Source organism: Pseudochaenichthys georgianus, chromosome 4 (assembly GCF_902827115.2).
Source record: "Pseudochaenichthys georgianus chromosome 4, fPseGeo1.2, whole genome shotgun sequence".
In the NCBI taxonomy this organism is placed as follows: domain Eukaryota; kingdom Metazoa; phylum Chordata; class Actinopteri; order Perciformes; family Channichthyidae; genus Pseudochaenichthys; species Pseudochaenichthys georgianus.
Genome location: NC_047506.1, coordinates 10,939,871 through 11,056,336, shown reverse-complemented (window position 1 = coordinate 11,056,336; position 116,466 = coordinate 10,939,871). Strand labels below are relative to the sequence as shown.

The 116,466-nt window shown below is 42.4% G+C and overlaps 8 protein-coding genes and 1 long non-coding RNA gene across 11 annotated transcripts; 5 read left to right on the top strand and 4 right to left on the bottom strand.

Annotated features, from left to right (window-relative positions):
- The first annotated feature begins 26,384 nt into the window (after positions 1–26,384).
- On the top strand, positions 26,385–27,561 carry LOC117444982 (uncharacterized). Its single transcript, XR_004551914.2, has 3 exons — positions 26,385–26,535; positions 27,217–27,321; positions 27,490–27,561. It is a non-coding gene; the product is annotated as an uncharacterized lncRNA (long non-coding RNA).
- A 3,758-nt stretch (positions 27,562–31,319) lies between these two features.
- cracd (capping protein inhibiting regulator of actin dynamics) lies at positions 31,320–62,121 on the top strand. 2 transcript variants are annotated; one of them, XM_034081287.2, is made up of 9 exons: positions 31,320–31,419; positions 42,702–42,870; positions 43,102–43,234; positions 43,326–43,481; positions 49,648–49,863; positions 49,980–52,188; positions 55,245–55,426; positions 55,530–55,689; positions 60,527–62,120. In XM_034081287.2, the coding sequence occupies exons 3-9, from the start codon at positions 43,193–43,195 to the stop codon at positions 60,685–60,687; spliced, it is 3,126 nt and encodes a 1,041-aa protein (XP_033937178.1). In that variant the 5' UTR covers positions 31,320–31,419; positions 42,702–42,870; positions 43,102–43,192; the 3' UTR covers positions 60,688–62,120. The 2 variants fall into 2 exon arrangements, with proteins under 2 accessions (XP_033937178.1, XP_071058964.1); XM_071202863.1 differs by lacking the exons at positions 31,320–31,419; positions 42,702–42,870 and having other exon boundaries at positions 43,108–43,234; positions 49,651–49,863; positions 60,527–62,121.
- Positions 62,122–62,132: 11 nt separating this feature from the next.
- Positions 62,133–69,949, bottom strand: aasdh (aminoadipate-semialdehyde dehydrogenase). The gene is made up of 14 exons (XM_034081286.1): positions 69,567–69,949; positions 69,069–69,189; positions 68,199–68,497; positions 67,930–68,122; positions 67,618–67,859; positions 67,437–67,543; positions 67,180–67,352; positions 65,544–65,874; positions 65,347–65,459; positions 63,995–64,697; positions 63,751–63,914; positions 63,418–63,543; positions 63,195–63,326; positions 62,133–62,572 (listed from the first exon to the last, which is right to left on the bottom strand). Exons 1-14 carry the CDS (start codon positions 69,791–69,793, stop codon positions 62,153–62,155), a joined length of 3,351 nt encoding a protein of 1,116 aa, XP_033937177.1. The 5' UTR covers positions 69,794–69,949; the 3' UTR covers positions 62,133–62,152.
- Positions 69,950–70,398: 449 nt separating this feature from the next.
- On the top strand, positions 70,399–75,241 carry LOC117444930 (uncharacterized). The gene is made up of 8 exons (XM_034080315.1): positions 70,399–70,574; positions 70,739–70,802; positions 71,711–71,766; positions 71,905–71,938; positions 72,035–72,060; positions 72,147–72,219; positions 72,367–74,037; positions 74,826–75,241. Exons 1-8 carry the CDS (start codon positions 70,497–70,499, stop codon positions 74,885–74,887), a joined length of 2,064 nt encoding a protein of 687 aa, XP_033936206.1. The 5' UTR covers positions 70,399–70,496; the 3' UTR covers positions 74,888–75,241.
- A 4-nt stretch (positions 75,242–75,245) lies between these two features.
- ppat (phosphoribosyl pyrophosphate amidotransferase) lies at positions 75,246–88,648 on the bottom strand. The gene is made up of 11 exons (XM_034080318.2): positions 88,083–88,648; positions 82,623–82,689; positions 81,987–82,193; positions 81,605–81,717; positions 81,381–81,523; positions 81,126–81,192; positions 80,885–81,036; positions 80,212–80,339; positions 79,875–80,096; positions 79,534–79,654; positions 75,246–76,353 (listed from the first exon to the last, which is right to left on the bottom strand). The coding sequence occupies exons 1-11, from the start codon at positions 88,208–88,210 to the stop codon at positions 76,178–76,180; spliced, it is 1,524 nt and encodes a 507-aa protein (XP_033936209.1). The 5' UTR covers positions 88,211–88,648; the 3' UTR covers positions 75,246–76,177.
- LOC117444932 (uncharacterized) lies at positions 83,072–87,483 on the top strand. 2 transcript variants are annotated; one of them, XM_034080317.1, is made up of 6 exons: positions 83,072–83,540; positions 83,760–84,224; positions 84,616–84,675; positions 84,759–85,385; positions 86,619–86,696; positions 87,007–87,483. In XM_034080317.1, exons 1-6 carry the CDS (start codon positions 83,144–83,146, stop codon positions 87,240–87,242), a joined length of 1,863 nt encoding a protein of 620 aa, XP_033936208.1. In that variant the 5' UTR covers positions 83,072–83,143; the 3' UTR covers positions 87,243–87,483. The 2 variants fall into 2 exon arrangements, with proteins under 2 accessions (XP_033936208.1, XP_033936207.1); XM_034080316.1 differs by having other exon boundaries at positions 86,619–86,705.
- A 122-nt stretch (positions 88,649–88,770) lies between the features above and the next one.
- Positions 88,771–94,228, top strand: LOC117444934 (multifunctional protein ADE2-like). Its single transcript, XM_034080319.2, has 9 exons — positions 88,771–88,888; positions 88,990–89,187; positions 89,870–90,048; positions 90,149–90,328; positions 92,901–93,014; positions 93,099–93,182; positions 93,403–93,583; positions 93,665–93,823; positions 93,906–94,228. Exons 1-9 carry the CDS (start codon positions 88,873–88,875, stop codon positions 94,070–94,072), a joined length of 1,278 nt encoding a protein of 425 aa, XP_033936210.1. The 5' UTR covers positions 88,771–88,872; the 3' UTR covers positions 94,073–94,228.
- Positions 94,229–95,630: 1,402 nt separating this feature from the next.
- Positions 95,631–102,076, bottom strand: LOC117445788 (GTP-binding protein REM 2-like). The gene is made up of 5 exons (XM_034081659.2): positions 101,553–102,076; positions 100,301–100,610; positions 100,101–100,174; positions 98,299–98,476; positions 95,631–96,907 (listed from the first exon to the last, which is right to left on the bottom strand). Exons 1-5 carry the CDS (start codon positions 101,604–101,606, stop codon positions 96,621–96,623), a joined length of 903 nt encoding a protein of 300 aa, XP_033937550.1. The 5' UTR covers positions 101,607–102,076; the 3' UTR covers positions 95,631–96,620.
- A 2,111-nt stretch (positions 102,077–104,187) lies between these two features.
- nrl (neural retina leucine zipper) lies at positions 104,188–107,216 on the bottom strand. The gene is made up of 4 exons (XM_034080463.1): positions 106,602–107,216; positions 106,225–106,509; positions 104,962–105,177; positions 104,188–104,525 (listed from the first exon to the last, which is right to left on the bottom strand). Exons 1-4 carry the CDS (start codon positions 107,214–107,216, stop codon positions 104,361–104,363), a joined length of 1,281 nt encoding a protein of 426 aa, XP_033936354.1. The 3' UTR covers positions 104,188–104,360.
- Positions 107,217–116,466: the final 9,250 nt, after the last annotated feature.

Here is a 116,466-nt window from a genome sequence, read left to right as displayed (position 1 = left end):
AAGAAGATACTCAAATGATATCTAGAGTAAAAACAGTTTAGTGCCTGATAGGAGGATGTGCTAACTAATAAGGCTTTATTTAAAGAAATGTGCAGAATACGACAGTGTAATGGTGGAAGTATACACACACATTGATAGATGTCTTGTAATGCACTGTTGATGAACCTGTGACCCAAGTTTGTCATTCATTGCATAACTACGCTATTGTGTATATGATATGTCAATAAACCTTAGAAAATCTTGAAATCTTGAAAGGGATGTGCAAAATAGCAATTATATACAGTCTTTAATGAACTATTAGAGAATAACGAGTAATGAATATGCTTTAAACGGATCTGCAGATAAATATTTAGTCTTCTCAAGCACCAACTATCAAATATCTCGCCTGATTGTTGGCACTTGACAATCACCTTTACTAAATTTCATTCAGGTGTAACTAAAGTCTGATTTAAGGGTTTTTTATATTTCACATCATTAATCCAAATCTGTAAAGTAACTAAAATAAATGTAGTGGAGTAAAAATACCAGGTAAACCTTAAAGAAAGCCCTCAGGATTATAAAAGACCACCATCACCCCCCAGCCACAAACGGTTCTGTCTGCTGCAGTCTGGCAGGCGGTACCACGCATGCGGACTAAAACCACCAGACACAGAGACAGCTTCATCCCACAGGCCAGAAGACTATTAAACACCTGAACTTAGAAATAACATTCATCTGGCTGCTACTTAGAAATTATTTATCTAATATATCATATTCCAATCACTTGTATATAGACTCTTATTGCACTATTTCACTATTTTTTCTGTGTATCTGTTTTATTGCGTAGCACTGTTCGAGGAGCCTGTGACCTAAGGGGGGGAGGGGGGTAGGACACGTTCGATTCCTGTTTTGAATAGTGTGCCGTCGATGGGTTTCATTCCATTTCAAAGTCCTTTTGGACGCTCTGTGTAAACGTCGCGCATCCAATCACAGAGGTTGAGGACTGATCACGGGGTTTGTCAAGCTAAGCACATGGTGTAGTCCCAAACGATAGCTGAGGATTCTGGGTACTGTAGTGTCTTCGGCCATCCTAAAACTCCGTAAAAATATTTGTTTCCCGAATCGAAGGGGGAAAATACAAAAGCATTGCACACAATTCAAACCAATCAATGTTGTGTAATTAACAAGGACAATTTGGTGTTTTTTAGTCGATGAGTAGTGCAGATATCACTGTAAAATCAATCGACAGTAAGGAGAATAGGCTACTTACTTCCGGGTGTAAAATTCTCCGTTATCCAATGGGAATGGACGCTCGTAATACAATACAGAGGACATGATCATTATCTTTTAAATAACGTTAACTGAAGGGAACAATCTATTTGACACAGCAGAAGCTCTGGCCTTCCTTAAAAACTAACTAATTAATAAAAATCAAAGTTGCATTACACACAATGCACTGTTTTTTGAGAACAAAATTCGTAACTAATGTAATTTTTACATTCTGACGAAAAATAAAAATAATTATGAATACAAATAAAATAAAAGAAGCCTCCCGTGAGTTACTACACGCTATAAAGTAGATTTAAAAAACGTTGTATAGAATAAAAGCTCACTGCGGGACGTTGTAGAAATGCGTGTGTGCACCACGACAAAGGAGCCTCATTCACTTTACATTGGGGTTGTTTGCGTGGTGCCGACACGCAAATGTAACAAAGTTCGTGATTCCACCACGCATTGTGGTGTTAAGGAGTCGTGGTGGAGTCACGCATTCTGGTGAGATCAGGTTGGGCATACTATATGCCTTTATTGTAAGGGATATTTCTACTAAAAACTACTAAAACTATTTCTACTTTCTACTTTCTCTAATAGAGACATTTCTGATCTACTGTCGTCTGGATTTACCCTGGTGGTTTCAAGTTTTGATCCTTGAAGGGGAGGAACGTTATTTTACCGCCATTACATGATATGCAAATTAGACCATGACGTCATTTAGGGACTTCTGGCGACTTTTCGGACAGCCAATAGCTACTTTCCTTACTGTGGAGTTGGCAACACTGTTCATGTAGACGGGGATCGTTCCCCGGAAGTTCATGGCGGGCAATGTTAATGCATTGATAACAGGAGATAGATCTACGATTTCTGGTAATTATTAGTGAATAAAGGTTTTGATTTGCAATATTTATACAACAAATCGATATGTGTATGTATTTTACATCAATATGTTTTAAAAAATAAAATCCGGGTCGTGCGGGGCGCCCTGAACGTGAGGGGCACTCCCAAAAGAAGTGAAGTATGAAGTACTGAACGTGAAGACATCTTACCTTGTGGGATGCAGTGAAAATCTATGGATGAAAATGAGAGGTTAATACATGTGGGAATTTAGACGTACTGATGCCTCCCAGGCGTCCTTCCTGGCCGTACGGGGCATCCCGGCCATACGGGGCATCCCGGCCATACGGGGCATCCCGGCCATACAGGGCATCCTGGACGTGCGGGGCATCCCGGCCATACGGGGCATCCCGGCCATACAGGGCATCCTGGCCGCACATGGCGTCCCGGACGTGCAGGGCGCCCTGAACGTGCGGGGCAACCTGAACTTAGCAGGGACACATTTATACAGCCCCGAAGGTTTACTACCTGGCATACAGGGTTAGATATGGCAATAATATTAAACATGAACACAGACCCGGAGGTCATAACCTGACGTGCAGGGTTAAACATGAACACAGACCCGGAGGTCACGACCTGACGTGCAGGGTTAAACATGAACACAGACCCGGAGGTCACAACCTGACGTGCAGGGTTAAACATGAACACGGACCCGGAGGTCACGACCTGACGTGCAGGGTTAAACATGAACACGGACCCGGAGGTCACGACCTGACGTGCAGGGTTAAACATGAACACAGACCCGGAGGTCACAACCTGACGTGCAGGGTTAAACATGAACACAGACCCGGAGGTCACAACCTGACGTGCAGGGTTAAACATGAACACAGACCCGGAGGTCACGACCTGACGTGCAGGGTTAAACATGAACACGGACACGGAGGTCACAACCTGACGTGCAGGGTTAAACATGAACACAGTGACACGTATGCTGACGTGCTATGAAACCACCACCAGTATAGGCATAATTACCATTTTGTTTAGTGTTTGAGAGACCTTGGATAGCCAGCACGCGCTGATGTCCGGCGAATGTGGGATGTGAAGGCGGAGGAGGACCACCGCCCGAGTTGCAGGGATGAGGGAGAAATGCCTGATTGCAGCAGAGGTGGCTGCGCCTATCTGAACGAAAGCCCTGATATGCTATTAAGACGCCAACCAGTTATGCATTATTTACCATCGGTAAACTGAAGAGCTCTTGGATTGCAGCACGAGCCGATGTCCGGGCGAAGAGGGAGATGTAAATAAGTAAGCACGAGCTGTTAGCTGGAGTACAGTAATGCATGAATATCATAGCCTGGATTGATGCGAGCCAAGTGAGCAAACCCGAGAATATGAATGAAGTGCAGAATGCACGCAGAAAAGACGTACACTTAGTTAAATGCTGAGACATGACCCACGATATAGTATAGCTTAATAGCAGTTAAGTGCGCCAGGATGAGTCAGATGCTGATAAACTGATTGAGTGATTAAGATTGTCTTCCATCATCTGAGTGAGGATGATGGGAGGAAGGGGAGAGCAGATTTAAAGGGGTTAGCAGGTGCGATGATTGGCTAGCCGGGGCGTAATGCCCCTGATCACTTATTGAGATAACGTGTGACACCCGATGATGTTGTCTTCCTGATTGAACTTACGCTGAGCTACATTTCAATCAGGAGAGACGTGATGTATGAGTACATGTTTATTACCGGGACACATGATATGCGGGAATAGTGATTGACGTATTACGACAAGTACTGTAATGATGTTTTGGCGATTAGGCCCCGGGTTTGCAGGATGATCATTCAGGAGGGAAAGAACCGCTCTGATGAACCCCCAAAAGAAGTGAAGTATGAAGTACGGAGCTTGAGCAATCCTTACCTTGCGGCTGGCTGCGGAGATCTATGGATGAAAAGAGAGATTAACATGGGGACATGATGAGCGCCGGAATCGCTTCCGGCCTGCGGGGTTAGACATGCGCGGGCCCACTGGCCGCAACCTGCACTGCAGGGTTAACATGACGCAGACTGATAGAGATTTTGTGGGACAACTGGTCCGCATTCCAAATCTCCGCGCGTCCCTAACAAGCTGGTTATCATACAGGAAGGAATCCAGAACATACAAGTATCCGTTAAAAACAATAATCTTTTAATCATTAATATTTTAATGGTAATATAACAATGCAATACAATCAATACATTACCATACAAAGCCTATCATATCATATGCGTAATGTATGCCTACTCCTGGCCCTTGTTCACGGGCTGCCACGACCTTCCGGTCCGGGCGGCGCGAGAAGAGAGAGACAGAACAAAAAGCTGAATAGGCTTTCATACCCACAGAAACAGGAAGGGGTGGAGTTTACTCAGCCTCCACACACACACCCCCCCCCCCCCCCCCACATTCCAGAGACCTCACATGTGTCTTAAAGGATATTTCTTTGCTTCCAAAGATAACACAAATATTTCACCTCTCATATCTCCAACTTCTGGTTACACAGAATATAAAGTAATTAAACCCACACATATACTATTCAAGATATGTAGACTTCCCTGAAACATGACATGCTAGAGATCTTAAGCAGAATATACTCTTCCCCCACCTAGCACCATGTCCTGCATACATACACCTCCCCCATAGGGCAATAAAACCCTGTTTACTCTAAACAGCCCTTTGTTTATAGCCATTTTAGTCCTCACATTTATGAAAGGATAAAACAGAGAAATCAATATAAAACACAAACACAGGTATTGTTTGAACAGTATTCACTTAACTGCTACTATTGATAATTACCAGAGAAACTCAAAGGGACCTCTTTTAATATCTGGAAATTGCAACAAGACTTTCTGCCATTTCAAATGTAACACACTTCTTAAATATCAGATGCTGCAAGACCCACTGCCGCCAACCTGCGCTGGCACTTCCAAAGTAGTCCAGCCGGTGTCTCAACTTTACCAACAGCGAGAGGAGACATACAACCCACTGGCCAGAGACTCGCCACTGAGGATGTAGACTGGTTCAGGTCTGCACTGAGGGGCACACAGTGTGGCATGGCATGGCTTTTGTCACCTGAGCCAGAGCCGCAGCCTCAACATCAGGCCATTGTCACCGTGCCGGAGCTGGTGTAAGGGCATGGGGGTCGGGGGCTTGAGGCAATTCTTGCCTCAATGCGACTGAGCAGAGACCAGCAAGCTGCCATCCAGACAGCCACCGTAGGACACCGTGTGCTGCGGTCGGGACTTTCATCCACTCCATGCGCGTCCCTCATGAAGAGGGTGCTTGGGGGGTAAACTTGGACGGAGTCATGGCCGTCACTTGGGGGTTGTAAACGAGGCCGAAGGGGTGAAGGCTTTTGTGGAGGCCTATCAAATGACAGTGTTCGAGTCTGGTCTCTTTGTGAGTGAGTCGGTGTTTTGGGAGCATCACCCGATGGACTTGTGCAGCCATCTGCCCTGCTGGAGGTGAAGTGTCCACACAGCCAGAGGAACATGACCATCGCGGAGGCAGTCCAGTTACCATCCTTCTGTCTCCGTGAGGAGGGTGGGTCATATATTCTCAAGGAGAATCACCCATACTGGCACCAGGTCCAAGGGCAGCTGCACATCACAGACCGGAGTCTCTGCTACTTTGTTGTGTGACCACGAAGGAGGCGATCATCATCCCCATCCCCAAAGACCCTGCATGGCATGGAAATCTCCTCCTCCTGGAAAAATTCTACACCCAGCATATATGTCGTGGAGTAGAGAGGAGGACATTTAAATAAACATACTCTTAACACCCTCTGACTCTGTGTTGTGTTTCGTATGTGTGATGGGGTGTTATGCAGAGGGGAGGAAAACAGGACACAGCAGATTGGGATTGTGGTGGAGATGCTGAGCAGTTATTTAATTGTTGCATGTAATTATTATTATACTGCGTGCTTCTTAGTTATTCCATCTTTTGCTGTAACATGGATCTGTATGTAACTCTATATTTACTTGTTATCCACACATTCCTTCTACATCATACACCATCATTATACATGATGGTGTATATAGGATATATATATATTCTATACATATCTGTACATTTTATTTTATTTAAACGTCTTTTTGATCTCTCTGTCTATAAACACAAACTGAGTAAGATTGACAATAAAGTTGACTTTGAAAATATATATATTCTTTATGAAAATAGTTGACTGTTGGAGAAATTAATCCAAATGAAACGTTGGACTGAACTACAACTACGCCTTTAAATCTCTACAGACTGTTTTTCAGTGGGATGGCAAGTTCCTATCTTTAAACATTTATTAGTTTTTTCTCAAACAGATTTTATTTTCTGAAGTTAATTTAACTTTGCCGACCATGTAAGGTCATTATTAAAAAGGTAATCAATTTGTTTAGGGTTGACTAAAATAATGAAAAACATTCATTTGGATAATTTACTGACAGAATAAGAAACTCAATAATGCTCTACTCACGTGAAGTGAAACAGTTGAAACGATAGATTTTAGTAAACTTAAAAACAACCTTCTCCAAAAGCTATCAAGGAATATACCGAATACTTGTTTTAGAACTTTATTGCATATTTTTATATAAATAGTTTGAATGATCCATAATTGACAGAAGCTTGTGTTTACACTGACATGTTACTCATATATTAATGTCTTTGTAACTTCAGTAAACCACTACCTCACTAATTTCTTTCATTCATCATGGTTCAGTAAACTAAGTGATACATGAACCAGTTTAATCATTATAATAACATAGGATTGCAACTCTTTGAAACTGTAGGTGGCTCTTAAAAGAGCCGTTGTGTTTGGGTGTGCTGGTCTCAGGTCAGTACTCTAAGCCATCTCTCCGGGCCAGCTGGATGTCCTTGGGCATGATGGTGACCCTCTTTGCTTTGTTCATCTTACTGGGGGGCAGCTACATGGATGTCGGTGCAGTCCACAATCATTGTGCAGTTGAAGGCAGAATGAATGAAGGCAGAATGAATTTATTATTGACTCAGAATGAAGCACAACTTCATGTCATACAATACATTGACTTTATTTGTAATTGTGTACAAATATGAGCATTGGATTAGCAAGCAGGACCTGCAGGAACAGAGCACGGTGATGGATGGAGCTGGGAAGAGAGAAGAATAAAAGAAAACAGAATCAACTTTATTATCGAATATTAAAAATTCAATTTCAAAACAAGTTGCCGCTCCTACAGTTTTCTAGTATGTAAAGATGATTTCACATGACCTATGCAAAATATCACACTCAATACATGTGTGTCTCTGGGGGGTGCATTGTGCCTTTGATGTATATAAATAATATACCATAACCAAATTACGTACAGTGGAAATCAGGTTGCCAGAGCAGGTCAGTCCAGTGTGCATGTTTCTCAGGGTCTCAGCAGTTACAGGTGAGGTAAAGAAAATAAAAGAGAAAAAGGTCAGTAACAACACTTTAAAGTAACAACACTTTGAATAATTATCTCTTTTAATAATTTTCTCTCAGTAATCACTCAACTACTGTCTTTCCAACAAACAGATTGACTCACCCTCACTATCATCACAATGAAACACGTCCAGAAGAATGTCATGCAAAGCTTGCCTGCCTGCCTTCCTTCCTTCGACTCTCCCTGAACTGCCTGATCTTTTAATGTTCAATGTTAACCATGTGTGCAGATAGCATTAAGTAGAAAAGATCGCCGATGCTAATGTGGCGTTAGCCTATACCTCCCGCCCCCTTAGCACCTGGGGGGTATACTGTGAAGCAGGATTTTCGCTTAGCCAGCTAAATTCAGGGAAAACTCCGGCTTTCCGGTCATCCGAAGCTGGTTCTCTTTTTAGCAGGCTAGATCTCCATGGTAATATATGCTAAGCAGCTAACCTGGTCGGGACCAGGTTAGGTTGCAGGCTAAGAGCTCAACTCAGTGAAAGCACCGCCTGCTGACCAATCAGAGCTCAGTGTGCGGAGTTTAAAGCGATCAAGTCATATTACAGGAGAAAGGAAATACAGAAAAACTGCTGTCGCAGGAAAGACGGCCGGCAAAAATCACCGACTGTGTGAACGTGAACATGAATAGAATATCACCTCCATCTTCAGAGCAATCTGACTATTATAACATTAGCGTTAAGAAAGCTTACCTAAATATCGGTCACAACATAAGTAACCGGATCAGAGTACATTAAGTACAGTCCGCGGCATATCACTTCATAATGTATCATATATCTCCTTATCTGAGTCAGCTGAGCCGTATCTGGCCGTGCAACACTCACAGTGTCACATACTGTATGCAGAAGTATTATTTTAAGCAACACATTAAGTTGACGAAACACTCGAGACAAATGTAATTGAAGTCAGATCGTGTTTTAGACGGGGCAGTGATATCATAAACCTGTTAATGTACGCATTCAAACACTTGTTCTGTTACCAGCTGTATTCACCTTGCAGGTGCAGCTATGTGGCTTTTATCCTGGATAAAGTGTTTAAGTCATGGATGTTTAAAGTTTAACTTCTTCATTTTTGACTAGTATTAAAGTTCACTTTTCATTCAGGAAGTATGACGCTGCGCCAGTGCGCTTCTCCATGTTTGTGATTGGTCGAATGCTCCAGATACCACCCCTTTCATGTGAACGCGCACCTAACTAGATAGGACACGGCTGGCTTGAGCGATCCACTTGATAACCAGCGTCGTAGTACAGTTTAGCGAGAGCGCGTATGTTTTGGATTAGGCCAACCGGCTAACTCAAACATATCCAGGTTAGGTTGAACCAGGTTCGTAGTATAGGCCCCTGGTGGCCCTGAAGTGTTTGTTTGTAGCCTTTATTTAAAACACTACAGAAAGGAGTGGGAATCACCCTGAGTTTAAAGGATGGTTGAAGACATTTATTGGAGATGACACACGGGCATACTCAACCTGATCTCACCAGAATGCGTGACTCCACCACGACTCCTTAACACCACAATGCGTGGTGGAGTCACGAACTTTGTTACATTTGCGTGTCGGCACCACGCAAACAACCCCAATGTAAAGTGAATGAGGCTCCTTTGTCGTGGTGCACACACGCATTTCTACAACGTCCCGCAGTGAGCTTTTATTCTATACAACGTTTTTTAAATCTACTTTATAGCGTGTAGTAACTCAGTAGGCTTATTTTATTTTATTTGTATTCATAATTATTTTTATTTTTCGTCAGAATGTAAAAATTACATTAGTTACGAATTTGTGTTCTCAAAAAACAGTGCATTGTGTGTAATGCAACTGTTAATTTTATTAAATTAGTTTGTTTTTAAGGAGGCCAGAGCTTCAGCTGTGTCAATATGTTGTTCCCTTTAGTTAACGTTATTTAAAAGATAATGATCATGTCTTGTATTACGAGCGTCCATTCCCCATTGGATAACAGAGAATTTTACACCGGAATTAAGTAGCCTATTCTCCTTACTGGTCGATTGATTTTACAAGTGATATCTGCACTATCACTCGACTAAAAAACACCAAATTGTCCCTTAATTACACAACATTGATTGGTTTTGAATTGTGTGCAATGCTTTTGTATTTTCCCCCTTCGATTCGGAGAACAAATATTTTTCGGAGTTTTTGGACGGCAGAAGACACTACACTACCCAGAATCCTCAGCTATCGTTTGGGACTACACCATGAACCCCGTGATCAGCCCGCCAAGCTCTTGATTGGTTGACCTCCAACTGCATTCCATATGAAAAAAAACGTTTCGTAAAAGAGAAATCATACTTTATTCAGCAGTGCTTGCTTTACTCTTTGATAGTCATCACATGAATGCCATTGTATAAAATGGTTTGGCTGCCATTAAATATTACACATCTGTCTTAGTTCTTTATTTATCTACAGAGATCGGGCATCAGAATAGAGAGGCGAAGTCACGCCCATCTACTTCCGGCTCATGGGACCCCGGAAGCGAAAAATTAACATTGAATTCAATGGAGAGAGAACACGTATCTTTTGATCCCGTTTGAATTGTGCCACGAACTACACATATGATGTTTGTCAATCTTAAACAATAAGTTCCATGTCAAAAAAGTCACATTTTGTCGTAAAACTGTTGAAATATAAGACTATGAAAAATACGCGACTACAAAGACTACAAATCCCAAATCCCATTCTGGCTCGCGTAAGTGATGTCACAGGCGATAATTCTCCAAGTGGTTGCGACTCGTAATTAAAGCGAAGAAGAAGATCTCATAACCGATTTATTCCCTCCAATAAATAAGAGATTGCTTAAAAATAAATTCACTTTTACAAGATGCATGTGTGCTTTGTACCAGGTTGTAATCACATAAGTGATCAAACCACTTGCTCGTTCTATCGATTGCCGTCTGATGAAAGGGCCAGGAGTCGCTGGATCAGACATATCAGGTAATACACATGTTGTGCATGGAACATATAGTCAAGTTAGCTACCTAGCTAGTAGCGACGAGTAGCGAGCACGTTAGTTAGCATTACATTACTTAGCCTTGTCATTTTTAGTAGCCTTACCATGAAGTTATTATTTTATTACATGAAGAGTAGGAGTAGATGGTAAGTATTTCGTGAAACATTTGAAGAGTAGCCTACTGCGCCATCCACCGGATGCTAAGGAAGCAGTCAGGGAGAGTCGAAGGCAGGCAGGGAGCTTTGCATGACAGATTCTTCTGGACGTGTTTCATTGTGATGACAGTAAGGGTGAGTCAATCTGTTTGTTGGAAAGACTGTAGTTGAGTGATTACTGAGAGAAAATTATTAGAAGGGATAATTATTCAAAGTGTTACTGTTGTGTTACTTTAAGTGTTGTTTACTGACCTTTTTCTCTTTTATTTCCTTTCCCTCACCTGTAACTGCTGAGACCCTGAGGAACATGCACACTGACCTGCTCTGGCAACCTGATTTCCACTGTACGTAATAGTATTTGGTTATGGTATATTATTTATATACATCAAAGGCACAATGCACCCCCCAGAGACACACATGTATTGAGTGTGATATTGTGCATAGGTCAAGTGAAATCATCTTTACACACTAGAAAACTGTAGGAGCGGCAACTTGTTTTGAAATTGAATTTTTAATATCCGAAAATGAAGTTGATCTGTTTTCTTTATTCTTCTCTCTTCCGAGCTCCATCCATCACCATGCTCTGTTCCTGCAGGTCCTGCTTGCTAATCAATGCTCATATGTTTTCACACAATTACAAATAAAGTCAATGTATTGTATGACATGAAGTTGTGCTTCATTCGGAGTCAATAATACATTCATTCTGCCTTCAACTGCACAATGACTGTGGACTGCACCGACATCCATGTAGCTGCCCCCAGTAAGATGAACCAAGCAAAGAGGGTCGCCATCATGCCCAAGGACATCCAGCTGCATCCGCGGAGAGAGGGCTTAGACTGACCCGAGGACCATCCACACCCAAACACAACGGCTCTTTTAAGAGCCACCTACAGTTTCAAAGAGTTGCAATCCTACGTTATTATAATGATTCAACTGGTTCATGTGTCACTTAGTTTACTGAACCGTGATGAATGAAAGAAATTAGTGAGGTAGTGGTTTAAAGAAGTTACAAAGACATTAATATATGAGTAACAGGTCAGTGTAACACAAGCTTCTGTCAATTATGGATCATTCAAACTATATACAAATAATATGTAATAAAGTTCTAAAATAAGTATTCGGTATATTCCTTGATAGCTTTTGAAGAAGGTTGTTTTTAAGTTTACTAAAAATCTATCGTTTCAACTGTTTCACTTTATAAAAAGGAACAGGTGAGTAGAGCATTATTGAGTTTCTTATTCTGTCAGTAAATTATCCAAATGAAATGTTTATCATTATTTTAGTCAACCCTAAACAAATTGATTGTGCCTTTTTAATAATGACCTTACATGGTCGGCAAAGTTAAATTAACTTCAATCAAATCTGTTCTGAGAACAAACTAATAAATGTTTAAAGATAGGAACTTGCCATCCCACTGAAAAACAGTCCGTAGAGATTTAAAGGCGTAGTTGTAGTTCAGTCCAACGTTTCATTTGGATTCATTTCTCCAACAGTCAACTATTTTCATAAAGAATATATATATTTTTCAAAGTCAACTTTATTGTCAATCTTACTCAGTTTGTGTTTATAGACAGAGATCAAAAATACTTTTAAATCAAATAAAATTATACAATTTACAGATATGTATACAAATATATATATATATATCCTATATAATGATGGTGGACACTTCACCTCCAGCAGGGCAGATGGCTGCACAAGTCCATCGGGGGATGCTCCCAAAACACCGACTCACTCACAAAGAGACCAGACTCGAACACTGTCTCCTGATAGGCCTGCACAAAAGCCTTCACCCCTTCGGCCTCGTTTACAACCCCCCAGTTGACAGCCATGACTCCGTCCAAGTTGTACCCCCCGAGCACCCTCTTCATGAGGGACGCGCATGGAGTGGATGAAAGTCCCGACCGCAGCACAGCACCAAACTTGCTGGCTGTCAACCTGCCCCGCCTGTGTAACTGCCACTTTGTCCGCTGTCCTCCGGTGGCTGTCTGGATGGCAGCTTGCTGGTCTTGCTGGTCGCATTGAGGCAAGAATTGCCTCAAGCCACCGACCCCCATGCCCCTTCACGGTGACAATGGCCTGATGTTGAGGCCGCGGCTCTGGCTCAGGTGACAAAAGCCATGCCATGCCACACTGTGCGCCCCACAGTGCAAACCTGAACCAGTCTACATCCTGAGTGGCGATGTCTCTGGCCAGTGGGTTGTATGTCTCCTCTCACTGTTGGTAAAGTTGAGACACCGGCTGGACTACTTTGGAAGTGCCAGGCTTCCTCCACTGGCACTCGACATCTGTGGAGCTGATCTGCCACATGGCACATATTGCCAATGCTGCAGCGTGGCTGCATTTGTACATCCCCCGTGCACAATCACAGACAGCGCTCTGCATCGCGCCATCGTCTCCCATGCAGATCTGTACAAATAAAGTAAGTACCATGTTTGTTAGCATGCTATAATAGATTGAATCAGCAATAATACAAGGATGGTCCGGATCTGGGGGTGGGAGGGGTTATTTTTCCATAGTTTTGTCTGATTGTTGTTATTGTTTGTTTTTTCTGTATTTTTTGTAATGTGTGTTGTACTGGTTGTGATTGTACATTGTATTTTTCTAAATGTGTATGAATACATTTTTGAAAAACATTTGATCAACAATAAAAAAGGATTTGGTCAGGATCTAGACTCAGTGTGTAGTTTATTAATTAATCAATGCTCTCTACTTTAGGAAAACACATACCAGTGTACCCGAGGGAGTCACGCACAGCTGTGCCTGGATAACCAAACAAATTGACAAGATAACCAAAACCCTTGAATCTACACACAGCAAATAAACTCAAATGACACAACGAGATGTAAAAGGAGATCACACATACAGTATAGTCGATATAAAACTGGCCGCTTCAATCTGAAGAGCAACTAAAACAAAACACGGGAGTTTACCTTGTTCTTGTGAACACTAATGTTATCCACAGCATACACACAGACCACGAAGTTCTAAAGGAGAACACTAGTTACTGAAACAAAACACGTTAGTGTACCTTGTTAGCTAATGTTAGCTAGCTGACATTAACGTTACACATTGCACTCATATTACTCACCAACATCTTGTAAAGCCGGTCCCGCTGCTCTTACAGAACCGAATAACTCCCCTTTCGTGTATGTACAGCTCTCAACGTGTCCAGACTTGTAGTCACCTCGTTTTATACTTTTATTCTCATTCTGAAAGAAACAGGTTAAATTTGCTAACGTGACGGCCATCTTTGTGATGGTGACGCGTATTGTGCGAGACTAGAGACCTGTAGTTCACTCAGCGGTTTCACACAAAAAAATGTGTAACTTCACAGTTTTACGACACATTTTAATTTTTTTGACTTGCAAAATATTCTTTTAAATTGACAAACATCATATGTGTCATTCGTGGCACAATTCAAACGGGATCAAAAGATAACCTTTCTCTCTCCATTGACTTCAATGTATAATTTTACGCTTCCGGTGTCCCATGGAGGCTCCCGGAAAGGGAGGGACTTCGCCTCTCTATAGACCAGAAACTATTCTTTTACCGTTCTGTTTTAATTTCACAATAAAGTTAGTAGTAATATTTTGTTTTGATATTATTGTTTTTTATTAACTACTAGACGACTGGGTCATGTTAATACCATCTTTTTTTGGTTGCTATGGGTTTTTCCCATCGCTTTTGTGTTACAAATATCAAAACAATAACAAAATAATATTCGTCGTAAACTAAACCGGAAACAGCAGTATATTTTATTTTGTTAACACTGTAAACTTGACAGCCTTTTAACCTATGATTTTAACCCAAACCTCCTACTGGTTAAAGCACGTTATTACACGTTTAGAGTAATTGCAATGCAGGAAGATTGTGTTGCTTTTTAATGACTTTTTAAAATGCCTTTTTCTTAATGTCTTTCATTTTTGTAACGCACTTTTGAATGTGTTATATTTTATGAAAACATTCAAATATTAAGAGTACATATAAAATAGTGGGAAAGTAGAAGGTCAATTATATAAATATAGAATAGAAAATATCAAGAAGATACTCAAATGATATCTAGAGTAAAACAGTTTAGTGCCTGATAGGAGGATGTGCTAACTAATAAGGCTTTATTTAAAGAAATGTGCAGAATACGACAGTGTAATGGTGGAAGTATACACACACATTGATAGATGTCTTGTAATGCACTGTTGATGAACCTGTGACCCAAGTTTGTCATTCATTGCATAACTACGCTATTGTGTATATGATATGTCAATAAACCTTAGAAAATCTTGAAATCTTGAAAGGGATGTGCAAAATAGCAATTATATACAGTCTTTAATGAACTATTAGAGAATAACGAGTAATGAATATGCTTTAAACGGATCTGCAGATAAATATTTAGTCTTCTCAAGCACCAACTATCAAATATCTCGCCTGATTGTTGGCACTTGACAATCACCTTTACTAAATTTCATTCAGGTGTAACTAAAGTCTGATTTAAGGGTTTTTTATATTTCACATCATTAATCCAAATCTGTAAAGTAACTAAAATAAATGTAGTGGAGTAAAAATACCAGGTAAACCTTAAAGAAAGCCCTCAGGATTATAAAAGACCACCATCACCCCAGCCACAAACGGTTCTGTCTGCTGCAGTCTGGCAGGCGGTACCACAGCATGCGGACTAAAACCACCAGACACAGAGACAGCTTCATCCCACAGGCCAGAAGACTATTAAACACCTGAACTTAGAAATAACATTCATCTGGCTGCTACTTAGAAATTATTTATCTAATATATCATATTCCAATCACTTGTATATAGACTCTTATTGCACTATTTCACTATTTTTTCTGTGTATCTGTTTTATTGCGTAGCACTGTTCGAGGAGCCTGTGACCTAAGGGGGGGAGGGGGGTAGGACACGTTCGATTCCTGTTTTGAATAGTGTGCCGTCGATGGGTTTCATTCCATTTCAAAGTCCTTTTGGACGCTCTGTGTAAACGTCGCGCATCCAATCACAGAGGTTGAGGACTGATCACGGGGTTTGTCAAGCTAAGCACATGGTGTAGTCCCAAACGATAGCTGAGGATTCTGGGTACTGTAGTGTCTTCGGCCATCCTAAAACTCCGTAAAAATATTTGTTTCTCCGAATCGAAGGGGGAAAATACAAAAGCATTGCACACAATTCAAACCAATCAATGTTGTGTAATTAACAAGGACAATTTGGTGTTTTTTAGTCGATGAGTAGTGCAGATATCACTGTAAAATCAATCGACAGTAAGGAGAATAGGCTACTTACTTCCGGGTGTAAAATTCTCCGTTATCCAATGGGAATGGACGCTCGTAATACAATACAGAGGACATGATCATTATCTTTTAAATAACGTTAACTGAAGGGAACAATCTATTTGACACAGCAGAAGCTCTGGCCTTCCTTAAAAACTAACTAATTTAATAAAAATCAAAGTTGCATTACACACAATGCACTGTTTTTTGAGAACACAAATTCGTAACTAATGTAATTTTTACATTCTGACGAAAAATAAAAATAATTATGAATACAAATAAAATAAAAGAAGCCTCCCGTGAGTTACTACACGCTATAAAGTAGATTTAAAAAACGTTGTATAGAATAAAAGCTCACTGCGGGACGTTGTAGAAATGCGTGTGTGCACCACGACAAAGGAGCCTCATTCACTTTACATTGGGGTTGTTTGCGTGGTGCCGACACGCAAATGTAACAAAGTTCGTGATTCCACCACGCATTGTGGTGTTAAGGAGTCGTGGTGGAGTCACGCATTCTGGTGAGATCAGGTTGGGCATACTATATGCCTTTATTGTAAGGGATATTTCTACTAAAAACTACTAAAACTATTTCTACTTTCTACTTTCTCTAATAGAGACATTTCTGATCTACTGTCGTCTGGATTTACCCTGGTGGTTTCAAGTTTTGATCCTTGAAGGGGAGGAACGTTATTTTACCGCCATTACATGATATGCAAATTAGACCATGACGTCATTTAGGGACTTCTGGCGACTTTTCGGACAGCCAATAGCTACTTTCCTTACTGTGGAGTTGGCAACACTGTTCATGTAGACGGGGATCGTTCCCCGGAAGTTCATGGCGGGCAATGTTAATGCATTGATAACAGGAGATAGATCTACGATTTCTGGTAATTATTAGTGAATAAAGGTTTTGATTTGCAATATTTATACAACAAATCGATATGTGTATGTATTTTACATCAATATGTTTTAAAAAATAAAATCCGGGTCGTGCGGGGCGCCCTGAACGTGAGGGGCACTCCCAAAAGAAGTGAAGTATGAAGTACTGAACGTGAAGACATCTTACCTTGTGGGATGCAGTGAAAATCTATGGATGAAAATGAGAGGTTAATACATGTGGGAATTTAGACGTACTGATGCCTCCCAGGCGTCCTTCCTGGCCGTACGGGGCATCCCGGCCATACGGGGCATCCCGGCCATACGGGGCATCCCGGCCATACAGGGCATCCTGGACGTGCGGGGCATCCCGGCCATACGGGGCATCCCGGCCATACAGGGCATCCTGGCCGCACATGGCGTCCCGGACGTGCAGGGCGCCCTGAACGTGCGGGGCAACCTGAACTTAGCAGGGACACATTTATACAGCCCCGAAGGTTTACTACCTGGCATACAGGGTTAGATATGGCAATAATATTAAACATGAACACAGACCCGGAGGTCATAACCTGACGTGCAGGGTTAAACATGAACACAGACCCGGAGGTCACGACCTGACGTGCAGGGTTAAACATGAACACAGACCCGGAGGTCACAACCTGACGTGCAGGGTTAAACATGAACACGGACCCGGAGGTCACGACCTGACGTGCAGGGTTAAACATGAACACGGACCCGGAGGTCACGACCTGACGTGCAGGGTTAAACATGAACACAGACCCGGAGGTCACAACCTGACGTGCAGGGTTAAACATGAACACAGACCCGGAGGTCACAACCTGACGTGCAGGGTTAAACATGAACACAGACCCGGAGGTCACGACCTGACGTGCAGGGTTAAACATGAACACGGACACGGAGGTCACAACCTGACGTGCAGGGTTAAACATGAACACAGTGACACGTATGCTGACGTGCTATGAAACCACCACCACCAGTATAGGCATAATTACCATTTTGTTTAGTGTTTGAGAGACCTTGGATAGCCAGCACGCGCTGATGTCCGGCGAATGTGGGATGTGAAGGCGGAGGAGGACCACCGCCCGAGTTGCAGGGATGAGGGAGAAATGCCTGATTGCAGCAGAGGTGGCTGCGCCTATCTGAACGAAAGCCCTGATATGCTATTAAGACGCCATAACCAGTTATGCATTATTTACCATCGGTAAACTGAAGAGCTCTTGGATTGCAGCACGAGCCGATGTCCGGGTGAAGAGGGAGATGTAAATAAGTAAGCACGAGCTGTTAGCTGGAGTACAGTAATGCATGAATATCATAGCCTGGATTGATGCGAGCCAAGTGAGCAAACCCGAGAATATGAATGAAGTGCAGAATGCACGCAGAAAAGACGTACACTTAGTTAAATGCTGAGACATGACCCACGATATAGTATAGCTTAATAGCAGTTAAGTGCGCCAGGATGAGTCAGATGCTGATAAACTGATTGAGTGATTAAGATTGTCTTCCATCATCTGAGTGAGGATGATGGGAGGAAGGGGAGAGCAGATTTAAAGGGGTTAGCAGGTGCGATGATTGGCTAGCCGGGGCGTAATGCCCCTGATCACTTATTGAGATAACGTGTGACACCCGATGATGTTGTCTTCCTGATTGAACTTACGCTGAGCTGCATTTCAATCAGGAGAGACGTGATGTATGAGTACATGTTTATTACCGGGACACATGATATGCGGGAATAGTGATTGACGTATTACGACAAGTAACTGTAATGATGTTTTGGCGATTAGGCCCCGGGTTTGCAGGATGATCATTCAGGAGGGAAAGAACCGCTCTGATGAACCCCCAAAAGAAGTGAAGTATGAAGTACGGAGCTTTGAGCAATCCTTACCTTGCGGCTGGCTGCGGAGATCTATGGATGAAAAGAGAGATTAACATGGGGACATGATGAGCGCCGGAATCGCTTCCGGCCTGCGGGGTTAGACATGCGCGGGCCCACTGGCCGCAACCTGCACTGCAGGGTTAACATGACGCAGACTGATAGAGATTTTGTGGGACAACTGGTCCGCATTCCAAATCTCCGCGCGTCCCTAACAAGCTGGTTATCATACAGGAAGGAATCCAGAACATACAAGTATCCGTTAAAAACAATAATCTTTTAATCATTAATATTTTAATGGTAATATAACAATGCAATACAATCAATACATTACCATACAAAGCCATATCATATCATATGCGTAATGTATGCCTACTCCTGGCCCTTGTTCACGGGCTGCCACGACCTTCCGGTCCGGGCGGCGCGAGAAGAGAGAGACAGAACAAAAAGCTGAATAGGCTTTCATACCCACAGAAACAGGAAGGGGTGGAGTTTACTCAGCCTCCACACACACACCCCCCCCCCCCCCCCCACATTCCAGAGACCTCACATGTGTCTTAAAGGATATTTCTTTGCTTCCAAAGATAACACAAATATTTCACCTCTCATATCTCCAACTTCTGGTTACACAGAATATAAAGTAATTAAACCCACACATATACTATTCAAGATATGTAGACTTCCCTGAAACATGACATGCTAGAGATCTTAAGCAGAATATACTCTTCCCCCACCTAGCACCATGTCCTGCATACATACACCTCCCCCATAGGGCAATAAAACCCTGTTTACTCTAAACAGCCCTTTGTTTATAGCCATTTTAGTCCTCACATTTATGAAAGGATAAAACAGAGAAATCAATATAAAACACAAACACAGGTATTGTTTGAACAGTATTCACTTAACTGCTACTATTGATAATTACCAGAGAAACTCAAAGGGACCTCTTTTAATATCTGGAAATTGCAACAAGACTTTCTGCCATTTCAAATGTAACACACTTCTTAAATATCAGATGCTGCAAGACCCACTGCCGCAACCTGCCCCCGCAGTGTTAAACCTAAGCGCGGACCTGTGTCCGCAACCTGCACCCGCAGGGTTAAACCTAAGCGTGGACCTGTGTCCGCAACCTGCACCCGCAGGGTTAAACCTAAGTGCGGACCTGTGTCCGCAACCTGCACCCGCAGGGTTAAACCTAAGCGCGGACCTGTGTCCGCAACCTGCGCCCGCAGGGTTAAACCTAAGCGCGGACCTGTGTCCGCAACCTGCACCCGCAGGGTTAAACCTAAGCGCGGACCTGTGTCCGAAACCTGCACCCGCAGGGTTAAACGTGACACGGACCCACGTCCGCAACCTGCACTTGCAGGATTAGCATACGCAGATCCGGAGTCATAGCCTGACAGATACGGAACCGTAGACACGTATACATGCTGACGTGTTACGACACCAGTTATAGGTATATTTACCATCTTTTAGTGTTTGAGGGACCTTTGGATAGCCAGCACGGCACTGATGTCCGGGCGGATGTAGGGTGTGAAGGCAGAGGAGGACCATCATCCGAGTTGTTGCAGGGATGAGGATGAGACGCCTTGATTAGCAGCGGAGGTAGCTGCGCCTATCCTGAACGAATGCCCCGAGAATAATTGGGGCGAAAAGCCGGATCTAATGAGAACTTTGCTTTAAGTAATGATTGAACTGGCGTTGAGTTAAGGGAATATCCCCTGAAATAAGAAATAGTGGTGAGAGAGGATTAATGAAAGGTCTAAGATGCAGAATTTGATCATGGATTTATAAGGGCAGAACGGGGAATCGTTGCGATTTTCGTTTTTTAGCAATATACATGACATATAGCCTATTATAGATGTCTCCGGTACCAATAAAAGACCAATACGTTGGAGCTTAACGGCGCGTAAAACACACGTGATGACATCACCAATGAATCGACGACTGAATAAGTTGGCAACTCATTTGGTAATCAATTTTGATCGATTAAGTCGATTAGTTGTTGCACCCCTACTGCCGAGGAGATGTTGTTGTAGCAGATTCAGCCGTTGGTGCACCGAGAAACGGAACATTTTTTTATTTTTTTTATTTTTTTTTGGGGAAGAAAAAAGAGAAAAATACGATCATTTAGTCAATAATCATTAAATTAATATTGGGAGTGAATTCCTAATTTATTTAGTATCTGGTCGTGTCATAACCAGGATAATGTGCAGCGACTTGTCATTGAGGAGAAGAAGCCCTACGAAACACCATTCATTTCAGGTAATATTGTGTTGAAGCTTGAAACTGCGTTAGTTACTGAGCATTGTAATGGGTAGTAATTACCCGAACTGCATTAGTAATGCATTACGTTCTTCGTACGCAAGTAATACGTTACTGAAACTCCATACTGTAACACGTTACACCCAACACTGCCTGGAACTCACCTTAACCCTGAACTAAAGGTAGAAATGTATAGTGTTGAATTTCCTGTCGGCTCCCAGACCGTAGTCGTGGAAACGGGGGGGGGGTTTGACTCTCTGTCATCTCCCAGCAGAAGCAACACGCTTCGGGTTCAATAATCCATTTTATCGGAAAGACTGGAGAGAGGCGAGCTCTTCTTGGGAGGTCGTTGCATTTATTTAGCTCTTCTGTTTCGCGAGATAGATTCCTTTTTCTGCTGTCTTGTTTACTTCTAGAAAACATGTATCCCGCTCGCTCGCTCTACCATACCCACGCACACATGCACGCGCCACGCCCCTCTCTTAAAGGGGTAGCAATCTCGCTCTGCATGACCCTAATGTCATAACAATATAACGAAACATCTCGTGAATTTGTTGCAACTGCCTTTTGCCAGCGCTACCCTGACGCCTGTTTTAGAGGTGAGGCGCAGGAGGAAGTAACTTCAATGGGATGTAGCTTAACCCCTGCCTGCCTGCCTGCCTGCCTGCCTGCCTGCCTGCCTGCAGGAGGGGTTGTTGTTGAAGCCAGAATGGGTAAAGCTTCGCCTGCGATGAGGACTGTTCCGCGTGAAGCCGGAAGCGCCGCATTTGAGCCAGTGATGCCCTCTCGAGAGACTGAAGGCGTGCGTCAATTGTTTGCGTGAAGAAGCCAATTTCCATTAAGCCCGGAGGAACTTCCGTGGAGCCCGATTTCCTTGTCTTTTCCTCCCGCGTCCGGGTTTGCGGGGCGGCCGGCTGGACCCGCTAGCCGACTGGGGAACGCCGTCTGTAGCTTAATCCGCAAGACTGCGGAGCTGATGAATAATGCCTGGAGCTGGGACGAAGCCCTGCTGCTGCTTGCGCGTTGACGCCTGGAAGACAGCTGATAGAAAAGGGGAGAGCATATATAGAGGGTTTAACAGGTGCGATAATTAGGCTTGTGAATGGAGGGAAGTGATATGTTGGCTAAGGAGTGGCGCTCCCTGTCATCCAGTGGAGGGAGCGAGTATTGCCATGACGAGCAATACGGAGTGATAGGTCTTCCTGCCTGAACTTGCGCTGAGCTTCATGTGTTTACTTATATAAAACAGTAGTATTAAACTTACCTTGTGTTTTCACTCTCACTTAAGTCCCTCTCCCTTTGCCATCAATCCAAAATCAGCTGAGCTGCAACATTATACAGACAGGTAATAATCAACAGAATCACAAGGACACAATATGGCTCTTCTAAAAACACTCACTCTTACACGCACCAAAGTTATATTTATCTAATATTTAACTCCCTCCACCCCCGCATACAATCCCGTTTAGAAGCCCCTCTTCTCTAATTCAACATGTTGGACGAAATGACATTAAGAGAACGGAATCTACAATTAAAAGGCTGTTCAACGTGTGTTGCTAACTTGCTTCGGTATGCTAGCTTAATCTGTTATCTGTAAACGTTCCCTAAATCTACTAATTTAGGGATAATCCACTGACATCCTTTAATACACATGTTAATTTGAATCAGATGTACTGATAATATCCGCAATATAAATCTTTAAACTTCTTCTTACCTTTAAAAGTCCGTCACGAACGGTCTATTATGCTGCAACTCCACAGCTCTGCCAGCCTTGGCGCTAACTTCCGGGGAACGATTGAGAGGCTCCACGATCCGCCATTGCTGTAAAAAAGTGGTCCATTGGAGTGAACGGAGATGTCGTAACTCTTCTATTATATGGCTCTGGCACACACTCAGAGCTCACAGCTCCTCATATCTGTTCAGAAACTGGACAAAAGTTAAACATGAACAAACCACAGACTGTCTATGTCATGGCGAATACAGTCGCTGCTTTATTTGTGTCTGTATGACGTTGTTGTGAGTGTGGACGGAGCAGCTACAGGTTAGTTTAGCCTGATGGATCGGATTCCATTCAGAAAACACACATTTTAAAAGCTTTTCGCCTGCCGTCTTATCTGCAGACTTGTCAAAGCATTAATTCATGGTTTCTAATAACCGTTATCAGTATGTAGTTAATTCGGCACCACTTTTAAACGTGTATTACAATTAAATCACGGTCAAATATGTTCATTTTGTTGTAGTTGGTATCTCCCATAGAATTTACATGGAGATACGCCCCGCCCCCTCTCCAGCGCCTCTTGTTTGAATGATAGCATTGACAGGAGCAAACACAGATGACAGCCGCGGTGAAACTCGAGCGATTAGAGCGATGCGAATATTGGGTGGTCTACCATAGTATTTACATGGAGATAAGCCCCTTAAAAACCATGAATGAATAAAGCATTAATTCTGTGTTTACTCCTGTCATTCAAACAAGACGCTGGAGAGGGGGCGGGCCGTATCTCCATGTAAATCCTATTGGAATCGGATCGATCAGGCTAAACTAACCTGTAGCTGCTCCGTCCACACTCACAACAACATCATACAGACATAAATAAAGCAGCAACTGTATTCACCATGACATAGAGAGTCTGTGTTTTGTATATGTTTAACTTTTGTCCAGTTTCTGAACAGATATGAGGAGCTCTGAGTGTGTGCTAACAGCTAACGGCTGATATGTTGGGCCAATCACGAACCGTAATTTCTTGACTGGCAGCAAAAACAACCAATCACAGCAGTGCTTCTATGGCTATCTCTGTCCAATCACAAACAATAAGTGTTCTCCCTAAGGAATACCCTTTCCGTCCAATGTGAAATGCTGTGGTGTTTTCTGAAATGCTGTAGTGTTTTCTGAAATACTGTGGTGTTTTGTGAAATGCTGTTGTGTTTTATGAAATGCTGTTGTGTTTTCTGAAATGCTGTGGCGTTTTGTGAAATGCTGTGGCGTTTTGTGAAATGCTGTTGTGTTTTGTGAAATGCTGTGGCGTTTTGTGAAATGCTGTTGTGTTTTGTGAAATGCTGTTGTGTTTTCTGAAATGCTGTGGCGTTTTGTGAAATGCTGTGGTGTCTTGTACTTCAGGGCCACCGTAGATAGCAGTTAGTAAAAACCATGAATTAACGCTTTGACAAGTTTGCAGACAAGACGGCAGGCGAAAAGCTTTTAAAATGCGTGTTTTCTGAATCGGATTCATCAGGCTAAACTAACCTGTAGCTGCTCCGTACACACTCACAACAACATCATACAGACATAAATAAAGCAGCGACTGTATTCGCCATGACATAGACAGTCTGTGGTTTGTACATGTTTAACTTTTGTCCAGTTTCTGAACAGATATGAGGAGCTGTGAGATCTGAGTGTGTGCTAACGGCTGATGTGTTGGGACCATACGTTATGGGACCATGGTTGGGACATATTTCGCTGTCGGGTGTTGACCAATCACGAAGCGTCATTTCTTGACTGGCAGCAAAAAAAAACAATCACAGCAGTGCTTCTCTGGCTGGCTCTGTCCAATCACAAACAAGAAGTGTTCTCCCTAAAGGAATACCCTTTCCGTCCAATGTGAAATGCTGTGGTGTTTTCTGAAATGCTGTTGTGTTTTGTGAAATGCTGTGGTGTTTTGTGAAATGCTGTGGCGTTTTGTGAAATGCTGTGGTGTTTTCTGAAATGTTGTGGTGTTTTGTGAAATGCTGTAGTGTTTTGTGAAATGCTGTGGTGTTTTGTGAAATGCTGTAGTGTTTTGTGAAATGCTGTGGTGTTTTGTGAAATGCTGTGGTGTTTTGTGAAATGCTGTAGTGTTTTGTGAAATGCTGTAGTGTTTTGTGAAATGCTGTGGTGTTTTCTGAAATGCTGTAGTGTTTTGTGAAATGCTGTGGTGTTTTCTGAAATGCTGTGGTGTCTTGCACTTCAGGGCCACCGTAAAACACACTGGTGGGTTGTTTATGCTGGGTCAAAGGGGTTATTAGGGCTTCAATTGCAGTTGAACACCTGCCTGGGTTATTTTTAACCCAGAGGTTGCTTTATTCATTTTCCCACTTCTGAATCATTCTGGAACCATCTTTTTGTCATTTCTCACAACACAAGGTATGTAACCTATATTTTATCACTATATTTTACCTATATTTATATAATTATACAATTCTGTAACTTATTGAATCACTAGTAAGTGATTTTGAAAAACCACTACAACCACAACAGTGATTTTTCAAAACCACTAATCAGCCAGTGATTTCACAGAATCACCAGTGTTCTTGCACACTGTAAGACCGAACATTACAAGCTTGATTGTTTTAACTCAAACATTTCAAAAAGTTAATTCACCGCTAATTTTCTGATGACTATGAACTGATTTATTATTGTGTACAGTGTTCAACCACTTTGGGACATATTGGTAATAGTACTCAAACATTTTTAATGAATCTGTCTGACGCTGGTCTGACGTCATCACGTATGTGCTCCGCCCCCGACTTGCCGAGACGTAGATCCTTCACCAGAGTCCGCCCCATTATCTCCTGCCTCTGTTGAAATCGCTCAAACTTTTAAGAATACTTTTCCCACCGTGCTCTCACTGCCGGAATCGTCATCCTTTTTAGGCCGCACTACTCTGGTGAGTTACGTCTTGCCTTTGCACAGTATTTAAATGATGTGTTATTCATTTCTGCATCTAATGCACTTTGTGTCGCATGGTGTGTTAGTTTGATTTGAGCTCTTGTTAGCTAGCCTACATTTAATATCTGCCTCACTTGAAAAACGATTTAACTTACGTGTAAGACAGTATTTTAATATTGTTTTAAGTTATATCTCAAAGTGGAACGTTTGTGTTGCAATAGTTTTCTGGAAAAGTCGAACCTAAAATGGCGGCAGGCGGCGCGTTTTCTTTCTTATTTTTGTTACCGCATGTTTTATTAACTTAGAGGACTTACGTTCATTTGATCCACTACAATGTACCATAACCGTGCGTTCTGCATGTTTGTAAAAGCAAGCTAACTTGAAACACTAGACTATTCATTTTACAAGGTAATTTATACCCCCCAGCGTTTTCAAATACATGTAACTCAGCAAAGGTAACGATCGCACAGTGATGATTTTAATAATTCTATTATATGTGGAATTTCAGCTTTAATCTGATATCTTATCTTGGTTTTTAAATGTTAAGAAGCCCTGAGACAGTTTCGTGAACAAGAACCCTTCGGTACCGACGGCTGCCGGATTTAACAGATTAATAGTCTAGTGTTTCAAGTTAGCTTGCTTTTTACAAACATGCAGAACGCACGGTTATGGTATAACGTTAGTGGATAAAATGAACGTAAATCCGCTATGCCTCTAGTCTAAGTTAATAAAACATGCACAGACATGCATGCTGTAACAAAAAAGAAGAAAAGCGCTCCGCCTGCCGCCATTTTAGGTTCGAAAATAGTGTTTCTCAGATCATTTTGTGAAAACTTTGCAACCCAGCTAACCTTCAATGTTTTTTCTCTTAAGGAAACTGAAGCAACTGGCAGATATATGGCTTCTTCAATCGGGTAAGCCTCACAATGGAGAAACTGTGACGCGCTGGGGGGGTGCGAGTGAAGCCTCGCAGCTGCGCAACTGTGGCATGCCATGCTTACGGCCCCTACACACACGGCGGCGGGCTTGTCTGAAGCTCGACCAACAACCACTCACATGAATATCCCGCCCAGGACACACAAGCCCGCGGTTTGATTGGCTAGAGCTTGTACTGGCATATGATTTGATTGTCACAATGCAGTTTGGCATAGCGTAACGTCACTCCATTCAAAGTGAATGGAGTGATGTTACGGCCCCTACACACAGCGGCGTGCGTTGACGCTTCTGCCCATTCACTTTGAATGGGGTGAGGTCACGCTTAGCCGAACTGCATTGTGGGAGCAAAGCATAGCTTTCATGTGATTGGCTGTTGGTCTATCTTCAGACATGCCCGCCGGCAAGTGCCGCCGTTTGTAGGGGCTGTTACACTGTAGGTGCGCCGCGTTTGGGGGCGCTGCAGCCCCTTCCCGCGTCCATGTTTATTCCACATGGTTACTAAAATGTGAATGAATATTTAGTGCTCAACACTGAAATTATATTTGTGTTGGCCTGTGAATATTGTTACGTTTTCCAATGGCTTGGAAATGCAACCTTTGTGCTGCTGTCTTTGATACAAGGGCAGAGTTACTAACATTATTATTCCCTTGATTTAAAAGTTAATGCAGACTACCTTTGCCCTGCGGCGCAATGAGATCATCAATGATGAGCTACCTGTTGGAGAGATCCTGGAACGCTGACCTGCCTTGAAAATGGAGTCACAGGTGAAAATATTTTATTTATTACAACTATATAATTATTTTGTGTGCCTTTGTCACTGATAACTTTGACATGTTTACTCAGATTTAGCATGTTATGTTTATGTTTATCTCTGCTGCCTTTAGTCCACATATACATTGTACTGTGAATTAAATAGTCATTTTATATTTTAGCAGAGTTTCACAGGATAACAAACCTCAACCTGAAGAACCACTTCTATGCGGAGTTGGATAGACATGTCCTCCATCTTAGGAGCCTGTTCAGGAAGAAGACGGCAAGCAAGGAAAGGAAACTGAAGTTCTGGATCAGCTATTTGCCTCCTATGACCTCCAGGTGAGTCGGTTATGCCTCTTGGTGTTTTATTCTCATACTAGAGTGGATTATCTTTGTCAAAATGTTAATCTCTGCAGTCATGGAAGAACGCTTTCTTGTGATATCAATTGTTGTGTGGTTATACTGTTTAGCATCCAAAGTAAAACAAAGATATGTTCTCACACTCAAGGAGCAAGGTGACGTCCATGTCCGACGTGCTCTGCCTGCATATCTGCATGAAGATGACTCCACGTTTCTGAGGCTGTGGCATGTAAGTCAGCATAATAACTGTATTCAATGTATGTGACAGATCATCCAAAAATATAGTTTATCTTGTTACATTGTTTCAGGAGCTCTATCGCAGGGAGACAATTATTTGAATTTTTATAGTGAAAAAATGATAATAAATGATAGATTGAGTTTGAAAAAGTATGAACTGTCCTTGTGTCATCAAAGCTTGATTCTGTCACTGAGGTGTTGTTAATCAAACATTATCTCTTGTGTTGCTCACATCCCGTTCAGGTTCTAGTTCCAAGATTTGAATATTGCCATAAGAATTGTAATTATTGTAAGGTACACAATGGACATGTTGAATATAATCTCCCTTTACTTCAACACTTCAGAAGTGTTGAATATGATTTCTACTTTAGGATTTATTTGAAATTAAGCTCTTTAGGTTTCAGTGTAAAAAATGAGCTCACGTGATTTAATAAAATACACAATCATGAGAGGGCTTTCTTTCCTGCAGCATCAGTGTTCAATACAAAATAATTTCTAGTGTTCCCCATATTTTTTTGTATGTGTAGTAGGGAGAGATTATACTGTAAATACATATTCAGTTGCCAGTTTATTGGGTACAACTAGCTAATAGTAACAGTCTAATACAGTGATAAAATGAATCCTACCCTTATGAAGGTTATAAATGTTTTTTTGTTGAAAGCATTTATGTCAACTGATTGGTTATTTTGGAGGCTGGCGTTTCTGGTGCTGTAACATTATGTTGTGCAATGCTAATAGGCGTTTCCTTAAACCCACATTATGCACAAAACATACGGTTATTTGATGTGATATGTCACTGATGTATTTTTCAGAAAACACATTTCTGAGAGGCAATTTGGGTAACGTTTATCTGTTCTTGTCATCAGGTGGAGCAGTCTGATGATCCAGACACAGAGGACATCGCGGTCGGACTTCTCATGATCGGTGCTAGGTCAACAGACACCCCACACTTCTGCCCAGAGAGCATCGCTGTTGTCATTGAGGGTAACGGAGTTATCCAACTTCCCACACTGGCTGCCGCATTCATCCTGCTTTTTGCACTGACCTTTGCCCTGCATCTGAGCTACCCAAAAGACTTGGTCAACACTTTCGACTTCACCCAGAAAGTGTTGATGGGCCTGGATGAGGGGAACTTGAAGCCCTTGAAGCCCAGGGTGTTGAGCCTGAAAAAGCTTTTGGCAGTTTAATCCTACCAACAAAGTTGCACTTTAACAATCTCACACACACACACACACACACACACACACACACACACACACACACACACACACACACACACACACACACACACACACACACACACACACACACACACACACACACACACACACACACACACACAAACTGTTCTCCTCTGTTTACATCCTGCTGCTTTACATCTGTGTTCTGTTGTGTTCATTGACAGATTTGTTACGGTTCAGCTTCAAGTAGGACTGTTCGTAGATGTTGTTTTATATGTATTGGGTCTTTATGGTCCATGTGTTAAATTAATACGCAGAACTAGGGGTGGGCGATATGACGATATATATCGTCGTGACGATATTAGGTCTTCACGATATGCTTTTTCAGAGATATCGTGATAAAGAAAAAAATGTGCGGGAGGGAAAGAGGCTCTCCGTGCGCGGCGCAGGGGGCTATGACAGCGGACGGAGAGCCTCTTCCCCTCCCGCTCCCCCAGCCTCACCTACTGATTTTAGACCCTCACCCTGCACCCTGAGTCTCAACTCTGTGTTTTTCAAGCCTTTCCCTGTTTTTTTGTATTAAACAAAACATTAAGCTTTCCCAATGGTGTGGTTTTCGTTTTTGTGAAAAAGTGCAAATGCAGTGTTTGTATATAATTACATCACATATTGTTTTGCTGTTGGTCATGAAATTGCTCCTGCTGACTTGAGCCAGCCATTTTTTCCTCCGCTCTGTGTCAGTGGGGAAGCCGTACATTCGTACTCCTTTCTCGGAGCGATTTTAGCATCCCCAGGCAGCACAGCAAACCAGGACAACACGGAGGAAAAGGCACAGACAAACTGCATGATATGCTATTCAATGTTTATTGAATTCCATGTATTTGCAATGGATGTTCCTAAAACAACACATTTAACATCATCATCATGCTGCTGCTGCTGCGAGTCCTTTGATAGTCACCTGTCGGTCTCCTGTCCTTTCTGAAAGCCATAAAGATGACATTAGTCATTTAGATAACTTGTGTCCTCAATTACCATGGGATTACTGAAACTACCATGAATTTAAGAAAATGGTAGACATTAATCTAATCTGAATTTTAAAGCATTACTTTAGATCCCCTCCCTCTAAATATATCAATAAACATTAGAAAGTGATGCTCCTGACTACCATACAAGTTTAAGATAATATTGGTTTTAAAGAATTCAAAGCTATAAATAAACAGCAACAGGCTCTTTAACCAAGGCACTGTTAGTAACATGTAAACTAGTTCACACTAATCCTAATATTATCACTTAATATTAGCAAATTCTATTTTATTTTTTAAAACATATTGATGTAAATACATACACATATCGATTTGTTGTATAAATATTGCAAATCAAAACCTTTATTCACTAATAATTACCAAAAATCGTCTATCTCCTGTTATCAATGCATTCACATTGCCCGCCATGAACTTCCGGGGAACGATCCTCGTCTACATGAACCACGTGACGATAACCGTTTTTGGACTTCCGTTGTCGTAACTCTTCTATGATATGGCTCTGGGTCAGGTTATTCGCCTCCAAGAAAAGGCGCTCGTGCGGGACCGTAGCATGTGACGCATATTTTAGTTGACCTAATTAAAACCGTTTTGTTTTTTATTTATGTGTCACAGTATCACCTCAAAATACAAGATACGAAACATGTTCAACCATGTAACAAAATATAAATAGTCCTACAAATACTTTTATTTTATTTCCTTCTTATTTTTGTCTAAACTCAAGGGAGCCAGAGCAGAGGGCTTAAACGGCCGCATGCGGCCCGTGGGCCGCGGGTTGCCAACCCCTGGGTTAACCGAATGTGGCAGCTTTTAATATCTCTAATGGATGAAGACAACAAGACCTAAATGGAGATTCTTCTCCAGTAATTATTAATTTAAAATCTATCTCTTCCTTAAAACCATGAATTATTAAGAACACTATACTCAGGTCAACCCATTTGTCAGCCAGTTGGTGTGAATTCATGTCCTCTTTGTTTGTTTTACAGTATAGCCTATATCCTCATCTGCAACATAGTTGGATCTTTCTCATTCATCTCCTCCTTTCTTTAATTACTTCCGAAAAGCACGAGCGTACGTTAGAGTAGCGTGCTCGCATCGTGACGGGAGCTCACTGAGTCTGCCGCCGACCCTCGCTTTTCTCTCGCAGCCACACCCTCCCTTCTCCATCGGGACTGACTGTGCGTGCGTCTCTCTGTCGGGCACCCGCAGCATCAGCAACACAAAAGGGTCGGAGCTGCCGGAGTTTTACCTCAGCGCCGATCACAAGGAGGCATCGCGTTGGGAAAAAAAGGTGCTGGGATTTTTCCCTATTTTCTTCCATATTGTATGTATTTTATGCTGATTGTCTTCCATTTTCACGACGCTGATGACCTTGTCACATATCGCACCTCTCATCTCGCATTGACCCGATCGCATCTTCTGCTCCATCCTTCACAGATGTGTGTATGTGTGCGCGCAGTAAAGGGCTGGGACTTTCAATTTCATCCGATTTGAAATGCGCAAACGCCGATGTCAACAAGCCAACATTGTAATTGATCGTTAGTAAATAATGCACATCAATTGAAGGCTGTATGGATTTCATGTGTCAATATGATAAAGCAAAGGCCAGATTCTTTGTTCTCAGTGCGTCTTTTATTCTGCAATTAATACTGTAATCCCTGCGGCATGCATACACTAATCTGCCATTAACGGTTACGTATTGATCCGTGCCTTTAGGTCAGTGTTGATGTTCCACAACAGCGAACCGTGGCTTTCTCCAAATGACACACAATACAGCCTTAGAAATGACAGGATATCTGTGTCAGCTGGAGAACCATGCACAGGCCATATATGCTGCGGGCCTGCATGTGCGAAAAATGATATTATGGCTTTATATTTCCACGGGCAATGTGAAGGCTTTTAAATCATTGCTGCATTACTGTCATCATCAGTGGACTCTTGTGCTGAGACATACAGGCAGGGGGAATAGATGGCAGTTTGCCAGAAATGAATTCATAGGCTGCTGGTGTTGGATTTATGGTGCTGGTTTGAGTCAATTGATCTGTTTCATTTTTTGATTGTCTGCCCTACGGGCAACAATGTGGTATTTTAGCTGTAATCTGTGATCTTTCTATTGGTGTTTATATGCTGATGCATGACATATTAAAACACAGAGCTGTCATCCGGGTCTGTATTTTGCAGGAGAAATAGGAAAGAGATCTCATAGTAAAGACTACGTCACTGGTTCAAGAGAGTGTTTTATAAAGTACTGCAATGTCCAGCTTCATATTCATCCTGAAGGTTTAGATTCTCAGATGCACTGAGCTGCAAAGTAAATATGTCATCACCACCCAGACGGGGTGGTGATGACATATATATAGAGTCCACTTTTTCAGAAACATCTGTGAAGTGCTTTCGCAATGCAATACAGCATCTATTTTACTTGAGTCATTTAACACCCTTTGACCTCAGATAAAGCTGCAACTATGGATTTGATTTAATCACCACGAGGCAGGCAAACACTGCCTGATTCATTGTTTTCTGTGTGTTTAAATGTCAATTGATTTTCAATAGCCACATATTTGACAACAGGAATGGAAACTCCCGGCTTGTTAAAAATAAAACACTTACATTCAAAATTAAATGGGACTGAAATGAAGTTCTCATGCATCATAATGCATTGGCCTAATAAAATGCGTGATTATCATTTAAAACTGTGTTTTACATAGGAGCAACTATAAGCTAAAATAAATAAATGTAATGATTAAATGCTCACATCTAAAGTGTAATGATCTTATTGTTAAACACTATTTCTTAGGTATCCCACATTTATACTATATAGATTATTTGTATATACAATTTCAGTTATCTCTGCCCTTAATAATGCTCTATGCAGTATGTATTCCATTACAATTGATGCTGATATCAAGATGTAAATTATGTCTTTAAGGCACATACCGTAGGTCACCCACATTATTCCAGTGTTTATCGTAAATAACAAGGAATTGGATCAAACCAGCAATACTGTGATGATTGCCTTTGAACGTGGTGTATGTTTCTATTTAACGTCACTGCAAAATGAAAACCCTCTACATTTAACCATGAAATAATTAAAAACTATTTATGGTATGAAATATGTGAACATATTATGACCTTAATATTCTATTTCTAAATGGTTTACCATGGGGCTAGTGCTGTGGCTGCTACAGTGTCATTGAACATATCAGGAAGTGTTTGCTCTTGAAGTGAAGTCATTATGACTCTGCTTATCCTATGTGTGAATATATGGAGGTGAATATCTTAGTGAGAGTTTGTTTATGCTGCTTATACTGGGGGTTTCTATTTCTGCACACAGTCAGTCAGAGGAGCATGCAGTCTGTCTTTGAAGTGCGATGCTGCTGTAATATAGGCAGCTTCCATGTTAGTGAAGCCCCATCATTACCATATCCCTTTGAGGCTCCAGTGTGAATCTGACAAAACTAGGGAGTGGGGGAGCTGTCCTTATTACACAGTAACACTACGCTGATGCACACATCCAATAGAACAATTAAGATGATATTAAGGCTGCCACAGTCAAGGAACTAAGCTATTTTGACTCAATGTTGAATGCTGTAAAATACTAATCACTGTAAGACAATGACATACATTTATGACCCTTGTATTAATAAGCAGCTGTGGTGCACCGTTAAAGACTAGTGTAATCACACATGTGCATACGCGGTTACTGTTAACCCACAATGAAAGCCTCTGTGCATCAGCCAGAGGAAATGCTGAATGCCAGTCTGTTCTCCTGACTATCTGGCGGGGGAAACAAAGTGTCACTTTGTGCCTCCTCAGCACAGCAGCACTAACTAACAGACACAGGAGAACGCCCATCTCTCCTCGCTCAGCGCTCACTCTGCCTCGCTGACACACCTCCTCCCCTCTGACAGTACATGTGCTTCACTCCAACACGTGTCATGAACCCACACCGTCACCACTTCTCCAGAGTATGCGTCTTTTAGAACTGCAATCAAATTTTAATCAATATGAGAATATTAAGGGATGTTTTCCCTGTCACTTTCTTGCACACCCACACACACACACACACACACACACACACACACACACACACACACACACACACACACACACACACACACACACACACACACACACACACACACACACACACACACACACACACACACACACACACACACACACACACACACACACACACACACACACACACACTTGCTCACACACACAACTTTGCCTTCACTGCATCTGACACCTGACTCCAGGTAATGCCCTAGATCCACAGTGACAGCAGGCAGGTGGAACGACTCATAGATACCCTCGCACACAGAGCGCCTGCATAACGGTAAGAAGGCACTCTTATACAGAAAGTTACAAAAAATGTTAGGTAAAGCTCTCTGATGTAGATTGTAGGTTGACTTTAAATACAGCTGCCATTGATTCTTTGTGTATTTTTGACTGTGTGCATAACCCTTATATGCAGCTCATGTCTTACTGTGTGATTCAGTGAAGTGTAAATATATATCTGCACTTGTGATATTCATAGTTGACATCAACCAAAAATGTATAAGCTACAGTGTTAGAGATGCTCAGGTATGAGACGACAGCCGTTCCTGTTTGTTTGTTTGCACGCTTAGGTATTGTCTCTTAACAATTGGCTAATGTGGAAAATATAACCATGGTCATGTGATACATGGTGCGTGTCACTCTGAAATCCATTGTTTCTCCACATTGTGGACAAATGCCAAGAACACCTCACAGCAAAACGTTTGAACAAAAATAAAACGTTATATAATTTAAGGAGGTAGTGTTTATTGCAGCACTGTTGGGCTGGGTCATGTGCAGTCCTGTATTGCACTCAAAGCTAGTACTGCTGGTTGTTTAGTATCTATTAACAGGTTTTAACCCACATTTGGTGGGATGGCTTAAGGATTGGCAATGTTTGTTAGTGAAGTGGTCTACTGCTTTGGTGCAGACTGAAAAATGTCAACAACTAGAGGATGGATTACAATGCAATAGTTCCATGTTTTCTGGAAGATGCATCCTACTGACGTTGGTGATGCCCTGACTTTCTCTGTAGAACAATCAGCGGGTCCACATTTTATTTTGTCAATGCGATATGCAAAGTTGTTGGGGTATACATACTTTTTCAGACCTCCCCACCTAGAACACATTCATAGCTTTGCATTTAATTGTTCACATGGAAAGTTGTGTTAAGAAAGAAAAAGAGAAAGCATGAGAGAGAAACCCTGCTTACTTTCTGTCTTCCAAATAGCTGGTCAATATTGGCGAATGTCAGCTTCTGAAAGTAACAAAAATGGTTGAGCATAGCCCCATTATTTTAAGTCGGTTCTGCAGCCACTTGACCATCCGACAGGTGGTTCTGATGAAACATGCTGACAGCTCTCATCTTGGTAATACTCTTTTCCTCAGCTCTAACTGAAGCTGGGTCTGGGTCTGACATGCTGAGCTGAACGTGTTCACTGACACACATGGGGCTTTGTTTTCAGCCATGCATGAACATTAGCTGTTGGTGCTTTGCTTATGTGTTTACTATCTTTGTTCCCTTTACAATCTGAATCACGCAAAGGTGAAGGGATTTGAGTTATACAATATGTCGGTATTTTGGTATTAAAATAGGCCTCTGATGTGAATAAAATAGATACAGACCGAATTTGTTGTCATCTCAATACCACCCAGTTGATAATTTGGAGATTCCAACGGCACGTGCAAAATCATAACGGAAATGTGCAACAATTATATAATAGAGTTAAAAAAACACAACAGAAAGTAAATGCTAGCAAGAATGCCAGTAGAGCAGTCTGTGATAAACAATGATAACATGGATGACTTTTAGAGTTCAACACCAAGCTGCTGTAGAAAATAACTCATACATTGCAGCCGACAGACTGCTTTTATATGTTATTTTTGGTTTCACATGTAGCAGGTATGTGGAACATTTCAATTAAAAAGTAAAAAGAAAATTGAATGAAATGCAATGTGTATACAGTATGGGCTGTGTTACACATCTACACATTAAAATCATTTAACTGCAGAGCTGTGTAGCATTATCACAGTTCAGCCGAGGACATATTTCTCTGTTTGAATTGTTTTTTATTTAGGCATTTTAAATATTCCCTGGAGATAGACATTCCGTGGATGCTTTGGACTGTGTCCAGAGGATGCTACTTTTATGACTAACTCTCCTGATCCTTAAACAGGCTCCTGTGGCAAATACCAGCATGTCCTGACTTGCTTTACTGTCAGTACTGTCAGCAGTAGTGACTGGCTGAGATTATGATTAATCACCACACACACACCTGATATTAATTTTCCACATGTGTAAATGCCCAACCCTTTTGCATGGCGTGCTCCAACACTTGGTTTACTTGGAAACTCCTCCGTTGTTCTTTGTGCTGCTCAGTGCAGCTGCAGTTGAAACACCAGCAGAAACACATTCATGTGTACACCATGTGAACTATTTCAGTGTGTTTGGAGAGAGGAGGATTTGGTGGGAGGGGTGATTCTGTGTTGCCTCTCTCTCCTCTGGCACCTGCTATTGCTAACATGTTGCCATGGTAACCACGAGGCTGCTCAAACTTCAGAGAAAGGTGGAGATTGGGACAAAGAGTTGATGTTGATGAGTCTAGACCCTAAAAGAGTGACGCAATAGTGCAGTATAGATTTCTGATAGAACATTTTAAGTGCTTCCTCATCCAACCCCTCCCCACGTCACCCCCTCATGCCATGCTAATGTTTCCCGTCGTGAGTGCAACTGACAGATCTAACACACCCAAACTGTCTCTGTTCTGTATTTATTTCACCGTTTTCTCCCAAAGCTACAGCGGAGGCAGCATCAAGGCTCTTCTGGGTAAAACAAGCTTTGTGCAAAAGAACAGATCGATGTTCCCTAAGGTTTTACTGCAGTGGTGTGCAGCCGTCTCGAGCTGTGCAGCTGAAATAGGTAAAACACGGCTCCGCCAAGTCCGTCCGTCTGCTTTGTCAGCAAGCTACTTGTGCTGTGAGGTTATGGCACTTAACCGCTACAACACTAAGCCATGCCTTTGGACATTGGTATTTGTCTGGTGCAGAGATGTGTCACCATCCAAATGATGTTGAGCTGTTGGGTCGTTTCCAGAGCGCAGCATCGTGTTATGCCGCCGCCATACTCTGATGCAGCTGTATCCTTGTCAAAGGCATCTCTCTGCTTCTGTAGAGCACATGGCTGCTTTTCGTGCTTTTCTCATCCCATCTCTAGCTGACCCTCAAGTCGGTCCGCTGCAGCAAACAGACTGCAAACACACTCCAGTACACAACATAACAAGGCACACACTGACTTCTTATCACACTTGCTCAACATCAGGAATTGCAGCCAATTTCAGTAAATAAACAAAACAAGAATTCACAATATCTCTCTTTTCACAAATACTGTCTGTGTTCCAACACCCGACTACCAGACATGCTTGTTCGCTCCTTGTTCTACGCTGGCAGGACAAAGAGCCTTTATTGGGTCGAGACATTTCTGAGAGAGTCTGTCCGGCTCTGTCCCCGTGAGGAAGGAAGCCCACGGCATGCTGATCCAACTGGAGACAGTCTCTCTCAGTACTGTCTCACGCTCTCTTTTGATTCTAACGCTGCCGGCCTTGTGGTTTCACACACATTTCCTGCTGCACATCAGAAAACCTCTGGCTCGGCCAACATGCTGCAGACAAGTGTGTGAGGAGGCAGTATGTGCTGGTTGGTGGCAGTCCACAAAAAGTACACTGAACAAAAATATAAAAGCAACACTTTTGTTTTTGCTCCCATTTTTCATGAGATGAACTCAAAGATCTAAAACATTTTCTATATACACAAAATAACCATTTCTCTCAAATATTTTTCACAAATCTGAAATCGAGTGGCCTGTGTTCGTCGTCCATAACATAAGCCTGCCCATACCATAACCCCACCACCACCATGGGCCACTCGATTCACAACATTACCCTAACCCTAACCCTAACCCTAACCCTACCCCTCACACCAGATACTGACTGGTTTTTGGACCCCCCCAGACCCCCCCAATAAAGCAAAACTGCACGTTTCAGAGTGGCCTTTTATTGTGGCCAGCCTAAGGCACACCTGTGCAATAATCATGCTGTCTAATCAGCATCTTGATATGCCACACCTGTGAGGTGGGATGGATTATCTCAGCAAAGGAGTTCACGATCACAGATTTTTTCAGATTTGTGAACAATATTTGAGAGAAATGGTTATTTTGTGTATATAGAAAATGTTTTAGATCTTTGAGTTCATCTCATGAAGAATGGGAGCAAAAACAAAAGTGTTGCATTTATATTTTTGTTCAATGTAAATAAGAGCTGGTTTGTGTGGTTATTCCTTCCGTGGATCTCTTATCATTGGAACATGTTCAACGCCGGTGCTATTAGTTTCTTCTTTTATTGGTAATTACGGAACTCTCTGGAGCTGTATTATCTTATATGTGGAGTTGACTTATTCTGCATCAACTAGCCACAACAGAGTGGCTTCAGGGGGCTTATTTTGCTTTTAAAACAGCAGAGGCTTTATTTAGTGGTATATATGCTAAACAAATTAGCATGAGCTTGAATGATGCTAAGAGGGAATGGAGAGCAAATAAAAACAACAAAGTCCAACTGCAGCGACCCCCCCTCACAATGTAAACATTCAGGGTCACTTTCCTGATCTCTCATATGTCTCTCCTCAATTTTCCGCTCACACTTCAACCCTCCTGCAGTACAGACAATAACATCATCCACATGCTCACCTCCTTCTTCTCTCACCACAGCCAAGGTGTGCTGTGACCATGGTAACGGACGCCACGGAAACTAAGCACGAGATGCTTTTAGAGGTAACCGAATCGAAAGGCCCAGGTAAACAGGAAAAAACGAGTTATTTTCAGCGACATCTTAAAGAGACAGTGTGTCAAAGTGGATTCAGTGATCACATCATGAGGATTAAATTACCTCTGTCACTGTCTGTTCAATGTGTTCCATTGTCTCTTTAAGATCTGCATGGTGTGGTGATGGGTTTGATTCAGCCTTTACATGCGAGTGGTGTGCTGTGTCCACTTGACAACTTCTTTGATCTCCTTTACCTATACTTCTTTTTAGGTGATGTCTGTGCAAAAAGAAGAAAAAACACACAAAGACTTTTATGTCACTTACATTTAGTGAGTGTTATGATGCTTGTTTTATGCTAACAGGCTGCTGGCCATTGTTTTCCATATTGAACTGACAGATATTAAAGCGTTATTTATCTTCTCATGTAACTAGAAAGCCAGAAAAGGGCATTTCCCAAAATGTTAGACTAAAGGAAATTCATTCCTTGTGGGATGAATTTCCCTGTTGCATTAATATCAGAACATTGTGCTGTTGCATTGTCGTGTGCATTTAAAAAAAAAAAAAACATGTGTCTTTCCACTTTAAGTTGCCAGATGTTAAATATTCTCCTGAGGACCTGGGTCAAAACGCACTGCCTCGCAAGCACACAGGAAGTCAGAGTTAACCTCAGTTGGTTGGGTGCTGCTCTGTAGAGTGCTGCTGCTGCTGAGTTGTCTACGCGGCAGAAAAAAATTGTCCTTTCTCGTTTCACGCATGAGTGTGTGAGCATGCCCACGGCAGTGCATTATGGGCTTGTGATCAGAGTAGAAACACTGGATGGACACTGATGCTGGAAGAGCATTCTGCAGGGAAGCAGACCATCTGGGTCACATCAGAATATCTCCTCACATATTCTCAAAACTGCAAAGACTCCCGATTTGGGGGAAAAAAGGAAATTATTTCTACAAAAATATAAATTCATGAGAAATTTCCCAAAGATTTCTGATTAATTTCAAGTCCTTCTTTAAACATAAAGCTAAGGAAACCAATTTAAAGCTAACCCACCTTTATTAGATCTTCAATCTGATGTAAACATCAAGGTCCTAAATATGATTTACCCATGGTGAAAATTAATACAAAAAGGGACAAAAATATAAATACAATATTAAAACAGTGAGGTCTCCTCGTCATCACGCTGTAATATATCTCAGAACTGATTGATTGCTGAGTGATACAAAAACTGAACTGCAGTATTTCCCAAAATGTCATGTCATTGTTTTGGACAAACGACTTATTGATGAATCAAAAGAAGAATCAATTGGTAATGAAATCAATTGTTGACTTCCAAATTCCTTATGTCTACAAATATAAATTGAAGGAAACCTTAGTAAACCTTAATGTGTCTTTTTGTCCAGAGTTAAATGAGTGAATTAAGACCATTAATTATGCAGCCACCATTAGCAGCCTGTTGGTGTCACGATCTGTCTTTATGGTGTTTTGTCTTGTCTATATCTGTTTTTGGTTTTCTGTCTGCGTTGTGTTGTCTTGTTTAGATCAGTCTGTGGTTCCCTGTCAGTTTCCCTGGTGTGTCTGATTACCCGATTGTGTTCACCTGTGGCCCCTGTGTTTTCTCCTCCCTCCTCACCTGTGTCTTGTTTGTGTGATTATTCTTGTGTGTATTTAAGTTCTGTTTTTTCTGTCCGTCTTTGTCGGTTCGTCTTGTGTCATGACTAGTTAGTCGGTGAGTGTTCTGTTTTGTCTCGCCTTGAAATAAAGGAATTTTCACTTTATTCTGCATTTGGGTCCAGCCTGCTTCACACACCGTAACAGTTGGCTTAGACTCGAAACAGTAAAACATATACCATTGCTTTGTCCAAAAATGGCTAAATCTACCAGCATCTCTAAAAGTGAACACCAAGCCTCTAAACTTTACAAAACAACTGTAAAAACAATACGTTATGGTTTTACTGGGTTTAGATGCTGTATTATTCCTGTATTGGGAGCAGCACACCCCAGTAGAACCACAACTTGTTTACACATGTATGATTGAACAACAAATATATAATCATATTTATGAAGTAGTAAGAGACTCTTCTCCAAACATATGACTGTGGCTGCAAAATGAGTTTAGACATCTGACACAACTGTATTTGTCCCAGTCTGAAATGTTGCCTTTTATACAGATACAGGTTTTTTGTGTAAAATAATTGAATATCTGGTAGACAATTGATTTCTGGTGGCGTGTGGCGCAGTGGGTTCTGCGTAGGTGTTCGGATCAGGGGGTCACAGGTTCAGACCCCATTGCAGTCAGCACGTCGTTGTGTCCCATGGGCCAGACCCCAAATTGCTCCTGTGGTGATTGTCCACAGTATTGAGTATGTAAATCGCTTTGAATAAAAGCGTCTAACAAGTAACATGTAATGTCATTTCTGTTGATTATTTGAGTGACACTCCTAGAAGACAAAAACTGTTATTTTTAATTAAACTGCTTTTCATAAAGGCGTACAACAAAAGAATCCTAACAAACACTTCCCACTCTGTCCTTAAAGTCCTATGTTTGTCAGTACACAAATACATACCCAAGCACTTAAAACTCTCCCACGCAAAAATATAAAGAGTTGAGACATGGGGAAATTAGTTTACTATATCATTTCCCATGATGCCTCTGGTACAGTGAGCAGCATGCAAAGTGAAATCCCACACCAGTTGCTACTTATAGCTCTGAAAGGGATACCCACAGAGGCCTGAGAACGCCTGTCTGCACAGTGGTGTAGAGTAGCTCTGTAACCTCACCCTCTTATTTCATGCAAGGGACCTCCACGAGTACACGGAGACAAAAACAAAACACACAAACACCCTTTATTATATTTAATTTAACCAGAAGATATCTGTTTACATTTTTTCGAATGACATCATGTCAACAAATCTCTTCTTTGGAATCCCATGGAGTGATTAGAGCAATGTTTTCCCTTCAAGCAAGGGAAAGTTTAGCTTATGTGTAAGAGTTTACAACTTTCTGACTTGAAAGAGCATGAGGATATAGAAATATCATTCAAAAGTCCAAAAGTTCCATTACTTTTGATCACGACTTCCTCATCAACCAGCACTTACAGGACTTTATTGCCGGCTGCTTTGCTTTATTGCATAGGTCAGGACACGTTTTTTTTTGGTAGCACATTGCACCGGAGCGATTAGCAGTGATATGTGTTATTAAGTTATAATGGGGGTTAACACCCTTTAGTTTTGCATTAGATAATACACTTGTATCTCTTGGAGAGGCGTTATCTATTGAGGCGATGCAGTTAAAGTATGATAAAGCCACACATTTAACGTCAACTCCTTGGGGCCATGCAGACAGCTTGGATGTCGGGTTTTCACTGCTTTCCTTTCTCTCAGGACCAATCATGGATTTGGCTGTTTTCAGTCAGTGAATCAGGGATTTGTTCCCTATTTCTCTCAAGCTGCTACTGCTGTGTGGGTGCTCCCTTTTTCTGCGTGTTGTTTATCTTTCCCACTTCTGTTTGAACACTAGTAAGTACGAGCCAAGGTTTTCTTCTCATTCCATCTGCTATTTTGATTTATTTTCTTCAAATAAAATCAATTGCATTTCATTATCCACACACACGCATACAAAAACACGCCCATAGGCACCGGCCTGCTCCTTATCTGAGGATATAAAGATTGATGATCTGATTGCATGTAGCCGTGGTTGTCATATATTCTCTTTTACCCGCAGAGAGAAGACGACAGGGCAAATTCCAGCCCTTCAAACGACTCTTTGGGAGAAAGAAGAAGAGGGAGGCCAAAGGGGGCTTTGATGGAGCAGAGCTAAAGGCCAGTTTTTCTACCGGGGAAGTGCGCAATGGAGTTGTATCTGACGATGAGGAGTCCAGTCAAAATCTGAGGTAATTACAGAGATGAAGTTTCATTTTGTGATTCTATTCTTATGTGATACATAACGAAACAAAGCTTGTCCTTTTGTCATAAAAACTGCAATCACAGGTTTTATTAGAGCCCACACAGGAAGTTACATCATATCATTTTCTTTCACTTCCAGTAAAGGGAAAGTGTTATAAACCCATTCTGCAAGTTGTTGGCAGTAATGACACCCTGAAGACATTCTTATTCTTCCACAGGGATTTGAATCCCATCGGATCACGAGCCCTCTCACACGACAGCATCTTTATTCCAGAGGAGCCGGCGGCTGAGGCCGGTCTTGATCACAGCATGTCCCAGGAAAACGTCTCGGATAAAGTCAGGAATCTGCAGGTGGGCCTTGTGCTGGTGTGCACTCAATTGCTGAAGAGTTATTTTTCAGTCTACAACCATAACATGTTTCCTTTTTCTGTTGGTCAAACAGAAGCAGATAGCACAAGGTATAAAGTTTGGCCAGAGACCTCCTTCTTTAAGGAAAAGCGAGGGAGATGAGGGAAGTTCGGATGAGGAAGAGGTCCCTCGGAGTCCTCTGAAGGTTCTGGCCCAGGTAGAAGCCGAGCCAGCAATCACAGAGCCCAAGGTAATAACTTATTAACTTATGCATTCTGATAACGATTTGGTTCAGTTTTTAAAGGAGCTCCATAGATTTAATACACCACAGTCACAGGTCACGTGGAGTACTACTGCATGTGTGGGTAAAGTTGAATAAAACCTTTTGTGGCTGCAGGGGGAGCTGTGCTAAATTAGGTGTTATTAACTGTTGTCATTTATTTGATGGCGTATTGTAGATAAAAAAAGAAGCTGCGGGGAGGGAGATAACATTCAGGGAAAAGCCTTTCATATTTTCTGCGGTTAAAGGAATTAATGAAATAAAAACACGAGTACTTCCTTATTGCTAATCCAGTTGCAAAGTACAATTTGGTAAGGCCATCCAGTGCATACAAACACACAGTGATGTACCTGAACGCGTTCAATGAACGATCGTTCATGAACGCGTTCATATTTTGGGCGAACGTGAACTGAACGTACTGTATTTCCGCTAGATGAACGTAATTGAGAACGCGTTCATTCTCAGCGCTGTATAACGGCGTTCAAAAGTGCGTTCATTCTCAGCACTGTATTATAACGGCGTTCAAAAGTGTGCCAGATTTCATATGCCTTTCAGCCGAAAACCCAATTAGAACACACCGTAAACAGGCTTCAAAATAATGCAGAAAACCACCCAATCTGGCAACAGCAAGCTGCCTGTGACGCGTACGCGCCTGTCACCCCTGGCTGTCGCACTAATCTATAAATATACTAAATATATCAGACTCCTCACAACAAACAATGTGGAACCGCGGAACCGGCGAGCATTGAATGAATGAATGAATGAATTAGTATGGACCAAGCGGCAAACTCTGGGGAACAGCCGGGAAGCCAATACGGAAGTGCCACACACTGCAGTTCATATATTGGCCGATAGGCGATGGCTGCAGAAAGGAGCAATTTCCATAGACCCCATGTTAAAATGCCCAACTTTACAGCAGAAAAAAACATGTTTCTGTCCCTGGCTCCATACATTTTTATTATCGATATAGTTAGATTCCACCTTCATGATTATGGATCTGTGAGTGAATTGTTTTCTAACACGACCCTTTTATTTATATTAGGTCTTAAAGTTTGGGCATAAATTAGGGCGTGGTCACATTGAGTGACGGCTCTGTCAAGTGCCTGCCGCTGTTAGCTTCTTGCCTCTCTGCTAGCTGCTCCGTGAAGCTACTGGGACTCTGCCTGCTCAGCTCATCCAGGAAACACAACTTGTAGCCGGCCGTGGTTGTTTGTTCTTCATGCTTATATATCGGAGTATTGTGACTCGCTCTGCGGTTAAAACAAACGGTGCATGAATGCGGTAAGTAAAATTCGAGTGCTTTATTTATGTGTTAATGATTTTAATCAGCTACGTAATGAATGGTAAGGCTTGAGTTAGCATGTAAGCTAGTGGTAGCTACATCGGTGCTAACGATGCTAATCATAGCCTCCAAGTTAAAATCATAGACTGTATATATAAAGGTTAAAACGAAATAGACAAGTGTTAAGCGTTAAGTGGGATAATACTGTTGAACAAACGGCTTCTGTTTGAGGTTGATAAAATAAGGTTACATCCTTGTAACTTAGATATTTTATTATGTAGGTAGAACTGTATGCATCTAAGGTTAATTTAAATTGGCTATGCTCAAGTATGTAGACAAGCTAATGTCGAAGTAGTGTATGTGAAATCAACCTCACAATAAGATGTGTGTATATTACAATTATTAATGTCATATTTCAAGATGATTACTTAGATATTACAATATGGTTGATTGAGCTGGAGTTCATTATCGAGCTTACACGTTAACGTCACAGTCATCTGAAGAACGAACCCAAACCTTATTGTTTTTATTAATTGCATTACCAAATGGGTATCAAATAAACAGTAAGCATTGGTAACACAACTTCCAAAGTTACAGTAAAATAAAAAGGACCCTGACTCGGACAATACACAATCCAACATGTTCAACAGAAGAGAATAAGTTATATTGTTTGTACACATGGTACTTTACATATATATATATATCTGTTTGTTTAAAGTGTCCAGGTGATGCAGACAGGCTGGACCAGAGAGTGAGAGACAGAACTGGACTCCTCACAGCAGAGAACTTCAGCTCAGGTACAAAGACTCTTTTTTCATACTGTACAAAGAATCAAGAAAGATATTGGTTTAAATGAATGAAGTATTGACTTTAATATACTGATATACATTCCATTAAACAATACTAAATACTAGATCACCTACACATCAGTTAAGTTGAGGGTTTATTCCATGCAAAAAGTTACATTTAGATATTTAGCAATATGACTTTGTTAGATTTCTAATTTAATGTATTGAAGGCAAAGATATTTAACACAGTGAGAACTGCTACTATTTATCTCTCAATATTGTCTGTAAAAAACGTGGTAAAAGTTATTCTTTCAGTGAGACAACAGAGCAAGCTTCTACAGTTGCACTACGTTTTAATAACAGTTAAATATTATTTTGATAATAACATATATTTCAATGTTGATGAACTTCATACTGTTCATTCATAATCTGATTGTCTTTGTAGCTCACTGTAAAAAAAAAAAAAACCATTACAATTACAAAATAATTATATCTACAGCCCCTAAACACACAAACACACCGCTTTCATAAATAACACACTTGTTCTGCAATAATATGTTTTATGTTTCCTGTCATTTTTGTTAGGAAAGGACATGCCTGAAAGACACAACATGTTCTCCTTCTCTGAGGGTCAAGAAGAACATCCAAGAGCAACATTAAAAGCTGATGTTATGAGATTTTAAGACCAGTACAGGACATTCACTAAGAAACTACTTTTATTGTAAAAACAGTCAGCTGATCGAATGCAGCTATTTCCACATCTACACTCCATCAGCTGATTATTTCTATTTGCCTCACTTTATGAGCTTCACATCACTTGTGCCTTGTACCGCAGAGTTTGCAACGTCACAAATAAATGGGGCCAATCTTCAGTCAGATGTGAATGTGTAATCTAACATTTTCAGTAAGAATAATGGACAAAAGGAATGCAAATACAAATACAATTTATTGAAACGTGAACCAAAAGTTAATCAAATGTTTTAAATAAAAAGCACATATGGACAGAAGGTGTAAACCTATTAAATGTATAAGTAAACACATTTAGTCAAATAAAGTGACAGACTAGGCCTGTGCAGTTGGTATCAGCTATGCCCAGCATGGGCTCCTTCATCAGCCCTGGTCCTCCTCGCTGAGGAAAGACCCTCAGTCCTCTCCAAACCAACAGACAGGACATCCATCACAGAGGTTTCTCCCTGAAGTCTCTGCAGCCCTCTGGACACCACGCTGTCTCAATCCGTCCACACTGAATATGAGAGGGGGAAAATGAAAATAATAAATGCTTTAGACAATAAGAAACATAAAGTTGACTGTTGAGTTGCTCAGTTTTTTTAGATTGTCAATACTATTACTGTATAACTAATATATCAGGTTAAGAGGCACATTCAAATAAAGATTGGTCTTTAAATACATTTTGTCTTTTGAATTGTTTGTCTAAAGTCAAGGATCTAGAACTGGTACTTAGTTTGAATAATACAGTCTGGTTATTATGCTGTTTGGAGGAGGCCTCACAGGTAAGAGCACTAACTAGCTAACATCACATGTACCTTAGCTTGACTTAAATGTATAGTTAAGTGATATCAAAATATAAATAACTAATGTCATGCAAACATTAATATATGCTTGATTCCAGTGTTGAATTTAGCACAATTGCATACACACGTTAAGGGGTTTTAAGATTCTGAAGTATTATGCTAAAAACTCAATAACTTAGATTATTATTTATAGTTTTGCTGCATAGTTTCAAGGCCGCTTACCTTAGAAACGTAAAATGCGACGGCAGCGTGCAGATGGGGAGCATGTTAGCTTAGCTTGGTAGCTTCAGCTAGCTCTGGAACTTCCAGCTCGGTGGCAGCAGGTCCCGCCTCGGCTCCGCCTCTTTGCCCTTATTTGGAGCAGGCTGGAGAAGGCGGGAGTTGAACTCTGACGTCACTGTTGAGCCGTTAGTGGCCGACTCCGCCTACTAAGGGCTTCACGGCAACTCTGCAGAATCCTATGGGTGACGTCACGGACCCTACGTCCATTTATATATACAGTCTATGGTATGGACGAAGCCGAGAGCAGCTGCAGCAGCACTCGCTCAGAGTGAGACTCTACGGCAGGGGTGGGGAACCTCCGGCCTCCGTCCGTATACGGCCCGCGAGACAATTTGGTACGGCCCTCGAGGTAATTTATAAACACACGCAAAAAATAAAAAAATGAAAGAAATCTAGACCGCAAACAAATTAAACAAGCTAGTGCCTGTTTTTCCTGGCCACGGTCAGGGTCCTTGAACACAACACGAGCCTAACGTGTCATCACGTGGTATATGTCTCGACTGACAGGGGTGCAGTTCTGACGGAGAGCACCAGAACGCCACTCCAGCACTTCAGAAATTGCAGTACCGATAAGTCCATACACATGCCGCAGTTTCTGCGTGTCTGTGTCTTTAGTTGAAAGCCCAGTGGTGATCTGCTCATCTGTCATACTGATCAGACAGTCAATAACTGTGTTGTTATCATTAGCATCTGGTTAGCTAGCTATGCTAACGAATATAAGAAGCTTTTTCTTCAACCAGTGAGGTAAAGGCACATCTTTATATGATCATTATAGTTATAAAAAAAACAAGAGAATAAAGTAAACAGGTATAAAATACTATATGACAGTTATTAATAAAGAAGAATACAGTTTGAAAGGGGAGTGATTTGTCAAATATCCATAAATTAAAAGAAAATCTGCTTTCAGTTGTGTTTGGGTGTTGAGAGATGTGTCCATAGATCTCCTAATATTGCTCTCAAAGTGCAACAAATCTTGCCTGGGGAGCATGCCCCCCGGACCCGCCTAGAGGAGGTTAGGTCCCCCCCACTTAAATCATGTTCACATGGATAGGAAACTAAATACATTTGCACGCCACACCCTGCACGGCATGCATACGCGAGTCATGGTGAGATATCTGGATTAAGAGGTTGCTTTTTCTTTGCACAGAATGAAATTAATGGGCTGTGATTTTAGTTTTTTTAAGCAGAGGTCAATAACTTGTACGGCCCTCTGAGGATATTGTAAACATTGAAATGGCCCATTAACATCGTACAGGAGACAAATAATAGCTCGCAGCAACGTATTGAAAAAATAACTATGAACTATAAATTAGTTCATTTTTGAAACCATGAACTTTAGTTCAACATTTTGAATTATGAACTATGAACTGAACTAGTTCATTTTAAAATGTGTGAACTGTGAACTGAACTAGTTCATGTAGAAAGTGAACTTTCCCAACACTGCAAACACACAGCATCTGTAGTGTGAAGAGGTTGATCCTTTCTTTCATTTGTGACTTCAGAGAATTTATGAGTTTCTTCTTGCAAATGTACAATTTTGAAATTAGTATTCCTCGAGTACTTCCCCACCTAGCCAGTTCCTTATTTGCTTTAGGCTATGTTAGCCGCTAGCATAATACACGCAAATCTTTACATATCATTGGTCACAGTTGCTTTTTGGGTAATGTGTGCACAATGTGTTGATGAGGAAAAAGAAGACAATAATTAAAGGTGTGGTAGGTAAGTTTGAGAAACCGGCTCGAGATACACTTTTTGTTATGTTCCATGGAATGCTCTTAACATCCCGATAGCAATGAATATCTGAAGTGCTTTGACAAAAAATCCATAAAAAAATGTAAGCCGTAGTACTGTAAAAAGCACAACCAATCATCTGAGCCGGCCCGGCTAAAGTAACTGGATGGCCTACCTGCCTGTCAGCCTTCCATCTGTGCACAAAATTATCTCGTGCCCTCATTGGTCATGTGCGCGTTTGTGTGTGTTGGAGGAGGGGCTCTGTAAGGAAGTGGCAGATTTTTTCCGGTTGTGTATTTTCAAATTCTAGCGCACTCGAGCTGGTTTCTCCAAAATTACCTACCCCACCTTTAATGATCTTCAAATGTCTTGAATCTTAATTGATCCTTTGTTTTGCAGTCCAAGTCTGACTGTTTCATATTATGAGTGCAATGCATTATCGGCGGAGTACTCTTTTAAGGTATTTGCACAAAGATTTAATGCATTTGAGTTTTTAACAAAAGTTGTTTTTGTGACAAAAGCAGGTCCAGGGGGCTCATCAAGTCGGACCTCACAGCACCCCAGTGAAGTCACCCAGGTCCAAACGAGTTCTTCCGCCCACTGGTACCATTGAGTCCATCAATCTGGACTCTGTTCCACAGTCTGTTCCTCGCCTGGACAACACTGCTGCCAGGCATAAGCTGTCAGTCAAACCCAAAAACCAGAGGATTTCCCGCAAACACCGACGGTTTACACAGGTGAGTCTACCCACAAGTCGTCTCAGATAAGCATGTTTTGGGTTTATTCTCTGACATTTCACACCCTTTTTTGGGATTAACAAAATAGGAGCTAATGCTTTTTTCCACATTCCCAGGACCTCCAGGAAGTTGATATTCCTGGTGTGTTGCAAGAGGATTTCGAAGCAGCAGGTTTCTCCACAGACGCCCAACGCAGAGCATCAGTTGAGTCCCTAGGAAGCTTCAAGAAACAGAGACTACATGAGGAGGAGAGACAGGAGACGAGGAGGAGGAGGGACCTGGAGGAGCAGAGACTCAGACAGGAGGAGGAGGAGAGGAGGAAGAGAGCAGCAGAGGAGCTGAGGCTGCGTCAACTAGAGGAGGAGAGGTGTCGTAAACAGCAGGAGGAGAAAGAGAGAAAGCTTAGAGAAGAGACGGAGAGGAGGAGGATTGAAGAGGAGAGAAGAATTCGAGAGGAAGATGAAAAGAGGCGACGAGAGGAGGAAGAGCGGATTCGAAGGGAGGAGGAGGAAAGGAGGGTGCGGGAGGAGGAGAGGAGACGAATGGAGGAGCAGAGGAGGAAAGAGGAAGAGGAAGAAGCGAGGAGGCAGCAGCAGGAGCTCGAAGCTGAGAAGAAGAGGAAGCTAAGAGAGGAGGAAGAGCAGAGGAAGAAAAAGGAGGAAGTGAAGAAGCTGAGGTTGCATGAGATTGAAGAAAAGAAAAGGTTGGAAACAGAGAGGATGAGGAAGGAGGAGGAGGAGCAGAGGAAGGCTGAGGAGGTGCGCTGGAGGGAGATGGAGGAGAGACAGAGGCCTTTCTCTTTTAAAGTTTCCTCTGGAGATAAACAGATTTTGTTCCAGAAGGTCAACCTGACGCCTGTAACGCCGGCGTCCAGCTACCAGAGCGCTGCTGCAGCCGAGCGAAGAGAGAGCGCGTCCTCCTCTGAAGGACCAGAGTCCCCCAACCTGCCAACGTCTCCATTCGTCCCCCACACCGCCATCCTGGTGACGGGCGCCCAGCTCTGTGGGACGGCCGTCAATATGGACCAGATCAAAGACAGCGCCTGCAAGTCTCTGCTGGGTTTGGGAGAGGACAGGAAGGCCCAGGGAACACCGCCGACCAAGAGCAAGACCTCGCCGGACCGCAAGTCTGGCAAAACCAAGTCCCTCAACGAGTCCTCGCTCTCTACAGACCAGTCTGTCCTGGCAGAATGGGCGAGCATCAGATCAAAGATATTCAAGGGGGTGGAGGAGGGGAAATACGACGAACAGCAAGAACAGAGCAAGAACCAGCCTCAGCCCGGCAGCGAAGACACGCCTGCGTTCTCCCACACCAACCTCAGGAAGACCATGTCCGCCAGCGCCAAGTTCTCCATCACTCCTGCGAAGAAGAAGTTTGGAGATTCCAACAGGAACTCTGAGGTGTTTGGTGCCGAGGAAAAGGAAGCAGGAGAGGAGGGTTCTTCGCCTGAAAGCCCCATCGCAGCCTCCCCGGCCCCAAGCAGCAAACCTCAGAACAGGACGAGTAAAACCGTCCGAATCGTAGAAAGAGGGTCAGAGGAGTGTATGTTTGCCAAAGACCTCCCCTCTTTCCTGGTTCCTAGCCCTGGAGCTAAACCTGAGGCGGCAGAGTTGAAGAGCAGGGGTCGAAGTGAGACGGGGGCGTCTGAAAGTGGAGAGGAGGGAGAGGAGGGAGGCCAGGAAGGCGACGACAATCCTTCGCCTTTCGGCATAAAGCTGAGGAGGACCAACTTCTCCCTCCGCTTTCACAGCGAACAGTCCACTGAGAAAAGGAAGAAGCGCTACAGTGCTGGGGACAGCTTTGACGGCGTCCCCTCCCCGCTCACCCCCATGGAGACAGACTCTGATACCTCCTCTGTCTTTTCTGACAAATCCATTAGCCCATCATCTCCGCAGAAAGAAGGCGCGGCGGGCAGGTACTCACACGCATCTTCCTCCCCCGCTGTGCCTCGGGCGAAACCTGGAAAGTCTTCCAGCTCTAGCACACACAGCGAAGGTGAGAAGGTGCTTTCCAAGCCACCCATCTACAGAAGACCAACCACGTCACCCAAACCAAGTGGAGCCGTCCCCACCCCTCCCCCGTCGCCGCTGCCTAAGGAGGTCCATGTTGTTGACGCTGTGATTCAGAGGACAGGGGCCGCAGAGTCGTCCAGCCAGGAGCAGACCCTCAGGAGCGAGGAACATTCAGCGGTGGCTCAGCTTCACCGCAGCAGCCAGAGCCAGGTCCGAGAGGAGGAGGAGCCGAAGGAGAAGAGATCCTTCTTCCCCTCCATCAACATCCCCTGGAGAGAGAAGACAGACAGGAAGGCAGAGCTCATCAAGAAAGGTCAGCGCTACTTAGATATAGCACTATAGTTCTAATCTGGAGTCCTTGGTTTTTTATTTAGCCAGGGCTCGACATTAAGGACTGCCCGATGGCCCGGGGCCATCTAGTATTTAGCTCGGGCAATGAAGCCTCACCTGCTGGTTGCCCGATCGGGCAATCTATTATGCCAGTATCATGCAGCTTGCGGATCCAGTAATGAGTGACCCGACAGTAAAACTAAACATATCTATAACTAGTTACGGTAGTTTGAGAGGTAATTAAAATAGCTACGTGTGATATTCTAACCTGAAGTGTGTGTTTTGTCCGCTCACCGCTGCATGTGATTATGCAGAGCTGCGTTTCGACTCGTCAGCAGCAGCTGATCTCTCTCTCTCCCGTCAGATTAGACTTCACTCGCGTTTATGTCCATATCGATCAGATCCAGCTAGTTCTAGCTAATGATATGACTACCTGCTTATTAAAAGACACCTAAACAATAAGCGTAGCTATGCAACCGGGTGAGGCCACAAAGTATAGCGCAGCATTATGCATCTGTTTACATGCCCACCGGAACCCCGAGGCATTACCAACAGATCAACGCACAATCAACCCATACAGGACATCTCTTTCTCCACATTAAGGAGAATAGTCAATTATAATTGACTATTCTTGTTTGTCACATACTCTTCTTGTCTGTCACATAAGTGGCGTAACTGAAGCGGTATTGCGCTAAAGGGAAATTATTTTGACCGGACATTTTGACCGAAGAGATTTAGATTTGCCGGCTAACGGGAACTCTGAAGTCGCCATTTTGTGTGCTTCGCGGATGCGCTCGGCTCCTCTCGACTGCTGCTCGGGTCTGCTCGGTCAGCTTCCGGATGAGGAGGCATTTGTTCGACCAACTTACAGTAGATAACATTACAAACATTTTTAACAGGGGCCATAATAGTGTAAATAATGTTTGTTTTGGCAGTTATAACTGAATGTAATGTTTTCTACTTTTTTACATCTGGGAAGGCATTTGCCTTCATCAGATGGAAAGTGTCTTGACCAACAACTTAAGTATTTCTTATCGCTATGCAGGGCGTGCAAGCGAGCAAACACAAACAAGAACAAACAAACAAGTTAAAATTGAAATTGTACAATATAATATTGTGGTGGTTCATCTTATAATTCAGTCTAGAGAATGAACCAGACAGCATCTAAGACCTGCAAAAATCTAAATGTTCTAGGGGGGAGGCCCCCCAAACCCTGCGTGCGTCATTTCGTCCGCGCGCATTTTTCAGGGCAATCTCTATTGGGCTCAGGGCCATCTGTAAATTAGCTTAGATGGCCCACAGGGCCATCTCCCAAAATCCTTACTGTCATGCACTGTTTAGCATCTCTGCATGGCTTAAAGCAGCGTTTCTCAAAGTGTGGGGCCGCAGAGATGTGATAGGTGGGACGCGATGAACGGGAGATTATTATTATTAGGCCTATTTTTTTTTTTTAAATACATTTTTTGGACCTGAGGCCGGAATCGAACCTGGGTCCTCGTGGGCGGTAGTAGAATGTTACAGACTCGCAATGGCGGTGGACTTTCACTGCGGCGGGTGTTTGCGGCGGTGGATGCGGTACCGGGCGCTGTGAAAGTCCATGGCCCACCTATGCCAGAGCCAGTGGGCCACCGAAGGCAGCAGCCCACTAACCACAGCGGCCACCGGGAAAAGTCCCGAATCTCCCGATGGCCAATCCGAGCCTGCTCACACACACACAACTGAAACCAAAATCATTTACAGACATATGTAAAAATCTCTCATACACACATGTGAAACTCTCACTCTCAAACTGTTTAAAAGGAGAGTGATTAGTAAAATATGCATAAATAAAAATAAAGAATGCTAACTAACATAAGATAAGAATAAACAAGTTTAAATGGTTTGTTATTGGTTGTGATCATATTGTAAAGATGTTTGAATTATTGAAAAGTATACAGCTCCCTTTCATCTGAGTGTTGAGAGCCGTAAATTCATTTTGTGCTCAAAGTGCACCAGATTGATGCATTTAACAAACTATGAATGTGTCATACCCACTTAACGGGAAGAAACTCAGCTATCAGACAATATTGACAATGTTTAGTTAAACAAAACACAAGGGTAATAACAAAGGCTCTGAATTAGCCCTGAGCGAAAAAATGCTAACGCGACAGGGGAAGCAAACACAGACATCACACAACGTAGCTTTACGGAGCAAACACGGGAGACATGTCTTACCTTTTGCTGTTTCTGATCACAAGTTGTGTTCAATGGCATTACAATTATAAAAACGCTGCTGAAGGTTAATCCATAGGTTAATCCAATGTGTCTGAAATGATTACTGATAATCCATCTTCATATTTATGTCAATAACGGAGTTTTCATGAGTGTATGACAGCTTCCGGTTTTGGGCATTCTGGCTACGCATCACTCTATTCACCAATGGGTAATGTTTAGATGGATTTTAGGAACTTCCCCTCGATTCCATTGTCTCTAATGGTTAAAAAGAGTTGTCAATCATCAAAATCGACCGAGGGGGGCCAGAGATATGGAAAATGCACCCAAATGACCCCAGAAGCGTTTTTTGTTTGCTAAACCTCTCTAAAAAGGTAAAATGTCTCTTGTTTGGCATCAATCTTGATACAGGGTACTTATTATATGTTATAGTTTGGATTCCTAAAGCTTTTAGTCTACTATCCCATCATTCAAGGGTGGTTTTCACTATAAGTAATGTAGTTTTTTTGGACGGACACTATAATTTACATTTTATTACTATGCTCAATCTAAATTTACTTTAAAATAAAACAATTCTATATTGATTCTGACTCTTCTACATCCAACTCACAGGTTTATCATTGCTTTGAGAAAAAAATATTATTAATGTATCCCTTTTAGAAGGGAAGATATGGGCAATTGTTCTGGGAATGTCATTTTCGAGCCTGAGGCCAGAAAAACAGGCTCGGGGTTCAAATGGTTAACAATATTTAATATTTGAGAACCTTGGCTCTGATCAAATTATGTTTTGCCTCAGTAATGTATCAATCTTCCTTTGTCTTGCTGCAGAAAAACCATCCTTACAGAGCAGGCACTCACTGGACAGTTCGAAGGTCCAGGAGAAGGAGGGGCCCCTGTGGATCACACTGGCTCTGCAGAAGCAGAAGGGCTTCAGAGACCAGCAGCAGAACAGAGACGACCGCCGCAGCCACAGAGAGGCCAAACTGGCTGAGAAACAGGGCAGAGACAGTGTATGTGCCCCAGGCTAACTCTTTACACACTTTGTATTCTTCCTGACATTCAAATAGTCTTTCAATATCCGTCTGCTCATATGGTCACCCATCTCTTCTGCAGATTACGCTGAGCCCCACAGAGAGCAGAGGAAGCGGCAGCACCAGTCCGTCCTCTAAACCTCAGACCCCAGAGAAGCCCAAGAGACCGGATAGCCTGCTGGGACGCTTTGAGAGGCGAGAACACCTGAAGAAAGCCAACACCTTACCCAGCTCTGTCACAGGTAAGACCTGCACATCTAAGGATAGAAGATACATACTGCAGATATGATTATTTCAGTGAATTTTCTAAATGTATTTGGGTAATATTTGTATATTTATTCATATGAAAAAATTATCCTAAAAATATTCAGATTCATCCATATTGGATAACATGTCAGCTTCAGCCATAAATCAATATTTCTCCATGTTGAAACTCTTAGATATTTCAACAATGTATTGATTAAAAAATAGTATATCACACAAGGATAGAGCTGCAGCAATTAGTCCATTTTGTAGATCGACAAGAATTAAGAAATCACTAATTGTTAAATGGTAACTTTTCAACTTTCACATGATAGTAAAGTGAATATTTTGTGGCTTGACGGTTGGCTTGTCCAAGTAAGAATTTAGTCAATTCTGAAGAGCACTTTTTTTTTTTTAAAGGTTTCTGATGTTTTAAAGACTAAATAGGCCTACTGTATATGGAAAAGATCATCTAGGCCCTTATGATAATGCAGATAACACCTGCAGCTAATTCAGTTTCATTTAAAGGATGGATGGATGGATGTCATGCTTTTCTGGTTATTACCCGTCCCCTTGTGTGTTATGTGGCTTTTTCTGCATGTAAACGGTCTGCAGAGTCACAAACCCTCAAAGTACACCCTGTAGCGAGTACAACTCTAACACAGAAAATACCTTTTTTTTTATTGAGTCAGGCACAATGAGTTTACATTTATACAGTCAATATTTTTATTTATTTTTCCCCTTTCCCCCTCTCCCGGTCCTAGCTAGTAAATTAAATAACTAAATAAAATAGATACATGTATAGGTAAAAGTAAAGTAATGTAGAAGATAATATGAAAAGAAAATGTATAGATAAGGGAATAAAGAATAGTAACAGTAATACTTGTACCCATATACTCACATATGTATACCCACATATACACATACGTGTGTGTACATACCCACACACATGTACACATGCACATACATACACGTACCTACATACATGTATACAAAGACAGAACAGATAAATAAATACAAATTAATCTAACAAAAACAAACAGATAAAAAGAGACACAAGGAAGAAAAAAAAGAGAAAACCCCCCCAAAAAAAACATACACATATATTCGTAGTTCCCCCATTTTCTTCTTAATTTAGTGTCTTAAGTTCAGCTATGTAGGCTATCATAGAGCCCCAAACAGATTCAAATAGTTTTGAGGAGCCCCTCAGGTTATATTTAATCTTCTCCAAGTTCAGGTACAACATTAAATCTTTAAGCCATAGAGATGCTTTAGGTGGTATAGAAGATGTCCATTCTAGGAGTATTCTTCTACGTGCTAAGATAGATGCAAAGGCTATACTGTCTTTAGTTTTCCTCTTCAACATTCGGTGGCCAGGTAGTACTCCAAAAATGGCAGTTTCTGCACATGATGTCAATACCACGTCCAAGGCCTCAGTAAGGTGTTTGAAAATGCTTGTCCAGTACCCTTGTAGGCGAGGACAAGACCAAAACATACGAGTCATGTTTGCTGGTGACATGTGGCATCTGTTACAGGTGTACGTAACATTTGGGTATATTTTGGAGAGTTTAGAGTTGGTGTAATAGATACGGTGGACAACTTTTAGTTGTATAAGATTAAGCCTGGCACAGGACGTACTATTGTTCACTTTCGCTAATGCGCCATCCCAGACCTCATCATCTATAGCTTGGACTAGTTCCTCTTCCCAATCTTGTTTGATTTTACCAAGCGATGTTTCTGTGAGACGGGAGACGGAATTGTAAATTCTTGAAATCAGACCTTTTTCGATTGTCCAGAATTGAGTCAATTATTGAATCCGGAGGGATATTGGGGAAGGAAGGGTTGTTTAGTTTAACCCAGTTTCGGACCTGGAAGTAGCGAAATAGATGAGTGCCTGGAAGGCAAAATTTGTCAGAGAGTTGGCTAAAGCTACCAAAAATATTGTTAATGCAAAGGTCCCTTACTCTGATAAGACCTAATCTCTGCCACATAGAGAAGGCCCCATCAGTGTAAGGGGGGAGAAAGAGATGGTTGTTGCGAATGGGACTATGTATAGAGGATCCACAGTCCATGAGCCTTTCTGAATTGGGACCAAATTCTTATGTTGGAAACAACAATCGGGTTATTCGAATATTGAGTTGGCCGGCTGGGTAATGTAGATGTAAGCAAAGCCAAGAGTGAGGTATTAGGACAGGATTTGGCTTCAAGCTCACACCAACTCAATGTTGGTTCCTTAGTCCATATAATTACTTTGTGGATATTGGCTGCCCAATAGTAGTGTCTTATATTTGGAAGCGCTAATCCTCCTGTAGATCTATGCCTTTGTAAAAGCTCTTTCCTAATTCTAGGAGTCTTCCCTTGCCATAAAAAAGAGGAGATTAGTGTGTCTATTTTACGAAAAAGTGATTTTGGTAGGAAGACTGGCAGACATTGAAAGAGGTACAGAAAGCGAGGGAGAACGTTCATTTTGATACAGTTTACCCTCCCAGCGATAGTTAAATGTAAATTATTCCACCTTTCCAAATCATATTTGAGCTTGTCAATTAGTGGTGGGACGTTATCTTTGTAAAGGTCTGAGAGTTTTCTACTTATATTCACGCCTAAATACTTAAAATTACCCCTAGACATCTTGAAGGTGATGAGTATATCGGGGATCTGAAGGGCCAGGCCATTTACGGGGAAACACTCACTCTTGGAAAAGTTCAGCTTGTACCCTGAGAAGGTTCCGAATCGGGTTAACAGATCTATTATCTGAGGAATGGTAGATATAGGGTTAGAAATGAACAATAGTAAATCGTCAGCGTATAATGAGAGTATGTGTTCAGAGCCATATCTGGTAATTCCTTTTTGTAAAGCTGGCCGATTTAAGCGAAATTGCTAGGGGTTCGATTGCCATGGCGAATAGTAACGGGCTTAGAGGGCAACCCTGGCGAGTACCTCTACCTAGTATAAAATATTGAGAACTTATCCCGTTAGTACTCACTGAAGCCTTGGGTGAAGAGTATAACAATGCTATCCACGACACAAATTTGGATCCGAGGCTGAACCTCTTAAGGACCTCAAATAGAAAGCCCCACTCCACCCTGTCGAAGGCTTTCTCTGCATCCAATGAGACCACCACCTCTGGTGTCTCCTTGGATGCAGGAGAGAGGAGGATGTTGAGAAGGCGACGGATGTTGGAGAAGGAGTGTCGGCCTTTCATAAACCTAGTTTGGTCTAATGATATGATGTTTGGCGTGACTGATTCAAGGCGTATGGTAGTATTTTAGCCAGGATCTTATAGTCCGCATTCAGAAGGGAGATGGGGCGATAGGAGCTACATTCAGAATTATCCTTGCCTGGTTTTAATAATACAATTACTACCGCCTCAGTCAGAGTTTGTGTCAACGTTCCCCGGTCCAGAGAGTCCTCAAACATTCTCAAAAGAAGGGGGGTCAATTTATCAATAAATTGTTTATAAAACTCAATTGGATAACCGTCTGGGCCCGCGGCCTTGCCACTCTGGATCAACCTGATCGAGTCAGCTATTTCACTAGGCTTTAGAGGTTGATCCAACTCACCCTCCTTAGCAGGTATTATGGACGGAAATTCCAGATCATCCAAGAATTTAGTTCTGTCCACATTATCGACCGGGGCTTGTGAGGCATATAGTCCAGAGTAAAAGGTTTTAAAGGTGTTGTTGATAACAGATGGGATTGTTGTGAGTTCACGAGTAGGGGTCTGTATTTGTTTAATTTGTTGGGAAACCGACTGGCTCTTAATTTGGTGCGCTAGGAGACGACCCGCCTTCTCCCCATGTTCATACTGAAATCCACGCGATCTTAAAAGCAATTTCTCAGTCTCTTGTGTTGAAAGAAATTGTAGTCCATCTGAAGATTTTGCCTTTCCTTATCTAGTTCAGGGGATGGACATGTTGAGACTTGGCTATCTAGTTTTGCTATACTGCCCAAAAGTTCTAACTGTTTTTGCTTTTTCATTTTGTTTTGCCTTGCAGAATAAGAGATAGTCTCTCCTCGGATCACAGCTTTTAACGTCTCCCACAAAAGAGATGGTGATATCCCATCAGACATATTGGTTATAAGGAAATCATCAATAGCTTTAGAGATTGTTTCACAGAATCGATCATCGTTTAATAGTGTACAATTCAGTCGCCAGGGGGGACGTGTCTTTTGTAACAGTGTGAATGAGAGGTAATTGTAACAATGTGGGCGTTGTCGGATATCACTATGGGTGAGTATTCTATGTTTTTTACAGCAGGGAGAAAATAGTTATCGATAAAAAAATTGTCGATTCTCGAGAATGTGTTGTGAACCAAGGAGTAGAAAGAAAACTGTTTCGCTTTGGGGTGGAGAGAACGCCATGGGTCCACACATCCTGTTTGACTCATAAATAGTGAGATGGCTTTAGCCATTTTAGAGGGGGAATCCCGTTTTGGACTAGATTTGTCCAAAAGCGGGTCCATTGTACAGTTGAGATCACCGCCCAAAATCAAATTGTGGGAGCTTAGGTCTGGTAATAATGATATCACCTTTCCCATGAATGCTTCATCATCCCAGTTGGGCGCATATAGATTGGCGAGAACAACATTGACATTATTGAGCTCCAACAAGCCGTGTAGGACAGAGAGTGAATACACATACTATACAGAGATGCCTTATGAGAAACCAATGTGAGTTTGGAAAATTGCACTATATAAATCTATTCTAGTATACCTCAACAATGGAATTATGATCAGTAGAAATGGGAGCTTTAACTTCTTTGATAAAAGCATTGAAACAGCTTTGTGGTATAACAAAAAGATGTGTAACTATACCGTCCTTGATTTTGTTGTCCCAGTTGAGATTGCAGACTCAACACCGTCGCCCCCTGCTGTCAAGGAGGTGTCAAAGCGCTTCCCCTCCAGTGACTCTCCACAGGTCTCCACGGAGCCGGCCTGGCTGGCCCTGGCCAAGAGGAAGGCCAAAGCCTGGAGCGACTGTCCTCAGATCATAAAATAACTTCCCACTGGACTCTGGCCTGCACAAAGACTGCACACTGCCCCGGACTCTAAAGAACCTGAAGTGTCACCATCACCTGACCCCCCCATGAAACCCCTCCTGACTGTGAAACAAGTAAAGCCCTCCACCACCTCGTAACCCCACACACACTGGCTGGTACTATTATCATGTTAAAGTGCGCTTCACATTTAAATACTTCAATACAATCGCACAGATATATGTAAACAATTGTTGCGCGCATGCACATTCTGTATACAAACACTAAATATGTCTCAGTCCGGGGGGGGCAGGAGCCAATCAAATCATGGCTGGCCATCGCAATAGCCAACCCCAATTTAGTTTTTTTATTTTGTAGCCAACTGTGTCACAATGGTTGTAAATAAATAATTTGCTCACACGTGAAAAGGTAAACACTTCTTTAGTGGAGAGGTGAAGCTCTGACATATGACAGTGTTTAATCAACAGAGGGTAACTGTCTGATTAGTTTTTTAAGGGCTACCAGTAACAATAAAACGACACGACACTGTTGGATCTGCTTTTTGACGTCTGATGGAAGTGTTACAGTTGTTGGTATTATTTATGTGAAGCAGCGGATTTATCTATGTTGAAACGATACTGCATCTTCTCTCTGAGCCTTGTTGGTCATGTACAAAAGAAGCCTTTCTTTCTCTCTTTTTCTACTCATACTGGAAACCTTAGCATAACAATTCTCACTGTGTCCGTGATGACTGTGATAGCTGTCAAAGAGGCTATTGTACCATTTTGCCATTATAAAGTAACCTTACATCTGTCATTATCACACGGTGGGTGCACCTAAACACAGCACTGAAGACCAAAAGTGTTACTGGGCATTTACAGTGAACTGCACATGATCCTCCCCACAGCTGTGTGATGACGTGGTTTGGATTTATTTTGCTTTGCTAATGGCAACAGACACAACACCGGCTTGCTGTAACATACAATTATTGTAGCTGTCCTCCCGCAACACACTAGTGTTTGTAGGCTTACGCCATCACTTCCTCGTAAATGTGATATGATCTTACGCGATATTGTAAGCATTTCCTCCTATGAAAAAAAAAGAATCCTCCAGCTTTCTCATTTCCTGCCACTCACTAAATGATCTGTATGTATGTATGTATGAACTGTACGGAAGTCAAAGGCGTCTCCAGAGCTTCGGTCAGAAAGAGTCACTTTATCATTTTGTTTCTAACGGTCGTGGTCGTGCACAATAGTGTAGTGTACGCAGTGTTAAATGTAACGAGAAAAATGTTTGGTATTATTTGCACTTTTTTCCCACTTAGAGATATTCATGATGACATTCCTAAAGAAACACAAAATGTTATGAATAATGTAAATTAAATACTGATGTCTGAACTGAAAAACTCATTATTTCCCTGGACTTTAATTAAGGTTGATTTCCCAAAGCACCCACTCTGACACAGATATAGAAAATCATCAGTGTTTATTATAAAAAAGTGTGCAGAAATGAATCCGTGTCTTCTTTGACAGTCAGTTTTAAACAGTACACATAGTCATTGCGGCACCCGACTACAAGGGAGTGTTCATGCAGCACCGGGGATGAAAACAGCTCCCCGGGAAGAGTGAACGAGGCCAGCTTTCCTCCGTCTTCTCCATCCAGGATCCACACTGTGCCGTCTGTGGAGGCCAGAGCCACCAGAATCCCCCTGCGGCCCCCCACAGAGCCATCGAACACACACGGACTGGAGTACACCTTCCCTGTGGTCTGGAAAGTCCAAATCAAAGAGCCGTCTGCGGCATTCAGGCAGTAGAGGAAACCGTCATGTGATCCACACAGAACCCTCTGATGGTCCGGTGTAACGCACGGAGAGGAGAAGATGGGTCCTTTTGTTAGAAACTGCCAAACCTGCAGAGAAATACACATTGTTAAATAACTTGTTAATAATTGCAATCCTTAAAATGGATAGTAAAGATTTTTTAAGTTGGGTTTTAGGGGTTGGACTTCCATTAGATGGTGGTTTGATAGCCCCTGCCTTTTTATAAAATTGACAATTTCAGTAAAAAAATCAAATCAATATTAATTTAAGTGAACACTATACATATTTGTACCGCTTTACCTTGGGGAACTAAACCCATTATCTATGCTCTCTTTAAAGCCATCAGATTGCATTGAAAAATAACATTTTAATTTGCAGGACAAACAAGTTGTACAATTAGGTTTTTTTATCAAATAGGCTGGTGGATTTGAACATTTTAAATATATTGTTCAATTAAACTAATATAAATGTTTTTAAGGTGGGCATTTATTTAAGCAGGTTAATTTGATTTTCTACATTACATTGTTTTACTTTCAGCATGCAGACCACCATCTAGTGTACGTTATGCACTGACTATGGGTCAATGATGAAAATCCCATTAAACAAAAATCTAACTATCCCTTCAGGATCTCAGTCCTGACCACACCCCTGGTCACTGGTAGTGTATAACATGTTAAATCGGGGGAAATAAATAAGTGTTAGTTTCCTCACCAGAGTCCCTGTGTTGCTGACGCAGCAGATGTTTCCATCCACAGAGCCGATCAGCACGTGACCAGAGGAGGCGTTTGGTGATGAGAAGAAAGGGATGTCTCTACAGTACGACCACAGGACCTCTCCACTGTCCTGGAACAGCAAAAACGAAATGCGTCAAAATGTCCTTCACCTAACAAAATGACAAAACAGTTTCCTGAAGTTTGTTATTATCTTTACTCACAGGGTCAAGACAGAGGAGATGACCTCCCAGTGAAGCCACATACAGCTGTCTGAGTGACGAGTGGAGGCAGGGGGATGAAAACACAGCCCCTCCCCTACAGTGACGCCTCCAAACACACTGCTGAACCTAAAAGATAACATGAATTGAACTTAATTTATCTTCAATACAATTACAAATACATACTTTTACTTAGTTATTCCCAGAGAGTTTTAAACTAACAATTAAAAGAAAACAGTTGATCCTTTCTGTGTTTTTATCAGCTTTAAAACCATTTCCCCAACATGAAAGAACATGAAACAAGACGCATGCCACAAAACATTTAAAGCTTCCAACCTTTGGGTCCAGGGCGTAGACGTGGCCATCATGTGAGCCCACGATCACCAGCCCTGTGAGGGGGTCTACAGCAGGACAGCTCTTTACAGCGTCTCCAGTCTTAAACATCCACCGTGTCTGTCCAGATGCAGTGCACAGGAAATACACAAAGCCATCGTAACAACCTGGGAAAGTCCATGAAAAAACATTAATGAATTCTAAATTAAACAGAGATTTACACAATATTCTGAGAGCTGGTACCGACCTATCACCACGAGGCTCCCGCAGTGAGACACAGCAGCTGAGGCTTCGATTCTGTCTCCGAGGACCCGCTCCCACAGGAGGCTCCCGGTGGTCAGGTCTAAAGCCTGGATCCTGTGAGAGTGGGAGCCGATGAACACTGTTGTTTTAACCTCCTCTGATCCTGAATCTGTTTTCTGTTGTACTAGAAGCACCGGGGAGGCGTCCACACATCTGCCTGTGTCTGAGGACCAGCTCAGACTGAGGCTCAGAAAATCCTCGCTTCCTCTATCACTCAAATCCTTTTCTCCAAGTGCTTCAGTCTGGACGTTTTTAATTGCTACTGGTTTTCGGATTTCTATAACCTCTCCTGCTCGTCGTATAACTTTAAAAGCCCATGTCCCCCCCTGCGGTCTCTCTGCTGCTGTAGACTCTGTGCGCTCTCTCTTTGCTTCCACCATAGAGGGGGCTTCAGTACGTCGTTTCTTGGCCTCAGATGTCGGTGACTGGCTCTCCTCAAGTGGCGGCAGCAGTGTTATCCTCTCAACATGGCGCAGTACGTCAGAGAATGTCCCGTCAAGAATCACCTCCAAAAGCTCCGGTGAGGTCACTCTGAAAGCAGTGAGGATGTCTTCACAGAGGTGCAGCGCCTTCAGAGAATCTCCTCCACTCAACAGGAAGTTCGATTTCTCGTCGATAGTCGGTTCTTCAGGAAGACCTAGAGTTTCCTGTTGATAGGTAGTTGAGTTTACACATACTGAGGGAACAAAAGCAATCTGTGGTATATAAGACTTTTGCATCCTCTTTAAAAAGCTGCTCATATGTCATTAGAGGACAACCATTTATGACTCAAAAACCTAGCATGAACGATATGTTTATATTATTTTCCACGTTTACAGAGTTAAAGATTTTAACCAACTTTGGTACAGATAAAAACTACTAATTCCTTTTCAGAACGTTAGAACTTTAATACCACTGTCTGTGTTTACATTACTGTTGTTTCTTTTAAAATAAAATGATAATAAAGCAGCAATAACCCTTGTTGAAACCAGGAAAACTGCATGTTTTTTCTAAAAGGGTTAACATGAGATAATGGCTCATCTGGATGAAAACAGTAAACATTTGAAGCCAAGGAAATATATTGAAAGCCTAGTATAATAGAATTTGTAATTGTATGTTGTAATGGCATTGTGATAACATGTGGTATAATACAAATATTTAAGGTTGAGGCTTAGGTTGAACTTCTAAATGAGAATTACACACACCACAACCAAAATGTCATGTGCATTAATGTGGTCAAAATGAAGAGAACAAAAAATGGTTGCACAAGGGTTCAATTGGAGTTATGTTGGCAAAGTATTGAAAAACAGCTCATACCTGCCACAAGGACTGCAAGCTTTGCCTGAGTTTGGTGACATCTCCCCGTGAAGACTGTAAACACCGTCTCTGTCTTTGGTATATTTTCACAAGGGCCTCCATGTCCACTTTTCCTGTGATAAACCAAACAGAAGGATAACTTAATCAGTGATGGTCATCATGGTCCTCCTCTATGTAACTGTTACTTCAATGCTCACCATGAGGGGTCAGGCACAGGGCCGGCACCTGCACCAGCGTGTCTGGGACACTGTGAGAGGGCAGCAGCAGAGACAGCTGGTTCAGGATCAGTCTGCGAAGATCTCCATCTGCACCGCCTGTCTCCCCCTGGTGGTGACTCACAGCAGAGGGGGGGTGTTCCTGAAGCTCGGCAGAGGCAGAGGGTGTTTGTTCTGGATGCTTCTGTGCAGATGTGAGCGGAGAAGCTTCTTTCTGGTCTCCAGATGTGGATGGCACGACAAAGGCGAGCAGTCGGGTGGCTTCAAACAGAGCCACAGCGCAGGCCTCCACCTGAGGCAGACCCAATATGAGCTGGAGAAGCACAGGAAAAACATGAATTCCTTGCCAGTTCTTCTCCTGAACCATTATAAAACGTGCTCTGTTTACAGTCAGATCACACCCCCTTAATTCAAACCATAACACATTTTTTATCCAGTGTTTAAAGGTCCCATGTCATGCTTTTCTGGTTATTACCCATGTAGCTTTTTCTGCATGTAAACGGTCTGCAGAGTCACAAACCCTCAAAGTACACCCTGTAGCGAGTACAACTCTAACACAGAAAAGACCCGTCTATGCTGCCCCAGAACGCCTCGTTGGAGATTTCTCTGTTTCTTCCTGGGTATAGTGACGTAACGTCCGCGGAGCCCTTACGTTAAGTCCGTGGATTGATAAAAATGGACCAATCCACACACACACACACACACACACACACACACACACACACACACACACACACACACACACACACACACACACACACACACACACACACACACACACACACACACACACACACACACACACACACACACACACACACACACACACACACACACACACACACACACACACACACACACACACACACACACACACACACACACACACACACACACACACACACACACACACACACACACACACACACACACACACACACACACACACACACACACTTCCGCAGATTTCTCCGCCTGAGACGGCGGGACGCGGCGAGGCTGGCTGCGGGTGTGTGTTCGGGCTGGGTTTCGCTGTGTCTCTCTGTCTCGCAGACGGCCACTGGGCTCACAGGGAGGGGGGGGCAGGAGCTCCAACGAGCCGTTAAGGACAGAGAGTGAATACACATACTATACAGAGATGCTGTATGATAAACCAATGTGAGTTTGGAAAATTGCACAATATAAATCTATTTTAGTATACCTCAACAATGGAATTATGATCAGTAGAAATGGCCATGACATGGGACCTTTAAATCAACTTTTTTTCTATAAAAATAAAATAGTTGAATTTACAAAGTTGCCATAGGTTTGAGAAGACGTTGGGTTTGTTCATGTACTTGAAGAAAAATAACCCTTTCCAGGATTCTTCAACATAAAAAACACATCTGCTATAAAATATAATGCAAATACTTTATGAGCGAGGGATTGACAACCTTTATAATTTCTTATTTTCTTAGGATTTGCCTTTGATATGAGTATTTTGATGTTGCCCAATGGAGGATTTTCTACATCAACTTAAAACTTTGAGAACTATATGACACTAAGGCAAGTTTATTTATTAAACATGAATGAATTTGTTTATTTGGACGATACAATATATACATAAAACACCTCTTACTTGTTGCAAGCTGTCCAAGTTCACCCGCTTGCCGTGGCGTTTAATCATCCTGTCTTTGCGTCCCAGGTAGTACAGCTGTGTGTCCTCAACATTCACCCAGTCTCCTGTGGCTCTCATCGTCCCGGAGACAACTGTCTGCTCATCGTCAAGGAGACACACCCTGTCCTCTCCACCTGCAGCAGGGATCATAAGGAGATGTGTTTAATTTTATTCAGAGGAATAAGATTCATAAGATTTGTCAATGAGATATTTTATACCTATGAACACCTGTCCTTCACCCTCGGTAACAATGCGGCCATGTTCGTCTCTTACTTCCAACACTGTGTCCATCAGAGGAGTCCCAAGAGGCACAAATGGCAGCACGCTGAAAGGCATGTAATGTTAAATAAAATGACTACATGTAGATTAAATAAATGCTTTTAATCAGAGTACACTCACAGGTTTCCAGACTGTAGTAGAGACTCTGGTATTTTGTAACAGCTGGCCCAGCAGGACACCTCTGTAATGCCGTAGATATTGTAGATGTGTGTTTTGTTGTCCTTGTGTTTCCAGTTCCTCAGCAGAGCAGGAGAGGGGCAGGCCTCTCCACCCAGAGCTAACACCCGCAGAGAGGAACCGGATGAGAAGACTTCATGTTTGAGGACATGGTGCCCAAAGCGGCCGAGCAACGTTGGTGTGACCTGCAGAAACAAAAATACATTATAGAGGCCAGAAAGTAATCAAAGCAAAGAGCAGTTTCTTCACACTTGCCTGAAGGACAGTCGTCTTGTGATCCTTGAACAGCAGCCGAGCAAGTCGACTCGGCATTTTCTTAATCACAGACGGGATAATGAGGAGCTGAGCCCCGGAGGATAAGGCTAGGAAAATATCCACCACAGAGGGGTCAAAGGTTAGAGGCGAGGCGAGGAGAACCACATCATCTGCACTCATCTGGAACAAAGATCTGAGCCAAGAGAGCAACTTTTAATATGGATCTACAGAACAATACTTAATGGATCAATAAAGAGAGAAATACTCACTTCAGATGCAGTATATTAGGGATTATACACTTGTGTGGCACCCTCACAATCTTCGGCAGGCCAGTTGTTCCAGATGTGTGTAGGACATATGCCAGGTCTCGGTGGGCAGCCTCCTTTAACCCTGCAGCTGGAGCAGCACAGAGATCAGGCCCGTCCACTGTCTGAGCTCCGGTGTGTTTTGGTCCCGGGTGGTGCTCAGCGACGGGAAGCAGCTTGATTTGTGTCAGGGTTAGTTTGAACTTTTGCAACTCCGCACACACCTCCACAGATATGTGTTTGGCGAGAGCGGCCTGGAATTGCTTTACAGGAGGAGGAACAAAATAGATTGATTACTCTTCAACAGATCGTGAATTTAAATGTTAATATATAATAGAGACAACTAAAGTGTGTATGTCAAGAAAGGGATTTACATGAAACATTAAAAAAGGCAATGTTTAGGCTTTAAGATACCATTTGCACTTTATTAAAACAAACTCAGAAATGGTATTGCACTTAGGCTTCAGGAGTTTTGTCAAATACTCCCCACGTTCTTTGCATATCATTTTGTTTTGATATGTATTTAAATTACACCAGTAAAGAAAAATAACAGCTAAGGGGGGGGGCTGGATTAAAATTTATTTCTTGGCCCTTTCGTATTGTGTCAAAATCCACTTTAAAGAGGTTAATTTTTTAAGTTTAAATTGTGCCCAAAATATGAAGATATATTATTGTTAGCTTCTGGGTCCCTGGAATAAAGTTGTTTGGTCTGCCTACCCTGATCTTTAGAGGAACAATATTGCTGATGTATATAGATCATTATCAAGTGTTTGCACAACAAGTCATTATCACTATTGTTGTATTTGCGTTCATATTAATTACATATTAAGTAACCTGCAGCATGTCTGTCTTCACAGCACAGTACTTGAGGCCACATTGGGTCATGACTCTGGCAGAGAGAAACCCTGGAGCCTCCGGGTCCAGCGGGACATAGGCAGCAGGAGTCTGCAGGATCCTGGCAAACAACACAAAACAATTATTATTTGCATATTTAACTTCTGCTCACCGAAATAATTACTACGGAAGAGGATTAGGGCCACATGAGAAACATTGGGATGTGACAAAACGTAAAACAAAATTGAATCTAGTTCTGACATTCATCTCAGAATTCTGATTTTATTCCCAGTATTCTGACTTACTGAGTTTAAGGTCAGAACATACACATATATTTTCCTTTTGGTCATCCCAAAATAATGTTCTCATGTGGCCCACTGGCCCTTATCATATTCCGTACATTAAACATATGACATGGCACAGAAATTCATAAACTGTTTATGCTACAAACTCATTCTACTGTGTTTTGAGAGTAGTAAACTTAATCAATGAACTCACCCCAGAATCCAGACAGGAATAAACAAATCATCACAACAATACAGCCCAATCACTCCGGTATTGGGAGAGCAGTTCTTTTGTAGAACATGAGACAGTTCACAGGAGAGATCCAGCAGGTCTCTGTACAGCAGCACCGACACCGAGCCGCAGTCATACTTCACAGCTGGTCGGTCTGGGTGCAGAGAGGCGGCGATAGAGACCAGCTCTTGCAGCGTCCGGGCAGCCATCCTGAAAAGACTCTAAATAAATACAATACCATGTTCTGTTAGGGCCGATCCCGACAAGAACAATATCTGAAACACATATTGTAATTCATAAATTGTTCAGTTTTAGCGAATGAGGTTTTGTTTTAGAATGAAGAGGCGTTGGGAACGTGTTATTGTTTGTCGCGTGAAGATTACGTCATGTTAAGGGCTATTTCAAATGCTTTTGTTGTTGTCGTTCATCACAGTATTAGGATATTTTCACGTATAACCATAGCGTATAACGATTTATTTTAACAACATTTAAATCGTAAATTTAAATTGTTTGATGTTTTTCAAAAATGAGAAACAACAGTAAGGGTGCTAGACGGGCAATCATTTTGCCCTCCAAATAAATGATGCGCACTAAATTTTGTTGCGTATATCACTATGTTGACACATACAAACATCCCCTCCAACACATAATGTATACATACATTGCGTAACTCTGCAAAACAATATAAATACAACGTTTCTACATAACGTTTAATTATAATATTCAACAACGCTTTTCTGGGACGCAATTTTTCCTAGCAATAGTGAAGGCCACCCTGTCCAATCATTGGTCTCTATTTCGTGGAGAAATCATTTTGAATCTTGAATCATTTTGAGCGCTTTTTTCATCAGCTACCGTACCTTGCTGCTTTCACTACCCATCAATATCAAGAAAACGGGATTTTAAAACAACATGGACATCTTTTTTGATCAAAGACTATCTGATAATACATTTCACTACAAAACGTCTCTGGAACGAATCATAGAAAAGGTGTGTTGATGAGGCTTGCTATCGGGATAGCGGTGGCTACGTTACTGTTAGCATGATGTAGCAAAGCTGACGTTAGCTTGAACTAACTTTAACTAATCTTCAGAGATACATTATGAAAATACTAAGAGTTTACTTAACGTTACCTCGGCAATTGCTTTTAACAGTATTCGAAGCTTCAATACCACGATGCGTTGCAAGAGGTGGACCTCTACAACACCAAAGCCCATAGTAAGTTGACTACGCATTTATTAAGTTATACCATTGGTTCTCCCAGCGTTTTCATACCAACGAGTTTAACAGAAACCATTACAGTACAGCATTGATGACTTTTGTTACGCCAAAAGGTGTTGAGCTACATATTACTGATCATATTTACCACAAACCCATTTAATAATCAGTGCTGTAAATGTACTCAAGTACTGTACATAAGTAGAATTGTGAGATATGTGTACTTTACTTGAGTTTTAAAATGTGTTGCTACTTTGTACTTTTACTCCACTACAATTATTTAACACCTTTAGTCACTTTGAAGATTTGGATTAATGATGTGAGGTATAAACAACACTTAAATATAAGACTTTAGTTACATCTGGAGTAGAATTACAAGCTACCCTCCAGTATACAAAGGGATTAGCTGCACCTTTAACAGCTGCGATAAACTGCAATAAGTATAATCAAAACATAGAATATATATTATTTTGTAATGGGACAATTTGCATAGTGAGTACTTTTACTTTTGGTACTTTAAGTATATGTTGATACTAAAACTTTTCTACTTTTACTTTCCCACACTCTAGTACTTTTACTTAAGTACAGGATTTGAGTACTTCTCCCACCTCCGTTAATAATGAATGATTGAACAGGATAATTGTAAAAATCATATATCAAAATGTACAGTTTTCTGCAATGACCCTAAAAAAGAACGTCTTTCTGTTGTAGACTTGGTATGTGATTTTGGTTGTATGTAACCTTAAGCTCTGATAATTGTTACCACTTGTCAATGTTTTTTGACTAAATTATCAATCAAGAAATTTGACAGATGAATAAATAGTGAAAAGTCAGGGATTTATAATGAATTGCCATGTGGCCTGGTCTCATTGTGAATCTGTTTTGTCTTGAATCCTTGCATGATGAAGCCCTTGAACGCTACATGGAGCTGTCAAAGATAAAGCTCAACAAGCTGGATTCAAAGGTTTGGGTCGCTTTGAGCATACTCTGCACACATGACACAAAATGCAATCATCTGATTTAGGTGGCAGTTTATCCACTGTATTCAGATATTAATTATATATGTACAGCTTTTATAATGGAAAACGTATCTTCTCCTCAGAGCATAGAAGAGTTGAGAGAGGAGTCAATAAGCTGTAAGTATCCATAACTAAAATGTGAATAGCTATTTAGAGATTTTTGTAAACTGTATATTTTTTCATTAGATTACTTTCATATTACTTCCCACACAGCCCAGGACATCACAGGAACCTCTCAGGTAAATAGACCTCTGTGTTTATTGTAACAGTTCAGTCTTGACTATATTAGTATCTTTTAATGTTTTGTTTATTTTATTTTCAACAGTTAGACTTCACGCATCAAGATGGCAGGGCTGCTGCCTCCTGTTCCGTTATACACATGTCGGTGGAAGATGATGGTAAGAGCAAGAAAGCAATGGGCATTTTTTTAAACAAACCATGGCAGATAGAGATTGTGGAAACCTTGACTTTTACCTTTTAAAGGTTGTAGAAACCCTGCAATTAAAATAATTGCTGGTATTGTTTTTTGTTCCCTTCTCCTTAAGGGGTGGCTAGCAATGAAGCGACTCAGCTGTCGACGGTCTCATCGGATGAGAGTCAGAGAAACATTTCTTTTACAGACTTCCAGCCTGAGGACCAAGATGAAGAGCTGGACATGACCCTGAGGAATCTTGGCAGTTCTCTAGTGGAGCTGTACCCCAGCATGATCAGCCGATTAGGGCAGGCCTGCCGTCGGCAGCAGGTCTCTAAGGCCGCTGACTCTGTGCTGAGGAGGTACCACAGATGGCGAAAGCAGTCAAACAGAAGCAATCTGAACAACACCTTCAATGTCCCGCTGATGTACACCAACAGAAAACCTAAAAACATGACCGACCACATGCTGCTGGAGGAGAACACCAACAGCCCTGTGAAAAAGAAGTTCATGGTTGCTGAACCTACCCATCGGTCTCCCTTGAAGATAGTTAACAAAATTCAGGATTTGGAAGTCCAGCAGCAGTCTCCTAGGAGGGAGAGAAGAGAGCATCCCATGGTCACGATGGACTTTGGTCCTTATGAGACTTTAATGCAAACAGAGAGCTGTCTGAACGAGACCTTCGCTGTCTCTGAAGCATCCCAGCTAGAAGAACAGCCCTCCATTTACACAGTCAGTCCTTCACGACCTTGCTATCCTGCTGCAAGAGCATCCTTGGACGCGTCTCTCAGGTCTGGAAGGTATTCTCTTTCTGCACTCCCACTGCAGACTGATGGCTGCTCTGTGTATGCTTCGGACCCCCCCTCTGTTAAAGAGAGACTGGACATCTACGGCTCTCCTGTCAGGAAGAGTTCCTTCGAGGCCAGGATGGTGACCGACCTCAGATCACCTCAAGCCTTTTCCAGAAGCCCCAGAGCACATGCTGTGGAAAGCTTTTCCAGAGAGCCTACCAGGCCCAGATTACTGTCCACCTCTCCACAAAAGCCAACTGTGCTATTGAGGATGCTCCACCCTCAAGACTCCCATCTTTCCCCCCACCAACAGCTGTGTTCCCCTCAGTCAGCCTCAGCAGGAGAGAGTCGCCACAGGCTCCGGAGGAACCTTTCCTACGACTCCTCCCTGCCATTATTGCGGGTCCCTTGCTCCCCAAAGAAGCTCGACGAAGACTTTCTAAAGCTCTACCACAAGTTTGTCTGCCAGAACAAGTCCTCTTTCTTTAATGGGATTTCCTGCCGCCTCTGTGAGAGAAGCTCTGAGACCAGCAAAAGCTCCTCTTCCTCGGCTCTTGCAGCTCTCGCTCTGTCGCCGCACCGCTCGGTCCTGAGGAAACGCCACAGGGAGTTAAACTGGAACAGCGAGCCCCAGTCGAAACGCTACAGGGACGAGTTCTGCCAGTCCTCTCCCGGGTCCGCACGGCATGGGAAAGAGCTTCTGAGGCGCCGTCTCGCTCCGTATGAATATGAGCAGTCCCATGATGGCGTCTCCGATAGCGCCGCGAAACCCAGCATGTTTCAAAGATTCAACACCCAGCAGCGCTCAGCAGAAGCACATCAGGAGACCTGGATGAGTCGGCGCCGTCTCGCTCCGTATGAATATGAGCAGTCCCATGATGGCGTCTCCGATAGCGCCGCGAAACCCAGCATGTTTCAAAGATTCAACACCCAGCAGCGATCAGCAGAAGCACATCAGGAGACCTGGATGACTCGGCACCGCCATGTGTCTGCAGCTGATTTGTATGACATGGGTAAGCCTGCTTTGCAAAACACAATATTATACTGCATGACGAAAGAAAAAAGTTCAAGTAGGTCATACAAGAAACTTTCCTGGAATAATGACTCTGTTTTAGCTTCAATAAATTGAATTATTTTGAGACAGCTTGTCATTCTTTGAGATAAATACTATATAATGGAGTTCAGGAACAAGTCTCATGATTTAAAGACACTTAAAGGTCCCCAATTATACTCTTTTTCAACAATATATTATAGATCTTAGATATATACTAAACAGATCGTGCATTGTAGCATCCCATAAACCCCTCCTATTCAGCCCTGTTCCAAAAGTGCTGATTCTGTATCTGAAGCTTTAAAGACTAATGAGCTGCAAGTGGCCACGCCCCTCTGAGAAGTGTTTGGTCTAGAAAAACTCAATGATCTGAGAGGAGATTCAGGTGATAAGGTGGGCGGGTGTTACGTTGGTTGGTTATTGGCCAATGGTTATACAACCCAAAAAAACCAAAATCTGATCAGCTCATTTCAGACCTGTTTTTATATTAATGGATCAGGACTAAAGTGAGAGAATCTTTTAACACAGAGGGGACACGTATGTATACATTAGACATGAACAACTGGATTTTGATTGATAGGTGGCCTTCAATCATTATTTTGAGATACTAAGCCATTACTTAAATTTGTTTTCTTTTCATCACAAGGCTTAGTTTCAAACTTGTTTCTTTTACTGGCAAAGATGGGATTACCAAGTTTGTTTTTGTGCTTCCGAGTATTGATTTGTTCTCATTACCCTCTATTTTTTCAGAAAATGGTGTTGGAAATGGATTACTGCGGACTGCCAACAGAAGAAAGAAAAACATTTTTTGAGGAAAGTTGCTTATGAAATATTGGTGAAAAGGAAAACGAATGATCACTAAAGCATTTTTCTCTGTGAGCCAAGGATCTTGGATCAGTAAATGCATCCGTTGAATTTTACATTTCTAAGAGTCGGTCACATGTTCATTCGCTTCTCATCCAAGTTGGTGTCTGGATGTTTAATACAAAAAGTCTAAGCTATCTATTTTATTATGATTGTTACTCTTAGTGCTCTAAACCTTTTAATTGTTGTGCTAGGATACATCTATACCTGAGTTAATAACATTTGGTTTTTTTATCTGTTCATTCAAATAAAATCGTCAGTCTCAAAATGCTAATTTTGAACAAAACCATAAGATTCTTTGATTTGCAGTTATTGTGTTTATTAAACTTTCCATTATATTCATGCACGTTTTAAAGTTTAGACAAAAATATCGAACAGTCAGACGAAAAGAAAAGAAAAGAAAAGCATGGTTAATTTCAGGCAAAAGGAGAAAGTCATAAACGTGATAAAATAAAGAGTTTTCTCTTTTGGTCATGAGCCATGTGCACTTTTTTCACATGGAATGTAAAAACTAGTATAAAGACTTTTACGAAAAATTCATTTACATGGTAACTTTCAAAAACAAATAATGACATGAGGGAAGTAAACAGACTAAACTGCAGCAAGGAGAGACTCAGTAGTGGAGGTTATCCAAAGTAACATTTTCAACATAAGGAAGAGTTTAGATGTGAAGGTTGTATGAGCTACTTCAGCCGGTGTATACACAATATAACTGTCTGCATGTCCTCAGTTTGCAGAAAAGTCAAAGCATTGTACTGCTGGGGACAAAAGTATACTTTAGCCATATTATTGACAATATTTTCAACATATTACCTTGCAGTAAGACAGCCTTTTCTGAGGGGGAACTGCAGCTGTTATATGTAGTCATGTGTATGCCACAGGTTTTAGGTGGCTTAAATGCATTTTGGCTGCTGACCAGAACATGCAATTACTTGTCCAATTTTGGGGCATGCTGGATGCAATCAGGAAATGCACCTGTCCTGTTTAAGTAACTCATACAATCTCACCTCAAAACATCCAAATTATAAGGTTAGATGACGGCATCTGAGCAGGACAATGACACTCTGTAGAGAAAGAATACGCCGTTTGTCTACAATACATCTTTTAGTGTCCCAGATAGCAGTATTGAAATCCTTGAACACTTTTCCAGTCCACAGAGATTTCATTTACATGCATCAGCAGTACTAGGAGCCCACAGTACAGCCACAGAGCTGCTGCAGTCGCTCGACGTCATGGCGTTACCACTCCAGCTCCACCGGGTACTTCCCGGTCAGACAGGCGGTGCAGTGGCCCACTCTCTTGCCGGACGTGTTGCTGGTGCTGATCATCTCGTCCTTCTCCTTCAGGGAGGCGATTCCCTCCTGAACCGCGGACACCAGGCCCTCCACAGTGAGATACTTAACACTGGCAGCACCTACACAAACAGTTCAAGTGTTTAAGAGATGAACTAAAGACACAATGAGGCAGTAAAGATCAAGTGGGAAGATGGCACAAAAACTTAAAAATGTGATGTCCTGCATTCAAAACATCACTTATTCTTTTCATTTCATTTCAAACCTTTATTTAACCAGATTGGTCCCATTGAGATCATAGATCTCTTTTTCAAGGGAGACCTGCAGCATATAGGTTCCACATGAAACATAAGGTTTCCACTTAAAGGTGGGGTAGGTCATTTTGGAGAAACCAGCTCGAGTGCGCAAGAATTTGAAAATACACAAACGGAAAAAATCTGCCACTTCCTTACAGAGCCCCTCCTCCAACACACAGGATGCGCACATGACCAATGAGGGTTACATCCCGGGTTGGGACGAGGAATGCAGCCACCTTCTGTGTGACCACCAGAGGGCTAGCTCCAGAGAAGAGGTGGATGTGACTGCAGCAGCACTGCTCAAGAAGCTAGATATCACCCGCAGGGCCAGATGGACAGAGGTCGTTGAATCAATCGACTTCACCCATTCTAGTCGCAAGGCGTGGCAGACCATCAACCAGCTCACAGGCAGAAATACAACACCCCACAGCTGCCCAGTCACAGCAAACGCCATCGCATCCCAGCTCATGAAGAACGGCCGCTTCCCGGATGCTGACAAAGCCTTTGCCCGACTGACATCGCGTGAGGTGTCTTGCATCTCGGGAGCGGCCAGTGTCGATTCCAACCTCTCGGGAGAATTCACAGCAGAGGAACTCAGTGAGGCCATGAGCAAGCTCAAGCCAGGCAAATCCCCTGGCCGTGACAACATCCACCCGGAGTTCGTCATCCACCAGAGCTCAACAACATCTGGCTGGCTCTGTGCTTTCTACACATCATGCTACCAGAGATTAAAGCTCCCAAAGACTTGGCGCCGTGCCTCTGTCATAGCTCTGCCAAAGCCAAATAAATCTGCAGAAGACCCCAAGTCATACAGACCAATCTCATTGCTCTGTGTCCCATTTAAGATCTTGGAGAGGATGATCCATAGCCGCATCGAGCCAGTGGTGGACTCCCAGCTCCCACGGGAACAAGCTGGTTTCCGTCGTGGAAGATCAACAGCAGACCAGGTAACACTACTCTGCCAGGACATCGAGGACAGCTTCCAGGCCAATGAGAAAGCTGGGGTAGTGTATTTGGATCTGACTGCTGCATATGACACTGTGTGGCTCCGGGGACTCCACCTGAAGCTGCTGAGGACAATACCGGACCGCCACATGGTGAAGTTCATCATGGAGACTCTTTCCAACCGTAGCTTTATCCTCCAGACCAGCAATGGCCAGTGCAGTAGGCTCAGAAGACTGAAGAACGGGGTACCGCAGGGGTCTGTTCTCTCGCCGATGCTGTTCAATATTTACATCCACGACCTACCTGATACAACATCCAGAAAGTATGGCTACGCAGACGATCTTGCCATCATGCTGAGCCGACCAACGTGGAAGGCGATGGAAGAGGGTCTTAACGAAGACATGGGCACACTAGTAGCATACCTCCGAAGGTGGCGCCTACAGCTCAGCGTCGGGAAAACAGTCGCAGCGGCATACCACCTTAGCACCAGAGAAGCCAAGAGGGAACTTGAGGTGCGCGTTGACAACAAATGTCTGGAGGTCCAGCAAGCCCCGAAGTATCTTGGAGTGCGTCTGGATCGGACATTGTCCTTTAATAAACACCTGGAAGAAGTCAAGGCCAAGGTGACATCCAGGGTCGCGCTGATCCGCCGCCTCGCTGGAACAACCTGGGGAGCCTCCGCTAAGACGCTGCGAATATCCACTCAAGCCCTGGTCTTCTCTGCAGCCGAATACTGCGCCCCAGTCTGGAGCAGAAGCCCTCATGCGAAAAAGGTCGACGTGGCTATCAATACCTCCCTCAGAATAATAACTGGATGCTTAAAGCCTACCCCTGTGTCCCTCTTGCCAGTCCTTGCGGGAATAGCACCGGCCGGCCTCCGACGGGAGGCTGCCACCCTCGCCCTGGCCAGGAGGGCACAAAAGTATGTCTGGCACATCCTGCACCACACCACAATAACTCCAGCACCTCCAAACAGACTCAAGTCCCGCCACCCCTACAACATAGCAGCTCAAGAGATGCTCAACTCCACCTCTGAGGACATCTCCAGAGATGCATGGTTGGCAGCAGCTTGGAAGCAGGAGTGGGTGTCAGCCGGGCCCTCCCGAATCCACCGTTACATCTGGGACCCAGGAGATGGCACCATTGGAGGAGACGACCTACCGCGCCGGCAGTGGACCACTCTAAACCGTCTACGAACTGGGGTCGGTCGCTTTAAAACCACGATGAAGACGTGGGGCTTGGCGGACAGTGCGGCATGCGAGTGCGGTGACCCTGAGCAGACCGCTGTCCATATAATCACCATCTGCCCCTTATATAGACCACCCTCGGAAGCCAGCCTCTTCGACCTAGGACCAGAGATGCGGGCATGGCTACACGACACCGAGTTGGACATCTAACGTTATACGAAAGAAGAAGAAGAGGGCACGAGATAAGTTTGTGCACCGATGGAAGGCTGACAGGCAGGTAGGCCATCCAGTTACTTTAGCCGGGCCGACTAAAATGATTGGTCGTGCTTCTTACAGCACCACGGCTTCCACAGATTACATTTTGTTATGTATGCATTGTCAAAGCACTTCATATTCATTGCTATCGGAATGTGACGAGCATTCCATTGAATATGACAAAAAGTGTTTCTGAAATAAATTACATACCCCACCTTTAAGAATTATTAAGTATTATCAGCTAAATGAACTTGTTGTATGTTCCATGTCAGTGCTTGAATGTTATACATGATGCTTTTGGAATAGCATTTCTGCAGCATGCTCCTTTAGTTTTTTTTTATAGCTTATGTAGGATAGTTTTTCAACACAGAACACTTCAACTATGAGTAGAAGGAAAACTTGTATCTAATATTTCCTTCTGAAATGTAAAGAAGTGTGTGGAAGTATTAAGTTGCCGAAAATGGAAATACTCAAGTACCATGGATCCGTATTTGAGTACAGTACTTTTACAACTAGAATAATTTGGCCCCGATATAAAAACTGTCAAAAACCTTTTTTATTTATTTTAATAAATTGTACAACTTTGCCAGACAGATGTATGAGTTATATTAGTTCTTACCAATGTATCCGGCAATGTCCTGAAACTCGGGCCTGTTAGCGATGAGCTCCTCCTTGGTGGGAATATTGATGCCCATGTAGCAGGGGTATCTGATCGGTGGAGAGGCAACCCTGATGTGAACCTGTCAATGATAAAATGAAAGGTCAGACTTTGGTCCGGGTGAGTTAGTTGGAAGACCCTCTTAACTTCACCTAAAGTGTTAAGCGGCATGTGCATTTCTTGTGTTTTTAAGTTTTTGCTTTTGATCATTGTCCTGCCCACAGATCAACCCCCATTAAAACATTGAGTGTGTCGTATCAGCATATAGACAGGAGTGTGTGTGACATCTCAAGTCAACTCACCTCCGTCGCACCGGCCTCCTTCAGCAGTTTTATAATGGGGGAGATGGTGTTGCCTCTCACGATGGAGTCGTCAATGAGCACCACCCGCTTCCCAGCAAAATTGTCGGTCAAAGCCCCAAACTTCTTGGCAACTCCTAGCTGCCTCAAGCGGGTATTCGGTTGAATAAACGTCCTCCCGACGTAGCGGTTCTTACACAGAACCTCTACGTATGGCAGCCCAGACTGTGAGAGGGGGAAAAGAAGAGATACAAAGTGTTGTAAGGACAGATGTAAATCAGGAGGTGGGTGTCGTACAGCATTTCTTTACACAGTTTGAGCAGACAGCTTGTACACAGACCTGCTGAGCGTAGCCCAGGGCGGCAGGAGTTGCAGACTCTGGCACAGTGCTGACCACGTCTGCGTCGGTTGGAGCCTCGATGGCCAACTGACGACCACAGCGCTGTCTGACGGTGTACACCATCTGCCCTGCAGCAAAGAGGTAGGAAATACTCACTATGCAACACTTAATACACACAAAGTATTCCAATAATTGACACAAGTTAAATAGTTCAGACCAGAGAGGTCTGAAGCAGTTATTCATGGTCTGTGATTCAATTATTCAAAAGATTATATATATAATATCATTGTTCAACATACATTTTAATTCCAAAAACTATTTTTTATTTAACATACCATATTTAGAATCTGTGTTTTATTTAGCCTATGTATACCCCACAAGTGAAATCCTTTACACTTTATTTGATCTACATGATATTTACAGTAATTTAATCAGTTGTATTGTTTTATGGGTAATCTGTTTTGAGATGACGCAGATATTTCTAATACATGTCTTATATATGTTCTTCTCTTGTGTTGTTCTTTCACATAACTAACAATATCAATGTTTTCAATATATGTCAATCTTTTTCAAAGGGCATACATAAGGAGGTTAGCATATTCTCTATATTTTAAGAATAAAAAACAAAAGAGAAATTGAGCTATAAATAATGGTCCATAACAAATATTCAAACCTTCAAAAATAGAGTCCGGTCTGGCAAAGTAAACATATTCAAATATGCAGAAGGCGGGGGGGTCTCCCTCAGGGCGCGGGACGACACTCAGAGACTTGACTCCGTGTTTGGATATCTGCACTATCTCTCCTGGTAAGACCTCTCTGTAATACCTGAGAACCAGAAATGAGATAGAAATGGTCAAAACCCACAACACTTCTATTGTAATGCAGAAGATATGACATGTGAGGCAAGAACTGACTTGGCTCCGATGGACTGGAAGCTGCAGGACTCTGATGACACGACCCAGCCCTCGGTGTCCTCCTCTCCTGCACCGGACCAGAAAAAAAGAATGACGTTAATCATCCACAACTTTACACTTCTGACCTCTGTCGAAATAATGCTCTGAGGACTGATAAGCTCCTTTGATGTCCTGTGTTGATCAGTAGTAGTAGTTAGGGTCTTTTTCGGACAAACATGCAGTGTCTCTGTTGTGACGGTCACAGAATCTGAATACCTGAGTGCAGCTTAGAGACGGGAACAATCCGTCCAATGCAGAGGGGGCGATTTCCGTAAGGGTCACGCACCGCATAGATAACATCTTTGAACATCACCAGCAGTGAGTACGATGTAGGGGTCTCACTCATCAGATTTTTAATTCTAGAAAAAAAAAAAAAAAGTTAAATCAAATGGGATATTTGCTTTTGTTGCATTTATCCAGCATGGAGTCCAAACACTGACCTGGCGACCCAGTTTGGTGCGTCCCGCTCCTCCATAGGTGGAGTCAGTGCCAGCAGCTGGGTGATGAGCTCACTGTCTGAGCTGGTGGAGAGGCCCACTCCGTGACGCATTACCTACACAGCAAATTCACAATGATCGATTCAGAGAAAATATATGGATAGAGATTCAGACAATACTGTTAAACAAGTGTTATTTCACGCACATGTATTTGTTCATATTTTAAATAAAGTTATGACGCACAATAACACTGATGGATTAAATAGTTTTAAGAAACATTGTATATAAAGGCCTTGTTTTTTCCTTCAACAAAGATTTTATTTCGGTGACCTAGGAAGGGCCATTGATAAATAACAGTTTAAGTGAGTTAAGGGGCCATCCTCACCTTTGTCCGCAGGGCAAGAGCATTAACCAGCTCTCCATTGTGTGCTACTGCGATCTGGCCGTGCAGTGTATCCACCACAAAGGGCTGGCAGTTCTGCAGCTCTGAGAACCCAGTAGTTGAATAGCGAGTGTGACAAATACCCAGGTTACCAGAGCGCAGTTTCAGAAGAGCCTCTGGAGGGCAAGCAGTGCTCACTAATCCCATTCCCTAGAAAAAGAAAAACACGAGGAATTGGTGAGATGTTTTCAGTGACACAACTAACAATAAAGGTTCATAGTGTTGTGCAGCCATAATGTTGTAGAGTGGAAAGCCAGGTCACAATCTGATGGACAAACCAGCACAACCATAATCAACCAAGAAGGTCAAAATCTGGTTTTATTGCCAAGTAGGTTAACACAAAGAAGAAATTGGCTTTGGTGTATAATGGTGCTTACATAAATCACAGCAAGATCAATTAAATTGTATAATAAGATAAATCATTGTCATTTTGTGTATATGTTTGTGACAATCTTTATATACATATGAAAAGTAGATTTAATGAAAAGTAGATTAAATGTTTCCTGTTTTTTTAACAATGCGAGTTGAACTCACACTGTGCTGGTTTGTTCATAAGCTTCTGATTATAACCAATGTTACCTTGTGGGTCGTGTATGTAGGCGGACTGGCTCCATTACTCACGACAAACCCGGCACTTTCCTGACCCCTGAGTAGACACAAACAATCACATGTACAATTTAAAACAGTGTAAATATATCAGTAGAAAGTCAGTTTTACAATGAATGATCCCTCAGTGTATTTTTGCAAGTCAAAACATGCTCGATTATCAACCTAAATATGAGCCTTGAGGCAAACCAAACTGGTTTTTATAAGCAAAATAAAGCAGGAGTGGGTAACCGACAAAAACAGAAACGTCTGCTTCTCCACTGTGGAGATGCCATATACGGAGAGCCGCCTTGCTGCAGATTCAGCCTGTATACCAAGCTGCTTCTCGGATTACAGTTGGTCCCGCCCCCTCGGCACACAGCTTAAGCCAGTGGTGATGCAGCTTTTCAGCATGGAGGCGTTGCTTTCAGGCTTAACCGCCTGGTTGCCTGGGGAACCGGGCAGCAGAGAAAGACGGATTGGGGAAAAGAAAGCGTTTCCAGGTCAGCTCAAACATGGAGAGAGGAGCAGAGAGACAAAGAGGAGGTGATAGGGAGGTGGCAGAGGAAAAAGGCTCGGTGGAGAGGCAGTGGGGGGAGGCAGAGGTGCTGGCTCTCATGACAGTGTGGGACGAGGTGGGAGCTCAGCACGTAGCAGAGAGCAGAGCCACATTTGAGCTGATTTCAGAGCGTCTGAGGAGGCTCAGTGTTGCGCGCAGTTGGTGGGAGTGTCAGGCCAAGTGCAGGAGCCTGGGACTCCAGAGCAGGAAGCCAGACGCAGCAGCAGGCACCTCAGCAAACTACAACCCAGGAGTGGATGCAAGGCCAGAGGACAGCTGGGAGGAAGAGGAGGAAGATGTGGGTAATCAAAGAGGAATCTACCATCCCTCAGTCACTATCCCAATACAGGAAGGTAAATGTAGGATCAACCCCAACTGAAGCGCAGATGATCATGACCTCAACATTTTAGTATTTTAAATCAACTGAGCGATAAAACAAGCATGTCAGTCAAACTGTTGCCTGCTCTAAACATTTGAAACACAATCTAAAGTTAGATTAAAAGTAAAAAAATAAATGTGATGAATTAGTTTTTAATCAAAAAAAAGATAACAGTTTGTGAATTTGTGTACAGGTACCAAGAGTCTAATCCATCGGACTCCTTACACTGCGAGTGTGGCTGAAGAGAGCGGGCGCCACTGGACGGACGATGAGGTGGGAGCGCTGCTATGCGTCTGGGCTGACCGGCACATTCGGGAGCGCTTGAAGTGCACGCTACGCAACAAATCCATCTTCCAGGAGATGGCCCGTCAGATGCAGAGAAACTTTGGGGTGGTACGCAACTGGAAACAATGTCGAACTAAATACAAGAACTTGAAATATGATTACAAGACTGCCAAAAGCGCTCACGCTGTTGGAGGCAGCGGCGCAGGAGGCCCGGGGAAATACATGAAGTTCTTTGATGAGGTGGAGGCAATTCTACTGGACCGGGGACTGGAAAACGGGACCATGGAGATGCAGAAGAGGTTGTATGAGGGAGAAATTGGGAGGCAACAGACATCGGCCTCACAAAGTGAAGTTGTGATTGAAATTGACGATGGTGTGTATTCAGTCTGCAGTGTAATTAGGGCTGCTCGATTATGGCAAGAATCATAATCTCGATTATTTTGGTCAATAATTGATATCACGATTATTAAAAACGATTATCCATTTACTTTGAAAACATTCATTTATTGAAAAAAAAAAACGTGAACAGTATGTTTTTAACAGTTGATTACCCTGAACTTTAAGTATGATTCAACTGAAAAACCAATACAAATAAATAAAAGAAAATAATCGTTTTATTTTGATTATGTTGTTTTCATAATCGTTGCAAGCCAAAATCGGAATTGCGATTAAAATACGATTAATTGAGCAGCCCTAAGTGTAATTGGTCGTATTGTAATTAAAGCTAAAAGAACAATCAATTTCTCAAATTATCTTATTTTCAGATGAAAACAGTGATGATTATGATATTGATGGAGACATGGAAGCAAGATGGAGAGGAACAGGTACAGTACGCCATGTGAATAACAAGAGCAGTTGAAAGTATATGTAATCTTTTCTTTCTTTAATCGTTTTCTATTCTCCCCAGATGCCCATCTTGCACTCACAGATCCGTCCAGCTCTGAGCAGTTCCACGTAGTCACGGTGTCGGACACGGGCCGAAACTGGAGTGACCAGGAGGTGCGAGCGCTCATTCAAGTCTGGTCCGATGAGCGAGTGTGCAAACAGCTGGAGAGCTCGACTAGAAAGAGAGACATCTTTGTCCAGATCTCCAACAGGTTAATGCAGCAAGGCATTGAGCGGGACTGGAAGCAGTGCCACACCAAGTACAAAAACCTCAAGTACCTTTACCGCTCCCTTCAGAGAGGGAAGGGTGAAGAAGCTGACCCTAGGCGCCTTATGAGGTTCTACGATGAGGTGGATGCCATTATGAATCGCACAAGTGATGGCTCACCACAGGAGAACACAGGAACTGCGGACCACCAGGCAGAATCAGACAGACTCACGATGTTGGGGGTCCGTGAGGAGAACAATCATGTAGATGTGTATTTGAGAAAGATGAACGCAGTGACCACAATGGCAGGAGGAACTGAGGACCGAGCATGTGGTTCTGATACGATCGCATCTATGTGCTTCGATGTGACACCGAACCACGAAGAACTGAGGCTGCATGCACTCCAGGAGCTACGCTTTGATCAACAGCACAGATTAATGAGTGAGCCAAATATCATTAACTATTCACGTTTAGTGTCCAGATGTTTGATGTAAACATTTCACATATAGCTGTCTGCTATCAATTACCACGGACACATCATTAAACCTACAAGCTTTGTTTTGATTTAAAGGTGACATGTCATGCTTTTCCGGTTATTACCCGTCCTCTTGTGTGTTATGAAGGTTTTTATGCATGTAAACGGTGTGCAGAGTCAAAACCCTCAAAGTACACCCTGTAGCGAGTAAACTCTAACACAGAAAATACCTCCCCAAAACGCCTCGTTGGAGATACGTCATTGTCCATTTGATTCTTCCGGGGACATCATGATGTCATGTCGTCCCCGGAACTAAATGGACCAATCCGTGGATCCGTTACGTTAAGCCCCCGCTGATTGGTCCAAATTGACCAATCCACGGACTTCCTCACACACTAGTGCATGCAGCTCTGCTGATCTCTCCTCCCTGGCTGCAGGCTGATAACAGACAGTTGGGATCACGGCGAAATTCTCTGCAGACCCATTCTCACAGCGTTTATCAACCTTTTTCTTTCTCAATATCAAGCCACACTTATTGTTTTTACTTCGCTGTGACTTTGTGTGTGCTCAGGGTGAGTTTGGCTGTGTTTCCCTGTGTATCGCTAAACAAGGACATCACACCTCCACGGAGCTCAGCGCGATTCACAACGTCCCGACCAATCGGAGCACACTGGGCTCACAGGGAGGGGGGGCAAGAGCTGCAACGAGCCGTTTAGTGGAGAGAGTGAATACTGCTGAATACACATACTTTACGGAGATGCTGGATGCGAAACCAATGTGATTTTGGAACATTGAACAATGTAAATCTATTCTAGTATACCTCTACAATGGAATTATGATCAGTGGAAATGGCCATGACATGTGACCTTTAACATATCTTATGTATGATCTCCCAATCTTCAACCAATAAGTGGCATTTTTAAAAGGGTTGGATTACTCGAATTTCTGATAAACATTTCTGCTCAGACCAAGTGTTGACTAGATTTATTTTCCCCTACGGGCACAGCCTTGGCAATCGTTTATATTGCATGTACAAGATGAGGAAAATAAATCTTCGCAATGCCTAACCAACACAACTGTCTGCATGGCTATTTATCTTATATCTAAAATCATTTAAATACATTGAAAATAGACAACAAAAAAGAGTTTGTTTTGCTAGTAAAGAATGTATGGTAACTGAGAATGTATTTTGTTTGCAGGCTCTTGTGAAACGCGTGTAAAGACAGAAGTTATCTATTCAGCAAACAGAAGGGTGAAGAGGAAAGCTGTGGATCAAGGTTTGAAATGTGCCTCCCTCTTTAAGTCACTTTGTAAGTCGCATGATGTCCACACTTGAAAGAAGTCTTTGTATTTCTGATTGGGTAACATGATTTGCCGTGGAGCCACGTAATTACATTTTAGATAAGGGTACTTTTGTAACTACTGACAGGACGCACAACTCATGATGGCTGTCAGACCAAAAGAAACAGAAACATTGCTCGTCCATGAGAATGTTAAATATTGTATAAGCAAAACTTTAAAAAAAACAAATAACAGCATCCATATAATTCAAGGATAACAATCTGATTGTATTCGTTTCTTTTTCAGACTTCACACTCCAGACACCAGTCAAAAAACGGGTCACTGGATGTGATAACATGGAGGCTGGATGTAAAGAAGAGCAGGATCACATCCCGATAATGAAGATCAATTCAGTCTGTTCAATAGCCTCACCTAATCCATCCCCACAGAGAGAGGTAACACATACTCACACATGTGATACAGTACAAAAAACATGTTGCAACCAAGGTAAACTAAAGACATTATTCCTTAACATACTGTAGGAGTTTAAAGACACGATGCTGCTGAGCTGTGAGAAAATCAGATTATACAGTTCATTTCTGTCTTATAAAAGAGATTGTACGTCATCTTATAAAAGCTGCAACCTCTTGTCAATTAGTTTAACGACAGGAAATTATATTAAGAAGTAATTGCACTAGTAATTTTTCAAGAAATTATGCCAAACCAAACATATCACATTTGATAATGTGTTGCTCTTCTGCAATTTGAGTAACTACATAACTGTTTCGGACTTTTTTTTGTGGAATTTAAAAAACACTTTGAAGATATCTGTATGGGCTTGTTTTTCTTACACTGGAATTTGTATAGACAATACATTCAACAGCAGATCATTTAATAGGTTATTTGCACATCTCCACATCCTATAGTATTTTAGTGATTCTGTTACCAAATATTTAGTTTGTGATTAACTTTATGTAGCTACTTATAGTAGATATATTACTGATCACTTTGGCTAAGTTTACTGAAGAAATGTTGACTTTTCAGTGTGGTATTGAAAAAAGCCTACTTTAACTTCGATAGATCGATAGACATACATAGTGTGTGAATACACATACTATACGGAGATTCTGTATGAGAAACCAATGTGATTTTGGAACATTGAACAATGTAAATCTATTCTAGTATACCTCAACAATGGAATTATGATCAGTAGAAATGGCCATGACATGGGACCTTTAAGTTGTTTATTTAGTTTGCTGTAGCTTATAAGCTTCTTATTTTGTTTTTTAACTTAACTTTATACGGAGTGGTTTTGCATTATTTTCACATTACACAAGTTACACGCACACACACACACACACACACACCTTTCTGTAGCTTACCTGTGCTGTAGCGCCACCAGTCCCAGAGTTAGGACCTGAGCCACCTCCAGCTGCGTGGGCCACTCTCCGGCCGCCACACAGCCGAAAACCCCGCACTCCTCCCCGATACCGTTCTCCTCAAACTCCATCAGGCCTTCGTGAGTCTCGGTCCTCCGGTAACCGGGTGGTTAACAAGTCTCTTGCGTTTTCCTACACCAGTTCTGATAGCATTGAACGAACACGTGTACCGTTGTTTGTTAAAGCCACATTAACTCAGCTGACATTGTTGAAGCGGAATCACGAGTTGTGAATACAAACTTTTTGACAAGGAAATCACTTAGTGCAGTTTTAGCAGAAACATGCAACAGTAGCTGATATTATAAGATACATCGATCACGCGATCTATCAAACACACGCGGAAACACGTGGTGTTTACATTGAGTGCCACAAACTCATCTAAATGATCGATTATGTCGAGCGGTGGGTTATTCTCTCTTGATAACGTTCTCTGATAAAAATCAATCTGCTTGTCAAAGAGAAAATGCGGGCAGTTTAGTGGATAAACTGCAAAAAACTTCTACTTGCAAGTATTTGGGGTTTTAGCATTCCCCCCCCCCACGTGTTGAGCATCGCGCTGCTGTGATTGGTTGTCTTGCTAAGCAAAGGGATGTGATTGGTTATCAGATCACGTACTTCCCTTCTTCTTCTGCCCGCACTCCTCTTGCTGCCTCTTCATCTTGAAACTTTTACAAGTGTAGTGTCAGTTTTCATTTTGTGTTTTCAGGACTGTCGGTTGTTGAAGAACACCACCATGGCCTCCGCATCAGGTACACTGCTACATTACAATGGATATTTAGGAGATTGTGTTAAAATGCGCAGTGATCTAATTTGGGATTTTTTTTTTCTTTTGTGTGTGTGTGTTTTACAGAGTTGAAGATCGGTAAAAAGCTACATGAGGGAAAGACGAAGCAGATTTTTGAACTTGAGGGTGAGTCCGGAGTGGTTCTGGTTCAGTCCAAAGACCAGATCACAGCGGGGAATGCCGTAAGGAAAGACCAGATGGAGGGAAAGGCTGCCATCGCCAACAAAACAACGAGCTCCGTGTTCAAGCTGTTGCACGATTCTGGTGAGGACACGTTTATTGGATTTGACAGATACATTCCAAAAGTACTCTGCTGCTGCCTGGTGAAGATTGCAGCAGTTACAAGTGTCATAACGTTATTCAGCCTGAGGCCATTTTCCCACGTTGAGAAATATTCTTTAGATTTGTGAGTGTGAGGGCATACTTGCTTTATGATTCATTAATATATTGTATTTTGTTAGTCCTCCCTCACATATTTCCTTATCAAATTCAAATGTTTTGAGTTTTCTGAAATACAAATGATCCCCTCCCCCTAACAACAAACACTGATCTCGTGTCGCAACTAACAACGTTGATGTGTGTGGGGCTTGTTTGACATTTGGTCAATAACAAAAAAAAGAAACCCAGATCTCCAAAATGACCCACAACTTTGCTTTAATTTAGCACTAATTTGGTAAGTGTTCCCGACATGCCACTCATGAGTGTGGTAAAGGTTGTCTTGTGACTCGGATAATTCACCAGAACGTGACTAACCACATCTAATATTTAATTAGCGACGACATCACACAAACTCAAACTCTTTAAGGTACTGGCGTTTCATCTTTTTCTTTTATAAATCAACCCTAAGTGGTAACATTTTGACTTGGCTTTCTTCACAGCTCTTGACACTGGAGGTCTGGCTGTGTAAATGTATGTAGCTGATTTTAATATCTACTCTTTCTTCCAGGCATTAAAACTGCCTTTGTAAGGAAGCACTCAGACACAGCGTTCATTGCCACCCACTGTGAGATGATTCCTATTGAGTGGGTATGTCGCAGAGTGGCAACTGGATCCTTCCTCAAGAGAAACCCAGGAGTAAAGGAAGGCTACCGCTTCTCCCCCCTGAAGATGGAGATGTTCTTCAAAGTGAGTCTGCCTTCAATGTACTCCTTTATGTGCTGTGGCTTGACTAATTGTTTCCACATGTCAAAACTCATCCATTTTAATATGTTGCTCTCTGCCACAGGATGATGCCGCCAATGACCCTCAGTGGTCAGAGGAGCAGCTGCTGGAGTCAAAATTCTCTCTGGCTGGGCTCACTATCGGTCAGTGCGAGGTGGACATCATGAATCGCAGCACTGTGGCCATCTTTGAGATTCTGGAGAGGTCCTGGGCCACTCAGAACTGCACGCTGGTGGATATGAAGGTATGTACAGGGTTCGTACGGGTGCTAGAAATCCTTGAAAATGCTTGAAATTTGACGTGATGTTTTCAAGGTTGGGAAAGTGCTTGAAAATGTAAATGCTTTACTTTTACAAAAAATTGCTGTCTGACTGAATAGTTCGCTTTTTAGATTAAAAGAAAATAATTGCTTCGCTTCTACATAAAACAGCTCCACTTGCAGGTCCCGCGCTATGCGCGCAACCTGCAAGTGTTTGTGTTGCGTGTGACCTGGGCATTCTGATGAGAGATAGATGACAGTGTGCCAGGAAGTTGCAGTTTCAACGAGCATTGGCTAGCAGAAGACAAATACAAGCCATGGCTAAGACGAGGGTCAAGCCCACGAGTAGCCTCCTGCAAAGTTTGCAACAAATAACGATGCGAGAGTCTGCGCTGACGAGCCACATGAAAGGTACGCCGTAGTAGAGCATTTTAGATTAGGCTAACGTTGCATGTTACGTTTGTTTAAGCTAACGTTAGCGAGCTGAATAGCGAACTCCATGAGGGATAATAATAATAATTGCAGGGGACAATCATTTCAGAGGAGCGTACCTATGTTAATATGTGCGTTACAGTCGCCATCGTGTGGTGTTCAGAGGACGAAGCACTCACGGCATTTCGTGTTAGTTATAATATAATCTATTGATTTGACACAGAGCGAATTTGAAAGCAATGTATTTCTACTGGTAGTATGTTTCGTGCCTAAACCAAATGTGACTTGCTCTATCGAAAACAGTCACATTGACCCAAAGACACATTTTCGTTTGTATTACTGGTCTCGGGGAAGCTCGCGAGTGTGTTTGTGTATTTTTGCGTGTGTGTACCGGGGAAACACTCACAAGAAACACCGGCTGTTGTTATGCTTGCTGTGACGTTACATTAGTCCGTTCTCTGCTTGTAATCATGCCGAAGCTTCAAAGTTGTATTTATCATCTGAATTTGCCGAAACAAGTTTAATATTCTGAAAGCCAAGACTTTGTTTATTTGAAATCAGATGAAAACAAACTGTCTTTTATATCAAATTGAAGTATCATACAAGTAAAACTACATGTTGCTTTAATCCCATGTAATTGTAGAATGAACACAGTCTTCCTTTGGAGATGTATAAGTCGGGTGCCTTGAGTAGTCAGAATTACCTAAAATTATTATTCTACACATTTGTAATTATTATTTTCCACTCGTTACCATTGTGAGTCTATTTCTATGCAGCTCTGCGTGATTTTGTGGCTACAATTCAGGCTAATACACTACCAGAGGTGGATAAGTACTCAGATGTTGTACTTGAGTAAAAGTACAAGTACTCAGATATTGTTTGAGTAAAAATAGAAGTACTCAGATCTTGTAGTGAAATTATAAGTACTCAGATCTTGTACTTAGTAAAAGTAGAAGTACTCAGGTCTTGTACTTGAGTAAAAGTAGAAGTACTCAGATCTTGTACTTGAGTAAAAGTAGAAGTACTCAGATCTTGTACTTGTGTAAAAGTAGAAGTACTCAGATCTTGTTCTTGAGTAAAAGTAGAAGTACTCAGATTTTGTACTTAGTAAAAGTAGAAGTACCAGAGTCTAGGAATACTCTGTTACAGTAAAAGTCCTGCATTCAAAATGTTCCTCAAGTGAAAATAGAAAAGTATTCTCATCTAAATATAGTGAAAGTAGCGACACTAAAAGTAGTCATTGTGCAGATTGGTCCATTTCAGAATAATATATATGATGTGTTTTATAATGATTGATCATGAAAGTGTTCTCAAAGCTGGTGAAGGTGCAGCTAGTCTGAATGACTTTGTATACTGCAGGGTAGCTGGTGGATTTACTCCAGGTGGAACTAAAGGCTGATTCAACACTTGATTAGATTTCACATCATTCATCCACATCTGTGAAGTAACTAAAGGTGTTAAATACATGTAGTGCAGTAGAAGTACACCATGTACCTCTGAACTGTAGTGGAGTAGAAATACACCATGTACCTCTGAACTGTTGAGGAGTAGAAGTACACCATGTACCTCTGAACTGTTGTGCAGTAGAAGCACACCATGTACCTCTGAACTGTTGTGCAGTAGAAGCACACCATGTACCTCTGACTTGCGTTCACTACCAACCTAAAAGTACCTCAACAATTAATCAATAATGTATTGAAAAGTTATTTGGCTGATTGTTGTATATTGGCTCAGCCAGGTTATATGGGAGGCCCAGTCTACGTACAGATCACTAATTTTGAAATATTAAACTTAGTTTTCTTTTCTTTAATTTTTCATCCTCGTGTAGAATGCTATCACGAAACACACATTTGGTTGTTTATAGCATAAAGAACATCTGATTTAATGTGAGGTAGGGAAATAATCATTTGAGTATGTGTATATAAATATGTAATTTACAACAGCTGTAAGATGCTGGAAAATGCACCTTGAAAAGTGCTTGAATTTGACTTTGGAAAAGGTGTAAGAACCCTGTATGTAGTGCAGCGCTGCCCTCTGCTGGTTATTCGGATTTCCTGTTGTGAACTCCGACTACTGAACTCTTTTTAACTGCTTCACAATCAGGGTTTATCATTTTCGTTTATAGATCGAGTTTGGCGTGAATGTGAAGACTCAGGAGATTGTCCTCGCTGATGTGATCGACAATGATTCATGGAGGCTGTGGCCGGCTGGAGATCGGAGCCAGCAGAAGGATAAGCAGGTCAGGCCTTCTCTTTGGTATATCTATTTAATTTTGACACCTTCATGACTTTATATAAAGGCTAAACGTTTCCCATATTACTAGGTGTACCGAGACCTAAAAGAAGTTACCCCTGAGGCGATGCAGGTGGTGAAGAGAAACTTTGAGTGGGTCTCCGAAAGGGTCAAGGTACACTTAACATCCAATCTACGGAGATATCATGACAGTCTTTTTGTTTACTTTTAATCAACTTCGTATAACATATCTAAACAAAGTTGATTATATTCAGGGCTGGACTGGAACAATAAGTTCAGTTTTGTTTGGCCTTTTGCTGGTTGAAGTGTAGTATAAATCTTACTCAATAACATGGCCTTGCATGGAGCTAATGGTTGCTGTGCTGTGTCTCTAGCTGCTGCTGGAGCCCCTGGCCGGAGGCAGGGTGGTGGTTCTGATGGGCTCCACCTCCGACCTGGCTCACTGTGAAAAAATCAAGAAGGCCTGTAGCTCCTTCGGGATCCCCTGCATCCTGAGAGTCACCTCGGCACACAAAGGTCCGGATGAGACACTCCGCATCAAAGCTGAATATGAAGGTGTGTATTATTTTATGTATCTTTAAAAAAGTAGGTATTTAGTTGCCTATCATGTCATAATATCTGTATGCTTGTCCTCAGGTGATGGCGTACCCACCGTGTTTGTGGCTGTGGCCGGCAGGAGTAACGGCCTCGGCCCGGTGATGTCTGGAAACACTGCGTACCCAGTCATCAACTGCCCTCCTCTCACTCCAGACTGGGGTGCACAAGATGTCTGGTCATCCCTGCGTATGCCAAGTGGTGAGTATGGCACTTCCTGTCTTGAATTGTTTGTCCACATGTTAGTTTTTTCATTATAATAACCAGGCCCCTCCTCCTTCAGGTCTCGGCTGCTCGACCATCCTCTCCCCTGAGGCCGCTGCTCAGTTTGCCGCGCAGATTTTCGGGTTGACCGATCATCTGGTGTGGTGCAAGCTGAGGGCCTTCATGCTCAACACCTGGGTGTCTCTCAAGCTGGCTGACAAGAAGTTACAGGCCTGCAGCCTCTGAAAGGCTCCTTTCGCCCTTGTGTTGTCTTCTTAGGCTCCACGTTCTGTCACTGATGTGTCTTTGTTTACCATGAGAAGCCACTTACAGTAGATGAAGTCTCCCTATGATTTCTCAAACACATGAATCATTCCATTAAAGAAAGCTTCTTAATTAAAATCTTGTGTTGTTATTTTATCCCGTTCAGACCCTCGCAAATCTGCCAAGAAAAAGCTAAATATGTCCACAGTAACTTTTGAAAATTATTTGGAAAAAACAATAGTTAAACATTTTTCAATATTCATTTGAAGTGTTTTTAGCAAACATTTATGTTTTTAGTATTCCTCCACAGGAATCATATTCCTGTATATTTGGAGTTTTTTTTGGGCAAGTCCATTAGCCTGTGGGGGTGGATCAGAGTGGAGGAGTTTGGACTTCAGTATTTATAAAAATCTTGGCTTTGACCCTGATTGTGATTTGTGCCAAAGTATGTTTGTCTTGCCAGTTGTGAAATTATGATTTCATCTTTTTGAATAAGATGTTAAGTTGATGGCATGGTAACTTGAAGTTTGAGTTTTTTTGGCTGTCATGAGATGCCGGGATCAAGTTCAAAATCAGCAAATAGTTGTTAAAGGTTTAAAATTATACCTCTAAAAGCGGTGCAGGTGTATATCATAAGCACTGCACCCATTTGTATAGCTTAAATGTCATTCATATGGTCTTATTTCATCTGCATGTTTAACAGTTTTGTTGCATGCTCTACTATCAACAGCATTGTTTTAGAAATGCAGATGACAACCAGATCTCCTTTCAATTATGTCAAAGCCCTGACAACACCCACATAATACAATCTAATCTGAAAATATGGTTAGTCATATTGATACCTTGCAAGACAGGTTGTTACGACCCCCTCCACTCCACTAGAGGTCTCTGTCTTTGTGTTCTGCTGGCTGGCTCTTGTTTGTGTTTCAGGTGATCAACCTGATGAGCCACACATCTACATAAAAGGCCAACACCAACCCATACTGCCCTCTCACTCTTCTGTTGGACACGGCCGCGTCTTTGTTTCTGCACATTTTCATACCCATACATGAAATTATTTTTTTCATACCCATACATTTTCACACCCATACATGCAATCATTACTGATAACTGACTTCCACGTTTAGGTTTCTTTGAAGACCTTTGGTCTTGGTTATAGTAAATAAATATGATTTTTGTTACAATTAACTTGTCTGGTCTCCCATCTTTGTTGCAGCCTATGAGCCAGGCCGTAACACAGGTGCATAACCTATGTATGAGTGGCTCTGCTAATGTCGTATAAACTAGAATAGAGAGCTGCAACTCCAGTTTATACATTTTCCCCTTTATAATTCTCATTTCAACCACATCCATGTATCTGTCATCTGCTCAGTTGTGGGACTTCAACTTGGCCACAAGAGGGAGCCTGTGTCCCATGTGGACGATGCCAAATCTTAACCTTTCAATCTGTTCCAGCAGTTTGCAGCCAAGGGAATGAGTCAGAATATCATGCCACCATTTTATTTTTTACTTCTATTATAGCACAGCTCTCCCTTTTGATTACAAATGATGGGTTTAACGACCTATGGTGTGCTAAGTCTTTGTTCACATGTGGGTGTAAGTGGGAGGATGGAAGTGCTGAGGGTAGAGTGAGATACAGATGAGTGTAGTCAAGCTGATATCTGACAAAAATCCTCTGCATTTTAATTTGGAGTTGAATTTTGTGCTTAAAAATAAAATTGTACTGCATGGGAATCAGCCTTCCTATCCGTACATCTATATGCAGCACAAGGATTAGAGGTATGGAAAAAGAACTGAAATGGACGTATGTCTCAGTGATTCAATGTCTCCTTGACAACCGTAACATGGCAACAATCACTATACAATAATCTGTTTTCTCTCCTTTGTTGCTTCTCTTATTGCCACACTGAGCTCTGTAAGTCCGCATTAAATCTCTTTAATTCCCTTTCTCTCTCCTCGCTGGCATTTGATTATTTTACTGCTTACCATCCCCATGGAGACTACAATAGCTCGGTGTCAAGGAACACAACATGACTTATCAGAAAAGTCTCACCCACTAATGAGTTCTGAATGTGTGTGGTCATGATTCTAACCTGGGTTTAAGCGGTTGTTAAATTAGATTAATGCTTCATTGTCATAATAATAATGTGAACTTTGTAATAACGGAACCCATGCAGCGACTTTCTCAAGACTCAGAAAATCAATTTATTTAGCTCTCAAAGCTATCAGGGTGGCATTACAGTAAGTATCACTACTATAGTTTATTTACATGTGTTCTACCACAGTATGTTATCTTCTTCTGTATGCTGCTGCTTAGTCTTGAGTACAAAATGTGTTTATCTTTCTATGGCTAAACATCATCACTAACATTATTATTTTCTCCCTCTGTTCCTCTGGATGTACATGATCTTCACTCATAACATTGTCCTGCCATCCCTCGGGCACTTTCACACATCCTCTGTTTTACGTAACACTTTCAGCTACCTCTGTATGTAACTACTCTAACAATTTGGCTCCATACGGCGCCCAATCACAGCGCTCCCAGGTCGTGGCACGAGCGGGACTTCTGTCTCAGGAACTTTCCCACGTCTCTCTCTCGCGGGTACCGGGGCACCAGGCTGGACAGGAAACGTTTGGCACGGGAGGTTATGCTCTCACGCTGGCCGATCATGTCCTCCGCAGTGGTCCCGGGGGGCCACGGGGACTGGCCCCTGGCGAGCCTCACCGCACACTCCAGGAGCTCCGGGGTACGGTGGTCCAGAGAGGCAGAGATCTCCAGATACAGACAGTTGAAGAGGGCGGCGCTGGACATGGCCTCTGAGGTAAGAGAAGGGAAGGAGACGGGAGAAGAGGATGAAGCTTTCACAAACCTAAGGTGTATATTTAAGGTGACAGCTAACTGCAGCAATGTTCACTCAATATATTTTGTTTGCGTGATTTATACCAAAACACAAAATGATACCTCTTCTTCACCACCATAAAACAAACTCCAACACTAAAACAATTTAAACATACAGCGAATTTAATAAACAAGCCAACAAGGGGTAAAAAAAACATCGAGTATACTTACTACTAAACTAGTACCAGATGTTTTTCACCTAAATGATTTAATAGCGCTCTGTAGTCATAACAAACAAAATGTCATTTGAAAAAAACAAAAAATATAAACATATAGTGCCTTATACATCATTTAAAATGTTGCTACATCTTTTATAGACTTGTTGAAAGCGGAGACTTTGACAGCAAACAAGGGGGAAGACAGTTTTCTGTAAACAGTGTTAAAGGCCATGCAAATATATTTTCTTAATCAACTTTTTGCAATAGTTTGTCCCCACAAAAAAACACACTATTATCTGCCTAAATTGCAAAACATCAGCATCGTTAACATGAGATTTCTGTAATTCTGTTCTGAAATCTTCGCCCTGTCCACTTAGATCCTCACTTAATGTGGACAGGGGGCTCAGTTGGGAAAATGTGATATGAATATGAATTTAAACATTTGAATCAGAATGGCAGGACAGTTGTAGTTGCCGCCTGTTCCGAGATGTTTTCTCCATCACTAAAATCTTTCTTCGACAACATCCTGAACCTTACTCAATATAGAAATGTGTGACTCTCCTAAATGATAGGATAATCATCTTTAGTTTCAGCCTGCTGTCGGTGGCACACAAACAGAATATTAACTCTGTGATCGGATGATAGTGGCTGAAATGGACCTCGGGAATCTCTTTAAAAACGTTTAGGTGCCAAGGCTTTTACCTTTGAGGTACTATGGGTGCCTGATAAAGCTGCTTCCAGAACAGCAACGGATGTTTAACTTTGATTGTTGCTTAATTAGTAAGTCATTTTCAATATTGAAGGTAAATACTGAAGGGTTGAAGCCAAGTTTTCAGGGGCTTTAATTTGGGAGGTAATTTGACATAGCTGCACAGCAGTCCACTGTAAAACAGCATGAATGTGAAGATGCAGTGAATGCTCTCCAGCTTGAACTGAAATCGCAACCCTCTCCACACTCCCACACTGTGATAAAGCTGATACGCTGACATTTACATTCTCACATATTCCACCCTAGTGTTTACAGATAAATATAAAGAGCCGAAAATGTCAACACCAACTGTGAGAATGAAAGCCACTACAGAAGAAAAACCACGATGCAGGTGCGGAAAAGGGCAATACTTTAATAAGAAAATATGAATGGTTCCACATACCTTGAGAGGGGACCTCACGTGTGCGGACGAGGTCACTTTTATTACCCACGAGGATGATGGGAGTTTGGGGCTGAGTCTCTCTCAGGAGAAGTCGGAGTTGAGCAGTGCGGTGGAAACTACGCCTGTCAGTCACTGAAAACACCAGGACACACACCTCACACTGCAGAGCCGACAGGTCCTGAGGGACAGAGGCAGACACATTAACTCACAATACTGTAGTCGCTATTCAGTGTATCTCAATATTTGATCATTGTACTTGAGAAAACCACTCAAATTGAGGGAGCAAATACTGAAACACATTGTAAAGCAGTCAAATATGATCACACACGACTGCCAGCAGGAATCATGTTTTATTTCAAATAGTAAAACACTCTTGTATTACACGAATTGTATTATTGTAAAAACTGTATTTGCAGAATTACAGTGGTAGTGCTGCCGACAGCTGAGTGCTCTATCTAAAATCCCCTGTGGTTTAGTGAGAAATTACTTCAGGCAGCAGCAACTGCAGAACAACTCAAATTCGTACTGACACACACAGTCATCCTCTCCAAACAAGAGAGAGAGTAAAATCCCTAAAAATAAAAATCCATGCGTGAATCCTTCATTCTAGAGACATCTGATTGGACCTCAGCTTGACTTTTGTTGGAACTGCCATGGTCCATTGACTTTCCATTTATTTTTTTATTAAGTCCAGAATTGAGCACAGACCAAAAGCCCCTTTGGCACTAATGAAAGGACACAGACTTATTATGACAATTATCTAAGAAGTCTCTTTATAAGGCACCCGTTACAGTGTCTCCCGCAACACATGGAGTATAGCTCATTATACAGAGAGTAACACATAGAAATCCCCACATTAAAAAGACAGATTGTGTCATGAGTAAGCAATCAGTTTGTATCACACATCAACCTAAATCATAACATGAATGCAGTAATTTAGCACATCTGCTCTGTGGGAAGCTCACACTCTCGCCCTCTCTCTCTTAAATCCACACCCAGATGCCTGGGAACTGCGCTCGAGGGAAAAGAGGAAAAAGTGCAAATATACCTGATAATGACTTTTCCTCTGTCAAGCAGATGCAGCAGATTTATTGTCCTATTTTTGCCACAGCGTTTCTCTGAGCTTGGCATCAATTGCTGTTATAGTGACGTCAAGTACAATAAACAATGCAACGTGCTCCAGATATAGTGGGAAAACATCTGAAATATACAGCACACACAGAAATCTGTTCATGTGCAGTACCATTTCGTATTTTCACGATGTTTGCATGTAGGGCTTTAACTAATGATCCGTTTTTATTATTGATTAATATGCTGATTACTTTCAAAATGTATTGATAATAATCTTTGTCTATAAAATGTCATATATAATGCCGAATGTCCCTCATAGTTTCTCCAAATCAAAGGGGTTGTATTCTTTTTGTTAGTCGACTTGTGGTTGCATCTCTAGACTCATGGATGCTGTCAGTTTTCTTATTTGGTTAGCAATCCTGGTTCTATTTTCTTATCTTATCTCCTGATAATACAGAGATGGCTTTCAATAAAGAAAATGTAATTAGACTGGAGGAAAATAGAGTTAAGAAAACAAATCAATAAGATTCATTTTAAGCTCCTTAAAACTGTCCAAGGATTTGGTTCTTCTACCCTTCTACAAGAATGGATGTTCAGTGTGTGTATATATACAAACACTGACACACCACAGTGAAATGTCAAAAAGCAGCAAGCACATTGTATACAGATACATCTCAGTGTCCTAATGAGGGAGCAGGGAGTGCAGGGACAGGGAGTGTTGTTTGCCTCACCTGTCTCCAGTTGTCATAGATAATAATGGTGCTCTCCTCGTCATCCACAGTGACTGTGCGTACGTAACCCTCCCCTAGGGACAGGGACAGAGGCAGTTAGCTTTCACTTGGGAGATGGGTGCAGTGATTTATTTGCTTACTGTGAAAGCCCTCAAGCACCCACTGCATTATACTGCATTAGTCAAACACACAGCACACACCTTCACAGTCCACAGACGCAGTCCTGTCCATGTCTCCAGAGAGGGCCACGGACAGGGAGGACTTCCCCACGCCGTTCTGCCCCAGCAGGGCGATCCTTAAAGGCCCATCAGGTCTGCCCTCCACAGATACAGTCGGAGTGTCCTCCAAGGCTAGGCTGAAGCTGATTGGTGAAGCAGACGGTCCAGCTGCACCTGATGTCCAATCGGCGTCATCGTGTACGGCTTCTTCTCTTCTCAGCTGATGCTTTATAGGCAGAGGAGTGCTGCCTCTGCGAACATGCGGGGCGCTGGACAGAGTCATACTGTCACACTGGAGGAGAAAGGAACATGAAGGGGCACTCTTTATATCACATAACATTTATAGCTAGTATGTATTCAGATATGGTGTTTCTTGTATAAGAGACAGGCAGCTCCCAAAGCACCAGTTTGCATGATGATGTGATACTCCATCTATTTAGTATTCAGCAACTCTATAAAGTCAGGGGACTTGCAGCAGAGGTGCTTGTATGGGTAAATCTCAATAGTATTTTCCAAAAGACTTTCCCTGCCTTTTAAACGCCTTCATCTGTCAAACTCCAGATCCCTGGTGGAGCCTATAAAACAGCTTCCTGTGCCTAAACCAAAATAACTCTGATGACATCATCAGGGTTTAATGACAACGCTCCTGCACAGACACTGAAGACATATTACAACTTGTTCTACAGGCTGAATAGTATTTATCTTGACGAGTAAACTGACCGTGGTCTAATATGTCCCTTTCAACCTACACAGAATACTTGAGCCATGTCAGCGAGAGAGCGTGTACTATCATAGAGCCCTGGAACTGCTCACCTAAATTGAGCAGTTGAAAGTAACATCTTTCATACATTTGTCCCCAAAATAGTTTGACATACTTTCTGTGTATCTTTGTAGTTCTTTGGTTGCCATGCTGATGCGCGCGCACACACACACACACACACACACGCACGCACGCACGCACGCACGCACGCACGCACGCACGCACGCACACACACACACACACACACACACACACACACACACACACACACACACACACACACACACACACACACACACACACACACACACACACACACACACTATACTGTAGGCATAAGAAGACCTACTGCTCAGCCATGTGATATAAAAAACATTCAGCACAGAAAGCAGAATATCAGACTCCATCACATCCTAACACTTTACTGAATATATTGGATGTGTTGTTTGTAGGCAGCCCTGGGCATCTCCTTACCTTGGCCGTCGTCTCCTCGAGGTTGAGCCTGTCTTCGGGCACATCTGTCGGCATCTGCAAACTGAAATCAAGCGACCGGGAATAAGGACTCCAAAACTCGCAGGACAGCCAACTCCTCGCGCTCCCTCTCACTTTATGAACCCCAGCGCGGGCAGCACGGTATGATCTCTCACCTGTCACGCGGCTCTCTACAAAGTAAGCACGATCTCTTTCTCTTTCTTCTCTACTGCTCTCGCTCTACTTATCTCTCTCTCGCTCCCTCTCCTTCAGTTTGTATCTCTGTCTACCTCACTCTGCTGTCTCTTCAGGTTAGGGCCCAGGTCCAGCTCTGCAAACACCAACCCTTATTCATCACCGCTCTCTCCAAAACTGACTATGACTCACTGAGACACGTTTATGCTCCTCCAGATTTCGATTGTATCTACAGGAGAGATGAAACCCCGAGGAGTGAGTGTGAGTGTTTGCTTCAGGTACCTGCGGCTCAGTAGTAAAAGTGGGGCAGTGCTGCAGGAAGGCAGGCAGGAAGGGAGCACTCCTGTGGAGAGATGTTCAGTGTCACGAATCTCACATTGACCTCTTGAAGAAGGAGGCGATATGAAGGGAAATGGCCACTAGGGGGCAGCATTACCCAAGTCTTCTCCTAACTAATTGGCTCTGTGTGCGTGCGTGTGTGTGCGGATAGGCGCGTGTGTGACGTGTGTGTGTGTGTGTGTGTATGTGTGTGTGTGTGTGTGTGTGTGTAAATGTTTCATTTGGGTATTTCTTTGTTAAACAGAGGCATATCTGGTCTATCATGTCTCTACTGTTAAAGACACATGACCTCTTTCAGAGACTGGCTAATTTCCCATTTGACTAAATAAAGTAATTTCTAGTCCCTGACCCAAGAAGTGTATTTTGACATGTTTTCTGTCAAAATGTGAGTGTGGCCATGAGCTGTGGTGCGTCCCTCCCACACAAAGCCACAATAGACTCCGGCAGTGAGCAGCCAGGGCGCTATTATAGCCCTAATCCTGCTCCTATTATACAGGCCAGAGAGAGAGCGAGAGACACAGAGAGGGAGGTAGAGCTGAAGATGAGGTCATCCCAAACAGTGCACACCCAGGGTCACTGCCTCACTATAGAGGGATAGATAAAGAGAGGGATGGAGCCGGGTATGGGGGCTGCAGGGCGAGCTGCAGGGCGAGCTGCAGGGCGAGCTGGAGAGAAAAGGCCTGCAGAAGACTGACAGTGGGAGATGCTCAGATAGGTGAATAGAAAAGGAATGAGGTTAAAACATGTGTGGAAGCCGCACAAAAGCACGCCACAGCATGACAGGGATGGTAAAGTACTTTGTTTATTTCTTATGCATATGAAACCACACTACAACAGGAGCAGGAGACCATGATAACGGCCATCTTTTTTGTAGTAATCTTAATTCTAATCACAATTGGGTAAAATAGTAGTCTGTGGGAAAGTAAAAATACACACTAATTGAATAAAACCTGTAAAGTAAATTAAGTAGAATCAGTACATAAATAAACAATAAATACTGAATAAATAAGTGAATAAATAAAAAGAACAATTTATTTACTCTACACCCAAACAAAATAAATAGCTCTAATTCATGAACCCTGGATTTTATGGGACAGATAAGAAGGTGTCTCCATGAAAACATTTTTTGCATTTTCTTTTTAATTTCCCTGCACCGTTGATTTTCTCTTGCATCTGTAAACCACAGTACCCGAGTCCACAGTGACCAGCTCTGTGGTGCCGCATGTTGCTGTAATTGTGTGATTGTTCCTGTTACAGAGGTGTTCAATCTTTTCGAAAATAACTTCCCTAGTCTGGAAGACTGGACACAACCACACAAATCATGCCACACTCTTTTCGCCTGCTGCGGAGGGCTTCTTTCTCGCTTTCATCATATGCAGTTGCTTTAGTTAAGCACACTACTAGCTCTTTGTATGTAAAAACACATGTTTGAGAGCAAACAGCAAGTCTTTCTTGTCACTGTTAATGGCTCAATGTAGCCATTTCCAAGCAGCAAAAGTAGATTTATTTGCTAAAACACAAGAGCAATATCCCTACTATTCATTAAGCACAATCAGTGGAGGATTCCCATGACAGGTATCCTTGTACATTCTTTAATCTATGATTATTCATCTTTAAAATAAAAACAAGTCTTGGTGAGCTTATACACTTTGGTAGGCAACTGTGAAAAATTTGCTGGCAAACACAACTGCATGCCGTGGATACTTTATCCAAGCCCATACCACTCCACATCCAGCACCACTGCACTACTCAGACCTCTGCAGCTTTAGCAGCTTATTGTAAAAAAACACAACTACAGTTTGAACCACAACCACTCATTTTGAAAGTACATTGCAGCTATAATATTGCATAGATATTAAATATTCTCAGCAGTATCAGGGACTATTGATACGTTTTAATTCAAGACAAAAGCTTTTTCAATGCACTTCTCACAGTCGTGTTTGTCCACTGTTGTACTCTCAGCCAGTTTTTGTGCAACTATCATTCACAGTGAAGTAAAAGCGTTGTCCATGAAGCAGCCTAGCTGAGTCTAACACTATGAGTTAGCAGTCTTATTCCCCTTTAATCCCTCAATAGTGGATTTCACAGTTGTATCGCTCCAAAACTGCCTGCCAGTGTCTCTCTTTCACTTTCTCTCTCACACACAAACACACACTTACACACACACACTTACATACACATCATTGTTTTCTTCCCCAAGTCTGATTACTCATCATTGATTGCTCCATGTTGGCTGGTTTCTCATTCCTCTGTTTATTCCTTCCTCTCCCTGTGGGCTTAGCTCAGGAAGTAGTCAGGGGGTGGGGAAGGTGGGTTGCTGCTGCGGGTCGGTGGGGCTTCAGCTGCGATGCTGTGGTTCGTGCTGAGGAGCTTCTCGTAGCGAGCCTTGTAGGCATCTCTCTCCCTCAGCACTCGATTCAGCTCACACTGTAGCTGATCCAACTGAGGAGGAAAAAAAAAAGGCATTTGTGCTGTTGCTAAGCCAAAGTGCAAAGATGTTCCTTTAAAATGAATGCAAGAAAGAGTCAGGAGCAGTGGCGGTTCTAGAACATTTGAAATTGGGGTGCCAGGCGGACCAAATGCAATTTTAGAGAAATAACAATGTCACCCAATTAATGTGTTTTTCTGGAACACTACAAGAACATTTTCTATTTTGAACGTATTATTTTTCCCTCAGGAGCTAAAAGTGGAGTAAAAAATGTCCGATGGCCACTGTCGGGGGCTTCAGAGAGGGCCACGATCACTATTGTTCAGCCATGAAGGGAATTTAGAATTGTCTAAACTTCCAGATTAAAGATGAGATCAGATTAGGATTTAAGTTTGTGGTCAGATATAGCTTGGATAAAATAAAGCTGGTCAGCCATGAACAGGCATGTACCTGTTGTGTGAGCACATGTTTCTCCGACTCCAGAGCGTGGCGGTGCTGTAGGCGCTTGTATCGGCAGGACTGGGCATAGCCCCGGTTCTTCAGAGTGCGACGTTTCTGTTTCAAGCGCACCACTTCATCCTTACTCACTCCTCGCAGGTGTCGGTTCAGCTCCCGCACTGACAGGCTCACCAGCTGCTCATCAGAGAAGCGATCATTGGCCCCACACTGCCGAGCAGATGGTGAAAACACACATTCAGAATATGCTGTACTCTGATGTTAATTGGAAACAAGACAAATTATGAAAATGATTGATGAGTTAAATGAGTGTGGAATAGTTTAACCATAACTGATTGTGAGATGACTGGTGGACATGTGACGTGTTATACTGGGTGTGTGTTTGTCTGTCAGGGGGCACATTTCAGCACCACATGTCCATAATCTGTCATTTAATCTGACTAAGTGTGGTTGACAGTTATGAGGATTACACACAGCAATAATAGCAGATATTATCATAAGCTAACACCGTGCTCCACATAGAGATACACCCAGACATCTTCATCCACTGGAAAGCAGATTACAGAGTTGATTTACCAAGTAATTGAAGCATTGAAGAGGCTAGCAGCAATTGATTTGTCCTCCAATCACATTTAGCCCCTTAAAGAGTTAATTATTCATTTATAGGTTTATTAACAACTGGCTAGTGTTCATTTTAGAGATTACTTATTTAAATTTGCTTTGGAGGAACTCCCCCATGAAACATGCAATACACTTAAAACAACCTAGTTGCAAGCAGATATTGTGTTTATTAATATATTCGTGAACAACCACAACCCATACTTTGGAAAGCTAAAAGCTGGTGTATGACCAGATATTGAATTATTACAATACTAAATGTAATTATAGAAAAAAGTTATGATTGCTGACAAATACTATAAATGTTGAAGAATTGTGTTTAAATGTAAGTGTATGTTTCACTGTAAATCAAAACCGTGCACTGTCAAAAACGAAATTCTTGCTTCACTTATTGTTGCCATGCAGAGAGTGATCCTCAAAGTGAGGCTCCAGATAGACACAGACATTAATAACAATGTTCTAATTTCCTAATCCTAATCCTTCACTGAACGATCCCTCTCCCTCCGCCCAGCCCTCTAATGCCACAAGTGTCACTGTTCAATTCTTTCACCTCCAAAACATCTCCCTCGTTAATCCATGAAATCATCCTGTCGAGCACAATCGTCATTATCAAGCTATTGCGGATTGATCCGTGTGTACCTGACTCATTGAGTGGTGATGATGGTGATGGCTGCCATGCATAGAGTGGTGCGAGTGGTGCTGATGATGGTGATGCTGGTGGTGATGAAGATGGGCCTGGGGGCTGAGGGGTTGTGGGTATGGAGCTGAGTTAGGGGCGTCGTTGGGGAGTGAGTTAGGGGCTGATGAGAGGAAGACGAGCGGGCGATGGCACATGTCTGTCCCTTTGGGGCAGGAGATGTCTGCTCCACTGTCGCTGCTGGAGTCCCCGAGGTTGCTGCTGGAACTCTGAGAAAGACTTGGAAACTGAAGAGAGGGGGGACAATATGGAAGAAGATGTAAGTCAACTCCTTCATCCATTGGAGAACATTTAACATAAACAAATTATAAATTGTTACCTGCGAGCTGACAGCTGCAGCAGCTGAGTTCAGCAAAGCCTCTACAGCGTCCTCACAGCCCAGGAAGCCATTGACCGGCCCCCTCTCTCTCTCCCCTCGCTCTGGCACTCCCCCCAAGGCCCCCATCAAATTCGAGGGCCCCGTCACATCACCTCCAAACTGTTGCTGCAGCGCTGCCAGCCAGATCAGGTCCTCCAGCGAGGCCGATGTGGGACCCTGAGGCCCCCCGTGGGACGGGCTGCCCTCCACGTTCCCCTGAGAGCCGGAGCTGATGCCTGAGGTGAAGCTGTTAGAGAGGGAGAGGGGGAAGGAGATGGAGGAGGATGACGATGAGAGGGAGGAAGAGCCCGAAGGTGGTGGATGGGCGTCACTGAGCGATGGCGAGGGTGGCAGCGAGTTGTAAGGGCTGGAGCTCAAACTGGAATCCTGCATAGGGTTGCTGGTGTACGGCGAGCTGGAGGGGTCTTGGGGGAGGCCAGACTTGGGAAACACACATGGAGTAGGGTGCGGAGGAGTGTCAGATTTCACCTCAAACTTGAGGAGGTCAAAGTCATTTAGGTACTCCATGGCCAGAGGACTGGGGGGGAGAGAGGGCATGGGGAGAGGAGAGGACATGCTGCTGCTCGGGGGGCCTCTGGGGGATTCACAGGGGTTTTCCGTGTGTCAGGATTGTTGGGAAGTCCACTCCTCTGCCTCAGTGCAGCTCATAGACAGAAGGAGTGGTGATTTCAGGAAGTAGACTGGTGGGTGAGTTTCCTCTGTGAGAAACTGTACGTCCCCGGGTCCTTGTCTCTGTTTCTCTTGTCCTGATGGAAAGATGGAATAAAAAGAAAGGGTTTGGGATACAAGGACGAGAAGAGAAATAACCATTGTATACGTTTTTTAGGTATACATCTACCTAAAGACAATTTTTATGTAAAATGTTTGGAACCACTTTCTAATTTGGCACCCTTTTTTAATGATGTAAGCTGTAACTGATGGCTTAATTTCTTTGAATTAAAAGAGTACTATGCCGATTTAGCATAACTTAGACTGAGTTTCGATGGACGGTTAAAAAAAATCAGTGTGACAGAAATGCATTCTTATTACTTCAGCCTGTCCTCCTAAAAAATAATCACCATTATAGGTCGATTGTTCAGCAGCTTATTACGACCCAGAGTCACGTTTTAAAGTGTAGCACCTTTAGTGGTCGTGTAAGAAACAACATGCTCCCGTTGATTGCAAACGCTCCGGAGATTCTTTTATTCACAAATAACCCTCTCTGGAAAATCCTAAATTATGCAATAGTTTGGCCATTAAAATGCTTTTTGATTAGATTTCTAGCGAGAAGTGTATATTGTACTTTTATAATCTACGTCCATGGATGTGTAGGATCTATCGTTTGATAGATAAAGGCACGGACACACCAGGCCGATTATCGGTGTCGGTGGGCGTTAGGCCGACGATGAGCGTAGACACGCCCTACTCAGATTGGTGTGTCCCGCACCGTCGGGTCTTTTCAGCCGGGCCGACGCCTTTTCGGCCGCAGTCGGCCAAAGGCAGTCGGCCAAATAAATCACTCTGATTGGCTGTTCAGCTTAGCGAATCAGTGCATGAGAAGCAAAACGGAAGTGAGGGACCCAAAAAAACTATTAAGAAGGCAAATCTGAGATTTCATTTAACTCCAGCTCTCGACACAGGTTCGGGAAAGCCCCATGAGCTTCTCGTTGTAGAGTGAAAATGGAACGCACAAGCTATTTGTTGTTTGTTTATATCACGCAGTCTGTTCTTCTTGTCTCGGTTATCACGCAGTCTGTCTTCCGGTTGTTGCCTCTTTTGAATAATGAATACACACTACCGCCACCTGCTGGTAAGGAGAGTTATTGCCACTCACGCATGCGCAGTTCGGATGTGCTTCTTGGCCGTCGGCTGTAGTCTTTGCGGTGTGTTCCAGTGCGACACATGGCCAAGACGCAGAGACGCGAGGCAACACAACAGTCAGTGTCCGTCTGTGTCAGTTCTTTGTTGTCAGATTGGTGTGTCCGGGCCTTTACAAAGATGATTTGAGGTCTCGCAAGGAGAACGTGTATATGCGGCAGCTTCCATGTAAAGTTAGCGTCAACCCTCACGGGGTGAAAACTGTTTTTCCGGTCTCGAAGTTTTCATAATAAAACCGGAAGTATTCCCCATCAAATGATTACACAGTGATATCTGCATTACTCATCCTCTAAAAAACATCAGTTTATCCTAATTATACAATATTGATTGATTTAAATTGTGTACAATGCTTTTGTGTTTTTTAACCTTCGATTCGGAGAAACAAATAGTTTTTTCGGAGTTTAGACCCTACAGAATTTCCGAAGACACTACACTACCCACAATCCCGAGCTATCGTTTGGGACTACAACATCCGCCTTGCTTTACAAACCCTGTGATTAGTCATCAAGCTCTGTGATTGGATGTTGGAGTGACAGTGTGACAAGGTTACGCCGAGCGTCAAACAGCTCTTTGAAATGGAATGGAACCACGCCAGACTATCCAAAACTGGACTTGGACGAGTCCAGCCCAGCCCTCCCCCCCCCCCCAGAACTACACATGCTGGCTATTGTGTGTTTCGCAACATGTTCTATGGCACGTCTCTACTGGGAATTGTAGTTTTAAAAGACATTTTCGTATTTCCCACAATTAGAAGTTGCCAGTATTAAACTGTTTATACCCCTGGAGGTTTAGGGGATACGAAACACATTGGTGTTATCAAATTTAAAACATATAATTAATAAATGGGTGGAAATTGCTTGTGTCCATAATGGGCAGCATTAATATACCCACAAGACAGCTAAGGTCAGAAGAGCTTTATTTAACAGCTGGTCTTATGTCTGTGACCCCTCCTGTTGTTAATTGATAAGCCTGAAACATGCACTTGCAAATATGGTAGTAGCCATAGATCATCTTAAGATAAGATAAGATAAGATTTACTTTATTGATCCCAGGTTGGGAAATGTTTTTACAGCAGCAGCATACTACTTTGTTCTACTCCACTACAATTCAGAGGTTAACCTGGTATTTTTACTCCACTACATTTATTTTAGTTACTTTGCAGATTCTGATTAATGATGTGAAATATATACAACCCTTAAATCAGACTTTAGTTACACCTGAGTCAAATTCAGGGAAGGTGATTGTTACATTACATTACATTGCATTTAGCTGACGCTTTTATCCAAAGCGACTTACAATAAGTACATTCGACCAGGAGGACACAACCTTGAAGAAAACAGAATCATATAAGTACATCAGGTTTCATAGAGCCAAGTATTTCAAGTGCCAAAATAAACTATGCAATATATTAGACATTAAGTACTTTTTCAGACTTAATATTCATCTGTTGATACGCCCAACATTTTTTTCTTATTCAAAAGAAGACCTTAACTTAAAGTATTCTATAATGTTTAAATAAAGCCTTATTAGTTTGTCTGTTTTGCACATACTCCTGTGCGTCCTGCACTAAACTGTTTTATTGTAGAGATCACTACAGTATCTTCTTGATATTTTCTATTCTATATTTCTATCATTGACCTTCTACTTTCCCCCTATTTTGTATGTAGGCTACTCTTAATATTTAAATGTTTTCATCAAATATAACATTCAACAACAACATTCAATAACATGCTTTAACCACTAGGGGGTGCGGGTTAAAAAGCCAGTAGTCTAGTTAATAAAACATAATAATATCAGCTATTGAAATTCTGATTCCATAGATGTGTCTCCCATCACCCAAAACCCCTGCCTATCCTTTCAACTCAGTATTTACATTCTTTAATTCAAAGAAAATCAGTAATATCTTTAAAAACTACAAGTCCCTGTCTATCAACTGTGCACCGTTATAGTGTAAATACAGCCTATCTACCAATTGGATCAAATATAAAAGTCAGCCAAATGAATGTTGATACTGCAAGGAGACGTATTGTGTGAAAAGAAATGGAAGATGTTGTTTAATGGCTGATATATTTATGATCCACGTCACGTATTCAATTTCGGCAGTATTTCATCCAGTTTGTCCAAAGGTCCTCTAATCAAGTCTCTATAAATAAAGAACTACGGCAGATATGTAATATTTAATGCAGCCGAACCGTGTATTACAATGCCGTTATGTGATGACTTCCAAAGAAAAAAGCAAGAACACTCGGAATAAAGTATTATTTGATTTTTTAAAAATGTTTTCAGATTTCATATCGCTAAAACATCAAGGATTATGGGTAGGTCGATGGTTTATCAAAACCTCTGAAAAAAGAAATGTGTCTCTCAGAATCGAAAGGGAAAAACCTATGGGAAAAACACAAAAGCAGGGACGTGCACAGATACGGGCTAATGTTGCCCGGGCAACGGCCCGTTTGGCCTTTTTGGCTGACCTGCCCCTCTGGAGAGAGCGATAGTTTGTTTTTCTTTTTTCTGTTGTGGCCGAATCAACATGATAAACCCACAAGTATTGTAGCGTCTCAGATTTTGTAAACTTGATTTTGAGTTGTGTCATGGCAGTTAGGGTACAAGGGACAAACCAGGGGACTTTACTTCCTCTTGATACCGTCGGTTATTTACAAAAAAACACCTAAATATAGCCTATTTGTTATTGTGCTTCTGTCTTTCTGTGTCTTTTAATCTGTAAACTCCCTCAACGGGGCCGCTCGCTCTCTTTTCTTGATCGCCCTCTCACGGGTGAACAGTTCACTGTCCCGCTTCATTGTAGGATTTCTGCCATGTCTCTACCACCTTAGTTTGACCATCTTTGTTATTAAGTTATGGAATACTCAATAGATAAGTAATTAGATACCTTACCGTTACTGCACTCATAAAGAATGATAAGAATAAGAATAATGCATATTGAACTGGTTCATTAATTAGTAGGGATGTAACAATATACCGAATATCGTGGTGTCGCGATAAATAAACGTCGTGAGACTGACAAAATCTACTGCGATTTAAAAAGAAAAATGTTTTAATTGTTGTTTTTAAAACACTTTTAAAAAAAACAACTTTTATTTAACCAGATGGCCCCATTGAGATCATCGATCTCTTTTCCAAGAGAGACCTGTCCAACATGGCAGCAAGTAGGTTACAACATGAACATAAAACAACAGAACACAAAAGGACATTGTATTTACAGGGCTACATTTATATACCTAGAGACATTGACAAGTACCAACAGTATATTTATATCTCGCCCTGTCAATAAGCCTAAAACTCGTAAAGCAAAAACTCCCAGACATTTCAATGATCTGTACGGCAAAGTACCGTTTGGAAACTATATAATTTCCTTTTGAAGGGCATGCATAACACGGCATAACACCAGAGCCTCGCTGCGGGGAAACTTTGGCGCTGTTCCGAGTTTGTTCTAATCTGTCAAAATGACAGACTGCTTTCAGATTTTTCCGTCATTGTTAAAAAAAATATTCGGTTAACGTGACCACTGCTGTCCCAGCAACATCAGTACCAAGCGAGAGAGTTTTTTCCACAGCAGGGGATATTGTAAATGCCCAAACATCCCAGCTTCTACCTGGAAATGTGGACATGCTCATATTCCTAAAAACCTGTCTGATGATGCTGAATGAGGTATAATACCTCATTCACACCAACGGTGTTTCAGGGCCGGTTCAGAGCTTGAAAAGTACCGGGTTTTCTTGTTCACACCGCAGCGGAGCAGCCTCTTAGCTCCGGAATCTGGTTCGTTTCAAGCACCAAAAAATTGTCCGGCTAGAGCAAAAGCACCGCATACGTCACGCTTACGTCGAGGCGGGGGCAGGGGCGGGATCAACTCCTGAACAACCACAAAAAGCCGGCGTTTTATCCAGTTTGTACACAACGATGGAGAAACTTAACAAGCAGCGGTGGTCCACTGAAGAGACCAGCTACCTACTGGGAATCTGGTCTTCCGAAGAGGTACAGAGGAAGCTGGAGCACAATCGGCCATTGTTGTTGTCGTCGGTGTGAGCTGTGAGGGGTTTCCGCGCGGTTTTATGAAGCAGGCACGCAAACGGTTACATAATGACGCAAACGATGACGCAGCACCAGTCTGACTCTGGGCGGTGTGAAAAGAGCCGGAGCTAAACCGAAGAACCGGTTCTGAACCTGAAAAGCTCTAGCACGGAGCTTGAACCGGAGTTGCATTGGTGTGAATGAGGTATTTGTGAGTTTTACTGTCACTTTGTTTTCGACACTTTAAAATACTGCTATCCTACTAAAATGCTGTACAAATCAGATTTATTATTTAATAAAGAATTTTTTTCCAAGTAAAACATTTTTGAATTAAAAACATTTTTTTTCTTTTTTTTCTTTATTATTAAATTTCGCGATAAATACCGTACCATGGACTTGTTATCGCAATATTATCGTACCGTGAGTTTTTGGTATCGTTACATCCCTATTAATTAGTGAGTTTATTTAAGGCAATTAGTTAGAGGCCCTATTTTATTGGTCTGGTCAAACTACATTATAACAGAATTGTCCCCATTTTGTCTTTAATAGTTACTAACATTAGATATTTTAATGAGATATGCAAAACAAAAAAATTCCCTGGTTTTCATTTTTAAAATCAAGTCACCGAATGCAAGTAGTCGCCTTAGCTTATTTTGTTCTGAGATGTGATTTACTGTTCAATTTAGTTGATGTAATAATCATTTGGTTTCTTTTACATTAAAAACAAGTTACAATTTTGAAAAGGTCTTTTTTTTCGGGGGGAGGCCCTTTTTCCAGTTTAGAGCAATAGCCCCGCCAAATGTCTGTGCACGTCCCTGCACAAAAGCATTGTACACAATTTAAACCAATTAATGTCGTGTAATTAACAAGGATAAACTGATGTTTTTTAGTGGATGAGTACTGCAGATATCACTGTTAAATCATTTGATCATTGGTTTTATTATGAAAACTTCGATTCTGTTTTCTACGGTGGCCCAGAAGTGTTTTCTGAAATGCTGTAGTGTTTTCTGAAATGCTGTAGCGTTTTGTGAAATGCTGTGGCGTTTTGTGAAATGCTGTGGTGTCTTGCACTTCAGGGCCACCGTAGGTTTCACCCCGTGAGGGTTGACGCTAACTTTACATGGAAGCTGCCGCATATACACGTTCTCCTGGCGAAACCTCAAATCATCTTCGTAATATCTATCAAACTATAGATCCTACACATCCACTGGACGTGGATTCTAAAAGTACAATATACACTTCTCGTTAGAAATCTAACCAAAAAGCATTTTAATGGCCAAACTATCCAACAATTTAGGATTTTACAGAGAGGGTTATTTGTGAATAAACGACCCTCTGTAACGTTTGCAGTCAACGGGAGCACTAGAGGTCGAAAACTTTAAAACGTGATTATAGGTCGTACTAAGCGCTTGAACAAACAACCTATTTGGTCGTAATAAGGGCTTGAACAATCGACCTATTTGGTCGTATGAGTTGGAGGACTTGTTGGAAAATCAGCTGTCTATACTACCTACAATGCAACTTGATCACAGACAGTTTGGTTAGGTAGCAGTGTACTAATAAAGCTGCTTGCTTCGAACACAGAAGAGGTCTACGGAGGTATGGTAAGGTCGCTTTTTACTAAATCCACACATTTCAGAGTCTTAAGTGACCAACAAAGCTGATGAAAGTGGCTTGAATTTAAACAACCTTTTGGGAGGAAACCATTTTAAAGCTTGCCATTACGGCTGCACGATATTGAAAAATACTGACATTGCGATTTTTTCCCCCCTGCGATATATATTGCGTTTTTTTAACTATATTTAACCGGATGAAGGTATTGTCCTCCTGTGCCTCGCTAATTTTTTACCGTGTTTTGATGGTCTGCATCTAGCGGGCGGGGCCTGCTGTGAGCTGATCAAGAATGATTGTGATTGGTGGTTTGCTGTGCATGCAGAGCCTGCATGTCACTCACTCAAGTATCCCTGACATGAGAGCCGCGAAAATTTTCCTTTTGTAGCAAGCAGCAAAATAATTGTAACATGACGTATTTGAGTTAATTCACCTACTTAAGCACTGAGCCTGTTTTTCAGGTCTCAGGCTCGAAAATGACATTCCCAGAACAAATGACCATATCTTCCCTTCTAAAAGGATTAAATTAATAATCTTTTCTCTCAAAGTAATGATAAACCTGTGAGTTGGATGTAGAAAAGTCAGAATCAATATAGATGTTTTTTATTTGAAAGAAAATTCAGATTGAGCATAGTAAAAAACTGTAAATTATAGTGTCTGTCAAAAAATTATTTTTTACTTATAGTGAAAACTACCTTTGAATGATGGGTTAGTAGACTAAAAGCTGTAGACTAAAAGGAATCCAAAGTACAACATATAATAAGTACCCTGTATCAAGATTGATGCAAAACAAGTGACATGTGACCTTTTTAAGAGAGATTTAGCACCAAAGAAAAACTTCTGGGGTCATTTGGGTGGATTTTCCATATCTCTGGCCCCCCTTGGTCGATTTTGACGAATGACATCTCTTTATAACCGCTGGAGCCAATGGAATCGAGGGGAAGTTCTACACACACCAACACATGAACAAATAAGGAGTGAGAGTGACGCGTAGCCAAAACCGGAAGCTGCATACACTCTCTACCATTAGCAGCTAACTTTTGTGCTCCGATTTTTACATAAAAATGGAATTATGGATTATAAACAATTGCTTCAAAGCCACAGATACATTATTAACCTATGGATCAACCGATTCAGCCGCGTTTTTTCTCGTTTTAATGCCATTGAACACGTCTTTTCATCAGATTGACAGCTACGGTGAGACGATCTCCCGTAAAAGCTCCGTAAAGGTACGTGTTGTGATGTCTGTGTTTGCTTCCCCTGTCGCGAGATCGGATCGCTTAGTGATGATACTATACTTAAATAATCTGTGGAGTCTCAGCTTTAATCGGATATATTGTGCAGTTTCGATAAGTAATAAGGGTATCTTTATTTTGAATTCTGTGCTAAAGTGCGTTAGCATTTAAAAAAAAAAAGAATAAAACCGCACGTCCCTGCGGTGTGAATATCGCGCATGCGCATATCGCGGTTATTGCCATGACACGATATATCGTTCAGCCCTACTTGCCATGCTGTAATACTCCCCAAAACCTGTAGACAGACTTTTGTAGCGTCTCACTACAGGAACACAGGGAGGCTTAGTTTGTCCTTTATCCGGGAGTTTATTGCACAGATCACAGGTTACTGTTGGCCATAACCACACCAAAACAATCTACTAGTCGTACTCTCACACTTCGTCACGTCTCCCGCTAGCTTTTTCCTAGCTTCCCCCGTCCCTCTCCCCAGGAACCTCCCTCTTCCAGCCCCAACCAACCAGACAACACTCTCCCACCCAAACCCACAGCTACAGGTCACAAGAACCGTCCATAAAAACAGTGGCACGTTCACTGACACTCTGTAAAATGCAAACAAACTCTGAACAACAAACACATCAAACATCAACATTATAACCAGTCCGTTACACTTTCCCCCCTCCTCAAAGTCCCTCGTCCTCGAGGGAATAAACAAAGTCTCTCAGGTGGTTAGGTGGTCTGCGATTTCTCTGCGGCCGTGCCTGGTCTGCGTCAGGGGGAGACAGGCCCACCGTGGGGCCCAGAGTAGGGCAAGGGAAAAAAAGTCCAGGTTGTGGGGAACCAGGCAAGGTCCCCGGGTCGTGAGAGGGGGGTTGGGAAGAAGAAAGAACAGTGTCCATAGCCCCCTGTGTCTCACCACCTGATCCTAGTGGTGTCGCTGTACCCCGACAGGGTGCCAACCTGTCCCGGTGAAGAGCAACTATTCTCCCTATCCGCTGCAGTTGGACCCTGTAGACGACCTCACTCAGTCTCTCCAGAACCCTGCAGGGCCCTTCCCAGTTGCTGTCCAGCTT

Excerpts from the sequence above, each read along its gene's own strand:
- cracd (XM_034081287.2), top strand. The coding sequence starts at position 43,193 with ATGTCCCAGGAAAACGTCTCGGATAAAGTCAGGAATCTGCAG. Across the intron at positions 49,864-49,979 it reads AACACCGACGGTTTACACAG|GACCTCCAGGAAGTTGATAT; the intron begins GTGAGTCTACCC and ends CCACATTCCCAG. Across the intron at positions 55,427-55,529 it reads AGAAACAGGGCAGAGACAGT|ATTACGCTGAGCCCCACAGA; the intron begins GTATGTGCCCCA and ends TCTCTTCTGCAG.
- aasdh (XM_034081286.1), bottom strand. The coding sequence starts at position 69,793 with ATGGCTGCCCGGACGCTGCAAGAGCTGGTCTCTATCGCCGCCTCTCTG. Across the intron at positions 67,544-67,617 it reads CTACTACAGTCTGGAAACCT|CGTGCTGCCATTTGTGCCTC; the intron begins GTGAGTGTACTC and ends CATGCCTTTCAG. Across the intron at positions 64,698-65,346 it reads GCTTGCAGTCCTTGTGGCAG|GAAACTCTAGGTCTTCCTGA; the intron begins GTATGAGCTGTT and ends ACCTATCAACAG.
- LOC117444930 (XM_034080315.1), top strand. The coding sequence starts at position 70,497 with ATGGACATCTTTTTTGATCAAAGACTATCTGATAATACATTTCACTAC. Across the intron at positions 70,575-70,738 it reads TGGAACGAATCATAGAAAAG|TATTCGAAGCTTCAATACCA; the intron begins GTGTGTTGATGA and ends TGCTTTTAACAG. Across the intron at positions 71,939-72,034 it reads GAGAGAGGAGTCAATAAGCT|CCCAGGACATCACAGGAACC; the intron begins GTAAGTATCCAT and ends CTTCCCACACAG.
- LOC117444932 (XM_034080316.1), top strand. The coding sequence starts at position 83,144 with ATGGAGAGAGGAGCAGAGAGACAAAGAGGAGGTGATAGGGAGGTGGCA. Across the intron at positions 84,676-84,758 it reads AGCAAGATGGAGAGGAACAG|ATGCCCATCTTGCACTCACA; the intron begins GTACAGTACGCC and ends TATTCTCCCCAG. Across the intron at positions 86,706-87,006 it reads TGTGGATCAAGGTTTGAAAT|ACTTCACACTCCAGACACCA; the intron begins GTGCCTCCCTCT and ends TTTCTTTTTCAG.
- ppat (XM_034080318.2), bottom strand. The coding sequence starts at position 88,210 with ATGGAGTTTGAGGAGAACGGTATCGGGGAGGAGTGCGGGGTTTTCGGC. Across the intron at positions 80,340-80,884 it reads ACCGGACTCTATTTTTGAAG|GGCAGATGGTGTACACCGTC; the intron begins GTTTGAATATTT and ends TCTTTGCTGCAG. Across the intron at positions 80,097-80,211 it reads CCCTGGGCTACGCTCAGCAG|TCTGGGCTGCCATACGTAGA; the intron begins GTCTGTGTACAA and ends CCCCTCTCACAG.
- LOC117444934 (XM_034080319.2), top strand. Across the intron at positions 90,329-92,900 it reads GCACGCTGGTGGATATGAAG|ATCGAGTTTGGCGTGAATGT; the intron begins GTATGTACAGGG and ends TTTCGTTTATAG. Across the intron at positions 93,824-93,905 it reads ATCCCTGCGTATGCCAAGTG|GTCTCGGCTGCTCGACCATC; the intron begins GTGAGTATGGCA and ends CTCCTCCTTCAG.
- LOC117445788 (XM_034081659.2), bottom strand. The coding sequence starts at position 101,606 with ATGCCGACAGATGTGCCCGAAGACAGGCTCAACCTCGAGGAGACGACG. Across the intron at positions 100,175-100,300 it reads TGCGTCTGTGGACTGTGAAG|GGGAGGGTTACGTACGCACA; the intron begins GTGTGTGCTGTG and ends CCCTGTCCCTAG. Across the intron at positions 96,908-98,298 it reads ACGTGAGGTCCCCTCTCAAG|AGGCCATGTCCAGCGCCGCC; the intron begins GTATGTGGAACC and ends CTCTTACCTCAG.
- nrl (XM_034080463.1), bottom strand. The coding sequence starts at position 107,216 with ATGTCCTCTCCTCTCCCCATGCCCTCTCTCCCCCCCAGTCCTCTGGCC. Across the intron at positions 106,510-106,601 it reads CTGCAGCTGTCAGCTCGCAG|TTTCCAAGTCTTTCTCAGAG; the intron begins GTAACAATTTAT and ends CCCTCTCTTCAG. Across the intron at positions 104,526-104,961 it reads AACATGTGCTCACACAACAG|TTGGATCAGCTACAGTGTGA; the intron begins GTACATGCCTGT and ends TTTCCTCCTCAG.